This window comes from Panthera leo, chromosome B1 (genome assembly GCF_018350215.1).
Source record: "Panthera leo isolate Ple1 chromosome B1, P.leo_Ple1_pat1.1, whole genome shotgun sequence".
NCBI lineage: Eukaryota > Metazoa > Chordata > Mammalia > Carnivora > Felidae > Panthera > Panthera leo.
This window is the reverse complement of record NC_056682.1, coordinates 143,521,749-143,665,927: the sequence shown is the minus strand read 5'-3', so window position 1 is coordinate 143,665,927 and position 144,179 is coordinate 143,521,749. Positions and strand designations below refer to the sequence as shown.

Here is a 144,179-nt window from a genome sequence, read left to right as displayed (position 1 = left end):
TTTGTCCTTTTCCTGGGCTTATTTCCTGGTGTGGGGAAGACACTGCGCATCGCTCCTCCTTCGGAAGCGAGAACCATCTGAAGAGCTTTCATGTGCATATTCGCTGACTATTGAAGGGTACCAAAATATGCCGCCCCAAAATATGCTTCTATGGCATCTGAATTATTTTGAGCTAAGGCCATTCATTGAGAATGAGCAGATGCAAGAAAAATTCTAAAACAGGGCGTAAGTTTTCCTTCCGTAAAGGAAATTTCCATTGGTGAAAGAGGTCTCCCTCTCCAGGAAAAGGAGAATTCTTAACAACTTTTACTGACTAGAAGGCACTAACTTGAATCTGCATAATAAATCTTACTAAGCAACGCTTATTACCATACTTTCCCTGGTCACCTTCCCATAATTTGCCTCCCCTGGCGAAGCCTCAAAACCCTTTTCCTTTGTTTTAGCCTGAGATACTATAGGAGCCCAAATTCTAACCACCTCTTAGTTTGACTCATTGCCGGGGACTCCCCTGTGTGCACGCACAATGCACGTTAATAAACTTGTGTTTGTTCTTCTCTCGCTAATCTCTCTTTGCCAGTCTAATTTATAGGACCTCACCCCTGCACTATTTCTTGCCTACCCATCTCTCCAAATCCTTTATTGAGAGGTCTCTATACTCCAGGCCCTGTGTAGAGTGCTCTCTACACATCATTCCATTTGATCCTCACGGTTACTGTATCTGGTGGGTATTTCATGCCTATTTTATAGATGAGGAAATCGAGGGTTAGAAAGGTTAATCATTTCCTCAGGGTCACACCAAGGTAGGTGGTAGAGCCAGGGTTTGAAGTCTGACTCCATTTGATTCTTTTACAGATATAACTATAATTTTATTTTGCTTATTTATTTTTCTTTTAGAGAAAGCGAGCGAGCACATGAGTGGGAAGCGGGGGAGGGAGAAGGAAAGTGAGAGAATCTTAAGGAGTCTCTGCACCCAGGGCAGAGCTTGACGCAGGGCTCGATCTTCAACCCTGAGATCATGACCTGAGCTGAAATCAAGAGTCAGACACTTAACCAGCTAAGCCACCCAGGCACCCCATCCACTTGATTCTTTCTGAGTGACACAGGTCTCCCGGCATCTGTTTCTAACTCAGTTCTTTGGAGTCAGAAAAGGTAATGTGTATGTGTAAATCATTTACCATTTACATGGTGCTTTCTTGAAATAGCCTGAGCAGTGGTTCTCAGGTACAGCCAGGCCAAATTCGACTTTGATTTATTTGGAACTTTCCCAGGAGTTGCCCACCATTTTGGACCATCATATCACCAATGGCCGCACTTCCCGTCATTTGCATTTGTGCCTGTTGTATTCATGGTGATCTGCCTGGAAGCACAAGGAGCTGACAAATACTGTGTCTTCTAACAGAGTCATGCCTGAGCGTCTACATATTGAGATGTCTATTATTTCATAATACCTCACCCTCTCTTTTGTTCTGCTTTATAGTATAGTCAGAGCATTAAATTAGTTTTTTGAAGGTAAGCATATGGACAGATGGTTTTTATTTATGCATTTCATTACTGGAGACTCACCTGAGCATTATAAAATATTTGTGCTTAAAAGGAGCATAGGATCTGATAAGCCTGGAAGAAAAAGGGAAACCAAGCTAAAGAGAATCTGGGAGCTAAAAAGACTGCAGTGCTGTCTGGACTTTCTGCTCTGGAGGTGGATCTTTCTCCTAAGCATCTCCTCCTCCAGGGGCATCTCTGCTGATTCCTACTTTAGATACCGAAGCAGAGGAAGAACCAGGATGGGTATTAGCCCCGTGACAGCAGCTAGTCCTGGGCAAGTGTCCTGAGGAGGGAATATGGCTCTTTGGCCACCAAAGAACGAGAAGGGAGAAAATGAGGAGCAAAGAGACGTGCTGAGAAAAGGCAGCAGTTGAGAGAGGCAGGAAATACCTGGTAGGCCCAGGGGGGCAGAGGAAGCCTAATGTTCTGTACAGGGGACTGGATATAATGGGGGCAGAAACACACATAGGCACCTAGGCTGGTTCCAGGTCATTTGCTGCCAAGTCTGAGGCCACTGGTGAATGTTGTCCTGGTTAAGGTCAGTGTGGATCCAAGTGCAGAGCTTGGCTTCCACGAAATAAAGTATCTGTTTGCTCCCACCTCCCTGGTAATGATAGCTAATAAGGGGCACCTGGGTGGCTTAGTCAGTTGAGCGTCAGACTTGGTTTCCGTTCAGGTCATGATCTCACAGTTGTGAGTCTGAGCCCCACATCAGGTTCTGCCCTGACAGTGCAGAGCCTGCTTGGGATTCTCTTTCTCCCTCTCTCTGCCCCTCCCCTGTCCGCTCTTATTCTGTCTCTCAAAATAAATAAACTTGAGAAAAATAATAAAAGTAGCTAATACTAAAAATAACGTACACTGTATCTCACACTTGCCATGCTGCAGACACTGTTCCAAGTTCTTTAACTGTATTTGTTCCCTCTTCACAGCAGCGCCCGGAGGTAGGAACTATTTCCATTTCTATTTTACAGATGAGGAAACTGAGGCACAGCGAAGTTAAATAATTTGGCCAAAGTCCTAGCTGTGAAATGAAGATCAGGATTCCCACCCAAGTTCTTAGGCTTCTATGGACTGTGTTGTGCTCCCCCAAAATTCATATGTTGAAGCCTTACCCCTCCATGTGATAATATTTACAGGTGGGTCTTTGGGAGATCATTTGATTTTGATGAGGTCTTAAGGGTGGGGTCCTCATGATAAGATTAATGCTTTATAAGAAGAGACTGGAGAGCTTGCTTGCTCTTGCTTTCTCTCTGCCATGTGAAGATACAAGGAGGAGGCACCCTGGTCTCAAATTTCCCAGCCTCCAGACCCGTGAGATAAAAGGCTGCTGTTTAATTTTTTTTAATGTTTCTTTCATTTTATTTTATTTTATTTTTTTGAGAGAGGGCGGGGGGAGCGGCTGAGAGAGAGAGAGGGGGAGACACAGAATCCGAAGCAGGCTCAGGGCTCCGAGCTGTCAGCACAGAGCCGGATGCGGGGCTTAAACTCACAAATGGAGAGATGATGTCCTGAGCCGCAGTCAGGCGCTTAACGGACTGAACCACCCAGGCGCCCCTAAATGGCTTTTGTTTAATCCACCCAGCCAATGGTATTGTGCTATAGGAGCCCATGATAAGACACAGGACCTCCATACTGCTCCCAAGGCTCCCTGAAGGCCCCTTGGTTCTGTGTGTGACACACAGTTCCAGGTGTTGGGACACCTCCACACTTGGGAGCCAGTGTTCTGTCATGGACAATGACACTGACTACTTTCACTTTCTTATGAGGTCAAGGTTCTTCCTCTTGCACACTCCTGACCAGCACTCCCCATATTGGGCCATTCCCCACCCACCATTCAGTCACCTGTATTGAGGAGGGATAGCTGGACTGACTCTTTATAAACAGATTAAACTACTACTCTGTAGTACTGTCTCAGAAATATTAACCTCCAAAGATTACCTCTCCATCTCTCCCTATTATACAGTGTCTGATATTCCACCTTTTCAGAGTCATTCCTTTGGCTTAAATTACTGCCTCTCCTAATCAATTCAATTCAATAACCATTCATTGAGCACTGTGCAAGATGGCCAGGACAAACAGATGAAAAATATTATCTTTTATAGTGAACGCTTATCAGGCCTGCCGATTATACTGGTCCCTCTGAAGAAAAAGCAGCCTGGCTGGTATGGCCACATTATAAGGGACCAGCTCAGAATGCTCTGTATCAGGGGAGAATTAAGCACTCATGTTTGGTCAGGGACAACAGGAAATGAAACTAGGTCTGCTTGGAGAGACAACAGAGAGAATATATTCCCTGGGTCCCCAAATCTAGAGAACTACCAGAATTCTAGAGATTTCCCCCAGAAATCTAGAGAACCACCTAGTTAGGCTAAGTGAGGAGGTATGTCATGATAATACAATTTTTAAAAAATAATAAAATAATAACAATGAAACAAATCCTTACTAAACTCATTACAGACGAAGCAGTGCACTGTCTCATTTGATCCATGCAACAGTGTTACAAAATAGGTTTTAAAAGCCAGTAAATGTTTAAGTAAGTAACTGGTAAATGTTTAAATTACCTGTCTTAATTTTTTTAAAAAAGCTTGGCTGGGATGACTTTAGCAACGCTACAGTAAACAATCTAAGATCTCCTTTCCATCCAATAGATCCTAATTTTTAAAACAGATCTTACAGGTATATGACTGTTTTTGTTTTCTTCAGCTCTCCCATTAAACTACACGTTCTTCTCGAGTCCAACAAAGGGAAAAACATACATTATGACTACAGTCTTATCATTTCAAGTTTCAGACAACAAAGAAACCTAAGGAAAAATCTTTCCTAGCTATAAACATTGCTGATTCTGTCTCTGCTTTTTCCCTTCAGCAAAACTGCTTAGGGGTAGACCATTTGGGAGAAATCACTAGAAGCCTAGCAGGAATTCATTAACAGAGTTGTTTACCTCAGGTCTCTGGTGATTGTTTGTTTGTTTTCCCATAAGCATAATGTATAAAAAAAAGTTTTGGGGCACCTGGGTGGCTCAGTCGGTTAAGCGTCCGACTTTGGCTCAGGTCATGATCTCGCGGTTTGTGAGTTCAACCCCCGCGTCCGGCTCTGTGCTGACAGCTAGGAGCCTGGAGCCTGCTTCGGATTCGGTGTCTCCTTCTCTCTCTGCCCTTCCCCAACTTGTGCTCTGTCTCTCTTTGTCCCTCAAAAAATAAATAAGTGTAAAAAAAATTTAAAAAAGTTTTTAGCATGTCCCATAGATGCATATATAAATAACATTTATTTATCATTTAATTATTTATCATTTGTAAGCATGCTCTGCTGCATTATACTATGGACATTCTAGGACTCACTAAAACCAAGTTTTAAAGTATGGGATTTAAAATGTAAAACTCCTGAAATCTTGTTCTGTTCTAACGGGTTTGTTGTCCACTCCCAGGATGCTAACACCACTTTACCCTAGTGACCATTTCATGCCACACCCACCAGCAATAGCTTCAGCTGCATCTAATGCCTGAGGGTTCACGATACCCAGAACGAATCAATAAATCAGAGGGTGGACGCTTCCCTGCAGACCCTTCAGCACTTACCTGCTGCCACCGGAGTGTTCTAAGACAAGCAGAAGATTGGATCAGGAGGCGATACCTACGAGGAATGCCCTTAACCCCACGGAATGCTCCTGGTAAGGAATTCTGTGGTTATGTGTGCTTTCTGTGCAGGAGGCCTTATAAAACATGTCAGAGAGGGCGCAACAGTCTGTTTTCAGGATGTGTTTGTGAGAGAATTGCTTACCCCTGGCTTTGCAGCCAACCGCATTGCCCTTCGTGGCACATAATTACACAGAGGCTGGAGGGGAGTGTGTACTTCTGGAGCCGGGCGGGGCCAGGGCCTGTGGCACACATATCGGGGGGCAAATTCCTGACTACCAGAGAACCCCTGAAACAACCAGAACCGATCCTGTAGACGAGACAACATTTGAAACGCTGTGTGTGTCGGTTTTAGTTTTTTCAGTCGACTGATTGAAAACTTGTGATTGTTGTCACAGAAAAATATAAGGCAGATGTCTAGTTCTAATTAAGAACCTAAGTGATACCACATCTTCTGTGCTGGCCTTTGTCTCAGACATTATTTTGTTATTCCGAGATTTAAAATCTGGATGGTGTTAATTGTAACAATTCTCCCATTTCAGGAAGTAAACAACACTTGCTCCTCACTTCCTATGTTGCTGCCAACAAATGCCAGAAAACAAAATGTTATGCTTGGTGGGCACCCAGAAATGCACCAGAAAGTGTACACATATCCCTCCTGCAAAGGAAGCTCATACGCCAGAGGCCAGAGCTTTCTAGAGAGCAAATTTGGATCCTGCACGACTATGCAGAAGTACTCTGATTGCTAGCAGAGGAAGCTAGCATTTTAAAAATACTGATATCATGGTTCCTCCCACAACCAAAATGTCCAACTCAGTTGGTCTAGGACAAGATTTTCATATATGTTTCTAAAGGTCCTCAGATAATTTCGTGTATTTTTTTTAAAGGTCCCCCGATAATTCTAAGGTGGAGGTGGGGCTGGAAAGTTCTGGGTAGACATTTCCCTCCAGGAACCAGCTGTCGAGATAAATGTAACTGTATCTTTTTTTTTTTTTTTTTTCCTTATCAGAGCACTTTTTATTCCAGCATATACTATTACTTTGCCCTTCTATTTTTCTATACTTCACATGAGGAATATTTTCAATTCCTTTAATCCGTGTTGCTTCATTATAAGTCAGTATACGAGTCTAGTAGTGTCTTTTTTTTTTAATTTAAATCCAAGTTAGTTAACATACAGTGTAATGATTTCAGGAATAGAATTTAGTGACTCATCCCCTACATATAACACCCAGTGCTCATCCCAACAAGTGTCCTCCTTAATGCCCCTTGTCCATTTAGCCCATCCCCCCACCCCAAACCCCTCCAGCATCCCTCAGTTTGTTCTCTGTATTTAAGAGCCTCTTATGGTTTATCTTCCTCTCTGTTTTTATGTCGTTTTTGCTTCCCTTCCCTATGTTAATCTGTTTTGTATCGTAAATTCCACATATGAGTGAAATCATATGATATTTGTCTTTCTCTGAGTGACTTATCTCGCTTAGCATAATACACTCTAGCTCCATCCATGTCGCTGCATATGACAAGATTTCATTCTTTTTGATTGCTGAGTAATAGTCCATTGTATATATTTTTTTTTTCATGAAATTTATTGTCAAATTGGTTTCCATACAACACCCAGTGCTCATCCCAAAATATGCCCTCCTCAATACCCATCACCCACCCTCCCCTCCCTCCCTCCCTCCCCCCATCAACCCTCAGTTTGTTCTCAGTTTTTAACAGTTTCTTATGCTTTGGCTCTCTCCCACTCTAACCTCTTTTTTTTTTTTTTTCCTTCCCCTCCCCCATGGGTTTCTGTTACGTTTCTCAGGATCCACATAAGAGTGAAACCATATGGTATCTGTCTTTCTCTGTATGGCTTATTTCACTTAGCATCACACTCTCCAGTTCCATCCACGTTGCTACAAAAGGCCATATTTCATTTTTTCTCATTGCCACGTAGTAATCCATTGTGTATATAAACCACAATTTCTTTATCCATTCATCAGTTGATGGACATTTAGGCTCTTTCCATAATGTGGCTATTGTTGAGAGTGCTGCTATAAACATTGGGGTACAAGTGCCCCTATGCATCAGTACTCCTGTATCCCTTGGATAAATTCCTAGCAGTGCTATTGCTGGGTCATAGGGTAGGTCTATTTTTAATTTTCTGAGGAACCTCCACACTGCTTTCCAGAGCGGCTGCACCAATTTGCATTCCCACCAACAGTGCAAGAGGGTTCCCGTTTCTCCACATCCTCTCCAGCATCTTTAGTCTCCTGATTTGTTCATTTTGGCCACTCTGACTGGCGTGAGGTGATATCTGAGTGTGGTTTTGATTTGTATTTCCCTGATAAGGAGCAACGTTGAACATCTTTTCATGTGCCTATTGGCCATCCGGATGTCTTCTTTAGAGAAGTGTCTATTCATGTTTTCTGCCCATTTCTTCACTGGGTTATTTGTTTTTCGGGTGTGGAGTTTGGTGAGCTCTTTATAGATTTTGGGTACTAGCCCTTTGTCCGATATGTCATTTGCAAATATCTTTTCCCATTCCGTTGGTTGCCTTTTAGTTTTGTTGGTTGTTTCCTTTGCTGTGCAGAAGCTTTTTATCTTCATAAGGTCCCAGTAATTCACTTTTGCTTTTAATTCCCTTGCCTTTGGGGATGTGTCAAGTAAGAGATTGCTACGGCTGAGGTCAGAGAGGTCTTTTCCTGCTTTCTCCTCTAAGGTTTTGATGGTTTCCTGTCTCACATTCAGGTCCTTTATCCATTTTGAGTTTATTTTTGTGAATGGTGTGAGAAAGTGGTCTAGTTTCAACCTTCTGCATGTTGCTGTCCAGTTCTCCCAGGACCATTTGTTAAAGAGACTGTCTTTTTTCCATTGGATGTTCTTTCCTGCTTTGTCAAAGATGAGTTGGCCATACGTTTGTGGATCTAGTTCTGGGGTTTCTATTCTATTCCATTGGTCTATGTGTCTGTTTTTGTGCCAATACCATGCTGTCTTGATGATGACAGCTTTGTAGTAGAGGCTAAAGTCTGGGATTGTGATGCCTCCTGCTTTGGTCTTCTTCTTCAAAATTACTTTGGCTATTTGGGGCCTTTTGTGGTTCCATATGAATTTTAGGATTGCTTGTTCTAGTTTCGAGAAGAATGCTGGTGCAATTTTGATTGGGATTGCATTGAATGTGTAGATAGCTTTGGGTAGTATTGACATTTTGACAATATTTATTCTTCCAATCCATGAGCAGGGAATGTCTTTCCATTTCTTTAAATCTTCTTCAATTACCTTCATAAGCTTTCTATAGTTTTCAGCATACAGATCTTTGACATCTTTGGTTAGATTTATTCCTAGGTATTTTATGCTTCTTGGTGCAATTGTGAATGGGATCAGTTTCTTTATTTGTCTTTCTGTTGCTTCATTGTTAGTGTATAAGAATGCAACTGATTTCTGTACATTGATTTTGTATCCTGCAACTTTGCTGAATTCATGTATCAGTTCTAGCAGACTTTTGGTGGAGTCTGTCGGATTTTCCATGTATAATATCATGTCATCTGCAAAAAGCGAAAGCTTGACTTCATCTTTGCCAATTTGGATGCCTTTGATTTCCTTTTGTTGTCTGATTGCTGATGCTAGAACTTCCAGCACTATGTTAAACAACAGCGGTGACAGTGGGCATCCCTGTCGTGTTCCTGATCTCAGGGAAAAAGCTCTCAGTTTTTCCCCGTTGAGGATGATGTTAGCTGTGGGCTTTTCATAAATGGCTTTTATGATCTTTAAGTATGTTCCTTCTATCCCGACTTTCTCAAGGGTTTTTATTAAGAAAGGGTGCTGGATTTTGTCAAAGGCCTTTTCTGCATCGATTGACAGGATCATATGGTTCTTCTCTTTTTTTTTTGTTAATGTGATGTATCACGTTGATCGATTTGCCAATGTTGAACCAGCCCTGCATCCCAGGAATGAATCCCACTTGATCATGGTGAATAATTCTTTTTATATGCCGTTGAATTCGATTTGCTAGTATCTTATTGAGAATTTTTGCATCCATATTCATCAGGGATATTGGCCTGTAGTTCTCTTTTTTTACTGGGTCTCTGTCTGGTTTAGGAATCAAAGTAATACTGGCTTCATAGAATGAGTCTGGAAGTTTTCCTTCCCTTTCTATTTCTTGGAATAGCTTGAGAAGGATAGGTATTATCTCTGCTTTAAACGTCTGGTAGAACTCCCCTGGGAAGCCATCTGGTCCTGGACTCTTATTTGTTGGGAGATTTTTGATAACCGATTCAATTTCTTCGCTGGTTATGGGTCTGTTCAAGCTTTCTATTTCCTCCTGATTGAGTTTTGGAAGAGTGTGGGTGTTTAGGAATTTGTCCATTTCTTCCAGGTTGTGCAGTTTGTTGGCATATAATTTTTCATAGTATTCCCTGATAATTGTTTGTATCTCTGAGGGATTGGTTGTAATCATTCCATTTTCATTCATGATTTTATCTATTTGGGTCATCTCCCTTTTCTTTTTGAGAAGCCTGGCTAGAGGTTTGTCAATTTTGTTTATTTTTTCAAAAAACCAACTCTTGGTTTCGTTGATCTGCTCTACCGTTTTTTTAGATTCTATATTGTTTATTTCTGCTCTGATCTTTATTATTTCTCTTCTTCTGCTGGGTTTAGGCTGCCTTTGCTGTTCTACTTCTATTTCCTTTAGGTGTGCTGTTAGATTTTGTATTTGGGATTTTTCTTGTTTCTTGAGATAGACCTGGATTGCAATGTATTTTCCTCTCAGGACTGCCTTCACTGCGTCCCAAAGCGTTTGGATTGTTGTATTTTCATTTTCGTTTGTTTCCATATATTTTTTAATTTCTTCTCTAATTGCCTGGTTGACCCACTCATTCATTAGTAGGGTGTTCTTTAACCTCCATGCTTTTGGAGGTTTTCCAGACTTTTTCCTGTGGTTGATTTCAAGCTTCATAGCATTGTGGTCTGAAAGTATGCATGGTATAATTTCAATTCTTGTAAACTTATGAAGGGCTGTTTTGTGACCCAGTATATGATCTATCTTGGAGAATGTTCCATGTGCACTCGAGAAGAAAGTATATTCTGTTGCTTTGGGATGCAGAGTTCTAAATATATCTATCAAGTCCATCTGATCCAATGTATCATTCAGGGCCCTTGTTTCTTTATTGACTGTGTGTCTAGATGATCTATCCATTTCTGTAAGTGGGGTGTTAAAGTCCCCTGCAATGACCACATTCTTATCAATAAGGTTGCTTATGTTTATGAGTAATTGTTTTATATATCTGGGGGCTCCGGTATTCGGCGCATAGACATTTATAATTGTTAGCTCTTCCTGGTGGATAGACCCTGTAATTATTATATAATGCCCTTCTTCATCTCTTGTTACAGCCTTTAATTTAAAGTCTAGTTTGTCTGATATAAGTATGGCTACTCCAGCTTTCTTTTGGCCTCCAGTAGCATGATAAATAGTTCTCCATCCCCTCACTCTCAATCTAAAGGTGTCCTCAGATCTAAAATGAGTCTCTTGTAGACAGCAAATAGATGGGTCTTGTTTTTTTATCCATTCTGATACCCTATGTCTTTTGGTTGGCGCATTTAATCCATTTACATTCAGTGTTATTATAGAAAGATACGGGTTTAGAGTCATTGTGATGTCTGTATGTTTTATGCTTGTAGTGATGTCTCTGGTACTTTGTCTCACAGGATCCCCCTTAGGATCTCTTGTAGGGCTGGTTTCGTGGTGACAAATTCCTTCAGTTTTTGTTTGTTTGGGAAGACCTTTATCTCTCCTTCTATTCTAAATGACAGACTTGCTGGATAAAGGATTCTCGGCTGCATATTTTTTCTGTTTAGCACACTGAAGATATCGTGCCAATCCTTTCTGGCCTGCCAAGTTTCAAAAGAGAGATCAGTCACGAGTCTTATAGGTCTCCCTTTATATGTGAGGGCACGTTTATCCCTTGCCGCTTTCAGAATTTTCTCTTTATCCTTGTATTTTGCCAGTTTCACTATGATATGTCGTGCAGAAGATCGATTCAAGTTACGTCTGAAGGGAGTTCTCTGTGCCTCTTGGATTTCAATGCCTTTTTCCTTCCCCAGTTCAGGGAAGTTCTCAGCTATAATTTCTTCAAGTACCCCTTCAGCACCTTTCCCTCTCTCTTCCTCCTCTGGGATACCAATTATGCGTATATTATTTCTTTTTAGTGTATCACTTAGTTCTCTAATTTTCCCCTCATACTCCTGGATTTTTTTATCTCTCTTTCTCTCAGCTTCCTCTTTTTCCATAACTTTATCTTCTAGTTCACCTATTCTCTCCTCTGCCTCTTCAATCCGAGCTGTCGTCGTTTCCATTTTGTTTTGCATTTCGTTTAAAGCGCTTTTCAGCTCCTCGTGACTGTTCCTTAGTCCCTTGATCTCTGTAGCAAGAGATTCTCTGCCGTCCTCTATACTGTTTTCAAGCCCAGCGATTAATTTTATGACTATTATTCTAAATTCATTTTCTGTTATATTATTTAAATCCTTTTTGATCAGCTCATTGGCTGTTGTTATTTCCTGGAGATTCTTCTGAGGGGAATTCTTCCGTTTGGTCATTTTGGATAGTCCCTGGAGTGGTGAGGACCTGCAGGGCACTTCCCCTGTGCTGTGGTGTATAACTGGAGTTGGTGGGCGGGGCCACAGTCCGACCTGATGTCTGCCCCCAGCCCACCACTGGGGCCACAGTCAGACTGGTGTGTGCCTTCTCTTCCCCTCTCCTAGGGGCAGGATTCACTGTGGGGTGGCGTGGCCCGTCTGGGCTACTTGCACACTGCCAGGCTTGTGGTGCTGGGGATCTGGCGTATTAGCTGGGGTGGGTAGGCAAGGTGCACGGGGGCAGGAGGGGCAGGCTTAGCTCGCGTCTCCTTAGGTGATCCATTTCAGGAGGGGCCCTGTGGCAGCGGGAGGGAGTCAGACCCGCTGCCGGAGGTTTGGCTCTGCAGAAGCACAGAGTTGGGTGTTTGCGCGGAGCGAGCAAGTTCCCTGGCAGGAACTGGTTCTCTTTGGGATTTTGGCTTGGGGGATGGGCAGGGGAGATGGCGCTGGCGAGTGCCTTTGTTCCCCACCAACCTGAGCTCTGCCCTCCGGGGGCTCAGCAGCTCTCCCTCCCTTTGTCCTCCAGCCTTCCCGCTTTCTGAGCAGAGCTGTTAACTTATGACCTCCCAGACGCTAAGTCACGCTTGCTGTCGGAACACAGACCGTCCGGCCCCTCCGCTTTTGCCAGCCAGACTCGGGGGCTCTGCTTGACCGGCGAGCCGCCCCTCTGCCCTGGCTCCCTCCCACCAGTCCGTGGAGCGCGCACCGCCTCGCCGCCCTTCCTACCCTCTTCCGTGGGCCTCTCGTCTGCGCTTGGCTCCGGAGACTCCGTTCTGCTAATCCTCTGGTGGTTTTCTGGGTTATTTAGGCAGGTGTAGGTGGAATCTAAGTGATCAGCAGGACGCGCGGTGAGCCCAGTGTCCTCCTACGCCGCCATCTTCCCTCCGGCTCCTCCATTGTATATATTTTTATATACCACATCATCTTTCTCCATTCATCAAATGTAACTGTATCTTTAATTAGCCATGTAAATATTTGTTTTATTAAGTACTTTATTTGTTCTCAGTACTTTGGTCATGAAACTGTAATTCATAGCCTTTAAGGTACCTGCTATACATCCAAATGTATTTTGTTGTTTCTAATAGCACCCTCCTAGGTATAGCAAATACTGCTTCGTCAAAGCAGTGAGATCCCATGAGGACAGAGGCCCAAGCTTCTTCTGTTTCCCCAGGGCCTAGAACCCAAGGAGAAACTCAAAACTTATTTGTTGGAGGGGTAGATGAATGAACAGACAAAGCTGAGACCATATATTGGACAACTAAAGTCAAATATACTGAATGATAGAATCTGGTTGAAACCTATCTTTACGTATGAGATGAGATTCGATGTGAGTCTAATCAGATAAGTGATAACAAAGGTACATGTCAGGTCCTGTCTTCAGCCCAAGGGCACAGGTATGGAAGACACCAAACATGTTTTCAGAAATGCATGAAAGGAACTTAGTGGTTACTCCAAAAGGTAGTTCCAGTCCCAGATCATATTAATAGATGTGGGGTCTAGAATGTTGGAGGCCATCATTCCATTTTTGTCATTTTCCAGATCACATCTACGGTGTTATGTGAATTTCTGAAATCCAACATCGAGTGTGGGAACAATGTGAAAACTAGAGTATATTTGGAAAAGACTCCTGGGATATGGGGAGAAACTGAACCATGTCATAAGGAGAATGGCTGGAGAACTGGCGAATTTTTGCTTGGAGAAACTTGGGACTATGAGACTTACCTGTTTAAATGAAGAGTTATCATTGGGAAGACAGGCTAGATTTATTGAATGTGACCCCCAAAGAATTGGGCTAGGACCAAATTTTAGCCCCATACAAAGAATAACTTTTCCCAGATCAAAGCTACCCCAAAAAGGATTATGGAGTGGGCTCTCTTCCTCTGTTGCTGGAAGTATTCTGGCACATGTCTCTATGTCAGTGGTGTTGTGGAGGGCTGCTGAGGGTCTTGTTTAAATGCCGATACTGGTTCAGTTCACCTGGAGTGGAGACTGCTCTCTTCTGCATTTCTAGCAAGCTCCCAGGTAGTGTTGACTCAATGGCTTTCAAGGTCATTTCTAAGCCTGAGACTCTTGTTTTTGTAAAATAGACACATGTTCTCTCCTACATGAACTCCATTTCCCTTGACTTCTAGGTGTGGTCCTGTTGCAACCACTTGTGAAGAGAGGCCTTTGGGAAACCTCCCTAATGAAGCCAAAGTCCCCTGGGAATGCCATATAATGATTTTTTTCCACATGGAGGAACAGAAGGGAATAAAAGTCATTGTTCTTAATTAAGAGCTACGAAGGTTACTGTTCTCTTTCCTGAAAAACGAACTACATGTTTGCACAGATGGAGAATATGAGTAACCTCTGTAAAATCTTTCTTGTTCCTTTTTGCTCTGTATATCTTTATAGACAGATCAGGGAGAAACTTGTAACTTTGCCTCCCAAATAAGGCAAAAGGAAATTTTAAATGCATTTCGCCCTGGCTTCATCGATTTCTGTCCTAATTAAAAGGGTCAGAACACACTCTCTTTTTGCTGGAAACATACCAGTAGCCTCTTCAAGGGCTTGGGCAAAAGCTGAGGACAGAATCCTTCTGTCACCCACCACCTCCCCACGTCTGGCAGACACAGCAGCCGGCATGCCCCTCCCCAATATTGTTTTTCCTTTTCCCCCTTGTTACGGAGCCTCTGATTCTTAGCTAGGCACGTGACTTCCCAGAGGAAAAAAGATCCTAGTGCCTAAATTCCTTTACTTTTTTTTCCTGACCCCTTTTTCAAATGCCAATAATGATAGAAGATAACGTTCCACTTGAGAACTACAGAGTGATATAAACATCTTTAATGAAGCATTGCCATTTTATCCAGGATATTAAAAAGAGTACACTGTGGTACAAGGAACAGCGAGATAGTGCTCTTTGTTCTTCAGCTGTGGTATCAAAGGACTGGGGGAAGAAGAAGCTGTGTTTGCCCCTGGAATTCCTGCAGAAGTTCATGATCATGAATCTCCCCGTCTATCAGGGGTATAAGGGTTGGGATTCAAAGGAGTGATTGGTGGAAATGGTATCATGGGGACTGGAGTAGTTTGTCTGCTCATTGGTGGCTTCCTCTGATAAAGCAAAAATCAAGACAAAAATGTATTTATAAGAACTCAATATATTAACATAACATAGCTGTTACCTATGTAACAAAAAATATCTTAAAATTTATATGGGTAAGGAGGGAAGAATTTTCAACTAACACCAACGGGTTTTTTCAGTTCCATTAACTTATTACCAACTTCCTTTACTTCTCCGTGTGTGCGGAATTTAAAATGTTTTTATTTTTCAATTTTTTTTTTTAACGTTTATTTGTTTTTGAGACAGAGAGAGATAGAGCATGAACAGGGGAGGGACAGAGAGAGAGGGAGACACAGAATCTGAAACAAGCTCCAGGCTCTGAGCTGTCAGCACAGAGCCCGACACGGGGCTCGAACTCACGGACCACGAGATCATGACCTGAGCCGAAATTGGACGGTTAACCAACCAAGCCACCCAGGCGCCCCTAAAATGTTTTTAAATCAGTGGAATTTAAAATGTTTTTATTTAACCTTTTTTTAAAAAAAAATTTATTTTTGAGAGAATGCAAGCAGGAAAGGGGCAGAGAGAGGGGACAGAGGATCCGCAGTGGGCTTTGCACTGACAGCAGAGAGCCTGATGCGGGGCTCGAACTCACAAACTGTGAGATCATGACCTGAGTTGAAGTTGGACGCTCAAATGACTGAGCCACCCAGGTGCCCCTTTATTTGATTGTTAAAAAGAAAATCAAGTATTCTCTTTCCAACCGGGTTGTTCCAGCTAATCCCCCCAAGGAGAATAACTAGAAATTGTACTAAGCATTTCTGAAGCTTGCCGATTTCTAAGGAAGGGAAGTTTCATGGACTCAAGATTGGCAAGAATCTCAAGAAGGCATTTTCTCTACTCTTCTCAAGGCAATCAACAATGCCAAAAGTAGTGATAAAAGGCTGAGAAGCTGAGCAGAACTTTTGACAGGGATGGGTGATAAAAGTTAAAGTTCAGGAGCTGCCAGAGAAAAGGCAACTTAGTAAGCAACCAAGTTTGTGGTTGGAACCCCAGGGACCTCACCCTGGGGGTAAAAGTGAACCAGGGGGACTTGATCTAGTTATCTTAGTCTCCCATTGGAATGAGCTGGTCTGTGAGGGTCATGCCCATAGCTACATGCCCAAGAGAAACAAAAGTAAATCCTCTCTGGAGAAAGACAACTTCATCCAGAACCTCAAGTTGTCTCTACAACTTTTACAAACAATGTTTACTGCTGAATCAAAAATAACCAGGCTTAAAAAAAAAAAAAAAAAAAGGATCCAAAGTCAGTGTTGTGGGGCAACAAGACTCAACTGACAAGGAAAACAAAAAAGTAGATAATAGAAACACCCCCTCAGAAGATCCAAAAAAAGTGAAGTTACTGGACACTGAGCCTGGGTGGCTCAGTGCATTAAGCTTCCAACCCTTGATTTTGGCTCAGATCATGATCTCATGGTTCGTGGGTTTGAGTCCCAGGTTGGGCTCTGTGCTGGTAGCACAGAGCTTGCTTAGGATTCTCTCCCTCCCTCTGTCTCTGCCCCTCCCCCCATTTGCAATCTCTTTCTGGTAAATAAATAAATATTAAAAAAAAAATAACTATGATTAAAGTACTCAAGGAATTAAAAGTTAAGATTTTGACGTTGGCATCAAATGGACATTTTAGAACTGAAAAATATATAATAGCTGAAATTAAGAATTAAATTGAGGGGCTCCTGGATGGCTCACTTGATTGAGCATTCCACTCTTGATTTCAGCTCAGGCCATGATGCCAGGGTTGTGGTATCGAGCCCTGCATCGGGCTTCATGCTGAACATGGAGCCTGCTTAAGATTGTCTCTTTCTTTCCCTCTGCTCCTCTCCCTCACTTGCACTCTCTCTAAAAAATAATAATAATAATAATAAAAATAAAATTTTTAAAAAGAATTCAATTAATATTTTAATATCCATTTAAATACAATTGAAGAACAGAATTAGCAAACAGAAGATAGATTAGAAGAAAATATTCATACTGAGCAAAAGAAAGGGATGGAAAATATAGAAAATAGCATAAGAGACGTATGAGAGCCAAGGAAAGGTTGGATGTGTATCTGGAGTTTGAGTACAAAGAGAATAGTACAGATGGAAACTTTGATCAGATAATGGCTAATAATTTTGAAAAAACGTTGAAAGATTCAATAAGCACCAAGGAAGGTAAACACAAACAACTACACATCACAGTAAGACTTCTGAAAACCAGAAATGAAAAACAGAGTTTTAGAGATATTTTAAAAATCAAAGCTATGTGGATTTTAAATGAATGTTTTCTTTCTTAAAACAATTTCTTTCTCAAATATTTTTAGGAGGAAACATGCAATGGCAGGTTGAGAGAACTGTTAGCTTATTATCTTCAACATTTTCAAGAAATTATAACACATTTCAAACGGATTCACAAGTTTTAGTTCTTTCATTAATTAGCAATTCTGTTAGTATTTCTGTAACATTCTCAGTTTCCAAATGATTTAAAGTTTTATTAAAAATAAGATATAAGTGGGAAATTAGCCAGTAGTGTGATGACAAAACTCTCAAATACATTCACATTTCCTAGTTTTTCCCCTTATTTTCCTGAACCTTCACCTTCAGTCTCCTTTCAAGTCTCGATAATGACACAAAAGTCACGAATGAAAACTTACACAGATATTCAAGAGTTCATATAAGCTCTGAAGGTACTGCAAGAGAAAACAAAGTTACATGGCATTTCACTGTTAGGCAATTTTGTTTTAGTTCAAATATATTTTTGAAAGTTCTGGGAAAAAATGAGACACTCCTAAGAAGAAATCACAAAATTGCTTGATGGTCTGTGAATAATAAAGGTCTGTGAATAATAAAGAAGCTTGTTGTAATGTAAACTGGACAATCACACAGAAGAGAAGTCAATTAGGAGTTAGCTGAGATGAATAATGGTACAGAAATGTTCCAGATTTTAACTCTGCTGAAAATACGACCGGAGGCCCTAGAGACACCGTGATTTATCTCTGCCTTTCTAGTCAGACTACAAAGGAAAGGGAGGTTGAAAGCCAAAGTGGGGAGCAGAGAGCTGTGTGCTTTGGCAGTTCTCTCTGAGCAAACGCCTGAGCTTTCAAAGATACTCCATGCATCTTTAGGAAGCAAGCAATATACCAAGAGGCCACAATCTATAGACCCAAACCTATGCTAAAGACAATTACTGAAAATAAGTATAAGTTTATCTCTGAACTTGCTTGGCCAAAGAAGTAGAAATTTGTCAGTTGAGATAAAGTCCTCTAAAGGGAATTAATACATGTAACTTTTTATGAGGAGTTTTGAATATTATAATGATGTATTTAAATTAGTTGACAGAAGGAAGCAGTAATAGTCTATATAGGATAATTCTCGATGGATCCTCTGAAAAGTAAAGATATGTTAAGTTGCAAAACAAGATATTCTGGCAGTTTCTGGCTTCTAATTAATCCTATTTTAACCGGATTGTGCTAAACTTGAAAACGTTTCACGATTTATGTTATCCCCTAATTTGCAAAAGAATTTAAACAAGTCGTATATTGAGAAGGGTGTTGTTCACCTGGACAAGAGATGGCTCTTGGCTCATGCTGCTAACTTCCACGGACCTGGAGAGGGTCTATTTCTCTGGAGATGACTCTCTCAGCTGGTAGGGACTGCCTACAGACTGCCTACTCCCAGCTATGACAGTCAGGCTCTTTCCTATGCTTTCCCTTAGGTTTTTAGTTTTTACCTTGGAGAAAAATCTTACAATCATACTTTAAGTTCCTGAAAACGTTACTTCTTGAAAATATCAAATATTTTCTCCCTATTCATATCTTTGTGGAGACATCAAACATTCCTAATTCATGTGGTTTTGTTTTGTTCTGTTTTGTTTTTTAAAGAGCAATTACCTTCCAGTTTAAGACATGATGATAGGGAATTCCAGAATGAAATTCTCGTACCTGTGAAAATGGAGAGGCAGAGTGTGGAGACTGAAGAAATAGTTACGAGAGCAACAGTAACAAATCAGGACGGTTAGACTCTGAGTTCCCTAAAGGCAGGGACTGCGTTCTGTCATTTATGGCATAGTTGCCCTGTCTTGTGGATATTCAGGAAAATTTTGTTTTTAGACTGAGTGAATTAATCTTGCATATGTTAACATCAGTCACTGATCCTTTTCAATACCAGGAATATTATCTTAGATCATCCTCTCAGCCCGCTGACGTCTTTGTTTACAATAACTACATGAGCTGTAGTCTTGCTTAACTGCTTAACTGGCTCGGGGTGGTCTCAGTTTATCAAGAGCTTCTCCAGAGCAACCACAGCTGGATACTGCCCCCAGTGCACTCCGTTGAGCCTTGCTTCCCAAACTTGGCAGCCCCGTGAAATAATCACCTGGGGAGTTTATAATAATCCTGATGCCTGGGTCATGCCCCAGGCCAATTAAGTCAGGTTTTGGGGGGTGGGACCCAGATATCAGGACTTTTTAAAGTTTCCCAAGCCATTCCAAAGTGCAGCCACCATTGAGAATGACTGCTCTCCTTTGGGGCCAGGAGAGCTTGCCCATTATGCTTGACTGAAGTCTCTTGCTTTTCTAACAGGGTCTCTTAAAATAGGTTGGGGGCGCCAGGGTGGCTCAGTCAGTTAAGCATCCGACTTCGGCTCAGGTCATGATCTCAAGGTTCGTGAGTTTGAGTCCCAAGTCGGGCTCCGTGCTGACAGCTCAGAGCCTGCAGACTGGTTCGGATTCTGTGTCCCCCTCTCTCTGCTCCTCCCCTGTTTGCGCTCTCTCTCTCAAAAATAAATAAACATTGAAAAAAAAATTTTTTTAATAGGTTAAAAGACCTGCTTTCAGCTCCAAAAAAACTTGAAATGGTGGTCGTAGCTTTGACTCCACTGATAGGTTTTTGTTTCGTTGTTTGTTTTTGTTTTAGGATTGAGTATAACCAAAAGTTCAGGATGCCTAAACCAAGGCTGATTTGCAGAATAGACATTAAAAAGTTACTTACTGGTCTACAGTGAGCTGTGGCCAAAAAGAAAGCGATCAGGAACACCACCTTCATCTTTCAGTTCTATCTACAAGTAAAACAAGAGAATTATTTATTTTCTTTTTTTTTTAAGTTTATTTATTTATATTGAGAGAGAACATGCACAGAAGTGCAGGGGAAGGGCAGAGAGAGAGAGAGAGAGAGAGAGAGGAGAGAATCCCAAGCAGGCTCCACACTGTCAGCATGGAGCCCGATGTGGGGCTCGAACTCACAGACTGTGAAATCATGACTGAACCGAAGCTGGATGCTAAACCAACTGAGCTACCCAGCGCCCTGAGAATTATTTCTTACCTAGAAAATAGGAAGCCCTTTCCTGCTCAGCTAGCATGACACTGGATCAGGAAAGGATACACAGATTAGAGACTCTGGAGAATATTAAACAAGTGGAATACAGATTATGATTTAAGCATCTTAAGAATGGTGTGTGCCCCCATTCAGGATCTATATCAGACACAAACACATATCCACAGACACTCACGCATGCATGCAAGTACAGTATATAACATTTAATGCTTAGTAGGAATATTTTCCCATTAAGTTTAAAATAACATTGGTTTATTCTAATAACTGCTTATAAAAACAGGTTTTTTTTTTTAATTTTAGTGGTTATTCCAGGTTTTTTTTTTTAAGTTTATTTATTTATTTTGAGAGAGAGAGAGAGAGAGCACGGGGGAGGGGCAGAGAGAGAGGAAGAGAGAGATCCCAAGCAGGCTTCTCACTGTCAGCACAGAGCCCCATGGGGGCTTGAACTCTAACAGTGAGATCATGACCTGAGTGGATTGCGTAACCAATTCAGCCACGCAGGCTCATTCTTACAATGACATTTCCTTCTTACAATGACTTTGATAAGTACATATCGTTAGTGTGATACCCATTTTGAAGTGGGTATTTGTCCTGTTTACACCCATATATCACGATGTAGATTGTTCACTTGATATGTTAGTAAATTCCCATAGTAAGTTCTGTTTTCTCCTGTATCATGGCAACTTTTATTTCAATCATTTTCATTTTTTATGAAAACAAGAAAAATTCCAAAGTGTTAATAATACACCTTTTGGGGCACCTGGATGGCTCAGTCAGTGGAGCGTCCAGCTCTTGATTTCGGCTCAGGTGATGATTCCAGGGTTGTGGGATCAAGCTTCGTGTCAGACTCCATGCTGAGCTTGGAGCCTGCTTAAGATTCTCTCCCTCTGCTCCTCTCCCTTCCCCTCCCCCCAGCCACTCATGCTCTCTCTCTCTCTCTCTCAAATGAAAAAAAAAAAAAAACCAAAAAACCAATAATAGGACTTTCAAAAGCAATACAAAATACCTTCTTTTTATTGTTCTGAGGGAAGAGAAGAGAGATCAGGGATTCAGAAGAGAAATATAATTGCTATATCTCTCCATAAGCAGAACACTATAATTTTCATCAAGAATATATTAAGCGACGGGGTGCCTGGGTGGCTCAGTTGGTTGAGCGTCCAACTTTGGCTCAGGTCATGATCTCACAGTTTATGAGTTCGAGCCCTGTGTCGGGCTCTGTGCTGACAGCTCAGAACCTGGAGCCTGCTTCAGATTCTGTGTCTCCCTCTCTCTCTGCCCCTCCCCCACTCATGCTCTGTCGCTCTCTCTCTCAAAAATAAATAAACATTTAAAAAAGTTAAAAAAAAAAGAAATGTCATTCTTGGTAAATGCTTATTATAAAAATTCTGTCATTTGAAATTCTTTTTACAAAGAAGGCTATAAATGTAATTTGAAAACAAATCAAGACAGAAAATAACCACACCTACCAATAATCTTAGATCAGCAAAATATCATAAGAGAATATACCTTGAACAAAACTGCCAACAGTTGACTAAAAATTCCATCTTCAACATTAAACAGTATTTGAAATGGGAACAGAGCCTTCAAGAGGATGATATGAGGACTAAGTTTATGTAAATATTATTGCCTACTAGGAAGACTTGCATCCTTCATGCTCCCCTCTTTTTTTTTTTTTAATTTTTTTTTAACGTTTATTTATTTTTGAGACAGAGAGAGACAGAGCATGAACGGGGGAGGGGCAGAGAGAGAGGGAGACACAAAATCGGAAGCAGGCTCCAGGTTCTGAGCCATCAGCCCAACGCCAGATGTGGGGCTCGAACTCACGGACCGTGAGATCGTGACCTGAGCTGAAGTCAGACGCTTAACCGACTGAGCCACCCAGGCGCCCCATTCTCCCCTCTTAAAACTGTTCCCATTTTTCCTTATATACATTGCAAAAAATACTGCAAATGCAGATTTGCAAAATGACTTTAAAAAGTTCACTTATGCAGAATTTGTGTCACTGTTCTTTTTCTGCAATGTGTTTTCAGTCACTATTTTAAAATCCTAATATAACCCAGAACAAACATCAGAGTAACATATTTCAAGTAAATATACCACGTGATTATATAAGACAATATTTACAGAATCAAATAAAAACATACACCATGACTATAAAAGGGAATTAAAATGTTATTGTCAATACATTAAACTGAATTCTTAATTCTCAAATTTTCCAGTCATCCGTAGCTTTTAGAATATAATATAGTTTATAATTAAAAGGGTATTATAGTTTATAATTAAAAGGGTATTACCTTGTACACCAGAAAAAACTGAAATGTCCAATATCACTAAGATGACATTGAAGCCTTGCTTTCACATGATCTGGGTAATCAGAAGATATTTATATATGTAGATATTAATGACGTGTAATTAATGACGTGAGCACATTAAGAAAGTGAGTTCTGATGATCCTTATTTACATAGGGATAGGACAGGTATTTCCCTTGGAAACCAATACCTCATTCTTTATGGGGCTAAGACCCTAGTTTCCGATCATAATATATCCTTGTGGTTATTCATGACACATGAAGAATTCTTTCAGGAGAATCTAGGGTTTTGTTAATGAGCAATGAGGATGAATAATCGCAACGACTAGTAAAGTACCATCATGTATTAGTAGTTTGGTTAGGAGATACACCTTGACGATATCTCCTTAAAAGATTTAAAATAAATCCACTGAAATCCGTATGCATCATGTGTTTGCAGAGGAAGTCTTGTTCCACCATCTCATTCACTGGGGAGACAGAGGCTTTTGACCTGGGTAACCCCTGGGTCGTTGATGTGTTTTCTGTCTGTGTTTTCTGAGTGGATCTAGACTGGTATTATAAACCACTGGATGCTTACTGGCTAAGGCTGGCACACAGGTAAGTTTTCCTGAGCTTAGGAGACATGACTAAGGCAAGAAGCTGTTTTGTAAAAAATGTTATTAAAAAAAAAGAAGCTGTTCTGCATTGCTAATCTATGTTTTCTTCAAAATAAAAAGATAAAGGTGTACTTAGTTTCTGAACAAAATTCATTTCATCTCATAAAAACAATGTAGGCCCCTCTGAAAATTTGGACTGCATAGAAAAGAGCTCAAATTCAGCAATTTCACTCCTATGTATATTCAAGAGAATTAAAAATTACACATCTATATAAAAACTGGTAAGCAAAGGTTCACAGCGGCATTATTCATAATAACCAAAAAAGCGGAAACAACCCAAATGCCCATCAACTGATGAATAGGTAAACAATTTGTGGTATAGCCCCAAATTGGAGTATTATTTGGCAAGAAGAAGGAATGGCACAATATAGTCAAAAGGCTGAAAGAAAAACACTTCCAACCAAGAATACTCTACCTGGCAAAGTGATTCAGAACTGAAGGAGAGATAAAGAGGTTTTCAGAGAAGCAAAAGCTAAAAGAGTTTATCACCACAAAATGAGCCTTATGAGAAATGTTTATCCCAAGGTGAAGAGAATTTGCTGAGTAATATTCAGGAGACCACTTTAGAGTAAAGATCATTCTGATGCTGATATTCCAAGGATGACTTTGGATCATGAAATAGACTCCTTCTCTCCACTTCCAAGGTGAATGATGCCAAATTACTACATTTTCTGCTCTTCAATTCCAGATCTCTCATTGCTTTATTATTTATTTATTATTATTATTTATATTATATTATTATTTTAATATAAATAATATATTGATATATAATGTAATATATAATATAACATATAATGTATAAATATTATTACATTTACATTTATATTATATTATTATTATTATATATTATATATTATATATTTATTATTTATTATTTATCTTTATAAGAAATCCCCACCCCCAACAGCTTACTTGAGTTAATGAGATAGTCCCTTTCAACCAAAAGACCCCGGGCAAAAAGGCTATTTTAAAAATTTGGTAACTCAATTTATTTAAGTTCTTTTTTAAAAAATGTTTATTTATTTGTTTATTTACTTATTTTGTTAGTTAGTTACAGGTTTAGAGCGTGAGCAGGGGAGGGGCAGAGAGAGAGAGGGAGAGAGAGAATCCCAAGCAGTTTCTGCACTGTCAGTGGCCCAACACAGGGCTCGAACCCACAAACCATGAGATCATGACCTGAGCCAAAATCAAGAGTTGGATGCTTCACCGAGTCACCCAGGCGCCCAGCTTATTTAAATTCTTAAACATCCAGACTACTGATATGTTTTCTGACAGAGACTATAGCGAATAAATATACTATTGTATTAACTAATCCCCAGATGGATTATATCTAAAGAGATATTTATTGATTAGGAAGGGCTCATAACTAAATTATTCTCCGGGTAAAATTGGGAAAGTGAAACATAGAGACAATGCACATTTCTGAGAGAATAAACTCAAATCACCTGGAGGTCTTGGTCTCCACTGAGGTGGAAGGTGGAGGTAGGGATGACAATGCACATAGGGGAAAACCATGAGGATTTCAGTAGGACATTGAGGCTGAGACCGAGATGTGGGATATGGAGAGAGTCTTTGACATCCAACAGTTGTTCCCAAGTGATAGTCCAAGAACAAGCTGCCTCAGATTTATCTGGGAAGCTTTCACTAGCTGTCGAGGGGGGGCAGAATTATGGTTCTCCCCAAAGATCTCCAGACCCTAATCCCTTGAACATGGGAATATGTTTCCTTATGTGGCAAAAGGGAGTTTGCAGCTGTGATTTAGTTGAGGACTTGAGATGTTGAGGTTATCCTGCAGTATCCAGATGGGCTAAATGTCATCATACAGTGGAGGAGGGAGGCAGAAGAGGAGGTCAGAGTGAAGTGGTGTCAGGAGGGCTCCTCCTGCCATTGCTGCCTCTGCAGCTGAGGAAGGGGCTGTGAGCCAAGGAATGTGAACAGCAAAAGGCATGGAAACCAATTCTCCCCTAGCCTCTAGAAAGGAAGGCAGCTCAGCGGAGACCTTGATTTTAGCCCCAGTGATACTTAGGTTGGATTTCTGACCTACAGAACGGGAAGGTAATAAATTCGTGTTGTGTTAAGCCACTGAGTGTGGTAGTTTGTTAGGGCCGCAATAGGAAATGAACACACCATCTACATCCCATCCTCGGTGATTCTGATTCAGCATTTCTTACAAGACTGATACTTGTCCAGGTTTGGAGGGTCTTGCCTCTAAGCTTTAAATATGTCTTTAAATCCACTTAGGAGAATGGATTTAGGGAATGCAACTGGTGTGCTTTGACCTCTTATCTTTTGAGATCTCATTTTTCTAAAGCATGTCCAAACAGTCTTCCTGATGGAGGAGAGTTTGAGCGTGGCAAAGGGACCCGGAAATCCAGAAATCAAGTTCTGTGTATTCTCATTTTAAGTGAATTTGGCAAATGCGTTATTGCTTCACGGAGTTCTGTCATATTTGCTTTCTACTTCATGCTATGGTTAATTACAAACTTACCTCTCGTCTAGGGTGAAGAGATTAAGTTTTGAAGTTCTCTTTTCCAGTTAAGACCCTTTTTATTTCACCAGTGTCTGGGTGGCCCAGTCGGTTAAGCGTCCAACTTCAGCTCAGGCCATGATCTCGTGGTTTGTGGGTTCAAGTCCCGCATGGGGCTCTCTGCTGTCAGTGGAGAGCCCGCTTCCAAACTTCTCTCTCTCTGCTCTTCCCTTGTTCGTTCACGTGTGTGCTCTCTCTCTCAAAAATAAAAGTAAACATTAAAAGAACAAAAAACCCTTTTTATTTCAAAATTCGATGTGTGCCGCCAGTATTTGGTAAGCATTTCCTGTGAGCAAGGCCTACCAAACCCTCCTTCCCTCCAGGTCCTTCCCCTCAGGAACAGGTCAGCAATCCAGGGGTTCCCAAGGTGGCAGTTGGCCCTTGATTCTGTGCTCTTACCTCAGAGCAAATCATCCTCACTATGGGGGTAAACACACTTACAACGTAATTAGTGGTTAAACCTGCTGCTTAGCTCAGACACAAGTGCTCATGTTTTATCATTAAAAAATCTTGGAGTCTTATGTTTTGATGATTATAGTTCCAGCCTCTTTGTCTTCAACTACAATCTTTGCTCTGATTAAAGTAAAAATAAAACAGAAACCCTCTAAGGTAGAGGTTGTCAACGTGACCACACATTAGACTTACTTTCTTTTTTAATAATTAAAAAAAATGTTTATTTATTTATGAGAGAGAAAGAGTGCGAACAGAGGAGGGGCAGAGAGAGAGGAAGACTCAGAATCCACAGAAGGCTCCAGGCTCTGAGCTGTCAGCACAAAGTCTGACGTGGGGCTCGAACCGATGAACCGTGAGATCATGACCTGAGCCAAAGTCAGATGCTCAATGGACTGAGCCACCCAGGCACCCCTAGACTTACTTTTTAAAATAATTATTGATGCCCAGGTTCTACCCCCACACATTCTGATTCAGGTGATCTGGGATGGGGCCCAGGCATCAATATGTTGATTTTTCTTTTGCACTCTTCCCTTCACAGATGATTTTAATGTGGAGAACCTCTGTTTTCTTTTTTTTTCTTTTTTTTTTTTTAATTTTTTTTTTAACGTTTTATTTATTTTTGAGACAGAGAGAGAGCATGAACGGGGGAGGGGCAGAGAGAGAGGGAGACACAGAATCGGAAGCAGGCTCCAGGCTCTGAGCCGTCAGCCCAGAGCCAAATGCGGGGCTTGAACTCACGGACCGCGAGATCGTGACCCCAGCTGAAGTTGGACGCTTAACCGACTGAGCCACCCAGGCACCCCAGAACCTCTGTTTTCTAAGGGACTTGAACCCTGGGGTGCTTGTCCTGCCTCCTTTCTTTTGAGATTTGAACACCCCTGAGAATTCCTGCTGCTGGTGGTTGTAATAAGGCATCTTATTATTGGAGGAGCCAGCAGCAGGCCCCTTGGGCTCAGCAACATGGTTCCTTCTAGGATTGAGAAAGCTGACGGGCAGCTTCCTCTTTTAAATGGAGTTGAGGATTGCTCAGTGATCATGCACTTGTTCCCAGCGGCTCAGGAAATGGTTACATTACTGCAGGTTCCTCCAAGGAAAGATGTACAATAATGGCGGCCCAAAGTTTCAATTTGCATGAACTTCTGGCACAGGAAACAGCTGTTAGCTCATGCACTCATTAGGGCCGTATTTGTAGCTCTCCCGAGAAGAAGAATCTCCAGCTAGCTTAAGTCGGACACACTTGGAGACCTGATGTTTTGGGGGTGACGCTGATGGTTCAGCTCGCACAGCGTAGCCGGGAGATCCCAGCTCTGGCTTCACTTGCAGATAGGCAGCAGCGACGACTAAACAGAGACAAGAATTCCAGCAAATGCTGTCATGTTCCACATCGACAGATACGACGAAGCTGTTTCCCATGTGTCTTATCGGTAAAATGGTAAATACAGAGAAAATGTTTGAAATGCTTCCTACCAGACCGGGAGAAAGGCAGGCACCCAGTGGGTGAAGCCGATGTTCCCTATTTGGGCTGCAGGGCCCATCAGTCTGAAGCACAAACAGAAATGGGGAAGACAAGGCCTACGTTGATGTGGGAAGCGTTTGCTTGGGAGATTTGGCCTAAAAAAGGCGGCAAAGCAGGAAAAAGTGAAGAGGCCCTCCGGTCAGATCCTGTCTGCCTGTATAGAGAGAAGCCCTGATTTGCTATAGAACTACTACCAAGATCAAGGTGCTGTCTGCAGATGAGGAAGAATTGCATTTGTTCTGTCTATGGTACCATGTGCTGTTACTGTGGGAATCACAGAGGCAAGTGATATAGAAATGCCTTATGTAAACTGTAAAGTGCAGTATGAATCTGATGGCAGTGGTTTATTACCTAGAGGATGTTTGCTACTCAAAGTGTGGACTTCAAACCAGATCAGCAGCCTAGGAGCTCGCTAGAAATGCCACTGAATGTGTGTGTGTGTGTGTGTGTGTGTGTGTTTCTTTTTTTAAGTTCTTAAATACTGTCAATGCCAGTAACAAAATTTGCCATGCCATCCCATGTTTAAACGCACAGTTCAGTGGCATTAGAGACATTCACATGGTTGTGCAACCTTACCACTCCATTCCAGAACTTTTCCAGCTTCCCAAACTGAAACTTTATAACCTGAATATGCTTTTAAACAAGGTCTCCAGGCGATTCATATGCACATAGAAATATAAGAAGCAGTGGTCTAGGGGACTTCTGGCAGTAGATCCTGTGATACGCTTAATTATAGTTTACTATTCAGTGGACACTATGCTAAGCCTCCTTTATCTCATTTACATTGCATCTCTAATCTTCCAGCAACCTTATGAAGTAGGTAGTATCATAAACCCCACTTTACAGATAGGAAAACATTTAAGCATCTTACTCAAGTTTGCACAGCAGGTAAGGGTTGGAGTTGGGATATCACTTAGCATCTGTGATTCCAGAGTGTATATTTTTTTTCCCTCTGCGCTTCCTCTGTGCACAGAAAGATCCCTTCTGGGTGCTTGCATTCAAGAATGTGTGTTGAGAAAAAAGGTGCCTGGACAAGTAGAGAAAAGAAATAAAATAAGATGTCACGCAAGTAAATCTTTATTTCCACGGTTTCACACAATTCTACATCTACTACAGAGATTTGGAGGATCTGGGACTCTGCTTTTGCAACATTATTTTATCTTGTCTCTCCAGAAAGCTTACTTTCTTAACCAATATTTTCTTCCCTTTCTGAGGCATTTCAACTGATTCTGTTTGTCTCTTCTCAGAACCTTCTGGACGAAACAGGAAGTTGCTGCCGGGGAATTCTGTACTGGGTAGAATGGCGTGGCCGGACTCACTGCTCTCCTACCTTAAGCCCCACAGTTTCAGGGCTCAGCATGACTCAGGGGTGTAAACTCTGGAAGGTCTGACCTGACATGTGACTCAGGAATTCTGATCAGTCTCCCTTGCTCATATCTGAAACTGAGAAGCTTACAAAACCCAAAAGCTTTTATAATCAGAAAAGATAAATTCCCTATAAGGAAGACAAAGACCATGGAAAATTCCACGGGAAATATCTGAAATTGTCTTACTCTTTGTCAGCAATAAGGAGGTCAGATGTGGCCAGATAGACCCCATGGCTGTATAGCTGGACAAAGCCTGTCCCTCCAGGAAGTGAACACTCAGAGGATGCCTCTGGTCATTAAAAGTTGTTTGAGAACCACATAAACTAAGACCCAGTCTTCTTCTTCTTCTTCTTCTTTTTTTTTTAGTGTTTATTTATTTCTGAGACAGAGAGAGACAGAGCATGGGTGAGGGAGGGGCAGAGAGAGAGGGAGACACAAAATCCGAAGCAGGCTCCAGGTTCTGAGCTGTCAGCACAGAGCCTGATGTGGGGCTTGAACTCACAAACCGTGAGATCATGACCTGAGCCAAAGTCGGTCGCTCAACTGACTGAGCCACCCAGGTGCCCCAAGACCCAGTCTTCTTAATGATTGTTCATCACTGTTCTAATTGATCACAGATCAATTAGACAAGTGGTTCTCAACCCTGGATGCACAGTAGAATCAATCACTTGTGAAGTTCAAAAAAATTAAAAAACCCTACACCAGGACCCACACCTAGAGATTCTGACTCAATGGCCTGGGGTAATGTGTATCTAGGCTTGAGAAATATTGAATTAGACAAAGCAGAGCTAATGTTCTATCATCTTTTTTTTAAGTTTATTTATTTTGAGAGAGAGAGAGCGGGGGAGAGGCCGAAAGAGAGAGAAGGAGAGAGAGAATCCCAAGAAGGCTTTGTGCTGTCAGTGCAGAGCCCAACTCTGGGCTCGATCCCACGACCCTGGGATCATGACCTGAGCCAAAACCAAGAGTCAGATTCTTAACCGACTGAGCCACTCAGGTGTCCCTGTGCTATCATCTTTGTATCTGTAGTGCCTAACACAGCATCTGGTACCCCATAAATGTTTACAGAACATGTGCATGAATAAAGGAACTAGTGTTATCACATAAATGACTATTAGTACTTGGTTTAGTATTTTATGGGTTTCAAAACACTCTTTTATATGTGTCTCTTATTTAAGTCTCATGACTCCCTGGAAAATATTGTAGAATGCCCCTTTTATAGATGAGGAAAGTGAGGCTTAATGAGATGAGGTGACTCCCCTTCCCCCAATTCCACAAAACTAATAAATTATGTTTAACTCTTGTCCACTCAGATGTTTAATGACTATGATGGTTCTTCTCTAGCTCCAATTGTGCCCTAGAAATTCTGCCTGATTGTTTGCTTTGGCAAGTATGTAATCTGTTCCTTCTACCTTAACACTGATGTCTAATTTTAAACAATGCTTCTTAGAGAAAAATTCAAACAAAGTAAGTAAAGAGAACAGTGTAATTAACTCTCATGTAATCATCAACCAGCCTCAATAATGATCAACTCAGGACGGGTGTGATTTCATCCATACTCTCACCCACTGCTTCCTATTTTGAGGCATATCCCCGTAAATATTTCAGAATGTTTCCCTAAGGATTTGAAAACAAAATAATCTCAAAATCGTCATCAATCCTAAAAAATTAATAGTAATCCCTTAATATCATCACATATCTGGTCAGTATTCACACATCTCAGAGTGTCTCTTTTTATTTATTTTTTTTACAGTTTCTTTGATTAGAGATCCAAATAAATTCTATTCATTGCAATTGCTTGATATGGCTCTTAATCCTCTTTTAATCTGAGGGTTTCCCTTTCATCTCTTTTTGTTTTGTCTCCTTGTGATTTATTTGTTGAAGAAACCATGTCATTTGTCCTACAGGGTCCCCATCCTGGATTTTGCTTGACTACAAACTCCTGTCATTTAACACATTCCTCTGGGCCATATAGTTCCTGTAATTAAAAAAAATTTTTTTAATGTTTATTTTTATTTTTGAGAGAGAGAGAGAGAGAGAGAGATTGTGAGTGGGGGAGGGGCAGAGCGAGAGGGAGACACAGAATCTGAAGCAGGTTCCAGGCTCTGAGCTGTCAGCACAGAGCCCAATGTGGGGCTTCATCCTATGACCCATGGATCATAATCTGAGCTGAAATCAAGAGTCCAGGGCTCCACCAACTGAGCCACCCAAGTGCCCCTAGGGCTTGGAGCTTCTGTAATTTAGTAGGTACCAGAAGTTTGATCAAATTCAGGTTGGATTTTTTGTTTTCTCAAAACTCCTTTCTAGATTCTGGAAGGGTTTTGCCTGAAAGTAAAACCAACTGTCAAGGCTGGGCAGCCAACACACATAAATTCATGGCTCCAAATTATCTGCAGGATGGCGGCCACGGTGGTGTGGGTCCAGGTTTAGCCCAGTCTCCCCCCACCCCATGTCCTGACTTCACCTATCTGCATTCCTGTCTTTCCCTTCTACTTGGCGCCAGGGGTTCTATGGGAGGCTTCCCTTCCTGGAAGTCAGCGTCTTCCTGAGACCAGATTACAGTGCTATTTCTAGCTGGTTGGTGATGAAGGATCAACATTTTCTAGCAGCGACTCAGAGCGCTTGCTCAGAGTGACATCTAGTGGCTTTAAAAGTATAATTTATTGAGGTATAGGGGCTCTTTTTTGAAGGGACATTAAACTGTAGGTTAGTTTTTAAATACGTATTTTTATTGTATTTCTTCCCGTTCCAAAAGTATCTTATGAGGATAAGAAAACCTCAAAGGATACTGTAATAATAGCCTTGGGATAAGATTTGTTTCCAAAATTTTACTCACAACTTTCCTGGTGCACTATGTGAATAGAAAGTGAAAGTCCCACATGAACACACACCCCAGGAGTGCCACAGCTAATGGTAAATGGTATTCTCTTTAATGGTTGCATGGTATTTAGTAGAACTGGGTGAGGAGGTGCATAATTTATTTATCCCATCCGTCATTAATAGACTTTGGGGTAGATTTAAGGTTTGGGGTTTTTTTTTATTCTTTTTTTTTTTATGTTCATTTATTTATTTTTGAGAGAGAGAGTGTGAATGGTGAGAGAGGGCAGAGAGAGGGAGAGAATCCTAAGCACGTTCTGCACTGTCAGGGCAGAGCCTGACGTGGGTTTGATCCCACATATCATGAGATCGTGACCTAAGCCGAAATCAAGAGTCTGACGGAAGTGACTGAGCCACCCAGGCGCCCCTTTTTTTTCTATTATAAGCAATGTTGCCACCAACATTTCTTCTACTCTTAAGGGTGTTTCTGAAGATAGTCATCTAGAAGTGGAATTATTAGGTCAAAGAGAATGAGCGTTTTTTCACCAACTTATACCTTTACCAACAGTGTCTGAAGGTGCCTGTTTTCCTACGTGCTCACAACACCACCATGATATCATTTAAGTAAAATTCTATGTGTAGCTTGTTTCTTAACTCTTTTCGCTTAAAAAAAAAAGACTTTTTGTTGCCATGACTAGGTTGGGTTCAGTGTGACCCAGGTTTCTCTGATCTTCCTAGGGACATTTCATGTTGAATTTGTAACCTGATGTGGATTCCAACTTCAAAACAAGGATAGTTTTGGCCCTTATTAATATTCACTAACTCAAATGGTATTTATGGAGTGCCTAGTGTGTGCCTGGCCGTTTGCCAGAGACACAATGGTGACTAGGACATGAAATCTGCTTTGTATTATTGAGGAGCCAATGAAGGCTGGCATGTAAGCCAATCACTGCTGTGAGTGCTTGATTCAGACTCTTCTGTAAGGAACCCAGATTTGAGACTTCAGAGGTGGGCACAGGCTAGATCATAGAGTTTGGACTGATGTTTCTCAAGGCTGATGTTTCTCAAACTCTGGACACTTTAATTTTTTTAAAAGAAATCATTATCAGGGCACCTGGGTGGCTCAGTCAGTTAAGCATCCGACTTCGACTCAGGTCATGATCTCACGGTTTGTGAGTTTGAGCCCCACGTCGGGTTCTGTGCTGACAGCTCAGAGCCTGGAGCCTGCTTCAGACCCTGTGTCTCCCTCTCTCTCTCTGCCCCTCCCCTGCTCATGCTCTGTCTCTCTCTCAAAAGTAAGTAAACATTAAAAAAAAAATAAAATAAATAAAATAAATCATTACCTCAGTACTCTACTGTAATTGAAAAACCAAAATCATTTGCCATGAATATAAGATACCAGAGAAACAATTTTTTTTTTTAATTTTTTTTTCAACGTTTTTTATTTATTTTTGGGACAGAGAGAGACAGAGCATGAACGGGGGAGGGGCAGAGAGAGAGGGAGACACAGAATCGGAAACAGGCTCCAGGCTCCGAGCCATCAGCCCAGAGCCTGACGCGGGGCTCGAACTCACAGACCGCGAGATCGTGACCTGGCTGAAGTCGGACGCTTAACCGACTGCGCCACCCAGGCGCCCCCAGAGAAACAAATTTAGTAAAAAGGAAACAAAATCCAAATGAGTACATTTGAACTGTTTAAACATTTTTTTAAAAATAAAATACAATAATCTAATCTGTTTGCAAAAAAAAATGCATGCCTAAGATTATCTGCCTTGGGGAAAAAAATAAAATGGTTTATAATCAGTAAGTAATAAAAAGATTCAGCTCTGTATCCTTTATTTTAAGACTAAGATGATAGTTATGTGAAGATAATTCTGCTCCTGTTTTTGTGCTAATTCACCACCAAAATCTCAGCACACTCTGTAGGTATTTAGGGCTACTCCCTGTCTCCTAAAGAGCAGGATCATGAGGAGCTCAGATGACCTCCCAGGCCCACAGCCAAGAGCTGAAATCCAAATCTTCTGACTCCAGATTCTCAGACTAGGCTGTTTGACGCAAGGGAAAACTTCCTAGCACATACATCTCTCCAAAAACGGAAGCAGACAGCCTCTAGGAGTGAGGACTACCTCCCCGGAACATTCCAGCAGACACCGGCCATGAAGTGTTTTTGAGGTTGTACTCAGCATCTGAAGTCCCTTATAATTCACAAGAGTCTCTGAGTCTATAACTGGGAAACAGTCCAAAACAATAACCCAGAGATTGAGGACTTTAGCCTTTATTTTGATCATTAAAATACAGATAAAAGAAGGTTTTGAGTCCTGTGGGAATAAACACTCAAATTTAAAGCAATGATTGTTAAAGATTTATGGAACATTAAATGCATGTGTGTTCTATGTCCAGCAACAGTAGTATTTAAAAAACAACAAACCCCCAAAAGACTTATTTATGAACTGAAGACACATCGAAAATCTCAAAATAGAAAAAGACTTTCCTATTAGTATATTCTTAGAAAACAATGTTTGGGGGAAGTGTGAGCATTTTCTAAAATTATCCTTCCATATTTTGATTAACATGATGAAATTTTAATTCTTTGGATAGTCAATGTGTTGGGTAATTTGTTGGGTTATTTATTGCAATTATCCCAAAAGTTAGTGGTTTTAAACCACAATAACTATTTATTGTATTTCACAATTCTGGGGGTTAACAGTGCTCAGCAGGGTGATTCTTCTGCTCCATCTGTTATCAGCTGGGGCTGCCATTGGCTGGGCTGGAATATCCAGCAAACCTAACTTTGTTGAGTTATGGGTGTGTCCCTAGTGGTCTTTGGCTATGGTATTGACAGCACAAAACGTTTTTGGATTTGGTTTAAATGACTCATTTCTGCTAACGTTTAAGAACTACCATTTGTCAAGGTGTCTGAGTGGCCCAGTCAGTTAAGAGTCTGGCTTCAGTTCAGCTCGTGATCTCGTGGTTTGTGAGTTCAAGTCTCGCATTGGACTCTGTGCTGACAGCTCAGAGCCTGGAGCCTGTTTTGGATTCTGTGTCTCCCTCTCTTTCTGCTCCCCTCCTCCTCATGTTCTCACTCTCAAAAATAAATAAACATCAAAAAAATTCTTTTTAAAGAACTATCATTTGTCAAATTTTGGTGCAGTATCAAAGAAGATTGTTTGATTACACACAATTATCTGAAAGGGCTATTAAAATACTCCATCCTTTTTCAGTTACATATCTATAGGAGGCTAGATTTTTCTTGTATACTTCAACCAACAAAACACATCACAGCAGATTGCAGAAGCAGGTATGATAATCCAACTGTCTTCTATTAAGCATACATTGAAAAGATTCTCAAATATGTAAAACAATGCCACTCTTCTCACTATTTTTTTGTTTTGTGATAGTTAATCTTCTTTAAAATGTTATTTCTTATCAATTTATTGGTTTTGATAACTCAGTATAGTTAAGTAAGATTAGAAAGCTGGATGATAGGAACATAGGATCTCTCTGCATTATTTAACTTCTTATAGTTTATAATTAGTTCAAAATAAAAAGTTTAAAAATATGTTACTTAACATTTAATAGATATATTGTTATTTTTAATAAGTATCTTATTTTTCAGTTTCAGTTTTTAACACAGTAAATGTCAACAGATGTAACCCACATAAGGAAAAGCTCTTTGGGATCTTCAATAATTTTTAACAGTGTAAAAGGACCCTGTGATCAACAACTTTGATAATCACTGCAATATAGGTAACGGAGAAGGTGAGGAGACTGGCAAGAAATAATATCGCTTAGACTAGGGAGATAGCCATGGAGGAGTAAGAGAAGGTTCAATTCTGGATGTGTTTTGAAGGCGGAGTCAACAAGATTTGCTGATGGACTGGATGTGGGAAATAAGAAAAAGAAATCAAGTTTTTGTTTTTGTTGCTTTTTGCGTAAGGAAATTGGTAGGATGAAACTGACACGTAATCAGATCACAAAGATCATATAAGAGGAACAGATTTTGGGGGTAATATAAACAGCTTGTTTTGTAAATGTTAAGTGTTGAATGCCCATTAAACCTCCAAGTGAATTATCTGTTTGGTCTGTCTCCATCAGTCTGTGAACACTACGTGGGGATATCTGCAATTTCCTCATCTTAGATCTAAATTGTTAGATTTCTGAATTGGCCTCTCATACCTACAGTTAATGTAAAAAGCAGGTAAAGTCTTACCAAGTAATCACCCTTCACTATTGCAGGATAAACCAGTTAGTTCAGCAGGACTCAAGCCTGGCTGCAGGTAGAATCACCTGGGGGAACATTTATAACATACCCATAGCATGGCCTCTTAACCCAGAGATTTTGATTTAATCCATCTGGAGCAGGGCCACAGGAATCCTTTGTTTTAAAAGCTCCCTAAATTATTTTAATTAGCAGTTAAGGCCACATCACTGGATAAGAGGCATGATTTTGCTATTTCTTCCTAGCACAATTTAAAAATTCCTTTTAAATTGAAACTCCCTTGAAACCAACTCCCTATTAATCCACTATGCTAATCAAGAAAGGAAATTTTTAGCAGCACTATCAACAATAGCCAAAGTATGGAAAGAGCCCAAATGTCCATTGATGGATGAATGGATAAAGAAGATGTGGTATATATATACAATGGAGTATTACTCAGCAACCAAAAAGAATGAAATCTTGCCATTTGCAACTAGGTGGATGGAACTGGAGGGTATTATGCTAAGTGAAATTAGTCAGAGAAAGACAAAAATCATATGACTTCACTCATATGAGGACTTTAAGAGACAAAACATGAACATAAGGGAAGGGACACAAAAATATAAAAACAGGGAGGGGGACAAAACATAAGAGACTCTTAAATATGGAGAACAAACAGAGGGTTGCTGGAGGGGCTGGGGGAGGGGAGGATGGGCTAAATGGGTAAGGGGCATTAAGGAATCTACTCCTGAGATCGTTGTTGCACTATATGCTAACTTGGATGTAAATTAAAAAAAAACAAAAAACAGTCGTATCTTAAACTCACTAAGTTGTGCACATTAAATATGTACAGCTTTTTGTATGTCAATCATTCGTCAATAAAGTGGTTTAAAAAAAAAGAAAGGAAATTTTTTTCTGAGCCTTGAGAGTGCACATAAGACTTGCCCACTGAGGGACAGTGCACCAGAAGGGTGTAAGGCAGCAAATAGTGAGCACCCCTGAAGAAGGAGCCAGGGCAACTGCTTCCCAGAAAACTGGTTAGAATGAGAATAGCCTGATAGGACTCTGTGACTGCTATCTATACTCAAGAAAGGACTTTCGGGTTTAGCAATCAACCCATTTTGGATCAACAAGCCAAGGACTTGTCTAAACTGACCCATCACTTGTGAAACTTTTTGGCTTTTGCCTTCATAAGCCCCTTTGTTTGGAGAGTGATCATCTCCATGGGCCATTCTCTGGCATATATCCCTATATACGAGCAAATCCCCAAAGCTCTATTTCATTGTCGCTGAGTTAGTCTTTGCTTCTTTTCTGAGATATTCTCTTGAAGCCTCAGAATATTTGAAGTGGGGGATGTCATGAAATGACACGAAGATAGCAAACCCTTGATTTGTTGATTCCAACTGTTTGCACAAACGTGTCAGACAGATATAAACATGAATTCACTAGTATGCTGGATCTCTTAGTTACTAATTCACACAAGATAAATAAATGGGTCGTATGTATTCACTAAACTATGTTAACTTTTCTCTGGACTGGACTCACTAATGGAAATGCAGACTTTTCTAGAGTAGTGGAATAAGAAAATACAAAGTTTTCCAAGAAGCAAATTATGTTAATTTTCTATGGTGTGCAGCAAATGACCATAAACTTAATGGCTTAAAACAACACACACGTATTATATAATGGTTTTCGTGGGCCAGGAGTCTGGGCGTGGCCTCACTGCATCCTTAACTCAAGGTCTCACATGCGTGCCACCAAGGTGTTGGCCAGCTGCATTTCCATCTGGAGGGTCAATTACATTTGGAAGAATCTCCTCCCAAGCTAAAATTTGTTTCCTTAGAGCTCCGTGTTTGAATACCCTGGCTTTTTGTAGTCACTGGTTGGAAGCCACCTGTAGGTCCTATAAGCCACGAGTAGTTCCTCACCATGCAGGTTCCTTCAATATAGCCAGTTACTTCATCAGGCCAGCAAGGAGAATCTTTTGTTCCAGTCTACTAACAAAAAGTTTTATAGAATGTACTGTAATCACAGGATTAACCCTCATCATATTTGCCATATTCTCTTGGTTAGAAGCAAGTCACAGGTCCTGCCTGCATTCACTGGGAAGCACTACACAAAGGCATGAACACTAGGAGGCAGGAAATCATTGAGGGCAGGGATCACTGTAGACAGTTTGCTACACACAAAAAAGGACAGGAGAACCAGGACTTGCTTACAGTCAAACCAAACAGATGATATGGTCCTGGGAAAACTGGAAAGAATGCTGGATGGAGCAGGGATCATGGGTTCTAGTCCTGGCTGTGTCATTAACTAGATCATTTATCCAGCTAATCTTTTGGACTCAGTTTCCTTACTTTAAAAATAAAATGAGGTGGGGGAGATACTATATAAGAAATGTAGATTAAAATAGCATTGAAATACCATCATTCACCTTTAGCAAAAATTACAAATGATCACACTCAAAGCTCGTGAGTTTATGGGTATGCTCAGTCCTAAAAAGCAAGATGCCATTAAAATGTTCACATCTGGGGACGCCTGGGTGGCTCAACCGGTTAAGCATCTGACTCTTGATTTTGGCTCAGGTCAAGGATCTCACAGTTCGTGATCCAAGCTGAGCCTGCTCAGGATTCTCTCTCTCCCTCTCTCTCTGCCCCTTCCCTGCTCTCACTCTCTCTCAAAATAAATAAATAAAACTTAAAAAAAAAAATGTTCACACCTGTGTCAGCATGGGGCAACCAGCTATTTGTTTAAACGTTATTTCTCAGTATATCTGACAAGGTTAACATTTGAATTGGTAGACTGAGTAAAGCAGATTGCCCCCCCTAATGTGGGTGGACCTCATCTTTCTCATTGTAGGCCTGGATAGAATAAAAGGCTGAATAAAAGAGAATTCTCTCTCTCTGCTTGACTTTTTTTTAAGCTGAGACATCTTTCCTCTCCTGCCTTTGGATTCAGACTCAGACTGTTACTTAAATCATTGGCCCTCCTGGTACTGAGGCCTTTGGACTTGGGCTGGAACCGCACCATCAGCTCTCCCGCATCTCCAGCTTGCCGACTGCAGGTCTTGGGATTTGTCAGCCTCCATAATCATGTGAGCCAACTCCTTAGGGTAAATCTAAGACTAATACAATGCCCTTTGACAAAGTAATCCATTCCTGGGATTTTATCTTAAGAAAATGTAGAATTCAAAAGACTTTTGTAAAACAAGCTATACGCAGAAAGTTATTTTATTAACCATGGTATTATTTATAATAATGGAAAACTAAAAACAATGCACGTGATTAACAGTTGGAAAATGGCTATAGTTCACCCATCTGGAAGAAAATTATGCAGCCATTAAACTAATAATCATGAGAACTATGTAGCAACACAGGTAAGTATTTACAATTAGGTATGAATTTATTTTTTAAAAAAGCAAAACATTAAATTATATAAAAACTATAGTTACAACAAGAAAAAGTAATAATGAAAACAATCCATATGTTTCAGTCATGGGATTGCATAAACAATTTTTCATAATTTTCCTTTATCAATGAGACATTTTTCGGTGGCCTGAGTGGCTCAATCAGTTAAGCGTCCAACTCTTGGCTCAGGTAGTGATCATGGTCCCCAGGTTCAGGCCCCACATAGGGTTTCGTGCTGACAGTGCAGAGCCTGCTTAGGATTCTCTCTCCCTTTCTCTCTGCCCCTCTCCCACTCATACTCACTCTCTTTCTCAAAATAAGTAAATAAGCATTTAATTAAAAAAAAATAAGGGGTACCTGGGTGCCTCAGTCAGTTAAGCATCTGACTTCAGCTCAGGTCATGATTTCCTGGTTCATGAGTTCAGCCCTGCATCAGGCTCTCTGCTGTCAGCATGGAGCCTGCTTGGGGTCCTCTGTCCCCATCACTCCCTGCCCCTCCCCCACTCTCCCTCTCTCAAAAATAAATAAACATTAAAAAAAATAAGACTTCTTCTTCTTCTTCTTCTTCTTCTTCTTCTTCTTCTTCTTCTTCTCCTCCTCCTCCTCCTCCTCCTCCTCCTCCTCCTCCTCCTCCTTCTCCTTCTTCTTTAAAGTAGGCTTCATGCCCAGCGCATTGCCCAATATGGGACTTGAACTCATGACCCTGAGTTGCTTAACTGAGCCACCGGGGTGTCCCTCAATACAACATTTTAAAAACAATAAGTTAAAGGTATAAAATGAAAACAATGAGGGGGTTGAATTATCAGTGGTTCTTAACTGGGGTAGACTTCAGAATTTAAAAATATTTATACTTGGGTCTTACCTTGTGAAACTTCTGAGACAAGGATGGGTTACCTATATATTTAAACACACACACACACCCCACACACACCCAAATAGGTGATTCTGATGCACACTGGTAGGCAAATTCTCAGCATAAAATTCCACATATCTATGGAGAATAAAGGAGCTATTCCAGCGACAAGTGCAGTATTGGTTATGAGGCACCGTGGGCAATGAACACCAGGCTGCTCTTAGTGTGTGCCTGGTTTGCTGCAGCCATTGTCATTAGTGTTTGTGGTTTGTGGGCAATCTGAGGCATTGCCCTCTGAGCAGGATTGCTCCACAAGACGGAAGGCCTCCAGGAATTCATTGATGTCGATGTGGCCATCCTTGTTGAAGTCAATGCTCCGTGCAAGGTCACAGATGCAGTCATCTCTGATGTTGATGTTCATATGAGAGCTGAACAGCTTCCAAGTATGCCTGAATTCGTCCAGTGAGATGAACCCTTACCAAAGAGAGGAAGTCACTTCAGTGAGTCAGTCTAGTTTTCTTTTTTTTTCTATTTTTTTTTAAAGTTTATTTATTTTTGGGACACAGAGACAGAGCATGGGTGGGGGAGGGGCAGAGAGAGAGGGAGACACAGAATCCAAAGCAGGCTCCAGGCTCTGAGCTGTTAGCACAGAGGGCGATGCGGGGCTCGAACTCACAAATCATGAGATCGTGACCTGAGCTGAAGTCAGAAGTTTAACTGACTGAGCCACTCAGGTGCCTTGCATGAGTCAATTTAGTTTTCAATGTTCATTTCCTCTGACATTCTTACAAGGAAACCTGCTCCTTACTGTTAAACAGGCAAAGATACCCAAGGCCTTGTATCTAGTTTAAATTCCCAAGGGAGTGGCATAAAACCAATTGATCACCCCTGAGAGCAATTTTGTTTCCCTTCCTCTGGAAACATTTTTGATTTGGTATCTAGTAGGTAAATGCCAGGGATGCTGGTAAATATCCTACAGTAGTCATGATGGACCCCAAAACAATTACTTGGGTTAACATGTCAGTAGTGCCACTGCTGAGAAACCATGCATTAAATCATCCCAAACATATAATTTATTTTGCTTATAAAAAGCTTTTGGACCCATACACCTATGGTCAATTGACTTTTTTTTACAAGGGTTCCAAGATCATTCAGTGGAGAAAGAATTGTTTTTTCAATATCCTCATGTAAAGGAATGAAGCTAGACCCCCTATCTCGCACTACCAGCGAGAATTAACTCAAAAAAGGGGCGGCTGGGTGGCTCAGTTGGTTAAACATCCTACTTTGGCTCAGGTCATGATCTCATGGTTCGTGAGTTCGAGCCCCATGTTGGGCTCTGTGCTGACAGCTCAGAGCCTGGAGCCTGCTTCGGATTCTGTGTCTCCCTCTCTCTGCCCCCCCCCCCCCACCCACACACACTCTGTCTCTCTCTTAAAAATAAATGAATAAAAAAAATTTTCTTTAAATTAACTCAAAATGGATAAAAGACTTAACTGGAAGAGCTAAAACTTTAAAACTCTTAGAAAAAACCATAGGTGTAAATCTTTGTGACCTTGGATTACATAATGGTTTCTTAGATATGACACCAAAAGCACAAACAACAACAACAAATAAATTTGACTTTTTTTTAATGAAAACATTTTGTGCATCAAAGGGAACTACCAAAAAAGTGAAAGGACAACCTATAAAGTTGGAGAAAATATTTGCAAACCATAGATATGATAATGGCATATATATATACATACATATACATATATATATATATACATATACATATATATATACATATACATATATATACATATACATATATATATGTATATGTGTATATATATATATATATATATATATCTCAACAACAAAAAGATGAATAATTAAAAAAAATAGGCAAAGTATTTGAGCAGACATTTCTCCAGAGAATATATACAATTTTCCAATAAGCACATGAAAAGATGCTCAATGTCATGGGTAATTGAGGAAATGCAGATCAAAACCATGAGATACTGCACACTCAGTAGTATGGCTATAAAAAAGGGTGGGAAGTAACAAGTCCTGGTGAGGATGTGGAGAAATTGGAACCCTCAAACATTAGCAGGAATGTAAAATGCTTTAGTCACTGTAGAAAACGGTTTGGCAGTTCCCCAAAAAGTAAAACATAGTTTTATGATATGATTCAGCAATTGTACTCTTAGGAACATATTCAAGGGAGTATAAAACCATATGTTCACATAAAAAGTTGTACATAAATGTTCACAGTACCATCATGCATAACAGCCCAAAAGTGGAAACAATCTAAATGTCTATCAACTGTTAAATGGATAAACAAAATGTGGCATATCCATACAATGGAATATGGTCCAGCTATAAAGAAGAACGAAGAACTTATATATGCTACAACATGGATGAACCTTGAAAACATTATGCAAAGTGAAAGAAGCCAGACACCAAAGACCACATATACTGTGTCATTCCATTTATACAAAATGTCCAGACGAGGCAAATCCTTAGAGATAAAAAGTGGATTAATGGTTGCCAGGGATGGTGTAGAAGGGACAGGGATGGAGAGTGACTGATAATGGGTATGGGTTTCTTTTTAGGGTGATGAAAGGCTTTATAGTTAGATAGTGATGATGGTTACACAACCTTATAAACATACCAAGAATCAGTGAACTGAATATTTTAAATGGGCACATTATATGGTTTGTGAATTACATCAAAAAACAGGTGGAGAAAGAGTAATGACAATGAAAAAAGCCTTTGGACCACTGGGGGGAAAAGGTGAGGGTATATAAGGCCTTCCTATACATTTTTTCATAATTTCTTGTGAATCTGTAATTACCAAAATCAGAAATTTAAAAAGAATATGTTGGGAGTGAGATTGTAAAAAGCCTTCCTGCTCTAGACACTTTTCATTACTTCATGACTATCTTTGATGTGACTATAGGGATATTACATCTTCTAACCACTCTTTTTCCTGAGAAGTTCTCATTCAGTTTGTCTTCATTCTTTTCTGCCCTACCCCTCTTCTATATGGATTGCTCGTATTGTTTAAACACTTTTCTAGTTTCTGCCATTTATAAGCATAATAATTATTTACTTTGTTCCCAAAGTGCTTGAGGAGAGAGCTAAATAGCCAGAAAGGAGACTGAGGCTGGGAGGTAAAGATTTGCTATGGGTCAGAAGTGATAGGATAATACATGCCTTTACCTGAATGATCACTGTCTATGATCCTAAAAATGGTCTCCAGGTTGGATCGGTTTCGATACAGTGTTTCCAGCAAACTTGACTGTATGTTCTACAAAAGAAAAGGTATTTTTCTTTCTATATCTTATTGTTTAGGCTTGTCCTAATATATAAGGAACACACAATCGACCCTGACAATAAGATACGGTTGAAAAAACTGAAGATATTTTATCCCCAACCCTTTCAGACTACCAAATAGCCCATGGGTTTAAGAAGTACCTAGACCATGATGAAACTGTTCTAATATTGACCATGGGGATGGTTGCACATACCAGTGAATATACAAAAAACAAACAAACAATGAATTATACACTTTGAATGGATGAATTATATGGTATGTGACTTATACTGAAATAAAGCCATTTAAAAAAGTACTTAGCCCAAGGCCTCACATACATTAAACATTCAATATGGATTTATTGAATAAATCCTTCTCTTTATTTTAGTGGGAGAAGCAGCATAATGCCAAGGAAGTCAGCAGACCTGGGTCTGAGTCCCAGTTCTACAATTTAGAAGCTTCATGAGAGCTGTTCATGAATGGGTATAATGGTATAGGTATATGGTACTGATAATACTAGCCTCACGGGGTAGGTATTTTGAGGATAAACTGAGGCAGCATATGTAAGTTGCTTAACACAAAATGTGACATATAGAAACCCAACAAATAGTTCCTTTTTCTCATCCATCTTCTTTTTTGGGCTCTCAATATTTGACTATTTCTGATTCAAAGCTCTCCATAAGGAGACTCATGGCCCACAGTGTGCCTTCATCCACCATTTTCACACCATTACCTCACGGTTCAGTTGTTCTTTGGCCAAATCCTCCAGCCAGGACTTGTACTCTAATGTGTTATCCGTTGGGCTGTTCACCAGCTGTGGCCTCAGCATCCGCCATGGCAGTCCTAGATGCAACACAGACTCCACGGCTTCTGCCCAGTCACTAAAGGTAATTAAACCTACAGGAAAGAGCTAATTTGTTGACTTGTCACTTATAAGTCTAGTGTCCTGCCCAGAGTGCATGCCTTTCTATCCTGACATACTTCTTGCTGTCTGTAGGTAATAGAAATAATGGGCACTCTCACTATTTTTGTTGGTCAAGGTCGAGTACACTGGAAACTAGGGTTGCAAGATAAAGTACAGAATGCTCAATTAAATATGAATTTCAGACAGACCACAAAGTATATGGCTCAAATATTGCACGGGACATTATTAGACCTTAAAATTGTTTGTTGCCTATCTATAATTTAAATTTAATTAGTTACCCTGTTTTTATTTGCTAACTCTGGGAAAACAATTGAAAAGTCACACAACACTCCCATAAATAATATCCTAAACTTTACACACACACACACATAGCATTGGTTTTTGTTATGTATATGAATAGATATTATACATATATACGTATATATGTATATACATATACAGATATTATACATGATTATATATATGAACAGATATATACATTATATATACACATTATATATATATATACAGCATTCGTTGTTGATATGTATATGAACACATATTGCTATGTAGTTATGACTGTTACTAATTTTCTAATAAGGCTATGTGTGGTCAATGTATATTAGACATTCCATTAAGTTGAGCAAAGACAAAATTTCTAGCTTTAATAACAGAGCACAGAACAGATACGTACACACTAAATAACAAGAAGCCAAATCACTAACCTTTTGCAAATCTTGGATATGTTCTTCTAACCTTCCAAACCTATTGCTTTTTGCTTAGTTCTGGCCTTGTCACCCTCCCCTTGACTCCATTTATTTTTACCATCTCCATCTATATTTAGCTACATTCACATTCTGTTAAAAGCTTGGAATTATAAAATTTAGAAAAGATAACTGGAACATTAAGTTGAATAAAATGAAGAAAGTAGTCAAAGAATGTCCTTTGCTTATCTTAGTTCATTATTATTTAATTTTTTTAATGTTTATTTGTTTCTTAGAGAGAGAAGGACAGAGTATGAGTGGAGGAGGGGCAGAGACAGAGAGGGAAACACCGAATCCAAAGCAGGCTCCAGCTGTGAGCTCTCAGCACAGAGCCCGATGAGGGGCTCGAACTCACAAATCAAGAGATCATGACCTAAGCCAAAGTCAGGGCTTAACCAACTAAGCCACCCAGGTGCCCCAATTAGTTACCACTAATTCAACAAATATTGATTTGATAACTTCTGCAAGACAGATTTGTTGTTGTTGTTGAGCTTCCTTCTTCTATGAATATTTTATTTTCTGAGTCTTACCAGTTTTATCTGCATCATGCTTCTTAAATTCACCAAGAAGATCTGAGGAATGAGCAAATAACTTTTCCCGCAGAGCTCTCAGAGCTGACTCCTCTACTCTGCTAATCCTGGGACAGGAGATGAAAAGAAACATTTTAAAAAGTTAACATAGAGGAAATAGTGAGGGGTTTTGTTTTGTTTTTACCACATTCCTCCTCTCTCTTTCTTAATGTCTCAACCTTCCTAGAACTCAGTTTCGGGGAGAAGAGCTCAGTTTTTGAACAAAGAGTTTCATCTCTTATTTCTCCCCACTGCCCTCCCACTCCTCCTTGCCATGGACAAATAGGACCTGCTGTGTCCTACCCAGTGCAGAAGAGTGGTTACAGCAAAACTTCTGGAAAAAGACCACCTTTGTGGTAAAGTTAGCTACCTGCACTGCACCTCAGTTTCCTCAAGGGAAAAATAGGGATAAAAATGGTACCTACCTCGGGCCACCTGGGTGGCTCAGTTGGTTAAGCGTCCAACTCTTGATTTCTGCTCAGGTCATGATCTCACTGTTTGTGAGTTTGAGCCCCGCATTGGGCTCTGTGCTGACAGCATGGAGCCTGCTTGGGATTCTCTCTCTCCTTCTCTCTCTGCCCCTCCCCTGCTCTCTCTTTCTCTCTCTCAAAATAAATGAATAAACATTTCTTAAAAATGTACCTACCTCACAGGATTATTGTGAAGATTAAAAAAGTAAATTCATATAAAGCACTTAGAAGAAAGCCCAGCACATTGAAAGCACTCAGTAAATGGTATCTTCTAATATAATCATATGCTTTCCTTATAATTTATTATTATGTTAAATAGGCACAAGGCCAGATTTTGAATAACAAAATAACATTAATTTAGTTTTCTCATTCTTATTGGATCAAAAGGGTAATTCTGGGCATAGCACTTTGCCCAAGTAAGTGTTCAATAAATATCTGTAGTTGAATCAATAAAAAGATACAAAGAGATAAAGGTAAATATATACTTTGTCATGCCTCATTTATAGCCATTCTATAAATTATGACCGGATATCCTGTCTTTTCAACGGCTAAAAGTTACACACACACATGTGAGCACATACACGTGCACACACACACACAGAGTTTTAATCATGCTTGATGAAAATTTTCCTTGCAGTTTAAGGTGGTTATTGTAATAGACCTTAAGTGGACTCCACCAGACCCCTAGTAGAGTGTGAAGTGCCCAAAACTCATCCCAAATCGTATGGGTACGTGAATTTATTTGTTTTTTTTCTGGAGGGAGTTCACTGTTTCATCAAAGGTTAAAAGCAGTATGGGACTCCCTTCTCTCCAAAAGTTAACAAACCACTGGTCTGGCAAAGCATTTAAACTATCTTCTACTAACTTGCAGTCATCAATCATTATCATGCAGGGATATAGTATAGTGATGCTCTTGGGAGCTGTCTAGATGTATAAGGCTCTTGGTTTCTACATCAAGCCAGAAACATTGAACACTAACTAAGTGCAGAGATCTGCATGGTTATCTTAATCCTCCAACACCCACTGAAGTAGGTCTGATTATTATCCCATTACAAAGTCAGTAATCCAAGGTCACGTAGCTGATACAGGGTAGGACCAGGAATCAATCTTGACCTATTATTGTGAGACATGGGTGTAAACCCAAAGTAAATGGATTCTGAATGAGGGCTCTTCTAAGAAAAAGACATGATCTTGAGTTTATGGACATTGAGACATCAATCATAGATGGTCAGAGACATCTAACGTGTCCACTGCACTCCAGGGAGTTGAAGTTGACGGACAAGTGACTTCTGGGTAAATTGGATGATGTTTACTTGCTTTAATATAATCAATGAATATTTCAAAGAGCTCTTTTTTTTTTTTAATTTTTTAAAATGTTTATTTTAAACATTTAAAACATTTAAACATTTTAATGTTTAAACATTTTAAACATTTAAACATCTGTCTCTGAGAGAGACAGAGAGACAGACCACAAGCAGGTGAGAGGCAGAGAGACAGGGAGACACAGAATCCGAAGCAGGCTCCAGGCTCTGAGCTGTCAGCACAGAGCCCAACACGGCTTGAACCCACAACCATGAGATCATGACTTGAGTTGAAGCTAGATGCTTAAATGACAGACACTCAGGTGCCCCTCAAAGAGCTCTTTGATTACATTACTAAAACATACTCTCTATAGGATTCCCTACAGTGACTTCATTTGTAGTGATTCCATATGTACCTAAACCATATGGAATTGTGGTGTTCCAGTTGCCTGGGGCCCACCCCTGGAGATTCCAATTTGGTGGGGCTGCGGAGGCTAGGGCGGCTGATTTTTTTGTAAAGCTCCACAGATGATTCTGCTGCACAGGGGGTTTGACTATCACTTAATGAGTTTAAATTTTCATATAAAACTTCTTGAGTGAGGCTGGCCTTGATTTTTTTAAATAACTTAAGTGTTTAATAACTCTTCATATTTAGTAACTCAAGAGTGATTTAAAATAATGCACTTTTATAGCACTCACACAAGGCAGATGGTAAATATTAGTATGTTCTCTTTCCAGGGTTTATGTCAAACTTGTTTTGATTTCTAATTAGTTCCTCTGATAATTAGAGAAGCTTGCTCAGTAGCACTAAAACTGTATCTGTTGGCAGCTTATATACTCTGGGGCCATCTTCCTGGTAGGAGGCAATCCTGCGTGTCTGTTAAGTATGTGATTTCTGAAATAAGACTGCCTGTATCAAGGCTTGCCTTCACCGTGTTATTAGCTGTGTGACCATGGGCTAGCTGATTTCATCTGTGTTCTTTAACGATCTCTTCTATAAAACTGAAATTAGTATGAATTTCGTAAGTCCATTGTTAGATACTACATATAACTTCTTTATAATAGCACTTAGTGTGTGGTAAGCTCACAACTAAGGTTAGAATTCAGAAGCATCTCAACAGAAGCCATTTAAGAAATATTATATGCTTCCTTCCCAGGGAGAAAAGGGCATTGCTAACAAATGTGTGAACTGAAACCCATCTGTCAAATCCCTTGAAAGCAAAGAACCTTCGGCTCTGGCTTAGGGAGTAACACAAACCCTTTAAAGATGAGAGAAAACAGAAGAGTGGTCCTGGAAAGACTTAGTGGCCTGGTACATGGACTTTACCCAAGATGTGCCCATTGAGAATAACTCCTGCAGGAAACAAATTTGTTACTCCCATTCATGACGGGTCAGTACAGATCTTCAAGTGTATGGAGGAGAAGGAAGAGGCCCCTGCTAGAATGTCTATTGTAGACCTTACTACTAACAGAGCTACATTTTGAATTTTCACTTAGAATGTGGATAAATGTAATGATGTTTGGCATTTCAAAGGCTCCACAACCACCGTCATTCTGGTTTTCGGAAAATCATTCATTAAAAAGTCTTGCCTTTGCCTCATGGTCAGCATGTGGGTCACCTTGTTAGCTTGATACTGCACGATGTACGGGGTCAGGGCTGGCCCCAGTTTGACATAGGCCCCTCTGTTACTGCCAACTTCATAGTAGTTGGAGGCAGAAAAGATGGTTAACACCTAAATCAAAACAGAGAGAGAAAGGCGTTCAGGTTCGCTGAAGAACTCTTGACTCTCAATCTGATAGGGCCCAACCCAACTTCAGGAGCTGCTCTTCTTTCTTGACCTCGCCTACAGATCTTTTAAATTTTTTTTAAAGTCATCAATGCTGGTAGGGCAGGAGTGGTGGCTCCAGTAATAGCAACTTGGATTCTGATAGGACATCCACAACATGTTTTCTTCACATTTTTATCCCAGGTACAATAGCAGGGGTAACAGAAAACACTTCATTTATTTGGTTCAACTTAGAGGCAAGCTGGAACTGATAAATTAGGAAGGGTCATTACAATTGGCAAGCCAGTTATCAAAGCTGGTGTGAGGCCTCAAAGTAGAGTTTCCTACAGAGTACTGTGCCTCCTGAGATGCTCTGTGGAAAAAGTTTCCATTGTCAATACATTGGGAAATGGTAGACAGTGTATCTCTTCTTGGAGATTTACAAGGAATATAGGAAACTAATGGTTCTCAGAAGTCCTGCAGTAGAGAAACTTGTATAACTGTTTAACCAAACATTTCTCAGATTAGTTGATCTTTTTTTTCCCCCACATGGAAAGCTGTTATTCTCCTGTAGAGTTAGTTTTTGTGGGAATACTCTCATCCTAGTGGCATTGGGCTAGGCTAACATTGTAGGATTAAGATGTCCAAAGATCAGACAGGACATTAACTACACTCCTGAGAAGACAAACAATCCTGAATCCCTGCCTGGGGCACGGTGCAGAAATCCTGTTACCCTGTACTGTTGTTTGAAATATGTGCCAGTGAGCAGCGTGACTTACAGAATAGAGATATGCCTGGGAAAGTACCAGGCCATATTTCTAGCCACAAGATGGGACAATATCTGCCCCTTTTTCTCCTCTCAGGGTATTGGTGAGTGGTGGTAGCAATCAAATTTTGAGGTTTAAAGAGGCGATGAGAGCCAAGGATAAATAACAGTAAAGGACCTAGTCGCTTTGAGCAAGTGACTAACAAATACAAGACACAGTGGATTGTGGGAAAGCAGGAGCCTGAGCTCATCCAGGCCTGGGAGGAGCAATATGGACTACTCGTGGGCTTCTGCAGATGGCCCACCCACCTTGCGGCTGTGGCAGAACTCATAGCCTTCAGGTTTGCACTCGTGTGAGCGGATCAGGAATTGCAGGTTGTATTTCTGTAGCAACCGTTCTGTCACATTGGGTCCAAAATAACAGCCTCCTCCTCGAACAGTGTTGGCCTTACAGCCCTCCTGAGCCATGGGATCACTCCACAGTATATCTACCACCTGGAGAGACCAAGAGATGGTTTCTTTCCTAAAATCTAGACAGAGATTCAGAGTCATTCCTATGAGAAGAGGAGGGGGAAGAGGAAGAGAAGGAAAAGGAGTAATAGGAGGAGGAAGAAAGGAAGAGGATACAGATATTTGAATAAAAATAAGGGAATAATTTTTTGCATAATCAATGTTTGACATATGTTTATATTTTGAATCCCTGAGGTTTCAGAATCTTTTTATTATTCATGGAATGAGCGTGGGTATGTGCATATTGTTTGACAAACTTGTACCCACTTTCTTGGAAGTAAGTCTCACGTGAAAGCTCAACACGTAAAACAGATTAAAAGGGAACTGCTCTGGTAGATGCTTTGATCAGAGCCAGTTGTCTTCAGTGAGCCCCAGTGCTCCAGGCTCCTGGACATTTGCCCCAAAGAGAAGGCAGACATCTGGGCCTGGCAATACAATCTCTCCTCCAGCATTCACAGGTATCAGGTGTGGTCCTGAGAATGTGCAATCAAATGCTTCATTTCTTAAAGTAATGTCAGCATTAAAAAAAAATTTTGTTTGATGTTTATTTATTTTTGAGAGAAAGAGAACACAAGTGGGGGAGAGGCAGAGAGAGAGGGAGACACAGAATCCGAAGCAGGCTCCAGCCTCTGAACTGTCAGCACAGGGCCCAACGCGGGGCTCGAACTCACGGACCAGGAGATCATGGCCTGAGCGGAAGTCGGACACTCAACCAACTGAACCACCCAGGCGCCCGTCAGCATTTGCAAATAAAAAATTAAAAAAATTATTTATTTATTTATTTATTTATTTATTTATTTATAAATTTCCATTCTAAGTTGATGTTGAAGCCCAGATCGATAGTGCAGGGAGAACGTAGCCTAAACTCACCATCTCTCTCTCTGAGGTTTCCAGCCTCAGAGTCAGCTGTGACTCCTCTTTCTCGCCACCCTCCATCTGGTCAATCAGCCCGTTCTGCTAATTTTAGCTCTAAAATAATTCTGAATTCCTTTTCTTTACTGGATGAACCATTAAAAAAAAAAAAAAAAACCTGCCATTTTTATAGGTCAAAAATGGTCGAACACCAGCAAGTTCACATCGTTCTGCTAACACTACTACACAAATTCACCACATGGATTACAAGCTTCCCTGCCACAGTCTTGCCCCAGTGAAATGTGCCCTGCATTTGGCTGCCAGAGTCATAGTTAGGCAAACACCATGAGTGCCTACTCTGTATTTGTTTTCCTTCTTCTTCCTTGCTAACAGAACTCTGATGAGGTGTTTGAGGTGGCACTGTGCCTAGCAAAATATGTGCTTTCCCAGCGTCCCTTGCAGCGAGGGGTGGCCATAGGACACATCTCTGGAGATCTTAGAAAAGCCTTTATTTGCCTGATAACAGAGAAGGACAGAAGTTGCTGACCTAACCCTTTTGGCCTTGAGCTACAATGGCCATCTTTCTGACACACGCAACACAAAACATCATAAAATAGCACCCAGTAAATCATGGCTTACCTTCCTACCCCTACGATGCTAGGTCACTAAACCAAATTTGCTCAGGCAATAGAGTCCATCGGCCACATCACCCTGTGCTCTTTCAAACTCTAAAACATATGAGCCATTAAGCAAATACAAATGTTCTTCTGGGGGTGTTCTAACCACAGGGGGAGAGTGAAGGAGGTGGGAAAAAATACCCCGAATTTACATGGAGGGAAGAGGCTTGTTCTGTTTTTTAAAAGCCCCTCCGGAAGACGGCCACATTCCAGGGGGCAGCACCCGGTCACAACCCACCTGCCTCCACTCCTCCTGCGTGGGCTCCAGCGGCTCCTCTGCTCCTGAATCCGCTTCTGGCGTGCACGGCGAGGCCTCCTCTTTCCCCCAGCTCACCGGGAAGCCTGCTTGCTGCCGGCACCTGTCCAGCTCCAGGTCCACGGAGCGCCGCACCTGCCGGGCTAGCTCCTTCGCGTCCCGGGGGGCGCCGCAGGGAATGCTGGATGAGCGGCCGGCTCTGTGCGCCTGGAGGGAGCCCAGGCGAAGGGGCGAAGCGGGGAGAGAGCGGCTCTGGGGGAGAAACCACGGGGTGGGTCTCCCTGCGGAGCTCTTCTGGTTGGCTTCCTCCTTCTTCACCTGTTTCCCGTTCTCCTTTCTCGTTTTGTGCCTCATGGTGGAAACAATCTAAAAATGTCCAGAGAAGACAAAGATGTTGAGTTGTTCTTGGGGCAAGAACAGGGAAGGACACTCAGAGAGGGTCAGCAGAACCTGAATGATATTTCGACAGGCATCGAGATTGAGTAGAACGGAACAGAGGTGTTCTCTAACTTTGGATAAGCACTGGATGACTTCCCAGGCAGCCCCAGCCCCTGGCCATAGAGAGTGAAAGGCCACCAAATGTAAACAGAGTCATAACCCCCTGTCCTTCTCATCGTGTTGCAACTCATAGTGAGGGCCAGACCGTCAGTCCCCTTTTGACCCCCAGATAACTTTATTTCAAGGAAGTTATTAATGTATCCCCCAGAGGCATCCCTAACTTTGATTATTAAGGAGAATAATCATGTTACTATGTATCGGGCCCTTGGTAAATAGGTGCTATCCTGGGTACTTATCATGAATTCACTGATTAGCTCTCAGGTCGCCACCATGAGATTGCATCCTCATTTTTAGTTTTACGTGAATTAACCGATTAGCCTTCACACTCCTTTGAGATAGCATCCTCATTTACAGTACAGATAAGAAAACTGAGGTGCAGAGATACTAAAACATTACCAGGACTGAACCCAGAAATCTGACTCCAGAGCTCCTACTTTGTGTTTTCCTCCCAAGTGGTTCCTGGACTTGGTACAAATGGCCTTGTCACCCCTCCCCAGAGCTTTGCAAACTACTGGGAAGTCAGCTTTTTGCTAAGCTCCAGAAAGCAAACTGTTCTTTAGCATTCTTTCCCCAAACTTCCTACTTCTCCTGTTTACATAATTAAATGTGATTCTTCCCATGAGATCATCTGCTTTATCGTGACTTGCTGTCTCTACCTCCATACATAGACATAGACGCAGCAGAACAGAATATTTGAATTAAAAAAAAAAATAAGGTGCCAGACATCACGCAGACTAAGAGCTGGTTTTAGGTCCCTTGGGCACCTTCTCTTCCACAAAGAACACGAAAGGGTTGAGATTATGGAGAAGCAGAAAGGGGATTTATAATGAAGGTTTTGGAGGAAGCTGTTGAAAACGTTGCAGGCGTCCCCTCCCCCACCTCTTCCAAGGAGTTATCCTTTCCCCCTTCCAACACTGAGTTTTTGGGTGCAGGGACACAGAACTCATCTTTTAGTCACCAGACCCCAAAGGGCCATAGGCAGACCTTGACAAATAGGACTTGAATCCAGAAACCTTGGGCTTTGAACTGGATGCAATCATTGGATGAGACCTGAGTGTAGACTCCATTGGGGAGGGGATGAGCGGGGTGTGCATGAAAATGTGGGGAGCAACAGGGGCAGACTAAGGTAGTGTGTGGCTACCCTACCATCTGTCTACTCTTCTTCCTTAGCAATAGAAACCCAGATTCTTACAGATACCACCTAGAATGAGGACTACACTTGCCAACCTGCCTTTCAGCTAGATGTTAACATATGACAAAATTCTGAACAGAAATATGAACAAAAATTCTGTATACAACTGAGTGTCCTTAGAGGGAAGAAACATGCCTTTCTTCTACTTTCTAAGTTATGCTGCTAGAATATGGTTGTGATGGCTGGAGCTCAAGTAGCCACGTTGGGCCATGATGTAGCATGGTAGAGCAACAAGAGAGCAGAACACTGGGCCTCTAGTGACTTTGTGGTATTACTACCAGCCCTGGACTGCTTGCTTCCAGTGTTTATTTACAGAAGGAAGAAATAATCACAAGGCATTGTTGTTTGAAGTTTTCTGTCACTTCAGCCAAATGTAGTTAATACTATTTCCACTTATTGAGTATAAATTTTGTAAGGCACATGCACATATATTTTCATTTAATCCTCACAACATCTATGATACAATCATTCACTCTCCTATTGTATAGATTCAGAAACTGAGGTTACAGTAGGTTAAATAACTTTTTCAAGGAATTATAACTATAAGTATCAGGAAAAGAATTTTTATCCATTTCTAGCCTATCCAATCACTCACCATACCTACTCAAGGAAAAAAGAACACAGTTCCATACTTCAGTATTTGTGTGTCAGAGACTACCATTCTCCCCCATCTCTTTTCCCCTTCTTTGTCATAGGAATGGAAACCCTAGCTTTTGTGCTAGGCATGTGGCCAGCCAGCCAGAAGGCTGCATTTCCAGCCTCCCTTCCAGCAAGGAGTAGTCATGTAACTACTTTCTGAACAATGGGATGAGAGCAGAAGAGATGTATACAACTTCTTTCCTGTGTCTTTAAAGGGCAGGGATATTCTTCCCCTCTTCCTCCCTCTATCCTATTGCTTGGAATACAGATGTGGTGGCAGGCCATCTTGACCTATAAGATGAGGGCTCAGGAAAGACACGCTAAGGACCGCAGAATAACAAGACATAAGGAGGCTTGGTTCTTGGATAACCTAGTAAAACACAGCTGCCATATCAGCCAAGTGCTGCATGTTCCCAGATTCAAATCCAGTCTGTCTGATTCCAAAGCCATGCTCTTTCATTTATGTCTCATATCACAAAGACTTGTATATTAATTAGAGTTGCCCAGAGCACACTAGCTTGTGTAGTAATTGCTCAGGCAAATGTTGTCAAAGATGTCGTAGTAGGGATTCCTGTGTTTTGGAAAGGGCAGCTGGGAGTTCAGAAGCCATAAGACACCATTCAATTGTTAAAAATCTATGATTAAAAGAAAATAGAATTCTTGTTTTCTAAATTTTTACTTCCAAAGTGAAACAGAAAATAGAGACGTATTAATATGGGAGTATAATGCATTCTGTCTCTCACTCCCTCCTCCTGCTGGTTATTGTAAATTTCTTTAGGGCAGGCACCATCTCTGGTTATCTTTGTATCACCCCTACCACTTCCTTTGCACATAGTAAGCACTTTAACCATAGTTGTTGAGTTTAATTCGAAATTGATCATCGTTTTTCTGTCTGCCAATAGCATCCTTCCTGAATGAAGTATGCACTTAAAACATTTGTTGAGTTTAACTGAGTTATTTGAGAGGTAGAGGCTCTTCAGGTACACTGAATGGGGGTGTTTATTAGAACTGTCTAGGTCAGGGATAGCAAATAGATGGCTCTAGCTGCCACTCCCCACTATCATGTCCATAGAAACATCACTAATGGATCGTAGCACACTTGCTCCTTGAGCCCAGATGTATATTCCTTGTTTGTTTAATCTTTTAATGTTTATTGATTTTTTAGAGAGAAAGAGAGAGAGAGACAGAGCGCAAGTGGGAGAGGGGCAGAGAGAGAGGGAGAACAGAATTTGAAGCTGGCTTCAGGCTCTGAGCTGTCAGCACAGAGCTCAAACCTACGAACCTTGAGATCATGACCAGAGCTGAAGTCAGACACTTAACCAACTGAGCCACTGAGGCGCCCCTCATGGCTTCCTTAACAGCCCTTATTAAGTCACCTGGAGTCAGCATGCAAAATGACATTGACTTTATGTAGGCAGTGACTGGGTTAAATTATTATGAACTGGGTTGTTATTATTATGAACTGGGTTAAATTATGGTGAAATATGCACTATTTCATTACTTGGCCAGTACCTTGTGCCTGTCTAGTTTAGCCAAGAGCTCCAGGTCGGTCATGTCTGACACTCCGCCATGAAGAATCAGGACCTTCTCATCAACCAGAGTGGCCAGAGGAAGCCAACAGAAAACATCTTTCAGTATTTTTAGTATTTTCTTGCCATGTGTCTGAAAAATGATATTAAGAAGATAATTTTCAAGTGATACACTTAACTTATCTGAACTAAGAAAAACTTGCTTTTAAAGGCAGCATACCTTATATTTATGCATCACTTCCTTGGTAAAGCCGTATCTAGATTTAGAAGCAAAACTAGATATTAAATTTAATGACAACACTTATGGTATAATTGAATTTTTATAAGAATTCATATACTATATACATATACTCAAATATATAGAAAAGAGACTGAGGAATAATTGCTAAATGTTTACAATTATAGCATTAACTCTGGGTCAAGAAATCAGGGGATATTTTAACGTTCTTCCTTTTGTTTATCTGTATTTCTTAGTTTTTCTACAGTGAGTTTTATTGTTCATATGATAAAGAGTACGGATATGTGGAAAAACGTTTAATGGTTTTATTAAAAGTAGGATAATATGTAGGTTTGTAAGAAATATTTTAATGTTACATATTGTGTATTCCTTTAAAAAATTGGAAATCTACTTGAAAAGGTACCTAACAAATACGAAGTTCTAACAAAGTAATTTTTCAATCACAAGTAAACATCAAATCCCCAAGTGTGTTTGAGTTTGTTACCGTAAGTTCACCAAATGGTCCTCATGGTTTCCTCGATTAAGATGGAACTCTTTTGGGTAAACCAACATGAAGGCAAAAAGAACCATCAGGATCTCTACTGAATCCTTGCCTCGATCAACGAAGTCACCATTGAAGACGTAGGCCCTCTCTGGTGACGGGAGGCCATTCTTCCCAAAAAGAAGACAAGTCCAAGAAGTGGCAACAAAGGAAGGGAATAGGAAATCAGGTCAAGCCAATGGGCATTTGACAGTTACGTCAGATCGAACACCAATTCTGTGCTTTCTGGCTCTTCTCCAAATGTGAATTGTCAATAAAAGATGGAAGTATTTTTTTATTGGTCTTACATTTTCTTTCTAGCGTGCTCATCAAAATAAGTGCTTTATACAAAGCCAGAGTTTTGCCATATGGTATGTGCAAAGGACACCAAGCTTGTGATCCAAAAGCCAGTTTTAAATTCTGGCCACAATATCTTTAGTAATAATAACAATAGCTGTCAGTTTCCTCAGGATTAAAGGATACAATAAGTGGGAAAATGCTTTGGGAAGCACAGTATATATGTAAAGTAATATTACATTAATAGGACATTCATGTATGCTGTTACACGTTCTACATTTTATAACTAAAAATGGATAGGAAAATAGCTTTCAGTTGCTTTGATAATCAATAATTTTCTTTATTTGGAAAAAAAATCAATCACTAAGTAAGGATTCTTTCTCTTTGTTAACCTCAGACTTTTAAAACAGTTTACAAAAATATACTAAAATATAATATAGTACTGACTTTTATATTATATATTTGCTACTATGTATTATTTTTTAATGACTTAAAGTAATATTTTTGAGCGCCTGCGTGGCTCAGTCGGTTAAGCATCCGACTTCGGCTCAGGTCATGATCTCACGGTTCGTGGGTTTGAGCCCCACATCGGGCTCTGTGCTAACAGCTCAGAGCCTGGAGCCTACTTCAGATTCTGCATCTCCCTCTCTCTCTGCCTCTCCTCTACTCACACTCTGTCTCTCTCTCTCTCAAAAATAAATAAACATAAAAGAAAATTTTTTAAAAATAAAAAGATAAAGTAATATTTAAAAAATCCAAGCAATACTTAAGCATTTTGTTAATAGATACTTCCAAAATAAGCCTCAGAGCAAGACAGGATCTTAAACATTCATACCTTATGAAATATAAATATTAAGTCATCCAACTGGCCATGTAAATCTCCTAACAAAGACAGAAAAAGAATATCAGTTTTTACTGGTCCTTACCACTGTGTCTCATTTTTACTATAAAAAAGGAAAATACCCAGAAAAATCTGACAAAGTTATGGTTACTTTTTTCCATATGTAAGACAGGGATAAATATTAACTTCCCTTGTTGCAGGGATAGCTAATATTGAAAGAAGAAAACACAGTATCTTTTGTCTACATGATTATCATAAATAAACAGTAAATGAAGCAAAAATAGGACAGAACAGTGCAGGGATGCAAACTCAGGTGAGAACTGGAGAGATTTTGTCCCATCTGAAGTAGGAAGCCGCTATTTATGGGCCAGTGTTAGGAGATTTTTCAAGAGGTGTTGGAAATGTCAATTTTAATATGAATTCTCCAATTTTCAAATGTTGGAAATTTATTTAAAAAATATTTTTCTGGGGCACCTGGGTGGCTCAGTTGTTTAAGCATCCAACTTCAGCTCAGGTCATGATCTCATGGTTCATGGGTTCGAGCCCCACATCAGGCTCTGTGCTAACAGCTCAGAGCCTAGAGCCTGCTTCAGATTCTGTGTCTCCCTCTGTCTCTATCCCTCCCCTGATTGTGCACACATGTGCGCTCTCTCTGTCTCTCAAAAATAAAAAAACATTAAAAAAATTTTTTTAAATTTTTTTCTGTCAGAATGGCTAGAATTAACAACTCAAGAAAACAACAGATGTTGGTGAGGATGCGGAAAAAGAGGAACCCTCTTTTGCACTGCTGGTGGGAATGCAAACTGGTGCAACCACTCTGGAAAACAGTATGGAAGTTCCTCAAAAAATTAAAAATAGAACTACCCTACGAGCCAGCAATTGGACTACTAGGCATCTAGCCAAAGAATACAAAAATACTGTTTTGAAGGGGCACATGCACCCCAATGTTTATAGCAGCACTATCAACCATAGCCAAATTATGGAAAGAGCCCAAATGTCTACTGACTGATGAACGGATAAAGAAGAGGTGGTATACACACACACACACACGCACACACACACACACATGCACACACACGCACACACATGCATACAATGGAATACTACCTGGTGATGAAAAAGAATGAAATCTTTCCATTTGCAACAATGTGGATAGAACTAGAGTGTATAATGCTAAGCAAAATAAGTCAGTCAGAGAAAGACAGATAGCATATGATTTAAATCGTATGTGTAATTTGAGAAACACAACAGATGAACATAGGAGAACGGAAGCAAAAATAAGATAAAAACAGGGAGGGAGGCAAATCATAAGAGACTCTTAAATACAAAGAACAAACTGAGGGTTGCTGGAGGGGGGTGGGGCGATGGGCTGAATGGGTGATGGGCATTAAGGAGGGCACTTTTTGGGATGACCACTGGGTGTCATAGGTAAGAGATAAATCACTGGGTTCTACTCCTGAAGCCAAGACTCCAGTGTATGTTAACTGACTTGAATTTTTTAAAAAAAGATTTTAATTAAAAAATAATAATAATTTTAAAAATTTAAGGGGCACCTTGGTGGCTCAGTTGGTTAAGCATCTGACCCTTAATTTTGGCTCAGGTCATGATCTCATGGTTTGTGAGATTGAGCCCCATGACGGGGTCTGCGCTGATGGCTTGGAGCCTGCTTGGAATTCTCTCTCTCTCTCTCTCTCTCTCTCTCTCTCAAAATAAGTAAATAAACTTTCAAAAATAATTAAAAAATAAAGTAAATAAAAATTTAAAAATATTTCAGGGCAAACAAGACCTAGCTGCAGGTTGCACGTGGCCCTCGAGGTGCCAGTTTACAATCCCGGCTGTGCAACAGTCTGCACCTCCTAAGTGAAGATGTGGGACCTCAGTCTGTAACAGATGTCTAGTTTTTTAAAATTAAATTTAATTAATTTATTTTGAAAGAGAGAGAGCAGGGGAGGGGCAGAGAGAGAGAGGGAGAGAGACAGAGAGAGAAAGAGAGAGAGAGAGAGAGAGAGAGACAATCCCAAGCAGGCTCCGCGCTGTCAGCACAGAGCCTGATGCAAGGCTCGAATTCACAAACCATGAGATCATGACGTGAGCTGAAATCAAGAGTCAGACACTTAACTGACTGAGCCACCCAGGTGCCCCTGTAACAGGTGTTTAAACTTTACCGAAAACATAAGGGTATGGAAAGAATCATCATGGACAGTATTTCTCTCTGGAAGAAGAATACATGTGGACGGAAGGAATAATTTGCTAGGCATTAGGGCCTGCTGCTCAAGGCACAAGAAATAAACGTCTTCTGACAAGGGAGGATCTGGCTATTTGCAGGGATTGTGTTCTGAGTGAAAGCATGAGTTTGGAGTCAAATCTGAATTGTTTGGGGAAATAAAGCAGAGTCTGGGCCCTCTTGCCCCATAATCCTTCACTGCACTGCCTCTACTCCAGTAAGCATGGAGCGAATAAGCAAGCTCTCAGCGAGAATCACATCTCCCGCCAGCCCCGCCCTTCCTCTTCCCCATCACATGCGTTTTCTTGTTTGTGTCTATGGTGGGAAGCCATTTCTGACTGACTCTCACCGCACACTGTGATCTCCTCGCTGTAACAGGTGGAGACCCGGTTGATGTTTGGCAGTTGTATCAGGTGTTTCCTGGTTTCATGCAAAAGATTCAAGACATAGCGAGCATGGAGCTGCTACTAGGAGGAAGAGGGGAGAGGGAACAAAACAACACTGATATTCATGCAGCAAAATGGGCCTCGCCTTTACTGCCTAATGATCCCAATCACCCAAGACCCCAAGACCCTGGTAAAGTGCCCCTGCGACTCTATGCATGGATCCTTTCTTTTTCACCCATCTTCTGCCCTTGTTTCTGCTTTTCAACATCCCCCAATATTGAACTAATTTCCTCTTTCCTTCCTTGCCTTCCGCTTGGGAGAAATGCATGCTTGTCTCAGAGAGGTGTGAAGAAGTGCACGCATGTCAATGGTACTAAGTGATCCTGACATCCTGGGGGAAACCACCCCAACGTCTCCTGTGGTGAATTATCTTCTTATGAAAGAGACGAAGAGCTGGAGTCTGGCAGAGAACCAGAATGTGACCACTTCTTATCGCCTCTGCCTCTACCACCAGGGTTTTGAGTCACTCTCATGTTTTGCCTGGACTGTTGCAGGACCTTAACTGATCATCCTGCTTCAGCCCTTGCTCCCTATGTTCCATTCAGAAAACAGAATGATTATTTTAAAAAGCAAGCCAGATTATATCATTCCTATGCCCAATGTCTCCCCATCTCTTTGAGAAGAATAAAAGTCTACCCACCCTCCTCTCTGCCTCCATTCCCTAACACTCTTCCCCGACCTCCTCCTCACCAGCCACAATGGCCTTCCTGAGGTCCCTGAGCCATCCAGGCAAGGTCCTGCCTCCTGGCCTTTCCATTTGTTCCCTCTGCCTGGAACATTTTTCTGGAGGCATCCACATGGTGCGTTTCTTCACCATCTTCAACCTTTGCTCAGAAATCACCTTATCCATGGTGCTTTCTAAGACTACTCCATAAATTGCCATCTCTCCTACCCAGAACTTAGTTTATTCTCTTACATAGCTCTTATCTCCTTCTAATATACTGCAGAATCTGCTTATTTGTTGTTATTTATTTATCTACTGTCTGTCTCTCCTCTAGAATGTTAGCCCTGTGAGAGCAGGAATTGGTGTCTGTCTTGCTCATTGCTATATCCCCAGTGCCCAGAACAGTGTCTGTACATAGCAGTGCTCAGTAATTATCAGTGGGATGAATGAACAAAGAAATATTACATGATGAGGAGGAGAAGTTTTCAGTGCATAAAAACTGGCTTATTGACTACAAGGTCCTGGCTAAGCAAAGGGGGCATGGCATCTCTCTAGTGGATCCATGACACTAACACCCTAAATCCAGGGCTATTCCTTCTGTGTTGGGTCTGGTCTCCCTCTCCATATTCCACAAAGTTGGTCGTGACCCAGGTTTCCCAGGGTGAGCTTACCTGTTTCAGTCTGAAAGCTTCCACCAGGGCAGTTGCGTGATCAGGAAGGAGTGGGAAGGAGAGGCGTGGTCCCGTGTAATTGTCAGGGACTTCTATAGATTCATAGTCACCGAATTTCTCCATCTCAGAGTCCTGGGGGAATCTGTCCTCGGTGAACATGCGGTCCAGGAAGTCCCCTGGTTAGGACAGAAAGGGTAGGACAGCTTATGTTCAGATGTTCAGTCCATGGGCAATACAAAACAGTCTTTCCCTGGACCATACTTTTTTGAGAGAGAGAGAGAGAGAGAGAGAGAGAGAGAGAGAGAGAGAAAGAAAGAGAGAATTCTAAGCAGGCTCCACCCTGTCAGCACAGAGCCTGATTCAGGGCTTGAACTCATGAATTGTGAGATCAAGACCTGAGCTGAGATCAAGAGTCAGATGCTTAACTGACTGAGCCACCCAGGTGCCCCAATTTTACTTTTATTTTAAAAGACCGAGGTTTGGGGCGCCTGGGTGGCTCAGTCTGTTAAGCGACTGACTTTGGCTCAGGTCATGATCTCACAGTCCGTGAGTTTGAGCCCCGCGTCGGGCTCTGTGCTGACAGCTCAGAGCCTGGAGCCTGCTTCGGATTCTGCGTCTCCCTCTCTCTTTGCCCCTCCCCTGCTCGTGCTCTCTCCCTCTGTCTCTCAAAAAATAAATAAATGTTAAAAAAATGTTAAAAGGCTGAGATTTGTCAGACTTAGAACAGAAATTTAGCAGCTGAGGCTTGAAAGCAGAAGGAAAGGGAAAAACCTTGGTGAAACAAAAAAGCTCACAGGTATTTCTGGTGCTGTCAGTCAGTGTGCCAGAAGCCATCAGACCTTTCAAGGTCCTTCAGGCAAGGGCCAACCATCAGCCTCTGCATCTCTGGCCTGGGAGCTTTCTTCCTGGGTCCACAGAGGGCCCTGCTTGGCAGGCCAGAAATGCTGTGGAATTAACGACGCTTCCTATCCATCCCTCCCAGCAGCCTTCAACTAATGAGTCTCAGGAGTTGACACAGGAAGACTCTAGTTCTCTCTGCCTTCAGGTGGGATCATTCAAAGGCAAGTGTTCTGCACTATTTCCCAGGCACCTTTTGTTGCTGGCTTAGTAGCCCCCACCCCTGCCTCTGCCTCTTTATAAGCTGCCTTCCCTTCCCTGAATTCCTTCCCCAGTCCCTCCCCACCGCCCGATTGTTTTCCTGTATTTAACAAACAAACTCCTTGTACTCAAATTCTTGTCTCCAGGTGTGATTCTGGGAGAACCCAGAAGCTGCCATTTATCTGTCAGCCTCCTCACTCATTCCCTGGCTGTCACGGGATCTATGCCCCCTGTGTCTCCCCCGCTCAGTCTGATATCTACAACCCTGAGGCCCTCCTGTATGGCAGGTCATACTCACTCTCATGGTTGCTGCTGGGGGTGAAGTGATCCACAAGGTAGCTGAAGAAATCATGGAGCTGCAGAAGAGTCGAAGACTTGGCTTTAGAGATGGGCGCAAAGAGAACCAGGAGGGGTCCGGGTCAGCTGCACCCTCTGGGCACCTGGCCCTTGCTGCCCATGTGCTGGAAGGCAGAGCTCGAGTGACTGGGGCCCACATCCCGCCGCACCTTGACCTGGTCTTGCTGTCCCGCGTACTCTATAGACTGGAAGATGCGCCAGGTGCAGTGCCGCCTCATCTCCAGGCGCGCCGTGTAGCGTCGGTACCATCTCTGGATTAGGGCTGCCGCCTTGAAGGCTGTGACACAGATGGAGAAGACAGCCTGTGAGCTGGGACTCCCTGGGCCAGGGCGGAGGTGAAGGGCACCGCTCCTGTTGTCATCTGGGGACAGGATGGTGGGGAAAGCACTACCCATTGCCCCTGGGAGGAAGGATTTGCCTCACCGCTGGCTGGGGGGCTCTCTTCCCCACTCCCTCCCCCACCCCACCTTCATTCTCACCTAGTGGTTATACTAATATCACTGTAGGTTTACTGGAACTCCTACTGTCTGCTGAAAACTCTTATGTGTGAGAGGTGGAAAGGTTGGATTGCCAGGATCATTGAGAGATCTAAACTGGACAGGTTGCAAGCATGAGGCATACTTGAAGGGTGGGATAATACAGGGGTAGAGGGTGGGGAGGACATTTTGACATTCTAACAACAGACTGGATATCAAAAGATCTGGGTTCTAGGCCTGGAAATGCCCTGACCAGCTATGTGGCCTCAGGAGAATTACCTTCCTGGGACTCAGTGTCCTCATCTGAAAAGGGAATGGGCTCTATATGACTGGGGAAAACAAACAATGGGCAAACACACAAATTACTACATACAATGTCAGGTGGCAGTAAGTGCTTGCTGGGTTCTATGCTTGCGATCTCACCCCCCTCACCCACTATCAAATCTGCAGGCCGCCTTTGGGCTTCTCTTTTTGCCAGGGCCTGTGCTAGGTGGCCGTGTTCCACAGGGTGGCATGAGTAGGTTTACTTCCTCCTAAGAGCTTTAGGACCCACGGTCAAGTCCTACTGCCAGAGAACAGCTGTTCACATAAATAACTAGATTCTTCTTAAGCTCCTGGGCCTGAATGTGCCACTGGTGATGAATGGAGTATTCATGGATAAAGCAGGATTAAAAAGGAAACCCTGCAGGTTAATTCAGGTCAACCTCGTGAACAGTAGACAGATTGATTTAATATATTTAGCTTGCATTAGAGAGCTAGTAGAATTCTGGCTGATTTCCTTACAAGGAAGGTTGATGGTAGAGTGAGAAAAGAGAACCAGAGGGAAACTTAAGCAAAGCTGAATTTGATTTCCTCTGATAAAAAATGTCAAACTGTAGCTACTTCTCAAAGGCCCTTACCAAATGCTAAGGCTGAAGCTCTACCGATTGAATTCTGTAAATCCATGCTCAGAACCGTGAATGAAATGTCTGGAGTAAGAGCTACAGACCCTCCAGGAACTAATGGGAAGCACAGATACGTGGGCCTCGCTCACCCTAAACCTACAGCATTAGAATTTCTACAGGGATCTTCAGGTTTAACCAGCCCCACATGTGGTTCTTACATGCAGTGAAGTGTAAGCAATACTGAGGGGTATCGTGGCCACCAAGGTTCTGTGAAAATGTTGTTTGCTAACACGTTGCTTCAACATTTAAAGGCAAAGGCTGCCAACTAGACATACTTCTATCCTCAGTCTTGCTTGGCTCCTTAGGGCAGGGAGGACACCCAATGGCTCTTTCTCACTCTTTTTTTCTCCCTCTCAGTCCTGGCAGGGATCTGGGGTAACTGAGATAGGGGCTGAGAGGTGCAGGATAGTCTAAGTCCCTCTGCCCTCTCCTTTCCAACAGCACAATACAACACGCTTGGGCTCCTCTTACTCCAGCTTTGTGTAGACTAGATCTGAGGGTACAAGACACCTACCTGTTAAAACCCCCTATTAACAACAAGGCAACTACATGAAGAGAGACAGAGGTCAAAGGCCACCAAGGCACCAGTGAGTGAATCAAAAGCTAACTTAGAAGTAGAACCTCCTTGGGGCACCTGGGTGGCTTAGTCAGTTAAGCATCTGGATCTTGATCTCAGCTCAGGTCACCATCTCGTGGTTTGTGAGCTAGAGCCCTGCATCAGTCTCTGTGCTGAACGTGTGGAGCCTGCTTGGGATCCTCTCTCTCCCTCTTTCTCTGCCCCTCCACTGCTCTCTCTCTCTCTCTCTCTCTTCCCAAATAAATACGTTGACAAAGAAAGTAAGAAAGAAAGAAAGGAAGAAAGAAAGATAGATAGGAAGGGAAAGATAGAACCATCGGGTGTCTGGCTGGCTCAGTCAGTACAGCATGCACAGTACAGCATGCAACTTTTGATCTTGGGGTTGTGAGTTCAAGCCCTACATTGGGTGTAGTGACTACTTTAAAAATAAAATTTTGAAAAAAATTCAAAAAGAAGTAGAGCCTCCAGCTCCAGCTTCCCACAGAATCATGGGCAAACCACCCAACTGGGCCCTCTGCACATTCCTGACCCACAAGATTATGAGCAGATAAAATGATTGTCTCCAGCCACCAAGTTCTCCGATAGTTTGTTATGCTGCAACAGATAATTGGGACAGGAATCGTATAAATGCTTTTCAAAGTTATAAAACAAATTTAAAACAAAATGAAAACAAAATGAAAAAAAATGAAACAAAAGAAAAAAAAGAAAAAAAATGAAAAAAATAAATACATAAAATAAAACAAAATGAAAAATCAATCTCCAAAGATTAAAAGCAAAAGTTAAACAAGTGAATCTAACCTTATATAAGTTAGAAACACAGAAAGGAGTTACTTCAAATGACTTAAGAATTCAGTAATTTGTATGTCCCTAGTGGATATATATCCAAAGGACAAAATGAACTACAAAGAAATCTTAAGAAATGTTCAGGGGCACCTGGGTGGATCAGTCATTTGAGCATCTGACTTCAGCTCAGCTCATGACCTCATGGTTCACGAGTTCCAGCCCCACACTGGGCCTGCTGCTGTCAGCACAGAGTGGAAGATCCTCTGTCTCCCTCCTCTCTGACCCACACCTGCTCACACTCTCTCTCAAAAATAGATAAATATTAAAAAAAAGAATTTTTAGTAATCACATTGTTTATACTAGTATTGTTATTATTTGGAAACTATTATTTATACATGGTAGGATAAAGTAAATAATACTATTTTAATGCTGTTAGGGAAAAAAGATTAAAAAAAATTTTTTTTTAATGTTTATTTTGAGAGAGAGAGGCGGGGGGTGGGGTGAGGAGGGGCAGAGAAAGAGGGAGACACAGAACCTGAAGCAGGCTCCAGGCTCTGGACTCTCAGCACAGAGCCCAATGTGGGGATCAAACTCAGAAACCATGAGATCATGACCTGAGCCGAAGTCGGACTTAGTCAGTCTTAACTGACTGAGCTACCCGGACACCCCATGGACAAAAGATTTTTAATAAAGAGCTATATATAAATAATAACATCAAGGTTGTTAAGTAAAAATACTGTGTTCCTAAATATAAATTAGTCATGCTGGGGTTTTTTCTAAATAATACATATTTCTGTATCTGTTCATTGAAAAATTATAGAAAGATATAGGCCAACTGGAAGCAAGGGGACACCCCACACCCTAAAGAAGAAGTTACTCCAGGGCCAAAAATGTGCAAGATGAGCCTGGGACATATTGCCAAACTAGAAAGTAAGGAAGCCACGAGCTTACAGACATGCGTCAGCCCATATAAACAAAGTGTTGTCATGATTTCCTTTGCTTTCCTCCTACGTCTTTGGCTGCCTGTCTTCAGTCTCCTTTGCTGACTTATCCTCTTCCACCTGGTGCTTAGGCCCTGGAGTCCTTCATGGCTCTGTCCTAGGCCCAGGTCTCTGATCCATCTTTACTCTCCCTCTAGGCTACTTCAGAGACCCCCATGGCCTCAACCACCATGCAACACTCTGATGTTTTCCAATGTTTATCTCTCCAGCCCAACCTCACCTCCAAAATCCAGATGTGAATACGCAGCTGCCTACTCAGTCCTTCCACCTGCATATCTCACGGCCACCTCAACCCCAGCATAAACTCACCATCTTCTCTCTAGTCAAAGTTGCTTCTCCTCCCACTATCTTTACGTCAGGAATTGGCATTATTGACTGCCCAGTTTTGCTGGCCGGAAAACTGGAAGTCATTTTTGATCCACCCTTCTCCCTCACTCCATACATCTACTCAGTTGGGCCCTGTCAGTTCCACCTCCTAACTATTGTTAGAATTCACCTTCTCTCCATCTCTGCTGCCAATAACTCGGGACTAAGGCAGCAGCATCTCTTGCTTAGATGACTTTAGTAGCTTTCAGACTGTTCCTTCTTCTACTTTTACTCTCTCCCTTCCTTCTTCACAGAAGCCAGAGGTCTTTTGATACATAAATCTTAATATGAACTCCGTATTTTGAATTCATCAATGGTTCTTCATGCCCTTAAGATAAGATTTAAAATCCTATAGACCCTGAGTGATCTGGGCTTTGCCTACCTCGGCAGCCTCATGTTATGCTGTTCTCCATCTTGTTCACTTCAGACAATTCAGTTCCTCAAACATGCCTCACTTCTTTCTAGCTCATGATCTTTGTACATACTGAACCCTCTACCTGAAATGCTCTTTCATCTACTTTTTGCCCAACTTTATTTCAATCACTTGTACATGTATAATTTGGGATAAACCCTTGTGGACAACACTGATTCCTTCAGGTCAAATATAGTTCACCAACTCCTAAGATATTCAGCTGACATTCTGGTGATCTTGTCACAAGGAGGAGAAGCTGATTTTCAAGGGTTGCCTGAGGAGAAATAAAATGGCTTCCTTATTCTATTCTGAGAAACCCCTCCCCATGCAATGTAGATTTGGGGATACTCACAGCTAGTTTGGAAGGTGGGAAACACATACCTTTCTCTGCATTCTGGAAAGCAAAATGATGTTGGGTTGAGGTACCACTTCCCATAGTGTATGTACAAGGTTTCTGCAGGACACAGACAGCAGGTCTGAGGGAGCAATTGTTTGCTGACAAAAGGAAGAGGGAGTCTGAAATAAGGGAATTCAGGCAGAGTATTAGTTCAGATAGACCAAGTAATCTATGGACCTCATCTCCCACATCATAAAAAATGTGGGACTATCATAGGACAGCACCCTCCCCACCTCGGTGATGTCGGTGCATGAGATGTTCCCCCCTGCAAATTCCCTCCATGTATCATCTCACATCTCTCCCATGTTCCCAGCCTTTCTACTAGCTTTTTCCTTTTCAATTTAGAAGCGTACTGAAGTCTCTTTTCTTATAATCTCAAAGCACTTCACCACCACAACCACCACCACCATCATTATCATCATTATCATTATCCTTTGACTCCTATATCCCTCTAGCTATAAGCCAGCCTCCCTTTTCTTCTCATTCATATGTCTCTTAAGTAGACTACATATTTTCTGCCTAATCCCTCTTAAAACCAGTTTTTACATCTTCTCTATTGATCAAAACTTTTCATGCTGGTGTCTCTAATGCCTTTGTCTTTTTAGTCCTTACTTTGCCCAAATAGCAAAGCCATGTGCCTCCACAAGTCCCACCTTGATCAAAATTCTACTCCTTGAGTTTCCATGATGCCAGATTCCCTCGCGTTTGCTCCTTCCTCTCTGACTACTCTTCCTCCTTCTTGAGCTGACTTTCCACTGTCAATCCTTTAAATATCAATTTTTATTTGTATTCTAGTCTCAAACGTCAGGTCTTCTCACTTGGAACATACTTCCTGGATGATTGAATGAATATTCACACATTCAACTATTACCTCCTACTGCTCAAATCTATATCTCCATCACGGATCATGCATATACCTCAGCCCCATATACTCAGCTTCCTGCTAACCTTTCACTGGGGTGCCTCAGACTCCATGTACCACAAACAGAACTCATCTTCCCAAAAGCCTACTCCTCAAGCCTCATCTCTCTTCTCTGCTTTCCTCAAACTGCTCTTTGACCACCATGACCTATGTGTTTTTGTTCTGACCTGGAATGTTCTTCCTTTCCCATTCCTCTTGGCTAACTTGGCTAACTTTACTCATTCCTTAAGGCTCACTTTGGGCATCACTTTAGGGAAGCCAGTTTGACAGGCCCCTCCTGTGAGTTCTTGAATAACCTATTCACATCTCCATTACTGCGGTAAGATATTATACTTCCCTATTTTGTGTCTCTCTACCATTAAACTACCAGTTGCTTGAGAGCAAAGGCTGTGTGTGAGCAAATTCATCATTATACATCTAGAAATTAGCGTGGGCTTGGCATGTGGCAGAGATTCAATAGATATTAATTGAATAAATTTATTTATTTTTACCATTTATTTATTTATTGGCACATTCATTTTTACACAATAAAGATCAATCTTTTCCTAGCTCTTCTTCAGGAAGCAATCTGAGATGTACTGACTTAATGTTGAGAGTGGATTCCACTTTTTTTTTTTTACTGTTTATTTTTGAGAGAGATAGAATGAGTGGGAGAGAGGCAGAGAGAGAGGGACATAGAGAATCCCACACAGGCTCTACACTACCAGCTCAGAGCCCGACACAGGGCTCAAACTCACAAACCATGAGATGATGACCTGAGCCAAAGTCAGATGCTTAACTGACTGAGCCACCCAAGTGCCTATGGATTCCATTTCTATATTTTTCCCCCTAACCTCACATCTACCCTACTCTACTTCCTCTATTTTTAAAGGTTATTGTCTTGGGGATTGTCAAAAAGTTGTTATCTTTTCCCTTGCAAATCAAAGAAAAGTCTCACCTTGCTTGTGTTGGTTAGCTTACTTTGACTAAATGATCAAAGACAAAAAGACTATGATCTCTTTTGTGTGTGTGTGCAAAATGATTCCCAGATGTAAGAGATACCATAAAACCAGAACCTGAGTATGGGTCAAACCGAATAGCCATCATGACCAAATCAACCCAACTTTCTCCAGATAACTTGCACAGTTTTAGAGCTAAAAGGGGTAACAGTAATGACTGAGTCTACCAGTGACTCACTTACAACTTGTTTTGATCATTGGTAACTTGCCTGTAGAGCCATGTTGTGTCCTAAAGTGTTTCTGTTTTGGAAGCATACAGGTGCAGGTGAGAATTTCATATCAGCTTCTCACTAGACCTTGGTCACTTAACCTCTCATAGACTCAGTTTTCTCCTCTGTATATATGAGAGTAATAAATAATGTATTTAAAGTGTTCTCAGTATATGGTAGAATCTCAATACATGTTGATAGATTGGATCTGATATATTTATTTTACAATATCAATAACCAAAAACATGCCCCTGGCTCAGATTTAGGAAGCAGAAAAAGACATACTATCTCAATACAGCATTGTTATAAACTGTATGTGTCCCCCATAAATTCACAAATTGACTTTCTAACTCCCAGTGTGATGTTATTTGGAGGTGGAGCTTTTGGGAGGTTATTAGGTTTAGGTGAGGTCATGAGGGTGGTAACCACATGATGGGATTAGTGTCCTTATAAAAAAAAAAAGAGGAAGAAAGATTAGATCGATCTGTGTGTGTGTGTGTGTGTGTGTGTGTGTGTGTCATGTGAGAAAGGTGGTGGCCATCTGCAAGCCAAGAAGAGAGCACACAACACAAATCAAATCTGCTGGCATCTTGATCCTGGACTACTCAGCCTCCAGAACTGTGATAAATAAATGTATGTTGTTTAAGCCACTCACCTGTGGTATTTTGTTCCAGCACCCCTAGCTGACCAAGACAAGCAGAAACCAGTAGGATGGATACTGATTATTTCTGGGTCAAAGATGGTTATTATTAAATTATTCCTCTTTTGCCCTTCAGGCACCTTGTTTCTTATGAGTTTATAGATCCAAAAATGGTGGCAGAATAAGACAACTTTGTCTATCACCTACCCTATAAAAAAAAGCCATTGAGATAGAAGTATGATGTTGCCATGGAGTGAGAGAGGAATAAATATCAGGGACCAATAAACTATTCGAAATAACCTGCAGGGGTGAAAGAAATGAAGGCTCTCCTCAGGCAGCACATCCAGTTATAATTAATTCTGGTCATCAAGGACAAAAAGGATGTGCCTTCATATATCGTGGAAGGGGACAGGGAGTACCCAGATATCAGGACGGGACTCCGTGATCTCATCTGTTTCTTGTCTGTGAATTGGTGGTAGTAACTCCATTACATGGTTATGACAAGGGGAAGATGAGGTTTTATGTGAAGAGAACTTTGCAAATGTTTGTCATTGCCATTAAAAACCATAGATGAGGAACCTTTTTAAATGACACTCTCAGAATCTCTTAAAATATCTCTCTCCCCAAAATAATAAGCACCTTAAATATTTTATCAGCACAGAATTAGCAAAATACATCATGGGACATTAAAAGGGAAATGGAATAGCATTCAGCCATGACAAAGAACACAGCAAATCAGTATGTAATGGCATGAAAATATCCCCAAGATACATCAATGCATGAAGAAAAGCAAATTGCAGAATAGCATGCCTAATATGATCTCATCTATATAAAAAAAGTATCAGTAAGTATACAATCAAATAGCATACACCAAATTGTTAATAGTGATTATCTCTGCAGAATGGGCTTGTGTGATAAACTTTCATTTTTAACTTACTCTATTATAACTTTGATAATTAAAAATCAAGAAATCATATTTTTCAAAAAAATGTCCATATAAGAAAGAAATTAAAAAGTGGTTCTGACTAAATAGGTATTACCTATGGCTGTCTTAAGAGAAGAAACTGATATCATTTACAGACCTGTAAAGGACATTCTAAAAGTAAGGAGTAGAAAGGAGAACTAAAATAATTCTCAAGGGAAAAAAGGAAAGCTTCGTAAAACCAAACATGAAAAATGAGCTTGATGTAGACTCAGACTGTTGAACTGACACCTTTTGGTAATGACTAATTACTTTTCCTGCTGGTGATCACTCCGGTGAGCCATCTTCTCAGGTAAATAGCACATGTACATCATATGGGTGAGACCCCTGTCCTTCTAGGATTTGCCTTAGCACCATCCATATTTGACATTATGATTTAAAAAAAAAATGTTGGTAATTGTTTATCTTCCCCCAAATGAACCTCAAAATACACATAGCAAATACCCTCCCTGGGTGAGTTGATAATAGGGGCTTTCTCTTACCTCTATCCTCAAATCAAACCTGTATTATTTCCCGTGTAAGAACATACATTTTTTGCCCTCCTTTCTGTGCTTTAGGTGAGAAAGAAAGCTCTTACCTTCTTTGGTATTCTTTACTACAACACACAAGGAGGCAGAAACCTCTTTAACACACAGGTGTGACGCCCCATCCTGTCTTCTGAGTTGGCTGAGGGATCCCTGGCTGATGTAGTTTCTTCCAGGCCTGTAAGTGTGATAAGGCCCACGCCCAGCCTGGCATACCTTGTCCCAGAAAGGCAGCGGTGACATCCACAGCCGTGGCCAAGCCTTCAGGGCTCCCCACCTCACATCAGTAGGCACCTCTTGACCTCCATCAGATCAGGCCTGTGAGGAGGATGTGAAGGGAGAGATGGCATAGTCAGGGTGACTCCCTCACATGTAGGCCCCACTCCTGAAGACAGTCTCTCCTCTGCTCTCTCCCGCCCTGGCCCCACGTCTAAGCCTTCTTACTCCCCTGGATTAGGAGGCTGTGTTTCTCAAGCCGCATCTGCGTAGCCTGAGCTCCTTAACCCAGAAACAGAGGAGTTCTGATAGCACGGGGCCTGGGGCTCAGAGCAGGTCTGGCACACAGGGGTCTCTGCTGTCCCACGGGAGTCCCACAGGAGACTAGGCACTCTTTCTCATGGCTGGCTTTCCTCTGTTCACAAAACATGATAGAAACACCTTGCCTTTTCCTGTTTACTTCTCCTACTCTTGCTGACTTTCCTTAGGATATAACATAAACTATTAATATACTGAAATATTAATCACTATTCCCAGGCAACTTACGTTTTCAGTTAATCTAAGATGCTTATGTGTATGGTGGTAGGTACTAACTATGCCATTGGAATCTGCAAAGAAATTTACATTTTGTTTATCTGCATCCATTTTGTAGGTCAAGCTTGTTGTTATGCTATTCAAATCCTCTTTATCCTTATGGATTCTTCCCGATCTGCTCATCTTTGAAAAAAATGTTTCGAAGATTTCTGTGATAAGTACAGAGTTAGCAATTTATCCTTGTATTTCTGAATCTTTGCATTATAGTTTTTGTAGCTCTGTAGTAAAATATATATTGAATCATATAAAATTGCCATTATATATTTATATAATTATAAATCTACATTTAAAAATATATATGCATTGGGGCGCCTGGGTGGTTCAATCAGTTAAGCGACCGAGTCTTGATTTCAGCCCAGGTCATGATCTCACAGTTCATGAGTTCGAGCCCTGGTTCTTTCTGTCCCTCTCTCTCTGCCTCTCCCCCGCTCATGCTCTCTCAAAAACAAATAAACATTAAAAAAATTAAAATTAAAACTATATATACATTGAGATTGCGATCAAGATGGCAGAGCAACTGGAAATCTTCAGCTTGTCTCATCCCTAAAACGCAGCTATATTAGCACCAAACCATTTTGCACATCTCAGAAACTGATCTGAGGATTAACACAACAATCTGCATAACCTGAGCCACAGAACTCAGAAGGTACATGCTGTGGAGAGGTGAACAGGGAAAGAGAAAAACCGTGGAGGGTAGGGGGCTATTTCCGCAGAGAAAGGACAGAGAAAGGGGGAGAGTGCGCTCACCAAGAGAGTGCAGGGAAACACTCCCCCAAAAGTTGCTGGAGAGAAAGAGAAAGAGTGAAAACACTTTCAGGGAACTGAACAAGAAATCTGTTCCCCCAAAACACTGATGGGAAGAAAGGAGAGGGTTTCAATACCACCAGGATTCTATAAACAGTGGAGCACAGAGTCTGAAGTTCCGGAGCCCAGTGCCTGGCAGTGCTCTGATGAGAAAGGAGGGTGAATCCCCGGGAGCAGGCAGCAGGTTCTGATGGGTCCATGTGCCACACAGGGAGATACGGTTCCCCTGCTTGGAGTGCATTTGGTGCAGGTCATATGGCCTCCCCACGGGCAAAAGTCCGAATGGACCCCAGAGCGCAGCCACATTTGCTGGTATTAGGACAAAGACACCAGAGAGTGGTGAAACTTAGTGCTGGCTGTGTGTTGTGATTTGCCATAATCTCTGAATCTCTGCTGCTGTGCTATCACACGAACATTTTCTGGGGCAAGCCAGCACCAGGCCATTGCTCAGTGAGATCCTCCCCCAGAGTTGGTGTGGGTCCAAGCCACATTGGTCTCTGAAGTATGGGGATTTGAAACACAACCCCATCTGAGATGCAACTCTGGAGGGAGGTGTTGCCTGGCAGGTGACAGCTTGTACCTGGACAAGACAGGGGCGGGGAGTGGACGGAGGCCTGAGACAAATGAGGAGTGCTTGACTGCAGGTTGGTGACAGCACAAAGTTCCTGTGCCAGAGACTAGGGAGCTGAATGAGGCCATTTCCACCTCTCACGTTCATGTGCGCTACACTGATCCACCCCAGTAAGCTAAGCAGAGCCCCCTAGTGGAGAATGGAGTCATTACACCAAACCCCGCCCAACTGCGCCCTCCAAGCACATCCCCTATAAGACCAGCACAAGTCCCTCCACCTGCTTAGTGTACAGACTCTCGAGTGCTTCATAGTTTCAATTATGGGGGAAACTGGATATAACTTCATTTGGGTTTTATTGTTTGCTGGTTCATTTATTAGTTCATTTTTTTTTTGCTTCTCTTTTTGTTTAAATTGAAAAGATAAAGTTATTAATAGTAGAAAAAAATAAGGTCATATTTGTTCTATCTAAACTAACACTGAAATAATTCTGTTGCACTTTCACCATGTAACAGGATGCTAAATGAGATTTTTCCCATCTTACTTTTGGCTAGGTTCCTTAGACAACAGGTACCAACTACTCCTAAGGTCCAAGGTGGTGGTATGGTGAAAATACACATATTTGATTTTGTCCCAGGTTCCTGACACAGAGCTTCAAAAACCCTTGGATTTCCTAAGTCTCTGTTTGTCATGCAAGTCCCTTTGGACCATAGCAGAGTTTATACTAGCAAATTTTCTCATGGGGGTGGGAGGGGGGCTGGGCAGTGCAGCTAGATAGCTTCACGACAGAAAGTCTGGCTGCCAGAGAAACGAACCCCATGACTGGAAGTTAGAATTTTCAGTCCCACTCTCCACAACCTGTAGGGAGGAGAAGGGGACTAGAGATTAAGTTCAATGATGTGGCCAATGAGCTACTCCAGCATGCCTATGGAAAAAAACAAAAAACAAAAACCTTAGATAATAACTCTCAACAGTGAGGCTTGGAGATCTTACCAGTTAATGAACATACTGATATGCTGGGTAAGTGGCATGCCTGGAGAGGGCATGGAAGCTCTGGGCTCAGGACTCCTCCAGACTCTGCCATCCTAAGTATCAGTCTATTTGACTGTTCATTTGTATCCTAATAAAACTGTCACTGTAAATAAAATAAAGTAAAAAGTAAATTAAAACAAAAAAGTAATAAAAAATAAATTACAAAAACAAATAAAATAAATTTAAAAATTATACATATATATGTATGTAATTATACATCTATGTATAATTTTTAATTTATTTTATTTCTATTTTATTATATATTTTATATAATATACTCATATATTATATATTAATGTTTATATTTATTATATATTTATAAATTTTATAAATATTTATATATTATATATTTATAAATTTTATAAATATTTATATATTATATATTTATAAATAGTATAGATTTATATTTATATTATAATTTTTATATATTATATATATTTTTTATTATATATATATAGAGAGAGAGTGAGGGAGAGAGACAGAGAACAGAGAGGGAGATAGGGAGAGTTATCTCTAGGGAATGCTACTGAGAAGAGCGCAATCTATAACTGGGGAAGACAGGTACAGGATTATACTTTGTACTGTTTGATTAATTTTTATAGGAGGTATATGTTACTCGTATACTTAAAATATTTTCAAAATCAACTCTCTCCACCTCCTATGCAACCACTGCAGGCCAAGCCATGTCAATTTTCTAAAAACACTTTTTATTAACATGTTTTTCAGCATTTTAAAAAATTTATTGTGACAAGAACACTTAATATGAGCTCAACCCTCTTAACAAATTTTTAGGTGTAAAATACAGTATCATTAAGTTACCATAATATAGTATATAGGCACAATGGTGTACATTGGGTCTCTAGAACTTACTCAAATTGCAGAACTTCCCCCTAGCCTTGGCTTCTTTGAGTCTATTTTTTTTATCTATCTATCTATCTATCTATCTATCTATCTATCTATCTAATCTATGTATCTATCATCTAACATCTTTATTTTTTTAATTCAAATCTAAACTAGTTAACATATAATGTAATAATGATTTCAGAAATAGAACTTAGTGATTCGTCACTTACACATAACACCAAGTGCTCATCCCAACAAGTGTCTTCCTTAATGCCCATCACCCATTTAGCACATCACCCATCCAACACCCCGCCAGCAACCCTGTTTGTTCTCTGTATTTAAGTGTCTCTTATGGTTTGTCTCCCTCTCTATTTTTATATTATTTTTGCTTCCCTTCCCCTATGTTCATCTGTTTTGTTTCTTAAATTCCACATGTGAGTGAAATCATGATATTTCTCTTTCTCTGAGTGACTTATTTAGCTTAGCATAATACTCTATTCCATCCATGTTGTTGCAAATGGCAAGATTTCATTCTTTTTGATGGCCAAGTAATATTCCATTGTATATGTATACCACGTCTTCTTTATCCATTCATCTGTCGATGGACATTTGGGCTCTTTCCATACCTTAGCTACTGTCAATAGTGCTGCTATAAACATTGGAGTTCATGTGCCCCTTTGAATCAGCATTTTTGTATCCTTTGGATAAATACCCAGTGGTGCAATTGCTGGATTATAGGGTAGTTCTATTTTTAATTGTTTGAGGAACCTCCATATTGTTTTCCAGATGGCTGCACCAGTTTGCATTCCCACCAGCAGTGCAAAAGTGTTCCTCTTTCTCTGCATCCACGCCAACATCTGTCATTGCCTGAGTTGTTAATGTTAGCCATTCTGATAGGTGTGAGGTGGTATCTCACTGCGGTTTTCATTTGTATTTCCCTGATGATGAGTGATGTTGAGCATCTTTTTATGTGTCTGTTAGCCATCTGGATGTCTTCTTTGGAAAAGTGTCTATTCATGTTTTTTGCCCATTTCTTCACTGGATTATTTGGGGATTTTTGGTGTTGAGTTTGCTAAGTTCTTTATAGATTTTGGATACTATCCCTTTATCTGATATGTCATTTGTAAATATCTTCTCCCATTCTGTCATTGCCTTTCAGTTTTGTTGTTTCCTTTACGGTGCGGAAGCTTTTTATCTTGATGAGGTTCCAACAGTTCATCTTTGCTTTTGTTTCCCTTGACTCTGGAGACATGTCAAGTAAGAAGTTGCTGTGACTGAGGTCAAAGAGGTTGTTGCCTCTTTTCTCCTCTAGGAGATTGTTAATTCTTTCAAGGAACCAGCTCCTGGTTTCATTGATCTGTTCTGTTCTGTTTGTTTGTTTGTTGTTTTAAATATCATTGATTTCTGCTCTAATCTTTATTATTTCCCTTCTGCTGGTTTTGGGCTTTATTTGATGTTATTTTTCCAGCTCTTCTAGGTGTAAGGTTAGGTTGTGTATTTAAGGCCTCTCTTCCTTCTTTAGGAAAGCCTGGATTGCTATATACTTCCCTCTTATGACTGCCTTGCTGCATCCCAGAGGTTTTGGGATGTCGTGTTTTCATTTTCATTGCCTTCCATGTACTTTTTAATTTCCTCTTTAATTTCTTGGTTAACCCAATCATTCTTTAGTAGGGTGTTCTTATCTCCAAGTATTCATGGTCTTTCCAAACTTTTTCTTGTGGTTGATTTTGAGTTTCATAGCATTGTGGTCTGAAAATATGCTAAGTATGATCTCAATCTTTTTGTACTTGTTGAGGGCTGATTTGTGACCCAGTATGTGATCTATTCTGGAAAATGTTCCATGTGCACTCAAGAAGAATGTGTATTCTGCTGCTGTAGGATGAAATGTTCTGAATGTATCTGTTAAGTCCATCTGGTCCAGTGTGTCATTCAAAGCCACTGTTTCCTTGCTGATTTTATGCTTAGATATTCTGTCCATTGCTGTTAGTGGGGCATTGAAATCCCCCACTATTGTGGTATTATTATCAATGACTTTCTTTATGTTTGTGATTAGTTGATTTATATATTTGGGCATTTCCACATTGGGGGCATAAATACTTACAATTGTTAGATCTTCTTGGTGGATAGACCCCCTTAATTATGATATAATGCCCTTCTTCATCATTTGTTACAGTATTTATTTTAAAATCTAGTTTGTCTGATATAAATATGGCTGCTCCAGCTTTCTTTTGACAACCATTAACATGATAGATGGTTCTCTATTACCTTACTTTCAACCTGCAGGAGTGTTTAGGTCTAAAATGGGTCTCTTGTAAACAGTATATCCGTTCTGATACACTATGTCTTTTGATTGGAGCATTTAGTCCACTGACATTTAGAGTGAGTAATGAAAGATATTAATTTATTGCCATTGTGTGGCCTATAGAGTTGGTGTTGTTCTCTGGCCCTTTCTAGTATTTGTTGCTTTTGGTCTTTTGTTTTGTTTCATTTTCTCTCCACTCAAAGTGTCCCCCTTAAAATTTATTGCAGGGCTGGTTTAATGGTCCCAAACTCCTTTAGTTTTTGTTTGTCTGGGAAACTCTTTATCTCTCCTTCTATTTTGCATGACAGCCTTGCTGGATAAAGAATTCTTGGCTGCATATTTTTCTCATTCAGCACATTGAACATATCCTGCCACTCCTTTCTGGCCTGCTAAGTTTCTGTGGATAGGCCTGCTGTGAATCTGATCTATCTTCCCTTACAGGTTAAGGACTTTTTTTTTCCCTTGATGCTTTCATAATTCTTACCTTGTCTGTGTATTTTGTGAATTTGACTATGATATGCCTTGTTGATGGTTGGTGTTTGTTGAATCTAATGGGAGTTCTCTGTGCTTCTTGGAGTTTGATGTCTGTGTCCTTTCCCAGATTAGGGAAGTTTTCTACTATAATTTGCTCACATAAACCTTCTGCCTCTTTTTCTCTATAAGTATATTTTAGATCTCTTATAGAGGGGCGCATGGGTGGTTCAGTCATTTGAGCCTCCAACTCTTGGTTTTGGCTCAGGTCATGATCTCATGGTTCAAGAGTTCGAGCCCTGCATCAGGCTCTGTGCAGACAGTGTGGAGCCTGCTTGGGACTCTCTCTCTTCCCCTCTCTCTCTCAAAATAAATAAATAAACTTAAGAAAGAAGGGTAACTTTGGGCACCTGAGTGGCTCAGTTGGTTAAGTGTCCAACTCCTGATTTCAGCTCAGATCATGATCTCCCAGTTCATGAGTTTGAGCCCTGCTTCAGGCTCTGCACTGACAGGGGAAAGTCTGCTTGGGATTCTCTGTCTCCCTCTCTCTGCCCCTCCCCTGCTTATGTTGTCTCCTTCTCTGAAAAATAAATAAACTTAAAAATATATATATATCTTATAGAGGAGGAAAAACGTTCTTTTCCTACCCTCTTAGGATCCCTGGGTCTGACAATTAAACTGAGAAAGACAAATTAACAGGAAATAACCATATAAATTTGTTCAATATAATTTCACATGACACGGGAGCTTTCGTAAGGAAATGAAGACCCAAAGAGATGGATCTGTGCATTTTTATGGGAGGTTTGATGAAGAGTAGGCAGATGTGGCAGAATATGATAATTCCTTCAAATTAAAATATCCAATATGCCAACATGCCATATTTTGGGGTAGTGTGTCCTGAAACCCATCAACCTCAGATAAGTGGGATATACAATATTTGTCCTTCTGTGACTAGCTTATTTCACTTAGTGTAATGTCCTTAAGGTTGATCCATCTGTCACAGATGGCAGGATTTCCCTCTTTTTTGAAGGCTGAATAATATTCCATTGTATGTACATATCACATTTTCTTTATCCATTCATCTGTCCATGAACATTAAGGTTGTTTCCACATCTTGCAATCCATCTTAATTTCTTAACTGTTCTAATAAAATGTCAAGCTAACTGATTTTCACCTTTCCATTATCAGCCTCCATCAATGCACTTTCCATAACTACACAGAATGAACTTAAAAAAAAAAACTGCTCATCAACTCTTTGATTTCTAGATTCTTTGGAGGGATAAATATCCTGAAAAAACATTCCCACTACAAAACTAAAAATGATAAACAAGCATCTTTCTTAAATGCTGAATACTTAGGTGAGCTAGCAAGTAAGGAGGTAAAATCAGAGGGGATAAAGGGCATATCTAGAGAATGGGAAATAATGAGGAAAATTGCAGGGGGAAAGCAGGCACATTAGTCATGGTGGCCCTCAGGACAGTTTCTGGTCCCAGGAACTTAGAACCTCAGGTTCTTTGACAATTGCCTTGGAAGGTGGGGGATAAAGAACACGGACTTGGGGGCACCTGGGTGGCTCAGTCGGTTGAGCATCCGACTTCAGCTCAGGTCATGATCTCGCGGTCCGTGAGTTCGAGCCCCATGTCAGGCTCTGTGCTGACCGCTCAGAGCCTGGAGCCTGTTTCAGATTCTGCGTCTCCCTCTCTCTCTGACCCTCCCCCGTTCATGCTCTGTCTCTCTCTGTCTCAAAAATAAATAAACGTTAAAAAAAAAATTAAAAAAAAAAAAGAACACGGACTTGGATACACACAAGGTACAGTTAGAGTATCAACCGGCACAGGGGCCAGGCTCTCCTGTGTGAATGTGTAACCACAGGCCTGTCTTCATACAATATAAATTGAGCCTTCAGTTTATACTGAGTGTTCTAAGAAACCACATGTTGAGAAATTAGCACATCCTCTGTGGGTGGTGCACCATCAACCCCGGCCTTCAGTATTTCCAGAGGAACACAATCCAAAACTAGAGAACACCACAAAAACTTCCATGAGAGAGAGTCAGTGAAAACAAACAGTGAAGCTGGACATCTGAGGACTTGATGATGGAATTGAGAAGCAGAATATAAAATAAGTATGGATTAAGAAGTTTTTTAAAAAAAGACCAAAGCAAAGAACAGATACTACTATCCAATAAAGATCCGAGCAGGTTTAAAAAAGTAGCAAATAGCCCATCTAAAATACAAGTATTATCCTTAAGGGGCACCTGGCTAGCTCAGTCAGTAAAGCATGAGACTCTTGATCTCGGGGTTGTGAGTTTGAGCCCCACGCTGGGCCTAGAGATTACTAAAAAATAAAATATTTTTAAAGTAAATATATTATCCTTGATATTAAAAGCAACAGATCCACTAAAAAATATTTCTGATTTTACAGAAAAAAATAAAGACATTACCTGGACTATGTCATCAAGAGAGAAATCTGCCACCTCACTCTTCTTCCTTCCCCCCCCACCCCCCACCAAAATACCAGAGGGATGAGACAGAGGGTAGAAGCCATGATAATACACACACTTGGGACTTAAGGAGAGGAGAGAAGATGCAAAACAATGTAGGAGAGCAACAGAGAGCTGGTAACTGAGCACTTTCCAAAACTGAATAAATTTGAAATTTGAAGAGCATAACAAATCCCAAGTAGGCAAAATAAGAAGAAATCTATATCTAGACACGTTGTAGTGAAACCACACGGCACAAGGAACACAGGTCTTAACACAAACCAGACATTTGGATTACTTAAAACACTTTAATGCTGAAAAGTCCTCTCTGCCTCCATGTTGCCTGGTTAACATTAGGGTATTCGTCAAATTTCCATCCAAAGATCAGAGTCTACAGTTGAGAAAACAAGAACAGAAGTGACTGAGTAGAAATTTGTAGTCTCAATCACAACTTGACATGTCTGGCAAGAAAACTACCCTTGATGTTTGGTTTTAAAAAGGGCACTGGATGATGGAAATTTAACAACAGTGATGCAACTCTGGCCAAGAAGATACATAAATATTGTGTGCTGCTAATGAGGTGGGCAGTATGGTGATGCAGCGGTGACCCAAGCCTGGCTAACACTTCCCTGCAGCCATTCCATTTTCCTTCGTTCCTGCTGGAACACTAAACAGGAACATCCAATTGATTCATTGTTCATGCATTTTAACCTTTTCTGACTTCATCCTCAGAGAAGTTTCTTTCTTATACATACGAAAAAAAAAAAAGTCAAATTCTACAACACAGCTACGCACCGCTCTCAGTCCTCGCGCTTAAATAACATCTCCCAGAGCTGCTTCCTCAGGACAGCTGTCCAGAACCACACAACGTCAGGGGTAAGAATGTAGAGAGAACACAATATTCAGTATCTTGGAAGACAATTTTATTCTTCTTGCTGACATCCCTTGCAACATTTTATTAACTAGTGAAAAGTGACAGACATAATTTTGTTTTCAAACTGCTGTCAAAAAGCAGTAAGAAAGTAGCTATTTAGAAAAAGGAGGCCCATCCGTCTGCTTAAAGAAACATTAGACAAATTATGAAAAGTGAGAATCCCATCACATTGGAAATACATGATCAAAGCTCAGGCTAACGAACATTCAAACAGGCTCTCTTCAAACCACATTTCTCCATTTCTTTTCGAATAATCTTTTTTTCTCAGACTCTTCCAGAAGCACTTCATAATAAGCAAAGATGTCTTGCCAGCTCATTTCTTCATAAGCTGAGGTATGACAACATTGCCACATGTTGTGCTAAGAAGCTGGAACTAAAGCCCAAGGATAGGGCTTGACCTCTGAGACCAACTATCTTTGAGACAAAGCTTAGAGAGGGTCAAGGCAAATGATGAAGGGAAGTGAATGCAAGCCTATTACCCACTTTACCAAAACCAGCTCCAGAGGGGCCTTCCTGCCCCCCACTTCACAAGATTGAAAAGTTTAATGAGGAAAGAACCTGTATTGTTCCTAAATACAATCCTTTTACTTTGTTTTTTAATGTACAGCTCTTCGAGAATTTCGTTTTTAAGAAATCATCTGTAAGGGAAGAAGAATACATGTACTTAATTCAAACACTGGTTTTTAACACCCCCATGATAAGCAAATGACTAAAACATCAGGCCAGGTTTACAAGCTCCAGACAACCCTTGCATTAGGGAAAACTGGGTTTGGTTTCAGGGACAGCAGAAAGGACTCCTGCTTTCTCATGTCCCTCCCCTCACCTATGGGCTCACCATTGCCTGAAATAAACTCTGCAGGTGTCCTTTGCCTTCATTATCTGTCTTCTCAGGTTGAAAATGTGCTGGGCCTGCCTCACTATCACTCTTTCCAGATACTGTGTAAGTGAAGAGATAACACTTTGCCCTGAGAATAGGTTTTAATAAGGGACAAAGGACACCGGGCAAGACTAGATTAGCTCTCATACAAACAATTCAAAATAAATACCTAAGAGTGACGCGAGTCTGACACAAATGACAATCATTTGCCGGATGTCTGTCAGAACATATTCCATACGTACAAATGTTAAAGATGTCACCATGTTCTGTGAGAAATACCAGCACACACCCACAGACGTCGCCAACAACAAACTAGCAAAACTTTCACAGCATGGTGGAATCCACTCTTCTGCTTACTTACTTTTAACCCAGGTTTCTGATCCTCGTCGTGTACTTCTCTGGGTTAGCAGCACTCATTACTGTAGTATAAATTGTATAGCTGAAAATGATGAGAGGAATTTTTATATACATATCATTTCCTCTAACAGTCCAAAGAGGAAAAAAAAACACCAAGCCCTTCCCTAATTGTCCCCATTGTCCTCAGGACCCAAGACAATAATACAAATAGAAGCCCATATATGTCAGAATATTTAAAATTTATAACGCAAGTGATCACACAGCGTCCTTCCTATTTTGACAATACTATGGAAGGCCAAGTTCAAGTTTAAAATGCTCAGACTCCTCAGAGTTCCACACTGTGGCAGTGAGGGATGCCAGCTCTTGTGGCCCTCACCCCTTGCTCTGCCCGATCCCACAAGTGGCACGTATGTGGACACCTCAGCCTTTGCATTCAGGCTTCAAGCATGACCCCAGGGAAAAGCCATCCCTTGGCCACCCACCAAGCACAGATATCCACAGTGGCTGCACACTGCCATCAGGAGAACACCACCCAGGACAGTGGACCACACAGGCCTGGAGCTCTTTGGGCTGAGAATTCCAGGGTACTAGGTAGTTGGGCCAGACTAGCTGGGCAAATGCTCCTGGCCCAGTGGACTCCTTACATCAAGCGACGGTCAGAGGAAGGCCAGAGTGGAGCCTCTAAATCTCAGGGATCACATCTTACCCAGATCTAAGGATGCAAAGTGCAATGTCATTTACTCAACATACTGCACAGCAAGAGACCTGAACAACATGAGCACACACGCATGCATGCACACACACAATAGGACCCCTTTCCCTGACTCCCTTCATCATCTACCTCTTGTCCCAATCACCAGCTGAGATGCATGCTCAAAGCATTTGGAGCTGGGTTGTTGCAGAACTATTGGCCCTGGGGCCCACAGATAAATTGTACACCTGGCTGAAGACAGCACTATGAGTGCATGCAGAGCTAGTCCAAGGGAATTCAGCAGCTTATTTGCTTTGGCCATAATTCTATTCTCCATCGCTACTTTATTTATTTATTTATTTATTTATTTATTTATTTATTTATAAGTTTATTTATTTGTTTTGAGAGAGACAGAGACAACACAAGTGGGAGAGGGGCAGAGAGGGAGACAGAGAATCCCAAGCAGGCTCTGCACTGTCAGCACAGAGCCTGACGTGGGGCTCGAACTCATGGAACCGTGAGATCGTGACATGAGCTGAAACCAAGAGTCAGATGCTTAACCGGCTGAGCCACCCAGGAGCCCCTCCTTCACTACTTTAATATTTTCTCTGCTTACAGCCACCTCAGAGGATGGAGATCGATTGCAAGTAAGTGTGATTTTGTAGCACAGCACAAGGTGGCAGCATAGAGCTAACGGCTTCTGTTCAGACTTCTTTCTGTTAACTCTACACAGGGAAGAGCTTCCATTGCCAGGAATCATTCTAAGCAAAGGGCCTGAGAGTCAGTGATCTGTGTTAATTCTGGCTCAATGGTGGTTATTCTTTAAATGCAGGTCCTCTCGGGTTTTCAGTTATACAACAGAGAAAAATGTTCCTTGGTTAACTGTTTACAATTTCTAATTCTATTTTGACAAAATATTTCCTAAGCCATTTAAACATTGATAGCCTTTAACTCAGTAACTCTACTCTGAATTCTGGGAATTCAACCAGGGAAAAGAATCCAAAGGTGGGGCGGTGGGGAAGGGGGATGTACAAATACATGTATTTCATAATTTTAATAGGGGAAAAACTAACAACTAGAGAATGCTTAACTCAACTACACTATATTCAGTTGGCTATGGGGCACATGTTTAAAATGACCAGGGCTGTTCATGGCATGAGCAATGTTTTTTTAAAAATAAATATAATTTTATTTTTATTTTATTTTATTATAATAGTAATTTTTATTATATTTTATTATCATAATAGTATTTTATTATAATAGTAATTTTTTAAAGATATAGTTATCATTTATATAATTATTTTTAAAACCATAAGAACACCCAAAAAAGAATACCCTATTTTACAAACAAATATTAGAAGGGCAAAATTGTGCCCTACTGGAAGGGATACAGTCAGCTGTAGGTTGGAGCTGGCTCCTACAGGCTGGTGAGGGCCAATTGTTAAACATGTAGGACGTTCAGGAGCCCATCATAAGCTTGAAATACGCTATGTGGGAGTATTGACACCAGGAAGTCAATTAATGCTACAATTCATGGGGGTCTTTGGTTTGTTTTTTGGCCACCCCAAACCCGCTCCAACCCAAAAGCTAGTTTACTAGCATAACCCTGGGTATCACCTATTACCCAAATGGTTCATTTACTGGAGTGGTAAATTACTGGCTAATTTGTTTTTCTGTATTGGCTGTTAGAATATTGCTGACAGAATAAATTTTTTAGTGTTAATCTTTTTATCAGGCCCTACTTACAGAAAAAACTTCCAAGGGACAATTTGAAGATATATTCCTATTATGATACAAAATGAACCCCCATTCTGGGGTGACGTATGAACAGATGTGTTTAAGTGTCACTTACTTGTTACAAACCGGAAACACTGACAAAACCTGCATAGGAAACAATCATATTACAAAGACTATTAAAAAGGTAGAAGAAATACATGTAGAATATCCCTAGGAAGAATAAAAGCACTTAGCACTCTAGCATGTCTTGGGGTCTACAGAGTTAGACTTTTGAATCCTTTCTCCCTTTAAACAGTGAACATATATACAACTGTGTCTTTTTTTAATTTTTATTATTATTTTTTTAATTTTTTTATTACTTTAAAAAATTTTTTAACGTTTATTTATTATTGAGAGACAGATTGTGAGCAGGGGAAGGGCAGAGGGAGAGGGAGACACAGAATCTGAAGCAGGTTCCAGGCTCTGAGCTGTCAGCATAGAGCCCAATGAGGGGCTTGAACTCACAAGCTGTGAGATCATGACCTGAGCTGAAGTCGGAGGCTCAACAGACTGAGCCACCCAGGCACCCCCAACTGTGTCTTTTTTTAACATGCAGAAACACTTGGGTGAAGATGAATACTTTTTAGCCTATACTGACGCAAGTTCACAAAATGTCATCTTTTTTTTTTTTTTAATTCATCTGGCTTTTAAAAAATGTTTTCAACCAGGTGAAACTGACTCCAACACTTTAATCACTATTAACAAAGACAACAAACATCCAGGGTAAAAGCTGGACATCACGCCCCCTGGAAGTTACCTGGAAGAGCGTCTCCAGGCTGAGGTTTTCCTGGCCTGTGGCATTAAGTGCTTTCATGGCAGGCGTCCTGTAAGGAGAATGTTCAGAGGTTACTGGGCACCTCAGGTAACCCTGAATCCCACCAGCTCTCATACCAGGAGGCTCAAGATAAGGCCTGACTGCATGATCTCCTTTCACCAAAAAAAGGTTCCAGCCCTCAAACATGCTTCCTGCCTAATCTCAGACCACCATGGCAAAATTAATTCAACAGCCAGGCCTACTGGTACCATCTGCTCAAGGAAGCTGGGATGGTGAAAATGTGTTGCATAAATAGTTGTCCCAAACACGTGGGGCAGTAAAGCCAGGGGAAAATACATAACTACCTGCTCTTTGGGGATGCAATGACTTACAAAACTTTCTAAATGAGAAGGGCCAAAGAAAGCCCCTAACTGGTTTATTTATTTCATTAAGGGACATGTTTTCCTTCCAAAAAAGGCTTACATAGAAACACCACGAACCTTGTTCTGTCCTTTCCTTTTACACATGAGTAGAGAGAGTCTCAAGAGGCAACCCAGTGAGTCATTAACAGAGCTGGTGATGGAACACAGGCCTCCTGACCCTGAGGCCAGGGCAAGTCTTACCCTCCAACACCCAACCAACCGCTAAGACCCTCCACTACACATTACACTCTCCCATCCTGGCCAAGACACTGGTGAGGGGGCCCAGGTACACGTTCTGGGAGGGGACAGCACCTGCAGTCCTCTCCAGTTCTTGTCATAAAAATGGCACATCTGGGGTGCATGGGTGGCTCAGTCAGTTAAACATCCCACTTCGGCTCAGGTCATGATCTCGCAGTCTGTGTGTTCGAGCCCCGCATCAGGCTCTGTGCTGACAGCTCAGAGCCTGGAGCCTGTTTCAGATTCTGTGTCTCCCTTTCTCTCTGACCCTCCCCTATTCATGCTCTGTCTCTCTCTGTCTCAAAAATAAATAAATGTTAAAAAAAAAAAAAAAAGGACACATTCTCCTGACCCCAAGAAAGCACTGTAAAGCAGAAAGTGTATAGATGCCTACCTTCGGTCATCTTTCTCAGGTGCTGGCTTCCAGTGGTCATAATTTGTCTCAACTCGGAACCACCTACAACAAAGCACATCATCTTGTCTTACCCAAGGTCATCTGGCACACAGCTGAAGAAGAAATATATGAAAACAAAAAGAATACCTCTAGTTTCATCAATTAAAAAAATTCTTGATACAAAATGAGTTCTCATTCTACTCACGCTCCATTTAAAGGATCTAGAGGCCAAATGTCTGCGGGGCCATTTCTGTTCCTCGTGATGACCATTCCTTCCCGAGGGGACGCACCACCAACAATATAATAAGCACAAGCAATAAGGGGTGTGTTGGCCAATTTATAAACAGCTGCGTCAAAGTTTTCCGACTCACTCAGGGTCTGAACAAAGAGACAAACCCACATTAGCATCACCACACACGGCAGTTATCTGCCACACCAACTGATGGACAAATGGACCAAAGCACATTCTCCTGATATATTAAGCCATGGCTACCATCTTAACCCGCTCTGACCTCCTCCTCCTCCTGTCATCAGGGCTCCTGTGAGGTCATCAGTGGGCAGCCAACAGCAGCAGGATTTTTTCTCACAACTGGAAAGACCTGCTGACAAGTTCTAGGCCTGGCTCACCAAACACGGGCTGTGTGCTTTCTAGGCAGGTCACCTTCACAAAGTCTCCCCATGTTTCCTCACCCACTTGTTCTTTCAACAGGTACTTCTGAATACCTACTATGTGCTAGGCACAGTGCTGGTGTGGGGAACAGAGCAGTGAATATGACTGACCAAACCTTGTTCACTCCAAACTTCCAAGGATGACAGGAAAGTCAATCGGCAGTGCTGACACAAGGTGAGAAGTGTCAACATAGGAGAAGGAGTTGCTACAAAAGCCATAGCAGGGGACCCAGCCTCACCCAGGGCATCAAGGAAGTATTCCAGGGAGGTATTGCACAATCTGAGGCCAAAGGGACAAATGGAAGTCAGGCTGGCGGAAAGTCATAGTTGTGGGGTTGGGCAGCTCTAGCTTGATGGAAGAGTTGGCAAAGTCTTGGAGATGAAAGATAGCATGCTGCATCAGAGCAGGGTGTGCTGATACTCCTACCCCCGGGGGTTCGTGAAGACTTCCAAAGGTCTGTGGCATGGACCATTAAGGGGATCACTTTCCATATCTTCAGCTTCCATAGGTGCTCCTTGCTTAAGCCGATCTGCTCAAGAACGGTCCTGTGGTATGGGGCCTGCCCTTCCCACCTGCATCTTCAAAATCACTCTGTACCATTTTTGGAAAGTACGTTTTCTGCTCACCCATCCCGAATATGGCCAAGGCACTGTGTCAGGGGTGGGGGTGGGGGTAAAGTCAAACAAAAGAACTATTCAAAATATTAGTGTCTGCAAAGGTGCCATCATTCAGCACCATAAACCATCAAGTCACGGCAGGGTTTTGTGGACTTTCCCCTGCCGTACACACATTCCTGCTAGGGTGAGGTATTTAGGCTTGAATTGGTTTGTTCTGAACTCAGCAAAATTCTAGCGAGGCAGTGATGGAACATTGTTTTATGTTGCCTATACCATCCCACGATTACTATCAAGTAATTCGTTGCCTCTAACAGAGTCCTACGAGAAAAAAAGCAAAGAACGTCAGTAAGAAACGCCGGTGGCAGTGGTGACTTACTTCATTCAGGTGGCAAAAGTCAGGATGAAACATGTACCTCATCTGTTTGGTTCAGGAAATGAAGGAAATGGTCACTGACTGCTAAAGGGTAATGAAAATGTTCTAAAATTGATTGTAGAGATGGTTGCACAACTCTGAATGTACTAAAAACCAGGAAGTTGTATACTTTAAGTAGATGAATTATACAGCAGGTGAATCGTATGGCATTGCACCTCAATTAAATACATCTACCTTACGACCCAGCAATTCTACTCTTAAGTACTTACTCAACTGAAATGGACATACGTGTTTACAAAAAGACTTGTACAAGATTTTCTACAGCAGGCTTACTCATAGTAGCCCAATACTGGAAACAGCCCAATGCCCATCAACTGGAAAATGAATAAATTGTGTCATATTCACACAACTGAATAATCTTCAGCAATAGAAAGAAATGAGCTAGTGATACAAACAACATGGATGAATTTGAAAAACATTAGGCTGAGTGAAAGAAAGAGTCCGTACTCCAGGATTTCATTTCTATGCGTTCTAGAACAGGCAAACTTGTCTGTGGTGATAGAGGTCAGTGTGGTTTCATTGAGGGAGGGTGTCAGAGGAGGTTAGGAATTGGCTAGAATGGAGCAGGAGGGAAGTTTCCAGGGACTGGGGGATGTTCTGTACCTTGTTTTGTTGGTACTTACATGGATGGATAAACGAGTATGTACAGCTGTCAAAACACATTGAACCAAACCCTTAAGATCTGTGCATTTCACTGTATGTAAATTACATCTAAAACATTTAAAAATCATTTTGGTGTTTGGATTTCACCAGGTGGATGTAAATTCCAGTTTTATTTTTAAATGGCAACATTTACAATACACTGGATTTTTTGTAGCTTTTTAATCTTATGATGAAAAGTTTTAGAGGTCATCTTAAAAATGTGTGAAGGATGCATAGTTCGTCACCATTTTCAGGAAGTATCCAGGTAAGAAGTTGAGGAGCACTGCAAGTCCGGAGGGGCTAAGGTTATTTAAAGCAAGGGGAAGAAGGGCCAAAAAAGCTAAAGCTGGGCAGGACCAGATCTGTGCACCAGAGATGAGCTCCTGAAAATGTGTTTACTGTAGTGAAATTACAATTTATATGTGACCTGGAACTTTGCTGCTTAATAGGTCTTGTCAACCAGACTTTCTTTCTGTTGTATGCAGAACTACTTTCTTAACGCCTTTCTTTGCTTTGCTAATTCTGATATTTGCCCTCTAAAAGGAGGGCACATTGTTATCAGCAGAAAAGCATAATGTCATCTCTTATCTCAATCAGCTATTTAGATAAAACTACAGGCTAAAACTGTGGCCTACAACAAAGATTCTCTCCTTGACCAAACTAGCTAGGATCCTCTGAGCCCCCTTCTTGATAAGGCCTTAACCTTGGCCTATAAGGACTGAACAAACACTAACATAGTTTCTTTTATTTTTTTTCATGGTATTATTCTTGGCTTTATTTTATATTTTTATTATTATGTTTTAAAAATATAATTTATTGTCATATATATATATATATATATATATATACACACACATATATATATGTATATAATTTATTGTCAAGTCAGCTAACATACAGTGTATACAGGGTGCTCTTGGTTTTGGGGGTAGATTCCTGTGATTCATCACTTACATACAACACCCAGTGCTCATCCCAACAAGTGCCCTCCTCAATGCCCATCACCCATTTTCCCCTCTCCCCTGCCCCCCCATCAACCCTCAGTTTGTTCTCTGTATTTAAGAGTCTCCTATAGCTTGCATCTCTGTGTGTTTATAACTGTTTTTTTTTCCCCTTCCCTTCCCCCATAGTCTTCTGTTCAGTTTCTCAAATTCTACATATGAGTGAAGACATGTGATAACTGTCTTTCTCTGACTGACTTATTTCACTTAGCATAATACCCTCCAGTTCCATCCACATTGTTGCAAATGGCAAGATTTCATTACTCTTCATTGCTGAGTTGTATATATCCCGTTGTATATATACACTACATCTTATTTATCCACTCATCAGAAAATTAACATAGTTTCTAACAGCTCAAGGCTACATCCCTAAGGTGACCCTAGCCCCTCTTATAGCGCTGCCTGAGAAAATAAGGCTGCCCAAAGAATTTACTATTTGTTCCAGACAACACTTAAAACTAGGGCCCCTGTTGTCCAGTCTCTACAGGAGGGTAGGAAGCTAACTTTGAAAAGCACCAGTTAGGAATCTCAGATAGGCTTCTCTTGGACAACCCCTCTCTTCCACTTTTTGTGTAAAGTTTCACTTCTCTGACTCTACTGAGCCCCTGTTGACACCCCTCTCAGTTTCCTCATTTTCCCTTTAAAACACCCAGTCACCTCTGTATAAGTCAAAGTTGAGTTCAGTTCACATTGGACACTTTTCCCTACTGCAACGGTATAGTATACTACTGATTAAAATCTATCTTGATCACTTATTTATGTCTTTAACTGACATATAACATTATTTTTTTTTAATGTTTATTCATTTTTTGAGAGAGAGAGAGAGAGAGACACAGAGCACAAGTGGGAGATGGGCAGAGGGAGAGGGAGACACGGAACCCAAAGAAGGCTCCAGGCTCGGAGCTGTCAGCACAGACATATAACATTGTATTTGGTTTCAGGCATACAATGTAATAATTCAATATTTGCATATATTGCAAAATGATCACCACAATAACTAACATCTGTCACTATACATAGTTACCAAATTTTTTTTCCCTTGTATGAGGACTTTTAAGATCTACCCTTAACAACTTTCAACTATTCAATACAGTATTATTAACTATAGTGGCCATGCTGCAGGTTGCATGCCCATGATTTATTTTATAATTGGAAATTTATAATTCATAACTACTCCTTTAATTAGTGTCCAGCCCTGTTTATCTTTGATACTTATTATCACAAAGTTTGATATGATTTTGTAATCCTTTTTATTTGCAAACCTTGATTATTCTTTTTAGGAGCTTTCTACATGAAAAATAATATTGTGAAATGACACAGAGCATTACAACACGCACACAGAGGATGAAGTTAGGGTGTGGTGGGCTCAACAGGGGAAGTACTCACAGTGCGGATAAGCCAGCTGACCAGGGAGTGTCTCTGAAAAAGGGCAGCGATCACATTCTCCCACCACCAGCCTTCATCTGCCGAGTTGAAGAAGGAACAATAAGTATATATATGAATTGTTGCCCACGTGCCACATTTTAAAGTTCCTTAAATCTTATTTCTTCCCCATAGTACAAGCTGATGAGAGAGAAAAGTTAGTGGATGAGAGTAATTTTATTGGTATGCAGTTTTCAAAGATAAAGCCCAAATTTCATGACACACATAAAAATATGTAATATATATGTTACATATTACACATATTACAAATTTCCAGGGATTTGGAAATGTTCTGTGTGTATGTACATGCATACATGAAATTCTGTATATATATACTTTATATATATATATATATATAATCTTTCATGCCTAGAAACAATGATAATTGTGTTAAAGGAAATAATTCTACTAATTATCCCAAGCAAAACAGAATTACGTAGCTATCAAGAGAAGTGGCTCAATAAGGGATTAGAATATATATCTTTCAGAACTTTAAGTTTGATTTGGGCTCACATTTTAAAAAGTATACAAATTTACAATCATTCTCCAAAATTATTTTTTTAACATCTTAAAAAATCATTGAGGATTTATTTCCTAAGAGAACTCTTCATTCAAGACATAAGCACTGATCATTTGCTATGTGCCATATTGTGATCTAGTCCAGATCCCTGGAATTTAACAGTGAAATTAGTGTGCTGTTAAGCAAACAAGATTTTGATAACTATTATAAAAGAAATAAAACAGAATAATATAATCATGAGTGATGAGGGAGGATTCTTTGAGGAATGTTAAAGATAGCCTCTCTGTGTTGTAGACATTTGCTCTAAGACGGACAGAACATTCCAGATAGAAGGCTTGGTTGGCTGTCAGGGCCCTAAGGTGAGGACAAGCTTGGGAGATACCAGAAAAAGAAAAATGCTGGTGCCGTGAGGGAGAAGGAGACAGGCACAAAATAAGGTGTAGCAGGTGGCCACATAGAGTTTTGAGGGTAAGAGTCGGGACTCTGGATTTGTTGTAAGTGAAATGGAAATTCATTACGGGTTTTGAACAGGGGAACAACCTGATCATGCCCTCTGTTGGGAAGAGAAAGAATTATAGGACAGTGAGAAGCAGTGAGACCACACGAACCTCGACTACAGCAGTTCAGGTGTGAACCTGAACAGCTAGCCGAGCAGTGGAGGTGGAGAAAATGGCCAGGGACAATCTAGTTTTGTTGGTAGAGCTGACAAGACCCAGAGAGTGAGGGATCAAAAAATCCTCCCGGTACAATCAGTGCAGCACAATTGCCATATCCTGAAGCATGGAAAACCAGGGGAGGAACAGATCTGGGTAGAGCCAGAGTGAGAGCAAGAAAAGGGAAAAAGAAAAAACAAGAGATTGGCTTAGCAAGTCAAGTGTGAGACACCTCGCACCTTGCCGAGAAGGCATCTCCAGTCTGGGGCTCAGAGGTCAGACCCAGAGATGTGACAATAACAACAAATGCATCCATGGCCCTTACTTTGTGCCAAGCATCGCCCTGGGTGCTTCACGTACATGAATCATTTCATCCTCACAGCAGCCACCATCATCCCTGGCTTTCCAGGGGAGGAAACTAAAGCACAGACAGGTTAAGCACCTTGGTTGTGGTCACCAAGCTAGCAAGGGACCGCACCAAGACAAACTGGGCAGGCTGGCTCTGGAGTCAGATCTTAACTGCCAGGTGGTTTGTTAAGCCTCCCCAAACTCTATTCCATTTGTTAGCCCCCCTCCTATCCATACCTTTTCCCATTATGGCACTCTCCATAATGTCCAGAAACCTGAGTATCTCACTTCTATTAACCAAGAGATGTTATCTTATTGTTCAGGAATTTTAACTCAATCTTAGCAGATTAAAATATAACTACTTTTCACTAAAATGATAAAATAAGTTTTGAAAAAGCAGTTTGACAGTATTTAGTTAAACTTACGTGTCACAAGAATAACTCAGTTATTTTTAAACTACTTGTACGTTAGGTTCTACCAATCAGTTTGTTAAACAATTTGAGTCACAAGATGATGGAAACAAAGCCCAGCTTTTAAATAAATATACACTTGTTTACAGCCATTTTTACTAAGGTTTTACTAAGGTAGAACCTTAGTAACTGTCATGCTGTGGTTTGAGTACCACTGATTGAGAACCTGTCTCACTCATAAAAGACTTTTGGGCAAATGCTGAAGAAACCCATTAGGATAAAGAACTAACTACTGAGCATTGATAGACTCAACCAGCATCTTCCTGTTAGAGACTTATGTAAAAAGGTAAGAACAGACCTAACTAAAGGAAACAACAACGTGAAGTCAATCAGGGTTTCATCAGATGACCAACACTAAACTTTCTTTCTTCTTAGCTCAGCTGCAAGTTCCTGAGGACGGAGACATGAGTTTGTTGAACTGTGGGTTTCCCAGAGAACTGAATGAGATCCCCTGAGCCTTGGGGAATGGCAGTACAGTCATATAACAAACAGCAACTGGGCAGGACCCACGCGATCAGTTTGAGAAGCACCTCTCCTGCTTACCAGCTGTCACTTCACATCACAGCCTGTTTCTTCCTCCGCATAATGAATGGGGCTAAAAATATCAGCCCTGCCTATCTAACAGGATGGTTGTGAGGTCTACTGAGAAAACGTACAAGAAAATGCACAGTGAACTACAGAGTGCTTTATAGACGTTGCCTGTACAACAGCAACACATACCCTCTGGATTACCATGACAGCTTCCTAACAGTCTTCTGCTTCCACGTTAACCCAACACAATCCAGCTTCTAGATATCTAGCAGCCAAAGTGATAGTTAGAAATATAAATCAGATCTGTTCACGTCCTGGCCTAAAATTCTCCTCGGGCTTCCATTACACTTAAAATCCAAGCTCTTCGTCGTGACCCTCACCGCGGCCTCAGCCTTCATCTCCACCTCCAATGTCAGTCCCCCATGCTGTAACTACACTACCCTCTCTTGTTTCTAGAATCCGCCAGGGATGTTTTGTTTCTAGAATTTCCCCAGCTTCTGCAGACCTGGCTCCTGGATTCCATTACCTGTAATAACGGCCCAACCCCCTCCCTTGTTATCTATTACATTTTCTAGTTTTCCTTGCTTTGTAGCACTTAACACTACCTGAAATCATCTTCACTGCTTTTATGCACACTGTCTCTTTCCCCCAACTAGAATGGAAGTACCGGTTAGGTAGTGTAGTAGGTGTTTGTCCATACTTTCAGGTGGGGGAGCAAATGAAGCATACTTGGATAGAATTGACCAGGACTATGGCTGAAAACGCTCAGGGATTTGTTTTGATTACCTCGTTCATTGCCAGAAATTGTAAACTTGTGTGGACTCTGACCGGTCCATAATCCTACATAGCCAATAAACGTGGTTCCCGTGAATGCAACCTGAAATCAAGAGGTAAAGCATCACTTTGCCAATCCAGCCAAATACACACTGAAATCATCTGTTTTGTCTCACGCATGGATTTTTTTCTTGTAAGTTCCAACATAATAAAATCTCTCAAAGAGCCTTTCGGAAGGTATAACCTTGGGATTCCATGAATAGAAGTCAATGGATCTGTGATCTTGAAAAGGGGAAAAAAAGGTGCAGCTTTATTTTCACCCATTCCTGAGATTTCCCTCCCTCAGTAAGGGATGCATGCCAACAAATCATGAGGTCATAGCAGTGCCTAGGATTCTGCCACCTGTAGACACTGCAGATATTTTCACATATATAATATAATAGTGTCATACCTATCTTGATATAATTACATATCCTGAAATACCACTCATACCTCTCACTACCCTGAAATTATGGTAGTTATTAGACACACTGCTAACATTTACTAATTAATGTGTTGAGAAAAATTTTTAAATGGCTTAAAAAATTTGTTTTAATGTTAAAATGGCTACATTTTAATGTAACTGGTTTTTTTTGTAATCCATGCATTTTATTTTATGTACTATAAGACATTCTGAGAAGGGATCACAGGCTTCACCAAAGGGGATCATACCCCAAAAAGACTGAGAAACTCCAACCCTGAAATGGCAAATGGGTTCTGATTAAAAACTTGTATTGATTTGATTATAAGAGATAAATATCATGCATCTTGTAAGCTCTGTGAGGTAAGGGGAAGTGAAACTGTTTGTAATAATCATATTTAAATTTTAAATATTAAAAAATTTATTTTATATGTATCTCTCATTTAATCCTCATGATTATCCCATGAATTATAGGGATCACTCCCACTTTAAATTTAGGTAGTGAGTTCCAATGAGAAACAAACAGGCCTAGGTTAATATTTTTCCTTAGAAAGCTAAATCTTAAGGGGTGCCCAGTGGATCATTTGACTCTTGATCTCAGGATTGTGAGGTCAATCCCCACATTGGGCATGGAGCCTACTTTAAAAAAAAAAAAAAAGAAAAGAAAGAAAGCTGAATCTTAAGTCTGTAATTTTTAAAATTTCTTATTTCTATCTCATCTGGTTGGGGTTTTTTGGTTTTGTTTTTATTTTTTAATTATTTTTTAATATTTTATTTTATTTTTGAAACAGAGAGAGACAGAGCATGAACGGGGGAGGGTCAGAGAGAGAGGGAGACACAGAATCTGAAGCAGGCTCCAGGTTCTGAGCTGTCAGCACAGAGCCCGACGTGGGGCTGGAACTCAAGGACTGTGAGATCATGACCTGAGCCGAAGTAGGAAGTTCAACCTACTGAGTCACCCAGGCACCCCTATTTTTAATTTTTTTTTAACATTTATTCGTTTTTGAGAGACAGAGCGTGAGCGGGGGAGGGGCAGAGAGAGCAAGGGAGAGACAGAATCCAAGGCAGCTCTAGGCTCTGAGCTGTCAGCACGGGGCCCCAGGGGAGGGGGGGGGGGGAGGGGGCTCGAACTCACTGACTGACCTGACCTGAGCCGAAGTCTGACGCTTAACCAACTGAGTCATCCAGGTGCCCCATCTACCTCATCTGGTTGTAAAATTAATTTATGATGGCTAAATTGCAAGGGAGAAATGCACTGGCCTTATAAATGACCTTTTCCAGACTCATTGAAGGTTTTCCATGAATTCTCCCCATTTCCATTCATGGCAGTAAAAGGGGAATAATCCTACCTCGCCACTAAAAGCCTTTACAAAACATAATTATATGAAGAAAAAAAGTAATTATATTGTCACTTCATTCACATGATACACTGACTCTCACATTAGTGTCACTCTTGAAGGGCTAAGCAAATTAAAGTTTGAAAATTAAAATCACATTGTAGTTTCCAAGGTATTTGATAATACATGATACACTCATGTAATTAAATGTAATACATTTTCCACTCATCTGGAAAATGAGGATGAAAATGTTGACTGTGGCTGCTCACAGGGCTGTGGTGAGGATCTAATGAGAAACGGTATGTGAAAATGATTTAAAAATTATGGCTTGGTTGATTAAGTGTCCCATTTCCACTCAGGTCATGATCTCACAGTGCATGAGTTCGAGCCCTGTATCAGGCTCTCCGCTCTCAGCACAGAGCCTGCTTCAGATCCTCTGTCCTCCCACCTCTCTCTCTGCCCTTCTCCCACTCTCTCTCTCTCAAAAATAAATAAACATTTTTTAAAATTATGAACAGACAAGAATAAGAGATTAATTATTTTGTGGATAACCTGTTCTTAATTTAGCAAAACAATTTCTTGGCCATGAGCCCCTAGCAGAAAGACAACGCTCAAGTGTAAACTGTTTGACTTGGTAATCACAACTTGAGCACTAAGAGTCGAGCCACACCTGCAGGCTGGTTCTCATGGGAGCTCCAGGATACATAGGAACAAACAAAGCAGTAACAGGGTGAATTCTAGAGGGAGCAATTGGAATAATCTATTTTTGCTGCATTTATTCCTTTGTCTAACTAGAATTTTTGCTCACTGTAAATAATGGAGAGAAGCAGAAAGTAGTCAATGAAAAGAATTATGGTCCCATCATCCAGTAATAACTGCTAACATTTTAGGGGCACTCGTTGGATCAATCGGTTAAGCATCCAACTCTTGATTTTGGCTCAGGTCATGATCTCAAGGTTCATGAATTCAAGTCCCGCATCAGCCTCTGCACTGATAGTGCAGAGCCTGCTTGGGATTCTCTCTCTCCCTCTCTCTCTCTGCACCTCTCCTGCTCTCTCTCTCTCTCTCTCAAAATAAATAAATAAACCTTAGAAAACATTTTAGTAGATTTGGAATTCAGTATGCATGTATATTGTCATTGTTACAACTTAAAAACATTTTTGAAGTAATTCTTCAGCTATAAATCAAATTGTTAACAGTGGTGAAGGAATGAAATGAAAAAATGAGAAACTTTCACTTGAAGTATTTCTGCATTTTTTTTTTTGCCTTTTTTTCAGTTTATTCATTTATTCTGAGAGAGAGCACATGTACGTGCATGTACACGCAAGCAGGGAAGGGGCAGAGAGAGAGGGAGACACAGAATCCGAAGCAGGCTCCAGGCTCTGAGCTGTCAGCACAGAGCCTGATGTGGGGCTTGAACTCACAGACAGTGAGATCATGACCTGAGCCGAAGTCAGTCGCTTAACAGACTGAGCCACCCAGGCGCCCTGATCCAAGTATAACTTTTAAAGATCATACTTAAGAGAGTGCTGTGGGAGTACTTGTAGAGTGAAGGGCCATTTATTATTTGGCCACTATTTATCAATCATTTTCACATGCTTTGCAGACATTACTTCATGTAACCTTTATAACTACCTCCACAAAGTAATCATTAACCTCTCTGAGCTGTGTCTGCAAAATGGGTCTAAATAATTTCCTATGTTCTCAAAGGAAGAAGCAGAATTCAAACCAGATTCAGATTCAAATTCAGACTTCAAAGTTGGCTGTTTCTAGGCATTACATCACAGAGCCCCTCCCTATTCCAGAAGCAGTGTGAACAAAGAAAGAGCTAACTCAGCAGGGTAAGTGGACGAGGGATCATACCCCAATAGAGATTTCCCTAAGGAAAACTGGTTGACCTCTTTAAGTAGATGCTCAATAATCATAAATGACCCTTCTTCCTAGGAACATAATTGACACAGACCTCTTGCGGTTTTGTTTTTCCAGGAGTTTGATGTCTTTTGTATCTTTGTCTTTTCTTCTTCTTCTTTTTTTTAACATTTATTCATGTTTTTGAGAGCGAGAGAAAGACAGGGCGCAAGCGGGGGGATGCAGAGAGAGACACACACAGAATCTGAAGCAGGCTCCAGGCTCTGAGCTGTCACCACAGAGCCTGATGCGGAGGCTCTCATGAGGCTCTCATGAACTCATGAGCAGCGAGATCATGACCCAAGGTGAAGTCGGACAGTTAACAGACAGCCACCCAGATGCCCCTGATGTCTTTTGTGTCTTACACGTTAACCAGCAGGCCATCCTAATGATTGCTGACTTTGGTTAGCAAGTCTCTCTGACTTCTGAATCTGAATCTTATACTGTACGAACTATACCTGCCCATTCTTTAAGAACTGCACATCCACGGTCAACTTGCGTAAGAAATTTCCAAAAGGATAATCTAGATTCCGGCCATGGTAAATGTGGCCATTGGAGTCTTGAGCCACAATACTGGTGCAGAATCTGAAAAAATAGAAAAGTACAGTATGAATGAAGGAGAAAAATAAGACAAAGGAAAATGAATTTTTCATTAAAAAGATAGATCCTTAAAGTAAAACAATTTTTCTCCTTGTAATAGATACACATGATATATGATCCTAATAGAAGAATATGGATCCAGAATTCAAGATGAAAAGCACAACTGGCACAATTCATCAGTGTTCATTTGGTGTTACTAGACCTTTGCCTTCAGCACAAATGGCATTGAAAACATACTGAAGGAGAATTTCATCCTAAATCTAAATTTGAAACTGACCCATTCTGGGCTCAGCTGGACCCCTGAACTTCGCTTATTCCTCTGCTTGGCAGTGTGTGGTCTATTTAACATACCATTCAAAGCTAATTCAAACTTACTTCTCTTCTATGAATTTCTCAGAGCAAGTACAATGGTCCTTAAACCATTCTGTGCTTGGTCTTTTCTCTGTCCCCTCGGGGCTCCCAGCACAGAGCTAATAAGAGAAAAGGATCCTTTAAGAACCCCCAGCCAGAGAGAAGTATTCTGAGGAAAAGAGGAAGAGCTTTGTTAAGATATCTAAATGTCCAATTCCTCTAAGAATATATAATGTAACTTAAATTACATACAGTGGAAAATACTTACACAGCATGCCCAATTCTGGGAAAAGATACGTATATCCACACAAACAAAACTGAGAGGAAGTACTCTGAAGGGCTTTTGGTCATTTCTAAGTAACAGGATTGTAGTTAATTTTCTTTATACTTTTCTGTATGTACTAATTTTCTATATTGATTACATATTACTTTTATAATAGGAGAAAATAAATGTTACTTAATTTTTTTGTTTGTTTAAAAAAGGAAGTTTGGGGGGGCGCCTAGATGGCTCAGTCAGTTAAGTGTCCAATTTTGGCTCAGGTCGTGATCCCGCGGTTCATGGGTTCAAGCCCCATGTCCGGCTCTGTGCTGACAGCTCAGAGCCTGGAGCCTGCTTTGGATTCTGTGTCTCCCTCTGTCTTTGCTTCTCCCTGCTCAGCCTCTGTCTCTGTCTCTCTCTCAAAAATAAACATTAAAAAAAATTATGGGGTGCCTGAGGGCTCAGTTGGCTGAGCGTCAGACTCGGGCCCAGGTCATGATCTCGTGGTTCACAAGTTCAAGCCCCAAATTGCACTCTGTACTGACGGTTCAGAGCCTGGAACCTGCTTCAGATTCTGTGTCTCCCTCTCTCTCTCTGTCCCTCCTCAGCTCACACTCTGTCTCTCACTCTCTCTCAAATATTAAAAAACAAAAGCAAAAAAGTGTGTGTCTCATCTGTGTGTTTCCTTAAAGAGGGAGACACTCAGTGCTTCTTAACCTAACCTGCCTAGGTGTTCAGGGAAGATGCCAGAGGGCGGTAAAGCTTGGTTATCCCAAGAATACACTCCTCCCCACCCCACCCCATCATCGTATGGCAGTCAGAAGCCATTAAGTATGTTGCTAGATAAGGCTGGTCTGGTGGCAAAACAGTAAATCCTGAAGACAGAAACCAGGTCAATTCCAGGACCTCCTACTAAGCCAGGAAAGACTTAAGACTCTCCCTGAACTTGGTCTGGGATCAACCACACACTCTTAAGTGCTTTCACTTCTGTGTGCCATTTTATCATGCCCACCCTGTGAACCAAATACTGGATCTCACTATTAGCCAGAACAGTGTTCCCTGTGACCCTGACCCTGGAGGGTCCAGCCTCTGACAGAGGAGTCAGGATCTCTAACCATGACCAACACAGAGGGATAAATGCAGAGGGACAAATAAGGACTGGGATGACCCCCTGCATTATAAGGCTGCGGGGTCGCTTGGTTAGACAGTCTGGATGAGAGTGGGGTTAGTTGTAAAAACTTCCTGTTATAGTACCTGTTGAGCAGAGTTTGTAAAGTGGACTAATACCGGTTTGGTGGGGGTAGGAAACAGGGGCTTCAGTTCGAGGAAAAGTTCAATGCTGATTCAGAGAAGCGGCCTTCCTTCTCGAAGCCCATGATCTGCTGCTCAGATTTATCCAGAGGCAAAGAGGAAGCACTGGAGGTTTCAGGACAGCCCAGTCACCACCCTGTTTTTATCGCACTGGAAGTATGTCTCCTCCCGCCCAGATGTGACAGGAGTCCCCGGTGAATCCCAGTTAACCCACGCTAGCGCGGGACACTCACGCGGTGGTCTCGTAAACCAGGTTGAGAAGCAGGCAGTCGGCCAGGTCGCAGTTCAGGACTTCGCACATGCCCCGGATCTCATCTGCGAAGGGCTGGGGCAGGAAGGCAGCCAGCTCCCCGACCACCTTTCCAATCAACGCGTGGACCCACTTGGGGACCCTATTCCTAAAAACGAAGAACCGCAAGGGTGTTTGACCTGCTCAGGGGCCGAAGGGGTGTCAGTGCGTGTGTATCGGTGGTGGGGTGTTTCCTAAAGCTCTTATCGTTAGGGGTGAATGCTAGGTTCCTCCCTTTCCCAGAGGGGCCGACGGCCCAGGGTGCACATCACCCAACCCGCAGCATCCCGGAGGGAAAAAGAAAACTCGGAAAGGGAGGTAGGGCGAGAGAGCGTGGTCCCCAAAGGGGCGGACTTGGGGGGCGAGCGAGCGTGGTCCCCAAAGGAGCGGACTTGGGGGGCTCGCGAGGCTTGCAAGGAAGGTGTGGGCTGAGCTCTCTACTCTGAGTTGAGCAAGCGGGTGACAACCTGAGCACCACCCTGATCCAGAATGGCTGGAGGAAGGGCGTACCACTGGTGACACCAAACTTGAAAGTCAAACCAGCCGCCTCGATCGTCCTCAAGCCTCCTCAAGCCCGACGCCTCCCAGAACAGCAGCAAATGCCAGTTCTCGTCCCCGCTGCCCTTGCACCCTGCTGAGGCCAGTGAGGAGGTTGGGGTGGAGGGCAAGACCGTCACGGAGGGGAGGGGTAAAGCGGCTCGGTTTACAGCCTGGTGGGCAGAGCGCGTGTGGGCTTGCGCACGCGGACCGGTGTCCCGAGGGTCCCCCCTGCGCCCGCGCTCACCCGAGAATGTGTGCCATCGCGGCGCGCACGAAGTCCAGGTCAAAGTGCCGCAGCACTGGCAGCCAGCGCAGCTCGGGCGCCACGTCCAGGCTCACGTTGAAGAGCGGCAGGGCTGGGGGCGAATCAGCCGTCAACACCCCGACCCCGGCCAAAAGTAGAGGCAGCGCCAGCCCCGGGAGCGCACACAGGCCCGCGGCTCGCATGGCTCAGGCTCCGGCGGCCGCCACTAGGACCGCTGCGGCCGGCGTGCCAGGCGCGCCGGGGTAAGAGCTGACGGAGGAGGGGCCGGGGCGGTGCCGAGAGCGCTGGAGGCGGAGTCCGCGCGCGGCCTGGCGGGCCTGGTCCCTCCCGACCGCGAACCGCAAAAGAGCTGTGGGCACCCCCTAGCATCCGCGCTTCCGGCCCCCCATTCCTCCAGCCGCGGCCCCGAGTCCCGCCGGGCCGGGCGCCAAACGCTGCAGGCTGCCGGCTTCTCACCCCTCTCCCCCGCCGCATCCCACCCACGTGGGCCCAGGGAGTGTAAACTCCGGCCTGGAGGGGCCGTAACATGATTTTCAGTAGTGAAGAGTTAGCGGGAAATCCTACGGTTGTAAAAAGGGATCTATCCCTCCCTCTCCGCCTTGCTTGCTTATATTTACATTCTTCAAAAGTTTATCTGGATTTAATAAGGGCTAGGAGAATTATTTTATGTTCAACACTCCCACGTCTTTTCAGTTAAAAATTTTTAAAAAGCTTAAAGTCAGTTAACATTTATGTGCCAAATGTTTTTGCTGACTCTGTCTGATTTAACCATAACAACAAGCCAGTGGTAGGTTCTACTAACTCATCCCCATTTTCCTGATGAGGAATATGAGGCTTGGAGAGGTTAAGTAATTTTTCTGGATGTCACAGCATTGGTGGGCCTCCACTCCAAGCCAAGGTGTCAGAGTTCAAACTCCTTACCTTCATAATCATTAATCTCACCTCTCCGTTCCCAATATCTGAGAGACAGAAACCTTGTCTTAGGAAAATCACCTGATTCAGCAAGGCTGGGACATCATTATTATTAAAATTTTTTTTTATTTTAATGTTTTTATTTATTTTTGAGGAGAGACAGAGTGCCAGCAGGGGAGGGGCAGAGAGGGAGGGAGACACAGAATCTGAAGCAGGCTCCAGGCTCTGAGCTGTCAGCACAGAGCCCCACCAGGGGCTCAAACTCATGAACCGTGAGATCGTGACCTGAGCTGAAGTCAGATGTTTAACCCACTGAGCCACCCAGGGACCCCTCAACTTCATGTCACTTTAAGGCTGATATTAAAAAGATAAAAATTAAAAAATACAAGACTTGTAGGGATGCCTGGGTGGCTCAGTCGGTTAAGCAGGACTCTTGATTTCTGCCCAGGGTCATGGGATCCAGTCCCGAGTCTGGCTCTGCTCTGAGTGTGGGACCTGCTTGAGATTCTCTCTCTCTTTCTCTCTCTCTCTCTCTCTCTCTCTCTCTCCCTCTCTCTCTCCCTCTCCCTCTCCCTCTCCCTCTCCCTCTCTCTCTCTAAATAAACATATTAACCCTCTTTCTGCTGCTTCTGTACTGTGCAGATTCCAGAGATGGTACACACTGATTTCATGGTTTATCTATGGATCAGAACCTACAGTTTAAAAAATACTTCTGTAGAGAATGAATGAAGGTAAATGATTATATCAGAAACATGAAGTATGATGTCTTTTTATAGCTGGTATCTCATTTCAGTTTAAAGGCAGTGTGGTAGTTTTCAAAAATAGCCACTTATTCTTCAGTACTCCTCCCTTCTAATGGTGGAGCCTATTTTCCCTCCTGGACTATGGGCTATACTTAATGACTTGCTTCTAATGAATACAGTACAGCTTTAGTGATGGTGTCGGACTCCAAAACTAGATCACAAAACACACTGCTGCTCCTCCTTGCACTGTTAGATTGCTCGTTTTGCAGGAAGCCAGCTATCACGCCCTGAGAACACTAAAGCAATGCTGTAAAAGGTTCCTATCTTGAGGAACTGAGACCTTTACCAAGAGCCAGAGAGGAACTGAGTCTTCTTACTAATAACTATGAAAGTGCTATCTTAGAAGTGGATCCTCTAGCCCCCAGCTAAGCCACCCCCACACTCCTAATCCACAGAAACTATGGAACAATGTTCCTTGCTTTAGCTATTAAGTTTTGTGACAAATCGTTATGCAGCAGTAGATAACTAATACAGAGTTGGGTAACACAAGCAGAATGCCACCACCCTAACAACACCTTAAGATGTAGGCATGGCTTTGGGAGTGAGCAGTAGGTGGAAGCTGGAAGGACTGTGAGCAGTGTTAGCGAAAGCCTAAAGTTCCTGCAGTAGGCTATTAGAAGTCTGCTGGCCTTGAAGGAGACTGCCAGTAGTAGCTTCAGGGCAAGTGAGGAACATGTTACTGGCAACCAGAGAAAAGTGGTTGTTATACAGTGGCAGAACATTTAACAACACTGTCACCTACAGTGATGTGCAAGGTAGAACATGTAACTAAAGAACTGAGTAACCTAGCTAGATTTCTGGTCGGAATGTTGAAGTTGCCACCTACCTTCTTCTTGCTGGTTATAGGAAAATGCGAGAGGAGAGATGCCAGAAGGACTGTTACAGAGGATCCGGCAAAATGGTGCAGCCACTTTGGCAGTTTCTTACAAAACTAAACATACTCCTACCATATGACCCAGCGATTGTTCTCCTTGGTATTTATCCAAAGGAGCTGAAAACATGTCCATACAAAAACATGCATATAGATGTTTATAGCAGCTTTATTCATAATTGCCTAAACCTAGAAGCAATAAAGATGTCCTTCAGTAGGTAAATGGATAAACTCCCAGAAGATGGAATATTATTTAGCACTAAAAAGAAATGAACTATTGAAACCATGAAAAAACATGGAGGAAACATAAATACATATTACTAAATGAAAGAGGCCAATCTGAAAAAGGTATATACTGTTATGACTCCAGCTCTGTGATGTTCTGGAAAAGGCACACTCTAGTAAAAAAATCAGTGGTTGCCAGGGTTAGGAGGAAGAAGGGGATGAATAGGCAGAGATGATTTGGGAGGCAGTGAAACTACCCTCTATAGTACTGTAATGGTGGATAAATGTCATTATACATTTGTCCAAACCCACAGAATATATAAAACTAAGAGCGAACCCTAATGTAAGCTATGACTTGTGGGGATAATGATGCAGGTTCATTAACTGTAACGAACGTATAACTCTGGTGTACTCAGTTTTGTTGTGAACCTAAAACTGCTCTTAAAAATAGCCTATTTTTAAAAAAGGATCCAGGGGGTGCCTGGGTGGCTCAGTGAGTTAAGCATCGGAATTTAGCTCAGGTCATGATCTCACTGTTTGTGAGTTCAAGCCCCACATCAGGTGAGCTTAAGGACTCACTGCTTCTCTCTCTCCCTCTCTGCCCCCTCGCTCACTTGTGCCCTCTCTCAAAGAAAAAAAAAATGGTGCTGGAACAACTAGATAATCACATGCAAAAAGAAAAAAATAGAAAAAAGAAAAGAGGATCCACGACTGGTTTTGAAAATTCCCAGACCCAAGGTATATATGGGAACTTAGTTTATCACAAAGATGGCACTGCCTATCTGTGGAGATATGTGTAGCATAAGTAACTGACAAAGAATTGATATCCAGAATATATAAAGATCTCCTGCAAATCAATAATAAAAAACCCAAAAAGTGGGACACCTGGGTGGCTCAGTTGGTTAAGTGTCTGACTTCGGCTCAGGTCATGATCTCATGGTTCATGGGTTCAAGCCCCGTGTAGGGCTCTATGCTGACACCTCGGAGCCTGGAGCCTGCTTTGGATTCTGTGTCTCCCTCTCTCTGCTCCTCCCCTGCTTGCTCTCTCTCTCTCTCAAAAACAAATAAACTGGGGCGCCTGGGTGGCGCAGTCGGTTAAGCGTCCGACTTCAGCCAGGTCACGATCTCGCGGTCCGTGAGTTCGAGCCCCGCGTCAGGCTCTGGGCTGATGGCTCGGAGCCTGGAGCCTGTTTCCGATTCTGTGTCTCCCTCTCTCTCTGTCCCTCCCCCGTTCATGCTCTGTCTCTCTCTGTCCCAAAAATAAATAAAAAACGTTGAAAAAAAAAAATTTAAAAAAAAAAAAACAAAAACAAATAAACATTAATAATAATAAAAAAAACCCAAAAAGCTATAAAAAGAAAGAACCAAATAGCAAAAATCTACGTGAAGCAATCTCAACCTCTCTGGTAATCACTGAAATCTAAATTAAAAGAATACCGTTTTATAAACAAGAGTATTTCCTCTTGGGCTTTTATTATTCATTTTCTTACATGTGTAGTTTGATTATGCTGTAAATACTTTTGTATTTTGTTCTTTTCATTTATAATAAGCGTTTCCTATTATAAACATTTTTATAGCTTCAAAATATTTCATCATGTGGATAAATCAGTTTAACCATTTCTACACTGAGATTGGATTGACAAAACAATGAAAGCCAAATTTGCAGGGTAAGATTACCATATAAGTAGTGTCTTATACAAATGTATGGTATTTAAATAGTACAGAATTAGATGTGCCTGCCCTGTTCTTATCTACATTTTTTACTTTTAAACTTTATTTCTTTAGAGAGAGACAGAGCACAAGCAGGAGAGGGGCAGAGAGAGAGGAGACAGAGGATCCAAAGCAGGCTCTGCGCTGACAGCAGAGAGACTGATGTGGGGCTTGAACTCATGAATGGTGAGATAATGACCTGAGCTGAAGTCTAACACTCAATTGACTGATCCCCCCAGGCACCCCATCTACATTTTAATTTATTTTTTTTTAATTAAAAAAAAAATTTTTTTTTTAACGTCTATTTATTTTTGAGACAGAGAGACAGAGCATGAACGGGGGAGGGTCAGAGAGAGGGAGACACAGAATCTGAAACAGGCTCCAGGCTCTGAGCTGTCAGCACAGAGCCCCACCTGGGGCTCGAACTCACAGACCGTGAGATCAAGACACTTAACTGAGCCGAAGTCGGCCGCTTAACGGACTGAGCCACCCAGGCGCCCCCCCCCCCATCTACATTTTTAAATAAGTACTGACCAAAGACTGTACTAGGAGAGAAAACTTTATTTCCTTATAAAAGAGAAAAGGCTCCATGTCAGTGCCTTACTTTTCTATTCATTTTCAAGATCTTTAAAAAAAATCTCATAAAATACATTCTAAAAAAAAAAAAAAAAGAATTTTTATTTTTATTTTTATACAATGAAAGAATGTCACTTGGTAGAACTTTATTATCCTTGGTAACACAGTTTAAATATGCTTATCTAAAATAGTTTGAAGAACAGAATATTCTAATTAAATATTCTGATTAATTCTGAGTCACCATGTGACACTTTAAGTAGATTATAAATTCTCAAAGAATTAGAATATGAGGTAATGAAAACAAAGTTTATGTTAACTATAACCTTCAAGAAATTATATACCACTTTTTTTAAATCTTTAGTTTTGAGAGAGAGAGAGACAGACAGACAGAGTGCGAGTGGGGGAGGGGCAGAGAGAGAGGGAGACACAGAATCCGAAGCAAGCTCCAGGCTCTGAGCTGTCAGCACAGAGCCCGACGCGGGGCTCGAACTCACAGACCGTGAGATCATGACCTGAGCCGAAGTCGGCCGCTTAACCAACTGCACCACCCAGGTGCCCCTATACCACCTTTTAAACTGTAACTTTTCCTTTATGATTCAGTAATTTATTTCTTATTGCTTTCCTGTTCATCATAAGCATCAGTTTGTTAGCAAATAGCCTTTCACCCTCCTGCCACCTGAACTTCCCCCTTTTTAGGATGCCCTCAGCCCTATGCTGTGCCTTTTTTGATAGTTCCATAAGCAGCTTGCATTAGATAGTCATTTTGTAAGCCTATTTCCTTAATCGGATCAAAGGTTTCTACATGGCACAAACATTGTGTTTGCCACCCATACCTCATGCATTTTACATTTTTTATATTTCAAACAAACTCTCCCCAAAATGGATGAATGGTAAAATAAATATTTATAGCAACTGTAATTGTTGTTTCATTTCAAGATTAAGCCAAAAATAAAAATAAAAACTTAATATCTATCTTTGATGAGAAATTTACCGAATGCTTATTTTGTGGCAAATATGCTAAGTGCTTGTAACATTCTCAAAATTGTCAAAACAATGAGGTGGGTGGTATTATACTTAGAGAAAACTGACAGGGAATAAATCATGTATTCAAATATTTGCTTGAGCACCTAACATACTGTGCACTGAACCAGCACTGGGATATGGCAGAGAACAGATTCTGCCTTTCGTGTAACTTGCTGAGATCACATGCAAAATATATCAGTATTCTAGATTTATACATCACTTTATATACATAGTATGAGCTTGGAAATGGGAGTTCATCCCTGAAATGGATCCATTCTTAGTACTGACAAAAAACTGACATTGAAAAGTTGAGGCTCAGACTCTGATGACCTCTTCAAGGTCAAAATGACTCTGGAAGGTCACTCTGCCTTCATGGACAGCATTGAACCTTGTAAGAATCTGATCTTCAGGTTCACAGAAAATATTCTCAAGGTAAAATTTACAAAATAAAAGGAATCAGATAGAATTAAGATACTTTGGGATTAGAGAAATAAGACTTTCACCTTTTTTTTTTTTAATGTTTATTTATTTTTGAGAGAGACATTTTTTTAAATGTTTATTTATTTTGAGAGAGGCTCTGTGGCACAGAGCCCAACACGGGGCTCAAACCCACAAACCATGAGATCATGACCTGAGCCGAAGTTGGACGCTTAACTGACTGAGCCACCCAGGCGCCCCAAGACTTGCACCTTTTTAAACCAGGTATTTTTCTGTCTTGCATATAAACCTCAGTTAAGAGCAGGGTGAAGACACAATAGATAAGAAGTCAGAGCACAGAATGGATGTTTTGGCCTCCCGGCCTCTACGTTGGGTAGGAAAATCCAGAAGGATGAAACTTCCAGGCACAATCACAAGTCATGCAGCAAAGCTGTGAACCCTAACTGCTATGACAGTTTGAATTTTTTTTTTAAGTTTATTTATTTGAGAGAGACAGAGAGAGAGAGAATCTCTGCTGACAGCGCAGAGCCTGGGAGGGGCTCAAACTCACAAACCACGAGGCCACGACCTGAGCTGACATCTAGAGTCAGACACTTAACTGACTAAGCCACCCAGGTGACCCAGCCATTTTGAATTTTATTTACCTCTCTGGAGCTAGACACATGAGGAGACACCCAGTTCAAAAGTGCAAAGAAAAAGAAGGAAGGAAGGAAGGAAGGAAGGAAGGAAGGAAGGAAGGAAGGAAGGATGGAAGGGAGGGAGGAAGGAAGGAAAGGAGGAAGGAAGGAGAGTTAGAGATAGAAAAAAAGAGAAAGAAAGAAAGAGAAAGAGAAAAAGAAAGTGAGAAAGAGAGCAGTTTCAGGTCTGATATATTCAAATTTGGACTGGACACTTCCTGTCAAACACTGAAGCTGCCAAAGTTGACTCTGAGAGCCCCTCTCACCAGGCCAGTACAATTTGATCATTAAACTTCAAGATTTTCACAACTATCTCCAGTGACCTGGGGCATCTTTGGGGAAGGTCACGGAATTTCTTCCAAATAAAACCAAAAGTGAACTCAGAAAGTGAACAAGAGAAGTGGTTTTAGAAGCTACTTTCTAATTCTGGGTGGGCAGAAAATTGTCTTTTATTCTAAAGTAACATAGAACAATTTTCTCATCTACCACATCTTCCTATCTAAGAAATCTGAGGCAAAGGCACCAAACTATTTCCAAATGCAACAACTTGCAGAGAGAGACTGACCAGGGCTCTGTGTCCCCTGCAATCTACTCAAACATGCCCAGGGAAGGGAGACCAACACAGCACTCAACACACACAACGGAACCTATCTGACATTAGGAACCTTTTGCTGAGACAAAGCACAGTAGGCTGAAAATATTACAGCATGATGGCAGGCTAAAGAAACCAATCTGATTTCTTTTTCCTCTGTGGCGGCTCAAATGACAAACTAAAAAAACACTCCAAGATTACTATTTAGACTTAAGGCAATTTAAAAAGCGAGGTCTTAACCAAAAAGCCTATACCTGGCATTCAAAAAAATACTTACAGTTTTTTGGATGGACTAAAAGAGCTAAATTGTCTACATAAAATCTGTACAGCAAGGACCTGTTTTCAGCAGGTAAGCCTATATACAAGTAAGAATCTCTTACTCTTGTAACATTGTCCTGTTTTAAGAGAAAATGTAACTCCCATGCCCTGCAGAGTCCTCTATGACCCCAGAGAAGCAGGGACCTATCTCTACTAGAGAACTATTTACACTGCACTATAAATACACATACAACACACATCGGCCCCCTCCTATGTCCCAAATAGGCTGTGAATGCCTTCTGTGAGGGGTTATGGCTCATTCATTTTTATATCTACAATGACAATTAGTAGGCACAAAACATTTTTTTTTTTGCATGAATGCCAAATGGAAATGAGTTTACACCACCACCACTACTGTTTACATTTCAAACATTCCCACCATTCCCCATCTCCAAAACAATAATGCCAAGTTGCTACCAAGTTTACTGTGTTTTTCACAATACAGTACTTTGGGACTTTTTAATGTAAACAATCATTCTTGATTAATTTTCAAAATAACGATACAAATGTAGCATTTTTCTTGGAATGGAAAACTTGCTTGGAGGTTACTTCATTCTTTTTCTCTTTTTCAAAAGTGCATCTCGTAATGCCAGCTGTAACATAAGAAAAAATATCTAAACATGGGAACTCTTGGGTACCCCATTATACTAATTTGGTTATATGGAGATGTACAACAATGGACTCCGGTCAACAAATCCTCCTGAGATGATTAAGTGTGTGTGTGTCTTGGGTGTGTGATACATACTATTTCACGAACTCTCAAGCACTATTCTTTGGTTCCTAGAAATTTTTAAGATGTCTTTTGAATTTCAACAAGGTATGTGTTTTTGTTTGTTTGCTTTATTAAAGCATGTTTGGGGGGTGGAAGTTACTCTACATCTTAAATGTTCAAGCTTTTTGGATTTTATGATTTTAAGGTATTGACTCCTTGCCTTTATTTATATCTGGGTCTTGGAATGTCTTTGTAGATAGAAGAGATCGAGGACAGATACTGAAGGTAGAAAAATTAACAAGTTCATTTTAGCCTAACTTTCATGGCTGAGGAGGTATTTCTCAGACTCATCTGTCTTATAGTCTCATCTGTAAAATATAAAATATAAGATCACAGTACCTGCTCATATTGTTGCACACTGAGTAACAGAGTTAAAAAATGGAAAGCTCTACAGTAAGAACTGTACATTAGCTAATGATGTTGTTGTAACCCAAGGTTACACGGAATTAATTCTGCTCATTAAACTTCGTAATAAAGCACAGGCTACTCGCTATTCTCACACGTATCTCAGTTTCCTTCTCCCTTCAAATGCCATCATTTGAAAAGTATATTCTCCCTCCTCTTCCTTTACCTTTCCTAAGGCTTCGCTGGAAGATCCATCCTCCCCTCTTTCTCTGCCATGTGTTTCACCTGCCTTTTCTATTCTCACCTCTTTTTTACATATTCTATGAGAATATTCTAAAAATTTACAGGAAGACCTCATGTACACTTTCAAGCCATGTAAGATCCCTTTATTTAGAATAAAATATCACCAAGGGACAGAAGGGGTATGAAATGTGATGCTCCGTTCCCAGAGGAAGCTTGAATGTGTAAGATAATAGAATATACATATTGGTCTCTGCCCCTCGTTCCTGGCATAGAGCTCCTCAAACTTTGGTAATTTCCTAAGTGATAAGAGCATCTCGTTTTAATATTTGTTTTTGACCCTCTCCCTGACACACAGCTCCCCAAACCCCTGTAAATTCCTAAGTGATAAGAGCCCTAGGAGCATCTTTTGTTCTAATGAGGCAACTAGGTGGGCTCCTGGATGGGGGCTGGTCCAAGAAAGACCAAGCCATGATTAGAAACTTGGAATTTTCAGGGCTCCTAGGTGGCTCAGTCAGGTAAGCAGCCAACTGCAGCTTGGGTCATGGTCTTGTAGTTTCGTGAGTTCGAGTCCCGCATCGGGCTCTGTGCTGACAGCTCAGAGCCTGGAGCCTCCTTGGATTCTGTGTCTCCCTCTCTCTCTGCCCCTTTCCCAGTAATGCTCTGTCTTCTTTCAAAAATAAATAAACATTAAAAAAAAAAAAAATACCTTGGCATTTTCAGCAATCCCTGCCCCCCCAACATACAAACTTCTCCAGAGAAGAGAAAGAGGCTAGGTACAGAATGAATAATCAATCATACCTATGTGGTGAAGCCTTCAAAAAAAAAACCCTGTAGTGTGAGGTTCTGACAGCTTTCAGGCTGGTGAACACATTCACACCAGGAGGGAGATGTACCCCAACTCCACAGGGACAGAAGCTTCTGCATTTGGGGCCCTCCCAGACCCTGCCCTATGTATCTCTTCATCTGGCTATTCATCTGTATCCTTTATCATATACTTTAATAAACTGGTAAACTTAAGTAACGGTTTTCCTGAGTCCTGAAAGCAGCTGTAGCAAATTAATCAAACCCAAGGAGGAGGTGACTAGTCAGAAACACTGGGCTTGAGACTGGTTTCTGAAGTGTGTGCATGTATGCATGTATGCATGCACGAGGTGGGGGAGGAACACTTGGGGAGGTGGTGAGTATAGTCTCATGGGGCTGAGCCCTTAACCTGTGGGATCTGACACTATTTCTAGGAAAACAATGTCAGAATTGAGTTAAATTGTAGGAAACTAGCCAGTACTGCAGAGAACTGCTTGTGTGGGGGAAAAAAATCACCACATATTTGGTGACCATAAATGTCAGAAGTGTTCTGTGTGAGTAAAAAAAAAACACACACAAAAGGTAAACTGAACTGAGCTTTTCTATTTTAGGGTCACAGGTCAGTTTTGGAGATGCTCTGAAGTTGCACTGCCCAATACAGTAACCCCTAACTGCATGTGGCTTTTGGACATTTGAAAAATAGCCAGTCCAAACTGAGATGTGCCACAAGTGTAAGACACACACTGGATATCAATTAGTTCAAAAACAAGAAGGTATAGTATCTCACTCATAATTTTTATATTGATTACATACTGAAATGATACTATTTCAGATATATTAGGTTAAATAAGATCTATTACTAAAATTAATTTCACCTTTTTCTTTTTACTTTTTTATTTTAAAATTATACATGTGGTCTGTATTGAGTTTCTATTGGGCAGTGCTGGTCTAGACTGAAGGAGAGAATAAGAAAATTAGGAACCTAGAGTTAAGTTTTATAACAGAGAGACCTTGAAAAAAATATAGAGCAAGGACACATAAACAGAAATTCAGATTAATTTTCGGTTCCAAATGGCAAGAAAATGGGAGAACAAGGAAAAAACATTCTTGAACCAACAAGTGCATATGTCCAATGAACTCTTAAATAAAAAATTCTTTAGTCTTTGAGAGAGGAGCTTCATGACTCAAGAGGTGCTGGCAAGGAACAAAACAAGGCTTCCAAATCAAGGCTTCCAAATCATGCCAAAAAAGGCTCAGTAAAACAACAGAGGAAGTAAGAAGCAGGGGAACACTGTCACAAAATGTAGCAAGGTCACAAAAACTGCATAATGAAAGAAGGAACAAACCATGGTGCAACTCAGTGATTCTATTTCCTCGGCCCTCAAATCTTACAAAGGTCTGCTGAAGGATAAGCTAATGGACTGAATCAATTCAACCATGAATTTAAATTGAATTGGCAAAATTCAGGTATTTATAATCTGAAACTGCACCTTTCTTTTCACCTTGATTTCAACAACCTCTATTCAAAATGCTGGCACTTTGTTATTTACATGATGTTGTTGGACATAGTTTAGAACTAGAAAGATTAAATAAGCAGATAGGTAGATTTTAAATGGCACCTTAATTCAGTTGCTACTGCCTGGGTGGCCGCACAAATGAAACACTGCCCTGGAAAGCTGCCCATTAACATGTCGGTCTGGCATGCTCATCTTTGGCTAGCAACTTAGGAACACTTGTTTCGTCCTAACTTGATTTCCTGGTGATCCTTCAGAATATATTTTAAATATACTCTGGTACACCCTCCGTAGAGAAAGAGACGAAAACATGAATTTGTTTTATTATAGCAAATAAAATAAGCAAGGCAACTGAGTCACACAGGACTACATATAAAAGACCACAAATGGATAAAATGAAATCCCCAAAACCTGTAAACAAAAGTTTTGCAAAAGGGCACATTAGGAAGGATCTTGATATTATGTTTCACAGATGCAATGTCAAGAATTTTAGCATAGGGATGATCTTATGGGCCATCTAGCTTCCACTCCTGCAGTTACAGAGGAGGAAAACAGACTCTCCTTTGGTCACACAGCTGAATCTCAGCCAAGTGAGGTGTAGGATTTACATGCCCTGACGACTTGTCACCTCTCCATGTTCTCTAATAATGCTCCCCATTAATCCTAACACAAGGTCCTAAAAGGCACAATTCTGTTTTGAGTAAAGAAGTGTTAAAATGACAACAGTATTCTAACCAATCAAGCTTCAAGTTGAACTCACCTGCTTTTCTCGGAAGGAACGCTTGTTCTTTGACCGGACATTATGGCTATATCGCATCATCATGAAGTTCTTCTGTTTTTTCTTCTCTTTATTTGTGGAACTAGAAAATGGGTTCATTTTGGTTTTCTTCCTCACAAATTCTTTTCGATCTGTCTTCCCAGCCTATTAGCATACACAAAAAAAACACTTCAAGAGTTATCTAATCCCCATATGTGTCTCCTCCGTGCCAGGCACTCTCCTGGGTGCCAAGGACAAAAAAGATTGATGTAACTCAGTCCTTGCTCTCCAGTGACTCAGTCCAGGGGAGAAATGACCATCATATATTGTAATGGGGCAAGGGAAGCTCAGTAGAAGAAAAGGTCATAATTCAGCTGGTCAGGTCAGAGAAGCTTCCTAGAAAGGGAGACGGGTAAACTGTTTATTATAGGATCAAGGCATTCATGGTGGGAGAAAGGAGGGGAAGGGTAGAGCATTTCAGGAAGGAGGGATAGAATACGAAAAGGTGGGGAAGAAAGAACATGGATTTTTTTTTTTTTTTCAGTTAAAAAGTTGTATTTTGTTTTTTTATAAATAACATTTAAAAAATATTTTTTAATGTTTATTTTTTTTCCAATATATGAAATTTATTGTCAAATTGGTTTCCATACAACACCCAGTGCTCATCCCAAAAGGTGCCCTCCTCAATACCCATCACCCACCCTCCCCTCCCTCCCACCCCCCCATCAACCCTCAGTTTGTTCTCAGTTTTTAACAGTCTCTTTCTTATGCTTTGGCTCTCTCCCACTCTAACCTCTTTTTTTTTTTTTTTCCTTCCCCTCCCCCATGGGTTTCTGTTAAGTTTCTCAGGATCCACATAAGAGTGAAAACATAAGGTATCTGTCTTTCTCTGTATGGCTTACTTCACTTAGCATCACACTCTCCAGTTCCATCCACGTTGCTACAAAGGGCCATATTTCATTCTTTCTCATTGCCACGTAGTACTCCATTGTGTATATAAACCACAATTTCTTTATCCATTCATCAGTTGGTGGACATTTAGGCTCTTTCCATAATTTGGCTATTGCTGAGAGTGCTGCTATAAACACTGGAGTACAAGTGCCCCTATGCATCAGTACTCCTGTATCCCTTGGGTAAATTCCTAGCAGTGCTATTGCTGGGTCATAGGGTAGGTCGATTTTTAATTTTCTGAGGAACCTCCACACTGTTTTCCAGAGTGGCTGCACTAATTTGCATTCCCACCAACAGTGCAATAGGGTTCCCGTTTCTCCACATCCTCTCCAGCATCTATAGTCTCCTGATTTGTTCATTTTGGCCACTCTGACTGGTGTGAGGTGATATCTGAGTGTGGTTTTGATTTGTATTTCCCTGATAAGGAGCGACGTTGAGCATCTTTTCATGTGCCTGTTGGCCATCCGGATGTCTTCTTTAGAGAAGTGTCTATTCAGAACATGCATTTTTAAACTTATCTAATCAGGTTTCAGTACAAATGGGATGAATGCACAGGGTGACGTGGAACCAGTATGGGATGGTGCCTAAAACAAATGTATAGAAAAGAAAGCGGAAATAGTAGGCAGTAGGAAATGTTGGAAATGTGCCATCATAGCCACAGCACTTGCCGGAGGCTTTTCATTAGTGACTATTAAACATTCCCCTGCTTTCCTAATAGCTTGTATGCCTCCCAGATACCAGAACACGTACTATTGCCTTTCTGTATTCTACATCTTGTTTTTGATGGTGGTTACATGGTTATCTAGTTGTTAAAACTCATCTAACAGAACACCAAATATCTGTGCATTTTACTCTACGTTAATTATACCTTTATTTAAAACATCAAAATAAAACACTGCCGTTCTGTGGCTATTCACTTTATTTAATTTTTCAGCTTATTTGCTTTTTGTTTGAAGGGAATGATATGCCTCACTTACCATTGCCGTTGCTAGTCTTGTCTCCTTGTCAGACTTTGGTTTTTTATGAAGGCGTTCAATGTCCCGAAGAGAAAGTAACTCACCCCTGAGGTGAAGAACAAATACAATATGAAACAAGGGTGGAACTCCTTTCCCTAACACTTTCATCGTCACATGAGCTGACTGAAGAAGACTTGGTGTATGTGTCGTTTTACCTGGGCTCCTCATCACTATCTATTTCAATGTGTTTCCTCTTTTGGGCCTTCCCTGGTGCAGCGTCAAGTTCTTTCCTCATTTGGGCCATGCGGATTTTCTGGAAGTCTTCCTGAGTTAAAACTCGGCTAGTGCTAACGGCCGCAGCTTTGGCTCTCCGCTCATCCATGGGCATGCTGTTGAGCTTCTTGGACTTGAAAACACACAACAAAGGTTTAAAGAGCTACTAGCTCAAGTGAGAGCTTAGAACCCCAACAAGGCCCACCATGAATCAGGTGTTAATAAACATCCAAGTGATGTACTTGCACAAGGTAATTTTAGGACTTACGATTTCTTGCTGTTCTTCATCAGAAGAGTGGTGCACATCAACCCACTCACCATCGGCATCTGCCTCCTCACTGAGACTGGTGGTCTCCCACCCATCTGTGTGAGAAGCAGCACACTGTTAGTACTCAGGGGGAGTTGAAATAAATCAAGCAAAAGTAAGGTAATCAAAGTCAGTGGAGTTCTACTGACCAAGAATCAAGCAATATTTATTGTTAAATAAGCCACATCAATTTAATTACTTTATGGAATGCATAATAAACATTGACCATGATCTACCATGAGCTAAAATCTTATAATCATTTACCTCTCACAACTCAACAGAAGAGGAACAGACCATACAAGTTACCTGCCCCGAGCCACACTGCTAGAAAACACAGTCTACGATGAAATGAAAATCATGTCTAACTGTAGAGTCCATGATCTTTCCACCAACCCATGTCCATCAAAATTGCACCTGTACATTTATCTTGGCCACACAGCAAGTATCTGACAACTCATCTAAGCATATTTATACATGTTTTTAGAAACTAGTGAGCAACAATCATTCAGACAACTGAAGTCATAGACTCTGGATGTGAAGGAACCTGGTAGATACCTCAATGAAGAGATATTAGTTCTTAATGGAGTCACAGTAAGCTTTCAAAATCACAGACACTTGCAATTTTTCAGTTGTTCCCCATTAGAGTGTCTCAGCTCTTTGGTATAGCATATATACAACCACACCCGATAAGACCCCAATTCTATGTCTAGTCTGGTATCTTGCTATATCCCACCCTGTATCCTACATTAATAACAGTTTCCTAAATACTTCAGGGCTTTGCTCATGCAGAGCTATTTATGAAAAGCCTTCAAGAGCAGGAACCATATCATTCTTCTTCATATTGACAGTGGCTAGCTCCCAAGTAACGCTTTAAAAAGTTTTGTTAATGTAACAAATGAACTAACAGGAAGAAGATGGAACTCTAGCAACCAAGGTAATAAACACTAACTCTGGAAATTAAGTATTCTTCAAAAAGTTCACCAAGCGTTCTTTACCAAGGAGTCTTGGAGGACTGTTTATGACTAGCCTTCATTATTTTTTTCTAGGCAAAAACCCAAAAGCCATTATCGTTCCCAAGTGCCCTGCATGATCTTGATAAGGAGCAGCTTCCCTGGAGGATATGAACAGACATCTACACTATAATGTAAGTTTCCTAAGTGCAGGAACGATGGATGCCCTTTGATCCCCAATGCTTGTAACAGTGCTTAGCACATAGTTCTTGCTCAATAAATATCTGCTGAATGAGTGTTCAATCAACATAAAGATTTCAAGGTCAATACAGTACAGGAGTGATTTTATCCTGGAAAATGGTAAAATGAAAATGAACCTTCATCGTTTTCAGCATTCTCTTCTTTTTCAACTTCTAGAACTTCTGCTCCTGGAATGTAATCTTTAGCATCTAATTCTCCATATTCTTGCACTCTTGCTTCTATGGAGGCCTCTGTAGGCTTACCCTAAAGGAAAGGAAATTGTTTTTAATAAGGTTCTTAGAAGGGCACTCAGGTGGCTTAATCATTTAAGTGTCTCTTAATTTCCGCTCAGGTCATGATCTCACGGTTGTCAGATTGGGTTCCAAGTTGGGTTCTGCACTGACTGCACAGGGCCTGCTTGGGCTTCTCTCTCTCTCTCTCTCTCTCTCTCTCTCTGCCCTTCTACACATACACGGTCTCTCTCAAAATAAATAAATAAACTTATAAATATATATTTAAAAAAAGAGTCAGCATCAAAGAGCACATACCAACTACAAAATATTTAAGACAATGGTATTCAATCAATTGTATTCTGAGCTTAAAGAATACAATTAACCAATACTCATAGCCGAAGCATCACAAACACTAAAACTCATCCTGTAGGAAATTATTCTCCCCTTCTAAGACCCTGACCTTTAGATCGACATATGCATATTTCACCTACCCGGAATTTCTTTTGCAACATCTGAGGATTCAGTGTTCGGAAGAGCTGAATCAAAGTTCTAGCAGACATCATCACATCTGTAAAATAACACCTTTAATTAGAAACTCCAGAGCGCAGTGGCTCAGTCGGTTAAGCATCCGACTCTTGATTTCAGCTTAGGTCATGATCTCGTGACTCACAGATTGAGTCCTATGTCAGTGCAGAGCCTGCTTGAGATTCTCTCTCCCTCTCTCTACCCTCCCCCACTCACATGTGAGAGCATGTGCTCTCTCAAAAATAAATAATCATTTTTTAAAAAAGAAAACTCCAGAGCAAAGAGGCTACTGAGAAAAAAGAGTCACTCGATATTTGATCTACAGAGAATAACATGCAACTTACTCTTATCTTTGTGTGTTTTATACTGAGCCAGGTCTTGGAGAAGTTCTTCAGTCATGGCTAGAGGACATCGAGCTGTTATCTCTTTTATAGCATTGATTCTAGAAAAGGAAAATGAATTTAAAAAACCCAAACAGCAATCACAGATGGGTCAGTCTAAGGTTTCCTAAAAAAGACCAAATCAAAGGTACAGAAGTTGGGTTTTATAGGGCTTCTAGGGCCAACCGTACATTGAAAACATACCCACTTCCTGCAGGCACGTTCTACATACCCTACTGTCATGACCTCCCCAGAGTTCTTGTCGGTGACAAAATTGTTGGCCACAGTCATGAGCAATGACTGAATGATCTGAATTGGGAAAAAAAGGAAAGATGAGAGCTGATAAAATGTCTCCACCAACTCAAACACTTGAGGATTAAGGGACAACAGACGATTCACAGTGAAAAACCAGTCTTCCATCTTCATTTTGGGAGTAGGAAGGAATCAAGACTGAGGAAGACAGATAAAAGTACGTTGGGTTTCAGGCTTCTTGGTTATCCTCAGATTAAATTTTGCTCCCCTTCAATATTATTTTCCAATATGGATTTAAAAAATTGTTTTGACCCAGGACAATTCAATGCTATTTTTATCAAAGAAAGGAATGATCAGCTTTGAAAAATATTCACTATAAATTTATTGGTAACTCTTGATCTCCCAAGATTTGGCAATTAAAGTCAGAATTCTCAACAACTTCTCTAAAACAAACTTTGCTCTTCTATAGTAAAAATTTTTTTTCAGTTTCTATAACTAAACTTCTGTATTTATCTCCTTAAGAGTTAGTGTCTCTTCTTCTCACTTTGAAGAAAAGTGACACAGGGGAGCAGTAATCTCTGTGGGAATAGCCACCATGATATACTTAATAGTGGCACTGCTATGCAGACAGAAATAAGGTTTAAGAGTTCTCACCTCTGGGGGTACTAAGTGATGAGATGCTTGGGCAGCAAACAGAAGAATCTTTGTTACCTCTAAAAATGTAAGAGATCAGAAAGATCATAGTCAGTTTATTGCTCTGCCTCTCAGGACTAAGAGCAAACATGGGAAGCATATTCTGGCCCTTAATGCTACTGCTAAATCTAGCTGGAACGCCCAACCCTCAGGTGTCTGCACGGCTTACTCTTTCACTTCCGTCAGGTCCTTGCCCAACTGCTGCCTTATCAAAATGTCTTTCCAGACATAATCTAATTAGAATCTACCCCAGTGCTCCCTATTATCTTAACTCTGCTTTCTTTTTACTCAAAAGACTTATCTTCACTTGGACACTGGACACATAGTACTCTCTGGATCTCCCTCCAGAATGCAAGCTCTACAAAGGTGAGGGCACTCTTTCATGCTCACTGTGAAATTCTGAGTGTCTAACTCAGTGCCCAGATTAGAAATCACTAAATGAATGAATGACTACGAACATAAATACATACACACACTCTCTTTGAAAGGCGCAGGCAGTATAAATTAGGCAAAAGAAAGAAGTGAGATGAATCCTAATTTGCCATGTATTTGCCTGGTCTTTTTTATTTCTATACCTTGCAGGATTGAAGTGAGGATCTGATGAGATGCTGTATGTAAAGCACTTTGCACAGTGCGTAGCACGGCACTGAGCTTGGCTCAGGTTAGATGTTCAACAAATGCTGGCTTCCTTCTTATCTTGGTTTAAGTTTAAAGGCAAAACAACCATCTCTTCTTTCCTGCTCTTATGTTGTTTTTATGTGCAAATATAGGAGGGCAATGATAACAATAAGATAAAATCCTGATATCTGTTACAAAGTTACAGTAGAAGGTCAGATTTCTTTTCTCACAATTTTCTACCTGAGTATTCATGGTATTACAAAAAGACTTGCTTTAAGAATCCAGTTTTTTGTTTTCCAAAAATAACTTTATTAAGTTGATGAGAACAATGAACCCACAGCAGATTGTGGGAAAGAAAACATAGGGGTTTCTCTCTCCTTCTCTGAAACACACTCCTAATTCTTTAATAATTCCAGAACAAAAGACTGGGATGGCTACTCTAACCCAAGGCCACCAAAGGAAAATGGCAAGTGGGAGGCTTACCTCTTTGGTGGGGCTGCAGAAATCTTTGCACAAATGGATAGAAGTTGAAGAGAAAAAGCTGCAGAAAGAATGCACTGACTTTAATATTTACGTAACTGCAGCTGTAGAGTTTCATTTCTCCCTAACACAATTTTATCATCACATTCAACTAACTGGGGATCATTTTTTACTTTTGATTTTTCTCAACAAGCATTCATGCCCCAAGACGATTTGACGTGCTGTATTACCCAAGGAAAGGGAGCCTATGCTGCTATCCTCATTATATCAAGAAAGAAGAAAGTATATGCAGAATAAACCAGAGGAGGGGAAAAGTCAACCCAATGTAAAATTCTTCTACTTTTAAAACTGGTGTGGCTGCAGAACGAATTTTTTTTAAGTCTTCAAAGATAAAGAGGATTACCAGAAGGAAAAGCAATGATATTAAGGCTTCAAAGTAAGGGATAAAATAGTAATTCAAATCTGAATAGCTCCTGGTATAATTTCATCACCCAAACCCTACAGTTCTCATTTTATTACCAGACACCAGTCCAGTAACACTGGAGGAATTACTGAGATCTATATTTTAGGGAGAAAGCACTAGCACTCTGGAGTCTACCTAAATAAAAGTGACAGGATCTAGTTATTAAAGCAACTGTATTCTTTTTTTAAAAAACAGCAGTACAGTTCACAAGCAATATTATATTAGTTTCAGGTGTACAACATAGTGATTTGATATTTAAATATATGAAAAAATGTTCACCAAACCAGCTGTAATCTTGAACTTCAGGAAGAGAAACTATGGAGATGGACTGCTCTTTCTCAAAGTTCATCATATCAGAATAAATTAATTAATTTTTTCTATTTAGCCACAGAGCAAAACCAAGACTGGACAAGTAACAAGGAAGATTTACGTTCAATATAAAAATGGACGCTCAATTACAGTCAGTTGTGAAACTCTAGTTATCATTTCTATCAAACCATGCTTAAGTTACACATCACTTCTGCTTTCCGATCAAGCTCAAATTCAGGTCTGACAGGAAATTTCTGCACAAACATAACATAAATTGACCTGGTAATCCTGCTGTTGGACTATAGCTCATGGAGAAAAAGCATTCTATTCACTAAAATGTTAAGTCTTAGGAAAAGGGAACAAGTGCTTTCATTCATGGGTACTTTCATCTTTAACAATGTATGTCGACACTGCTAGATTTTCAGTAAACCTGTTTTACTTTTTTTTCCTTAAAAAAAAAAAAAACTTTTTGAAGAAAGTAACACATCCCATGATGTAGAGAGCAGTACATCTCAAGAGCAAAATGATAGGCAACAACCTCAATGGCCATTTCTTCAGTGGTCTAACTTTTTGGAAATCTCTCCTTTTCTACAACAGCAGTCTATGAGTATGTGTGAAGTTTCCATGTGTATACCATATGTATGTATGTGTGTGTGTGTGTGTGTGTGTGTATATAAAATGTGTGTGCGTACACATATATGTGTGCATATGTATAAATGTGTGTATGTGTGTGTGTATAGATCTATACACACAATATATATGTGTATGTGTGTGTGTATGTATGTGTGTGTGTGTGTGTGTGTATAGATCCACACACACAATACCACCAAGGAGCTCCTGTAATTTAATTCAGTATGAAATAAATGACAAGAGAATTCAACTCTGCAAACATGACAACCTCCTTACCAGAGTGGTCTGAAAGTCAGGAAAGCTATAAAGAGGTAAACAAACTGCTAAATGTAGTAATAATCAATAAAAATATCCAGTTTACGTTGGCTCAGAAAAATGTATATGCAAAACAAATAGTAGAAACACAGAACACAAAACAGTCTGTCCATAAACTGAATATATGTACAATTTAACATCCGTACTTACTGATAAGAAAACAAAATGATAAAAACAGCTACTTTCAGAGTGAAAGATTTTATTCTTCTGTAAATTATATGGGTTTAAGTGGTTTTAAGAGATAAAAGTAAGCCACAGTTCTACCTTAATGGCTTTCCTTTTACCATGAATGATTCTACTTCTAATATTCACCAAAATGAGAAACATAATGGAATGCAAACCTCGTGAATTCCCACCAATCTGGAGATGAGGTTCATGAGCATCATTTTCACCTCAAACCTCTCCTTAGAGCTCTCTAGCTGCTTTAGTAGTTTTTCTGCAAAATCTGGAAAGGAGAGTGTCAGAGAAGTCCACTGTAAGTCCACAGTCTATACAACATTGTCTAACAGGTGTAGAGAAAGGTAGCGGTTAGATCAGTGACTGGTACAGTTGAACCTGAGAACACTCTGCTAAACCAGGATGGTAAGAACAGCAGTATGACGGAAGGTGAAGAGATTCACACACAGGTGAATATACTGTCAATGGTGCTCAAAGTCAAGTCTTAAGTCCCCCAAATTTTAGCATCAACATCTTGAATGACTGTTTGGAGCTCCACTTAACAGTTCGCTAGAGCGTGCCTCCCAAAGCGTGGTCTGCAGACCAGCAGTAGTGGGTCCACCTGGTAGCTTGCTAGAAACACAGAATCTCAGGCCCCACCCTAGACCTACTAAATCAGAATCTGCACCAACAAAAGACTATCAATTTTTCATTTAGTCAAGTACAATGTCCTAGCGCTATGTTGTTGTTAAAGACATGAAGCAAAGAGCTATTCTTCCACATTGGCTATATCCAACCAGTAACAACTAAACAATTACTGATTGTCTAGTAAGTGCCAGGGATCTTATATTCCCTGGTAACAGGCAGAGATAAGGCCAAAAAGGAACTTGGGAAGTCATAATTATAATACCTTGGGGATCATGAATCAAATGAATAGCTGAAAAGTTAAACACCTCTGGTTTTTTCTTCTTTTTTTGTTTCTGCAATAAAGTGAGAGGAAAAACATTTACATTACATCAGACTATTGGGGGCGGGGAACCCACAACAAATCTGTTCCAAAAACCTTTCTTTCAACTAGAACAAAAGGTGGTTTTTATCTTTTAACATTAAACCTCAGGAATGTTCCAGCAAATAGCACCTGTTAAGACTTAAAGGAATTTAGAAATATAAACAAAAAAACACAGAAGGGCCAAATTAATGAGTTTTCAGAATAACCAAATATAACAAAATTTAAAATGTATTTTATTTGTGTACTCTCCTGAGAGGGTAAGTTTAGCAAAAATACCCTAATATAGGTCATCTTGCTTAGGACAAGTGAAAAGTGAATTTAAGCAAATTAATTTATTCAAGGTATAGATTTTGCTAGAGTTGAAAACATTTAGTCACCTAAAAAACTAGTACTTAAAAATTCATCACACATTTCTAAGTCTTTCAGAAATGCTATTTCTTCGTTTCAAATTCTTAACAGCTTCCATTAAAAACCCCATATTCTATAGTCTAATCACTCCTACCACATTTTCCAGGTATGAGTCTCACCTTGAGCACTTTCATAGCCTTTTCCAACCTTTTCTTGTTTTTGGAACTTTTTTTCCCTGTGGCATATTGCACTAGCAGGTCTCTTGCTGTTGGTCCTTCATCCTGAAGAAGAGACTACTTTGTAAACAAGGAAAATCTGCACAGAAGCAAATGGTAAACCTTTCAAAGACTTCTGTGTACTTATGCTCTGCAACCACTATAAAAAATGAGCATGACTTAAAATTCAATAAAAAGTATCTGCTCATGTGTACAAACAGGTACATACAAAGATTTTCACTGCAACACTTATTTTTGCTTTTATATTTTGCTTTCAATTTTATCAAAGTATAGAATACAACTTTGTTTTTAATTGAAAGAAATTGGAAATAATATCATGAGGAAAATGCTTAAGCTATAATACATTCATATTCTGAAATATGTGAAGGTTAAAACAATGAGGTAGATCTGTATGTACTTAGAAGATCTAAATGCATCAGTATATCTATATATATGACACAAAGAAAGCAGTTGCAGAGTAATATATATGTTATTTATGTATATTTCAAAGACCTAATATATACATAAGACAATACACACACATCTGTATATAAATACACAGGAAACAGGATGGTTATCTGTGAAGATGGAACTAGGAAGTGGAAATAAGACAAGGTTAAGAAAACTTTTATTGTATCTAGAATATCTGAAATCTTTTACAATAAGAATATATTGTTCATACATTACTTAATAAAATAATTAAATGAATTAAAAGATCTTATTATAAATTCCAGTATTCTTATTACCAAAATGCTAAAATGGGAAAGGGTATTTTTTCTTAGAATTTCTCCTTTTTGATTTTAATAAAAAAATATTAAGTTTATTTATTCATTTTTAGAGAGCGAGTGAGTGTGCAACCAAGTGAGGGAGGGACAGAGAGGGAGAGAGAGAATCTTAAGCAGCCTCCACTCTGTTAATGCAGAGCCCAATGTGGGGCTGGAACTCACGAACCGTGAGATCACGATCTGAGCAAAAATCAAGAGTTGGACACTTAACCGACTACACCACTCAGGCACCCCTAAAAAATATTTTTTAATAAAAAAATTTCACGACATCATAAATCTTGATTTTGCTTTTTAAAGATGCCATGATATTATTCCTCTCCTTCTCTGAATTCTCTATAATGTTGACATAATCTCAAAAAATATGCTGGCAGCAATTTCCATTCTAAGTTTATATAGTAAGATAAAGGTTAGCTTTGGAACTAAGAACAAGGCTGAATGAGTCTAACTTTTATTAGTTCTTTAGCCAATCTTAGTGAATGTAAGTGACAAATTCTAAACGATAAAATCTCAGCATGGCAGAACACAATAAAAGATAAAGGCGACATGTAAGTTTCTTTCTAACTTGAGCAGTCATGGATTTTACAATCTGTACTGAAAGCAAAAATGAAATCTGATAGACTGTAAACCTAAGAAAGCATCTACTGTTGAACGTATAACCTCAGACTCTGAGTCGCTGTCCTGTTTCTCCTCTTCATCTTTCCCAAGGAAAAATGTCAAAGCAGCAACTAATATCTAAAGACCAATCAGAGCAAAAGTCAGTGACTCACCCCAGCTTACAACAAAGAATAAATACTTTTGTTTACACATTATTCATGCACAGAACTAGGATCTGAAGGAACAAAATCAGACTGGTGGGATATGGGCTCATTTTTCTCAATTAAAACAATGTTTTAATAATGCTATTTGTCCTAAAAATATATATAATTTTAAAAAATCTTTAGATAAAAACATCCAGGCTCTACATAGTTGTTATCTTTCAAGTAGATTGCCAAGAATTTATTTCTATATCCAGCCACCAACCCACCCCCCACCACCAAAAAAGTGACATTGTAGCCCTTCTAACAGAAAGTCTAACATATTCTTAAATTTCTTTCAGCTGTGCTTTGGCCCAACAAAAGAACAGTCAAGAATTATAGGATGAAACAAAATAAACACTAAGGCATCATTTAGTACAAAGCATTTAAAGAACTCCTAACTTTATTTGCCGCCTCTAAAGGACAGATGAACCAGGGAAGCAGCCCAAGCACAAAGAGCATTACTAAGCACGAACTGCATGCCCTACGCTACCTCTTCCCCACACAGCCATCTCCTCCACTTTCCATCTGGAAATGACTACAGACACATACCTTAGTGACCTTAGAGAAACACGCGGTTGTTATCACATTGACAGTTTTGGCATCATTCCTGGGGTAAGACAAATGAAGGTTTTCAAAGTGAATTTTCATTCTACTGCATTTCATAGCATTGACAATGGCACAAAATAAACAATATATATTTCTTTCTTTTGTTTTTGAGAGAGAGATAGATCATGTGTGCAAACGCACGTAAGTGGGACAGGGACAGAGGGGAAGAGAGGGAGAATCTTAAGCCAGGGTCCACGCTCAACCCAGAGAATGATGGGTTCAATCCCGTGACCCTGGGATCATGACCTGGACAAAATTAAGAGCTGGATGCATAACTGAGCCACTCAGGTGCCCCTAAACAATAAAATATATTTCTGACAGGTTAGAATCCACAGTTTAAATAGTCATGGGTTACAAAGGGAGAAAAAAAAAAGTCATAGATTGCTAAATGCTAAATAGTCAACCACAGGTGAACATTTAAACTTTAGCCCAGTCTTCTGTCAGAAAATTATGCAGCCATTTTTAAGATAGATTTTTTTTTTGAAGAATTTTTAATGACATAGGAACCTATTTAAGATAAGTGAAATTAAAAAATGAATACAGGGGCGCTTTGGTGGCTCAGTCGGTTAAGTGTCCAACTTCGGCTCAGGTCATGATCTCATGGTTCATAAGTTCGAGCCCCACGTCAGGCTCTGTGCTGACAGCTCAGAGCCTGAAGCCTGCTTCAGATTCTGTGTCTTTCCCGCTCTCTGCCTCTCCCCTGCTTGCACTCTAAGAAATAAAATGAAAACATTTAAAAAAATTAAAAAAAAAAATGAATAGAAACTTATTAGTGTAGCAAAATTCCAACCATATTTAAAAATTCACATTAAAGAAAAGACAGGAGACAGTATCATAAACTGTTAACGGTGATCATCTCTGGGTGGTGAAACTATCAAAAAATTAAAAAAAAAACCTTTCTAGCTTCTCCAATTTTTTTTTGTTGCAATGAATATTACTTTTATAGTAAAATAAAAATTAGCAAATAAGAAAAGCAAAAAACATGAATCAGGAGCAATGTATCAATAAACCAAAGTTTACGGAACATGGTATTTCATACAGAGGATAAAGTGACTTAAAAATTTTCAGAGTGGCAGAGTAGAAATAGCACAGATTTGAGAGTCTGACATCCAAGTTTTTTTTTTTTTTAATGTTTATTTATTTTGTGTGAGAGAGAGCAAGTGAGTGAGTAGGGGGAAGGGGCAGAGAGAGGGAGAGCGAGAATCCCAAGCAGGCTCTGTGCTGTCAGTGCAGGGCCCAACATGGGGTTTGATCTCACAAACCATGAGATCATGACCTGAGCAGAAATCAAAAGTCAGACACTTAACTGAGCCACCCAGGTACCCCCGATATCCAGGTTTTAATTTCAGCTCTGTCCTTGGCTAGCTACTAAGTTTAAACTCTATGAACTTTAGTTTTGTTACCTATAAAATGGGGATAATTCCAGATAAGCTGAATTATGTTATTCTAAAGGTTGAACAAGGTAACATGAGATATAGGTGCTCAAGAAATGGCAGCCAATGTTACTAGTTATTTGGATTGCTCTATATTTTTATTTCCAACTTAATTTATGACAGATATATTAAAGAGCTCAAGATCAAGAAAAATATTTGTGTATGTGCTCTGTAGTAATTCTAAATGAATATGAGTCTATTTCTCAAGAGACAATTACGTATATATTACCAGATGTTTCTTCTGTAGAGTTCAATCATCACATCCAAAGATATCTTGGCTGCAGTTGCATTGCTATCTCTTAACATGGTATACATGAAATTCTGCAACACCTAAAGAAAATGAGGAGAAGGAAGACTCAATACACTGCTGGTACAATGCTGCAAACATGGGAAACAAAAGGGTACTTACCATGTTCACTTTATTGTTCTTGTGTTTTGCATTTATATTCTTGATATCAGTGACAATATGTGTGTATAAAGTCTGAGGAAAAGAAACAAAAACACATACACGTTAACCAACGTTTCTAGTCTTGCCCATGAGTAATTCAGAAAAAAGTACAAATGTAGGGGAAAGTTTAATTTTATTCACTTTTCATTCTCTAACAAGACACCATAAACAAAACAAAAAGCAACAGCTAAAATGTAAAAGAAAGTTGCCCTGAAAAGTAAACATGGAGTTACCATATAACCCAACAATTACACTCCTAGTTACATATCCAAGAAAAAATGAAAATATATTTCCACACCTATGTCCACACAAATACTCACAGCAGCAGCATCCACAATAACCAAAAAGTGGAAACAACCCAATAGTCCATTAACTGATGAATGGACAAACAGAATGTGGTATACTCACATAATGGAATAAATTTGGTAACAAAAAGGAATGAAGTACCGATAAATGCAACAGCACAGATGAACCTTGAAAGCATTATGCTGAGTGAAAGAAGCCATACACATACACTACAATATTGTGTGATTCCATTCATATGAAATACCCGGAGTAGGTAAATCTGTAGAGACCGAAAGTAGACTGGTGGCTGCCTAGGCCTGACAGAGATGAGGAAATGGGAAGCTACTGCTAATGGGAGGAGTGTTTCTTTTTGAGGGGGGATAAAAATATTCTAAAACTGATTGTGTGATGGTTGCAAACTCTGCCAATATACTAAAAACCATTGAACTGTACACTTTCAATAGATGAATCGTACGTGAATTATATCACAATAAAATTGTTACTTAAAAAAAGGAAAGTTGCTCCACTTACTTAGCCCCTAATGCATGCAAGATGATACTGGCAATACAAATATCACCGACACTTGGAAAAAATTTATTTATTTGAGAGAGCAAAGAGCACAACCAGGAGAGAGGGGCAGAGGTAGAGACAGAATCTTAAGCAGGCTCCAAGCCCAGTGCAGAGTGCGCCACAGGGCTCAGCGTGCGCCTGGGATCGTGACCTGAGCCGAAATCAAGAGTCATTTGCTCGACCTACTGAGTCACCTAAGGGGCCCTCCAGTTAATAAAACGTAAACTTAAATTTTTCTTTCGTAAATTTCTTTCACAAACCTTCAGCTTCTAGGCTGGCTTATACAAGCAAACACTAGTCATGGGGAAATATTTATAACAAAAAAAAGTAGTGTTTTGGGAGATCCGTTGGGGGTTGTTACAGCTATGAGTGTCCAGTCCATGCTCTGATTTAGTTAGTCAGTATAGTACAGTGGGAAAAGGCTTGGGTTCTGGAGCCATATTGCCTGGGTTTATACTCCTGCTTCCCCACTAACATGTCCCATGATTCTAGGATGTTACTCTCTCTTTGTGCGTTAGCCTTTTCATCTGTAAAATAACAGTAATAATGAACCTTCTCTCATTTTGTAAGTAAACAAATATATAAGAAGCTCTGAATGGTAGCTGGCAAAAAGCAAGCACTCATTAAATGTTAGCTATTACCACCATATTGTATGCAAACAAGCATCAATTTTTTTCCTATTAAAATTATTAACTATACCAAGAATTCACTCTACAAGTTTAATGTTACGGCAAGGGAAAATGTGGAGATATAAGGCGGGGGAAGCAATTTTGCCCTTTACCTTTCGCAGAAGCTTATCATGGCAACGCAGAAGTTCAAAGAAGAGTTCTAGCAAACTTGATGGATTGATGAGATTCTTGTTTCTCAGCAAGATTAAAGCTTTGCAAAATGTCTAAGTAAGGAAAAGAAAACATACTATAAAATAATGATGATGAAATTAAAATGAGAAAATGGAGTACATATATCCCAAGAAAGTGTGATATCTTCTACTAACTAGGCACCATTTTGGGCATCAGAATAGTACAGTCAATAGTACAGTCTTTGCCCTCGTGCACCTTACACTGGGAGTGGGACAGACAAGCAAGGAAGCACCTAAACAGTTGTATCTCAGATAATGATACGTGTCATGAAGAAAGTAAAACAGGGTAATATAACTGATACACAGTGACTGACGGAGGGCTACTTAAGGAAGTGTCAAGATATGACAAACCCCTACGTGATCAATGAATGCACAGAAGTAAGAAAGGTGTGGTAACAAGAACAGAATAATCTGGAATCATCAACCTGGTTTGTGACCTTACAAGGCGTTCCTTGGAAGTATCATTAGTACCAAGAATTGCCCAACAGTACCTGCAGCACGGCTGCTTACCACCGACTTTCACGAGTACCCTTATCGCCCAAGGTTTGGTTTCTACCAACTGTTCTCCATTAATGGAACGAGTAATCCTTGGAGAATTGTTGATTCCAAGTCTTGGGGCAGGAAAAGCAGTAAAAAGGGGTTTGGAACTATTTCTGCCAGAATGTAAGGATGCTTTCAAAAATATCAGGGGCTTTGGTAAAAGGACTGAGAAGCTCCCACTGGCCAGGTGATAACAATTTGGACTAAAAATAATTAAGGCTTAAAAAAAGAAATGAACAAAAGGCATAAAAAGGTTACAGTGTCAAAGAAAGATAAAAAAATCATTTTACTGATTTTATTAAGTGAAAGTTAATATACATAGATATTTTGTTTCTTCCATTAAGAAACACAGTCAGTTCTAGCTGTGTAAGCAGGAAAGAGTGAACAAAAACTTGGGAATGACTCAAAAAGTCCTGGGGAAGAAACAAACACACTAGGTAGTAAGTCCAGTAATTGATAAGGACTGGTGGTTATCACCATCACCAATTAAAATGAGGATCCACCAGTTTGTTCCAAATGATTCCTTTAAAGAGGAATGCTAATTACACAGACTCAATCCTTTGTGTCTTAGCAAAGGAAATCTCTATTATTTTTTAAGCCTATTAATCATCATAAGAAATGACAAAGAAACATGCACACATTACTTATTTAACAACGCCTGCAGACCAGTTTAGTTGGTACTGTTAGACACACAAAACTTAAAGAAAATCTAATTATAGTACTTGGAAAGACACTAGGTCTCTATACTCAAAATCTCAAATCTGTATGATCTATAGGGACTCGAAAAGTTTCATGACATAAGTAAAAGTCTTTTGACTAATAGTTTGAGTTTGAAGTCTCTTGGGCTGTGCTGCCAGGTCCCACATCCCAAGTGAGAGTCATTCAGTTTGCAACCCAGAGCCTGAAACCTTGACTTGTCTGAGATGGTATTCTTTTTCTGTTGGGCCTAATCAAATTAATAAAATCCTAAAGAATTATAAAAATGGTAGAATTAGAAAAATCCTGGGAAAATGTAAGAGTAAGAAACAAAGCTGAATCTCTAGACTTAGCATTGTACAAGTTTTGGCAAAGGATATTAATATGTTTTGTGATCATAATATTTGTGTTAAGTTCTACCTGCTGTAGAGGTATCTGAAAAGCAGATGTATGAAATCTGAAAATGCCTTAGGCTGAGTTCCCTAGCAGCAGAGCCAGATTCATTGCAGTGATTTGTCCAGGCTATGCTCTTTTCTAGAAGGGAAGTAAAGGAAGCAGGACAGGGCAGAGAAAAGAAAAGCTGAGGAAGGATATGTCCTTGGCTGGAGACCAGCTTTAGTCCAATCACAGAGAAGTCCTGGAGCACAAATTGCAACATGAAGTTGGACCCACGTTGAGGGAAGAGCCAGGCTTTTGTATCTCTGGGTTAGTCAGGTACAACCTGTAGGCTGGGAGGGCAACATCCCAGGTGCTAGGGCTCTCATTTAGCTGAAGACAAGACACCAGAGAGAGGGCAGCTGGGGGCCATCAGCAGCCAACATTCACCACCAGTGACGGAAATGGGAGCACTAGGCTGGTAAGGGGGATCTCAGCCAGGACACAATAACAACCACTACAGTGACAATGGGTTGAATGCTCCAACTGGCCAGTTAATGAATAAATTTATTAAATTCAGCATTACGGGAGTGCTCCTAATCAATTCCAGCTTGGCATTGCCCAGTTGGAACTGAATTTTACTCAAACTCTTCAAATTAAAAAATAAGTGAATCAAAACCGTAAACTAAATTAGGGCTCTTAATGCATTTGAGATTTGAATGACTAGAAGGAATGAACCACGTATTCAGAAGAGGTAAAAGAGCTTCCTGGCAGGGTTAGCATGCTGGAAGAACAGAAAGATCACAGAGAGGAGAGCAGCATTCTGCTACAGGAGACGAGGTCAAAAACACTGGCAAGAAGCAGATCATGTAGGGACTTATAGGCCATGTTAATAAGTTTGAGTTTTACTCTAAGTATAAATGAGAAGCCACAGAAAGATTTTAAGGAATTTGTGACACATTCTGATTTATGTTTTAAGATGTTTAGCTGAGGCTGTTCTCATTTAAACACATAATACATGCACATATAAACAACACAATTTATCAAATCCAAATACTAGACCCACCATTCGAAGATCTGGATCCAAGACAGTGTGATTGTAGGAAAGAAGATCTTTCAGCTCTTGAGGAAAGTTACTTAAATGTTCTGGATAGCAGTGACCAATCTGTAACAAAGCAAAGGCTCTTCTGAAGTTTCTTTTTCTCTCCTACAATTCATATGCACATATTTATGATGTTCTGAAAAAGGAGAGTAAAAGGCTATGTTTCATAGAAGTAGCTAGTTCCAAATCATTTCTTTTTTATTCTACATGCTAATCTCTCTGACCTCTTTCATTGTTCTTGCAGTATTAGTAAAATATGTGTGATGTTGTTTAAAATCTGCTCTTATGATGAATTTGAAAAAAAAAAAAAACAGTCTGAAAGTTTTGCTTTGGTTGGTTCTGCAAAAAGCTCTAGTGAAATCTTCTAATTCAACTCAGGAAGAAAATAACATTTGTAAGAAACGGAAACAAAAAAATATTTTTTTACATTAAGTTTCCATTCCTGAATGGAATAAGGTTGGGTACTACTGGAAAGATATTCTGCAAACTGTGAAACAACTGGTCTTTGTTCTAGAAATTGTTTGTTTTCAGAATTATTATTATTTGTTTTCAGAAATTATTATCTTACCTGTGCCATAAACATCACCAGCTCTGCCAGTTCTTTGCTGGGTTTATTTGGTTGTAATTTGAAAATCTCCACATTGGATTTGTAGTGATTATACTGCTGTAGAAACTAGGAAAATAAGATATAAGTTAGTCACCTCCTATTATATGACTTTTTCAGTAAAAAATGAGAAATTACTTAGTACTAAGACATCTCTGATAGTGGCACGGAGAAAAAGACATGGCAAAGGTGTCCAGAAACATCTTTTCCTTATCTGCACTCTTCAAAATAAGATTCCAAAAAAACTGATACATCAAATTTTTCTAAAGACCCTTTCCCTTATCATTAGAAATTTAGGTGGTATGGTGTAAAGAACATTAAAGCAAGAGTCAAAAACTCAGATTCTGGATCTATTCTGCCATTTATTATCCAAATGACCCTTACTACATTTTCTGTGCATATGAGCACTCGCAGCAGCAGAAAAATATTGGGTCAGAAAGTGTAAATTATATCACAAGTATACAACTCTGCCGTCAAAATTACCATCTTCTTTTAAGGCACAAAAATAATGATAATAGCTTCCACTTACTCAGCAATTGTAATATGCCAAAGTCATTATGTGCATCTTCTCATTTAATTATGTTTAATTCTAACAACAACACAATCTAATGTTGGAACTTACCAGGCCTCAGTTCCATGCCCTACATCTACTCATCATTCCTAGACCATAGCTTTAAATTGTGAGTGTATGAGAGCGACACTATGAATATTTCTTTATATTAGCAGTCCTTACTGGTCCAGTGAACTCCAAATCCATAACTCCAACTGCCTGACATCTGTTGTCTCGATCTCTAATAGACATCTTAAACCTAGCATGGTCAAAAAACATAACTCTTGATTTCCCCAAACAAAACTCTTAGGTCCCCAGCTTTCTCCAAGAGCAGGGATCAAGAAAAGGAACTACCGCCCCTCCATGCTTCAGATAAGACCCTACTCTCTTGACTCCATACCGCCGTTGTGACAGGAGTATGGAAAGAGCCCCAGAACTCGGTGTGCTGCTAAGATCTTTATCTCACTTCTCCCCCCTTCCTACCCGTGGCTCAGCCACTAATATATGCCTTAAGATGATGAGAACTAATATCATTACACCCTTTCTGTTCATCAGTCACCACAATTATACAAGGCTCCCAGGACATCCCTTATTCCCCTCTAGTCCCCAGACCAAGAACTCTTCGGTGGGGTCAGGGCATTATATTTTTTAAAGTAGCCCAGTCATTCTGATGCTCTCTTGAAACCTGTTTCTCTCCTAACACACTGCTACCTCGTTTCCTTCCGCCCAGCATTGCTGAGCCAGTAGGTGTCCTCTCTGCTCCTCGGTGCTACTTCGAGAGCACTGGCATCCCTCCAGACCAGTACCCTTTTCTGCACTTAACTGTCCCCACTGCCAGCTTTGAATCCTATGTCTGGAGGTCCATTTCCGGCTCTCAGAAACAGATGTTCGACCCAAGGCATTCTAACATACAATTCATCAAGTGTTACAGACTTCCTCAATTTAGGGGTTTCTGAAAGGAAAGGCTGATAAATCTGCATGGAAGTTGGAGGTTGGGGGGCGGGGCTATCTGTCTCTCCACCTCTGTGAGGTTGGGAGATAAACCCCTTTTCTTTCCTCCCGAGGGACTCCTGTACCTAGCAGGAGAACTTTGGGCGAACCAGGATCCCAGCTCCACTCCACTCCTTCCCCCTGCTACTGTCTAAACCAGTCACACCCCGGTCTGTAGCGGCGCCGCGTCGCACTCCCACCTCCTCGATGTAGGCCGGCGGATCCCGCTTGATCAGATTCTGTAACTGCGGCAAGTTGCTGGGCAGCTTGTTATTGTTTCTGTTAGACATGCTGGCTACTGACTGGATCCGCCAGGAGCAGTGTTAAGAAACCTCACACCGCCTGCCACCACCAACCGAATCAGCTACAGGTGGGAATCCTGCTTCCGAGTACGACCGGAAATAGCACATGGGACACTCGGTAGGCAGCGCCATCTTGGTTCTTAAAAAAAAAAAAAAAAAAAAAAAAGCCAGACTACGGGAGCCTCCGAGTGTCAAATTTACTCCCAGTCCCGAAATGCGCTGCAGTGGTTTACGCGAGGTTTTTGGGGGGCGTGGAGGGGGGGCTGGAGGGGACGTTTTCTACCCTTGGCCAAACACTCCTACTTAACGTTTTGAAATAATATGAAATGCAAAGATTTTTTTTTTTTTTACCACACATATTAGTTTATCTCGTCATTCAGACACTCCTATGAGATTGACACATGAGGATTAATCGTTTTTTAAATCCCACAGCCTAAAAAGCTTTTTCCTTTGGGAGTAGATAGCACTATCCTATTTTAGAGTTGCGGGGGTGGTGGGAAGGAGGGATGAGGAGAGACGCCTGGGTGGCTCAGTCGGTTGAGCCTCAGGCTTTGGCTCAAGTCATGATCCAAAGGCCGGTGAGTTACAGCCCCGCGTGGGGCTTTGTGCTGACAGCTCGGAGCCTGAAGCCTGCTTGGGATTTTGTCTCCCTCTCTTTGCCCCTCCCCTGCGCGCGCTCTCCCTCTCTCTCTCCAAATAAACATAAAAGAAGACTAAAAAAAAAAAAAAAAAAAAAAAAAGAGCAATGAGGAGCGTAAGTTATTTTTTTGGTATAACTTTAAATACTGTTTTTGTTTTGCTTTTGGTTGTTTCAACTCCCCCCTGACCTACACAAGGTAAAAGGGCAAGACCTGGATTAATTGTAACATGTTGATTGATTTTAAAATGCAAATTAATTTGTATTTAAAGGACCACCTTTATAATCTTTATAAGTACTCTTCAGTCAGAGTTTTAAATTCAAATGCTGGTAATTCGAAGAGAATACATTTCTACAATTTCACTGTGTGCAAAGACAAAAAATGTGGTGAATGAATGAACAAGCTAGGCTGTTAATACAAATATACATGTGATCACTCACTCTGTGCCAGGCGCTGTTCCAAGCACTTCACTTGCATTACTCATTTAATCCTCAGAAAATCCCTCTAAATTAGATAATATAATTATCTGCACTTTACAGAGGAGGAAATTGGCTCAGACAAATTGCCCAAATACATAGCTGGTGTGGGAGCTGGGGATTTCAGTCCAGGCAGTTTTGACTGTAACTAGTTGAGAAAGGAAAAAGGAGCTTCACAGTTGTCACCTAGTAAATGGTATGGCATTAATTGAGGGGCAGCGATATTCTTCTGCTTAATATAAACAATTTCACAGAACATCAACTTTCAGTCCAAGTCATCACAGAACTCTGTGGAATGAGCCAAAAACCAGATAATTGTGTGATCACACCTGAGCACAAGCAAAATCAAGACCGCTGTGCAAATTACCATTAATTTTTCAGCTATGTTTGGAAAATGACTATTCTATTTATTAATCATTGTGTCGGGTACTTGTGAAGTTATTAAGAAGAAAATGTAAGCAATAAATATTTTTTAAAAATCCATTCATAGGGTCATCAGCTGGCTTAGCCCATGGAGCATGAGATTCTTGATCTCAGAGTTGTGAGTTTGAGCCCCATATTGGGTGTAGAGATTACTTAAATGCGTAAATAAACTTAAAAAATTCATAGATTTAAATTTTTAAAAAATCGGTTAGGTTGTATTAGGAAAAAAATATTCTCAAAATGAAATATATTGAATTTTTGAAATTATTTAATATAATTCAAACTCATAAGCTTATATACTATGAATATTTATCTTTAAAAACAAAAATATGACACGAATGAAACACTTAGGCCATGTCACAAACTTTTCTTTGCAATCTACATGTCAGGAACTAGGGTAGGTGCTAGGAATACAAAAATAAATGAGGCATAGACATTTGCCCTTAGGAATCTCATAGACTAAAAAGGGAGACAAAGAGACAAACACATTTAAAATGAATAAAAATGGGGGCAACTGGGTGGCTTAGTCAGTTAAGCATCCAACTTTGGCTCAGGTCATGATCTCACGGTTCATAGCTTCAAGTCCCGTGTCCGGCTCTGTGCTGACAGCTTAGAGCCTCGAGCCCACTTCAGATTCTGTGTCTCCCTCTCTCTCTGCCCTTCCCCACCCTCAAAAATAAACATTAAAAAATAATAAAATGAATAAAAATGTCCCTTTAGTAGAGCAGTGGAAGCAATGGGAAGGACAACCCAGCCTAGAGGAACCAGAATGTTTCGGTTATGGTACTACTTGATTGAAATCCTGAAAGATGAGTTTCCATGGAGGAGGGAAAGAAAGGCTTTCTATATAAAGAAAATAACCTGTATAAAGGAATAAAGGCTTGAAAGAGTCTGGTGGATTTAAGGATGGCCAGAATTTTGGTGTAACTCAATGTTGGGAGGGGAGTGTGCAGCAGGGAAGCAGCTGAGAAAAATGAGTTGGCTGAGATTATGCAGTCCTAATGATGCTAGACTTTCTGTGCTCTTCTAAGGAGGACATATAGCTTTGTTCATTTTACCCCCAAACATGCTAAAAGCAGGACTTTTTTTTTTTTATCCATGAGAAAACTAAGGCTGAGAGTGGCTGAATATGTATTTTTAAATATATTAAACAATATATTATGTGTAACATAATCTACATATATTTAATGTATATTAGCCAGATCAATGACAAGAAAACTCCATGTTCATTTCTATATTTAGTCTTGAATTGGCAAAAGAACTTTCCATCTTTTTCTGATCCCCAAATAATTTTTAACTGGAAGAGAATTATTCTAAAAATCTCCTTTATACCATTGCAAAAGAGATGCTATAATAATTATAAAATGGACCATATCATCTAGATTCAAATGGAGTAAAAATTTCTTTAAAAACATTTTTTTACATGCACCCCCATGTTTATAGCAGCACTATCAACAATAGTCAAAGTATGGAAAGAACCCAAATGTCCATCGATGGATGAATGGATAAAGAAAATGTGGTATATATATACATATATATATACACACACATATGTATATATGTATGTATATATATACACACACACAATGGAGTATTACTCAGCAATCAAAAAGAATGAAATCTTGCCATTTGGATGGAACTGGAGGGTATTATGCTAAGTGAAATTAGTCAGAGAAAGACAAAAATCATATGACTTCACTCATATGAGGACTTTAAAAGACAAAACAGATGAACATAAGGGAAGGGAAACAAAAATAATATAAAAACAGGGAGGGGGACAAAACAAAAGAGACTCATAAATATGGAGAACAAACTGAGGGTTGCTGGAGGGGTTGTGGGAGGGGGGATTGGCTAAATGGGTAAAGGGCATTAAGGAATCTACTCCTGAAATCATTGCTTCACTATATACTAATTTGGATGCAAATTTTAAAAAATAAAAAATAAAGTTAAATTACAAAAAAACCCCATATTTTTTAATGTTTATTTTTGAGAGACAGAGAGACAAACAGACAGAGCACGAGTGGGGGAGGGGCAGAAAGAGGAGACAATTCAAAGCAGGCTCCAAGCCCTGAGCTGTCAGCACAGAGCCCAATGAGGGGCTTGAACACACAAACCATGAGATCATGATCTGAGCCAAAGTCAGACGCTTAACTGAATGAACCACCCAGGTGCCCCTAAAACTCTCTTGATTAAAGGGGCCTAGACTAGAGGCTATTTTAAATCTTGATTGCATAAGATGCACACTCTTATATCTTTATTTGGGGTGCCTTTTGTGTGGAGGAGGGTATGATAGTCCAGACAGCAGCTGAAGCACCAGTCTTGAGCTATTAAGTATTAGAAGCAGTAGGAAGAAGGGAAGTGGGGAAGGGCAAAGGGTGCACCTTCTGCCTGAATTAGCCTTACAAAAAAGTTCCAAACAGTGTAATACTAATGTATTTATCTCCTTGGTTAGAACTTGGTGAGATGGATAGTTTTGGCTGGGTACAATGAAGCTTTGGATAAAGGGAGGAGAAATTATGTTTGTTTTGAGGAATAAGGAAATGTTTCATGAAGATGGATGTACCTGAGAAAGGTCTTGAAAGCTGTGTAAAGTTTTGACATGCGGGTTGGGGGGGGATACATAGAGGACAAAGAAACAATAACTCAGTTGAGACAGGTAGTAACCTCCATGAGGGTTTATTAGTATCATTTATGTAACAGAACTTTGTGGCATTCCTTAGGGAATATTTCCTTCTTTGTAAAATGAGAGTGTTGAACAAAGCCAATGCCAACCTCGTGACTATTACACTGCCATATCGTATGATCCACATGATGATCAACTGAAATTTTCCATTAAATTGATGCTAAATATAGCAATAATAGATGGGAATGATGGGTTTGATGTGCTCGTGATATTTTTTGAGCCTATCTAATGCCAACACCCCTGCTTCCATGTGAGATCCCATCCTTTATTTTCTAATAATCATGTATTTATTTTACAAATTTATTAAGATGTAATTAATGTATGAGAAATTGGCCATAAAGTGTACAATTTGATGAGTTTTGATATGTGTATGCACTCATGAAAGCATCATCACCATGAAGATAATGAATATATCCATTATTCCCAACTTCCCTTGTGCTCCACTGTCCCCAGACAAACGTACAGTTTCTTTCTGTCAACATAAGATTTCATTTGCAGAAATGTTATGTAAGTGGAATAGTACATTAGTCTTTTGTTTCAGACTTCTTTCATTTAGCATAATAATTTTGAGATGCATCCATGTTGTGTATATCAATAGTTTATTCCTTTTATTCTTGAGTAGTATTCCATTGTATGGATATAATGTATTTTGTTTATCCATTTACCTATTGTTAACTATTTGAATTGTTCCCATTTTTGACTATCGATATTTGTGTTCAAGTCTTTATGTAGACATATGTTTTCATTTCTCTTGGTGAATGCCTAGATCAAATGATAAGTTTTATTTACATTTTAAGAAACTTGCCAACCAGTCCTTTCTTCCACCATTCCACTAAAACTGTTTTTATCAAGGTCACCCACTGCTGTGATGTTGCTAAGTCCAATGTTCAGTTTTCATTCTTTATCTTATCTGCAGCATTGGATACAGTTGGTCTCTCCCTCCTTCTGGAAACATATTCAGTAACTGGCCTTTAACTGGTCTCTCTGCTTCTTCCCTTGCCATCCCTCCCCCACTTATGTTTGTTATTTTTTTTTAAGTTTATTTATTTATTTTGAAGGGGGAGGAGGGACAGGGAGAGACAGAATGAGAATTCCAAGCAGGTTCTGCCCTGTCAGCGAGGAGCCCTATGTGGGGCTCAAACTCAGGAACCATGAGATCATGACCTGAGCTGAAATGAAGAGTCAGACGTTTAACCAACTGAACCACCCAGGTGCCCCATGTATGTTCTTATAGTGGTAACCAGAAGGACCCTTAAATGACTCAGGTTATTCCTCCAACCTCCCTTCTCACTCAGATTTAAAGCTAATATCCTTCAGTGGCATAGAAGGCCATACATAATCTGACGCCACACTACCTCTCTCCTCTCCAATCACATTCGCTTTCCCCACTCTGCCCCAGGGAAAATAGCCTTCTGCCTTCAATGCATCAAGCCTCAGGGCCTTCATACTTGCTGTTTTCCTCTGATGCTCAAGTGACATCTTATTGGGGAGGCCTTCTGTGACTTCCTGCCTCTCCTCCACACTCCCTTCTGCTTTATTTTTCTCCACAGTTCTTATAAGCCTCTGGCCTACTATGTATATACTAGCTTAATTGTTTATTGTCTGTCTTTCTTCCAATAAAATATGAATTTCATGAGGACTTTGTTTTGTTCATTGCTCAATCCTCCACACATGGCACATACTAGGTAATCAGTATTTGTCGAATGAATAAACACACAATCTCTAGTGTCTTCTGCTTCTTCAATTGTGTGATTTGATTTATTGAAGTAACAACTTAAAATATCTTAGACATCGACAGGCAAAATTTACCTCAAGATCAGTAAGTGACTAACATGTGGATTCTAGTTATTGTCTCTCTTGTTAGAAACCCAGTAATATTGACTATGTTCAGAAAAGCCAGGTATATTTTAGTCCTTTTCTAGTTAAAACAGCTTGTTTTTAAAAACTGTTAGATTAGCCACTGGAGGGAGCTCGTGCTTTTTTTTAAACAAGAAAATTCTATCATTTGACAAAATGACCACATACAAACTCAACAGCAAAGTTCTTTTTAA

At 40.6% G+C, this 144,179-nt stretch overlaps 3 protein-coding genes across 9 annotated transcripts; all 3 read right to left on the bottom strand.

Moving 5' to 3' along the window:
- Positions 1-40,164: 40,164 nt before the first annotated feature.
- PPEF2 (protein phosphatase with EF-hand domain 2) lies at positions 40,165-76,180 on the bottom strand. Of its 5 annotated transcripts, none has more exons than XM_042936170.1 (18): positions 76,108-76,180; positions 73,149-73,250; positions 68,642-68,776; positions 63,851-63,978; positions 63,643-63,700; positions 62,247-62,422; positions 60,815-60,929; positions 58,236-58,282; positions 57,068-57,234; positions 56,566-56,602; positions 56,329-56,478; positions 52,410-52,793; positions 50,442-50,627; positions 49,191-49,333; positions 45,791-45,897; positions 44,326-44,489; positions 43,499-43,586; positions 40,165-40,765 (listed from the first exon to the last, which is right to left on the bottom strand). In XM_042936170.1, the coding sequence occupies exons 3-18, from the start codon at positions 68,694-68,696 to the stop codon at positions 40,512-40,514; spliced, it is 2,259 nt and encodes a 752-aa protein (XP_042792104.1). In that variant the 5' UTR covers positions 68,697-68,776; positions 73,149-73,250; positions 76,108-76,180; the 3' UTR covers positions 40,165-40,511. The 5 variants fall into 5 exon arrangements, with proteins under 5 accessions (XP_042792104.1, XP_042792106.1, XP_042792103.1 ...); XM_042936172.1 differs by lacking the exon at positions 76,108-76,180 and adding an exon at positions 73,773-73,932; XM_042936169.1 differs by lacking the exon at positions 76,108-76,180 and having other exon boundaries at positions 73,149-73,932.
- On the bottom strand, positions 75,591-104,299 carry NAAA (N-acylethanolamine acid amidase). 3 transcript variants are annotated; one of them, XR_006201887.1, is made up of 12 exons: positions 104,066-104,299; positions 103,226-103,390; positions 100,930-101,056; positions 96,779-96,869; positions 93,435-93,511; positions 88,891-89,063; positions 88,686-88,748; positions 87,636-87,702; positions 86,955-86,983; positions 84,416-84,493; positions 83,039-83,093; positions 82,587-82,634 (listed from the first exon to the last, which is right to left on the bottom strand). XR_006201887.1 is itself a non-coding variant. In XM_042936174.1 (11 exons), the coding sequence occupies exons 1-10, from the start codon at positions 104,266-104,268 to the stop codon at positions 84,418-84,420; spliced, it is 1,071 nt and encodes a 356-aa protein (XP_042792108.1). In that variant the 5' UTR covers positions 104,269-104,299; the 3' UTR covers positions 83,145-83,815; positions 84,416-84,417. The 3 variants fall into 3 exon arrangements, 2 of the variants coding, with proteins under 2 accessions (XP_042792109.1, XP_042792108.1); XM_042936174.1 differs by lacking the exons at positions 82,587-82,634; positions 83,039-83,093 and adding an exon at positions 83,145-83,815; XM_042936175.1 differs by lacking the exons at positions 82,587-82,634; positions 83,039-83,093; positions 84,416-84,493 and adding an exon at positions 75,591-76,039.
- A 7,125-nt stretch (positions 104,300-111,424) lies between these two features.
- Positions 111,425-138,032, bottom strand: SDAD1 (SDA1 domain containing 1). The gene is made up of 22 exons (XM_042936167.1): positions 137,807-138,032; positions 136,031-136,135; positions 135,427-135,525; positions 132,672-132,782; positions 130,997-131,068; positions 130,817-130,917; positions 129,098-129,155; positions 128,409-128,483; positions 126,931-127,032; positions 126,305-126,374; positions 125,580-125,683; positions 123,525-123,582; positions 122,385-122,443; positions 121,711-121,787; positions 121,443-121,540; positions 121,065-121,141; positions 120,478-120,604; positions 119,112-119,206; positions 118,786-118,976; positions 118,592-118,676; positions 116,667-116,828; positions 111,425-112,824 (listed from the first exon to the last, which is right to left on the bottom strand). The coding sequence occupies exons 1-22, from the start codon at positions 137,894-137,896 to the stop codon at positions 112,777-112,779; spliced, it is 2,064 nt and encodes a 687-aa protein (XP_042792101.1). The 5' UTR covers positions 137,897-138,032; the 3' UTR covers positions 111,425-112,776.
- Between the last annotated feature and the right edge of the window lie 6,147 nt (positions 138,033-144,179).

What these genes read in the sequence shown, in the direction of transcription:
- PPEF2 (XM_042936170.1), bottom strand. Translation starts at nt 68,696, where the DNA reads ATGGGAAGTGGTACCTCAACCCAACATCATTTTGCTTTCCAGAATGCA. An exon ending in GCATGATGCAGATAAAACTG is followed by an intron (nt 44,490 to 45,790) that starts GTAAGACTCAGA and finishes TCTTTCCTGTAG; the next exon opens with GTTTAATTACCTTTAGTGAC. An exon ending in CATAGACAGTGATCATTCAG is followed by an intron (nt 40,766 to 43,498) that starts GTAAAGGCATGT and finishes CTCTTTGGTAAG; the next exon opens with GGTTCATCTCACTGGACGAA.
- NAAA (XM_042936174.1), bottom strand. Translation starts at nt 104,268, where the DNA reads ATGCGAGCCGCGGGCCTGTGTGCGCTCCCGGGGCTGGCGCTGCCTCTA. An exon ending in GCGATGGCACACATTCTCGG is followed by an intron (nt 103,391 to 104,065) that starts GTGAGCGCGGGC and finishes CTTCGTTTTTAG; the next exon opens with GAATAGGGTCCCCAAGTGGG. An exon ending in TCAGCTGGCTTATCCGCACT is followed by an intron (nt 89,064 to 93,434) that starts GTGAGTACTTCC and finishes CTCTTTGTTCAG; the next exon opens with ACCCTGAGTGAGTCGGAAAA.
- SDAD1 (XM_042936167.1), bottom strand. Translation starts at nt 137,896, where the DNA reads ATGTCTAACAGAAACAATAACAAGCTGCCCAGCAACTTGCCGCAGTTA. An exon ending in GATTGGTGGGAATTCACGAG is followed by an intron (nt 123,583 to 125,579) that starts GTTTGCATTCCA and finishes TTCTTTCTGCAG; the next exon opens with CTTTTTCTCTTCAACTTCTA. An exon ending in TCTGCAGCCCCACCAAAGAG is followed by an intron (nt 122,444 to 123,524) that starts GTAAGCCTCCCA and finishes TTACATTTTTAG; the next exon opens with AGGTAACAAAGATTCTTCTG.